The 144,179-nt window shown below is 36.8% G+C and overlaps 1 protein-coding gene and 1 pseudogene across 1 annotated transcript; both read right to left on the bottom strand.

The window, feature by feature from the left end:
• On the bottom strand, positions 29,938–30,852 carry Vmn2r-ps122 (vomeronasal 2, receptor, pseudogene 122; annotated as a pseudogene).
• Positions 63,243–97,592, bottom strand: Vmn2r102 (vomeronasal 2, receptor 102). Its single transcript, NM_001104564.1, has 6 exons — positions 97,375–97,592; positions 81,086–81,380; positions 79,962–80,753; positions 79,073–79,288; positions 76,734–76,857; positions 63,243–64,171 (listed from the first exon to the last, which is right to left on the bottom strand). The coding sequence occupies exons 1-6, from the start codon at positions 97,590–97,592 to the stop codon at positions 63,243–63,245; spliced, it is 2,574 nt and encodes an 857-aa protein (NP_001098034.1).
• Positions 97,593–144,179: the final 46,587 nt, after the last annotated feature.

Genomic DNA, 144,179 nt, shown 5'->3' with positions numbered 1-144,179 from the left:
TGAAAAAACACAACTATGGTTACTTAATCTTTTACAAGGAAGCTAAAAGGATTCAGTGGCAAAAAGACAGTATTTTCAACAAGATTGGCTGTTACAACTGGCAGTTATCATGTAGAAGAATGAAAATTGATCCATTCTCATCTCCTTGTACTAAGCTCAAGTTTCAGTTGATCAAGGAACTCCACATAAATCCAGACTTTGAAACTTACAGAGGAGAAAATGTGGAAAAGCCTCGAAGATATGGGCAAAGGGGAAAAATTCTTGAACAGAAAAGCAATTGTTTGTGCTGTAAGATCTAGAATCGACAAATGGGACCACATAAAATTGCAGTTTCTGTAAAGCAAAAGGCACTGTCAATAAGACAAAAGGCCACCAACAGATTGGGAAATGATTTTTAGCAATCCTAAATCTGATAGGGGCCTAATATCCAATATATACAAAGAACTCAATAAAATGGACACCAGAAAATCATATAACCCTATTAAAAATGGGGTACAGAGCTAAACAAAGACTTCTCAACTTCAGAATACTGAATGGCTCAGAAGCACCTGAAAAAAATATTCAACATCCTTAATCATCAGGGAAATGCTAATCAAAACAGCCCTGAGAGTCTACTTCACACCAGTCAGAATGGCTAAGATCAAAACTTCAGGTGACAGCAGATACTGACAAGGATGTATGGAATGAGGAGCACTAATCCATTTTTGTTGGGATTGCAAGCTGGTACAAATACTCTGGAAATCAGTTTGGTGGTTCCTCAGAAAAGTGAACATAGTACTACAGGAAGATCCAGCAATATCTCTCCTGGGCAAATACCAAGAAGATGTGCCAACTTTAATAAGGGCATATGCTCCACTATGTTCATAGCAGCATTATTTATAATATCCAGAAGCTGGAAAGAACCCAGATGTCCCTCAACAGAGGAATGGATCCAGAAAATGTGGTACATTTATACAATGGTGTACTACTCATCTATTAAAAATAATGAATTTATGAAATTCTTAGACAAATGGATGTATCTGGAGGAAATCACACATGATATGCACTCAGTGATAAGTAGATATTAGCCCAGAAATTTAGAATACCCACGATACAATTTGCAAAACACATGAAACTCAAGAAGAAAGACTAAAGACTGGATACTTTGTTCCTTCTTAGAATGGGAAGCAAAATACCTGTGTAAGGAGTTACAAAGACAAAGTTTGGAGCAGAAACTGAAGGAATGACCACCCAGAGACTACCCATTTTGGGGATCCACTCCATAAACAACTACCAAACCCAGACACTAGGCAGGTGCCAACAAGAGCCTACTGACAAGAGCCTGATATACCTGTCTCCTACAAGGCTCTGTCAGTGCCTAGCTAATATAGAAGTGGATGCTTAACAATCATCCATTGGACAGAGCACAAGGTCTCCCATGAAGGAGCCAGAGAAATACCCAGGGAGCTGAAGGGGACTGAAGACCCATAAAAAGCAACTTGATATTAATTAACCAGTACTTTCAAAGATCCTTGGAACTATACCACCAATAAAAGAAAACACATAATGGAACTTGTGGCTCTAGGTATATTTGTAGCCAAGGATGGCCTAGTTGGTCATCAATGGGAGTAGAGGCCCCTGGTCCTGTGATGGTTCTATACCCCAGTATAATGTAATGCCAGGACCAGAAATGGAGTGGGTGTGTTGGGGAGCAGGGGGAGGGGGAAGGGGATAGGGGATTTTCAGAGGGGAATGTAGGAAAGTGGATAATATTTGAAATGTAAATAAAGAAAATATGTAATAAAAATGTGAAGTACAGAGATAGAGAATTTACAACCGATGGAGGTAACTTTAATGGCTGAGCAACACTTAAAAAAAAAGTACAACATCCTTAGAAATAAGGAAAATATAAATCAAAACCACCTTGATATTATACCTCACACCAATCAGAATGCGTAAGATCAAAATGCAGGTGACAGCAGCTGTTGTCAAGGATGTGGAGAAAGAGGAACATACCTACATTGCTGGTGGGACTGCAAGCTAGTAATACTACTTTTGAAATCAATCTGGCAATTTCTGAGAATATTATAAAAAATTCTACCCAAAGACCCAACTATACTACTCCTGGGCGTATACCCAAATCATGCTACATCATATAACAAGGATAGATTCTCCATTATGTACATAGAAGCCTTATTTATAATATCCAGAACTTGGAAATAACCCAGATGTTCCCCAACAGAAGAGTGGGTACAGAAAATGTGGAATATATACACAAATTGAGTACTACATGATAATTATAAACAATGACTTCATGAACTTTGCAAGCAAAGGTTGAGACTAGAAAATATCTATTTGAGTGATGTAACCCAGACAGAATAGTACACCCATGGCTTACACTTACTAATAAGTGAATATTAACACAAAAGTTCACAATGCCTAGATTACAACCTACAGATCATATTTGAGTGTATAAGGAAGGAAGACCATTAGGAGGATGTTTCAGTCTTGAATTGAGGGGAGAATAGTGAGATTTGTGGGGGAGGGCAAGGTGATGGTTGGGAACAAGGGAGGAAAAAGAAAGGAGCATAAAATGAGGATGACAGTATCAGAAACTAGAGGAGATGTGAGAGATGTACATAGGGTCTGGAAACTGAACAAAAATCGGTAGCAGGGGGGATGAGGAAGTGGGAATAGCCACTAATGGATCCAAGACAACAAACAGAAAAATGTGAGGCTCCCAGGACCCAAGAGGAGTGACTTTAGCCATAATGCACAGAGAAGCAGGAGATAGAAACCATGGAGACCACCTCCAGTAGATAGAAACTGTCCCAGGTCGAGAGTTGGGGCCACTGACCTGCCTCAAAGTTTTTTTAACGCAGAAATGTTCCTGCCCAAGGAATAACAGGGACAAAAATTGGAACAGAGACTGAAGGTCAGGCCATCAGGGGACAGCCCCAACTGGGGATTCATGATGTTTGCAGACACCAAGCCCAACACTGTTGCCGTGGTCAAGTGGCATTTGCTGAGAGGAACCTAGTGTTGTGGACCCTTGTGAGGACCTGGCCAGTATTTGATGAATGCAGATGCAGATACTTGGACCCAACAATCAGAATTAACTTAGGGAACATAATGAGGGAGCTGACAGAAAGATTGCAGGAATGTAGGGGGATTGCAACCCCACTGGAAAAACAGCATATTTTGGCTGGCCTACCAAGTTCTCCCAAAGTCTAGAACACCAACCAAGGAGTACACCTGGAGGAATCCATTGCAGCAGAGAATGGCCTTATCTGACAGCATTAGGAGGTGAGGACCTTGATCCCTGGGAGGTTTGTTGTCCCTGAGTAAGAGGATGCTGGAGTGTTGTGACTGAAAACTGTGGGTGGGCACGGAAGCACTCTCATAAAGGCAAAGGGAAGAGGGAAGGGCAGATGTGAGGTGTGGGGGTTGGTTGATGGGATAACAGATAAGTGCGATATTAAGGGATGAGGATTTGATAGAAGGGGTAATATGGAAGTGTGATATCATTTAAGATATAAATGAGTTGAATGATAAATAAAAAAAGAAATAAAGAGGACAGTTAAATGCTGGTATCACTGCACTAGAAACAATTACACTAACTGGTCTGAGCCATCTTGCTGACCATTCCTGTCCTTTTTAGATAAATCTCCGTAGATATAAAAAATGGGGTAGTTTTGTGAATTTTCAAGCAAATTCAGTTTCTCATTTATGTACCCTTTCTGTCCCTTTACCCGGAGGATCCTTCACTGAATTTTTTTCATTTAGAAATTGGGTAATTTTTGTTGTTGGTGATGGTGGTGTATAGTTTCTTGGGTTCATTATATATTTTGGAAATCACCACTCTTTCATATGTTCGTGTAGCTGTTGTGGGAAATATTAAAAAGAATGGCAATATACCTCACTATGCCCAGCACTAGCTGGACACCTGGTACCAATGGGGTGTTCTCATTTAGGAAGACAATCTCTTCCAGAGCTCCTGAAGTTTCACTAAGCTCTCACTGGTGGGTCACAACCATGCCAGCCTCAAACTACAAAAGCCCCATGTCATTTTTGTGCACATCTGGCAAACCTATACTTTGCCAACCTACCTTTCTCTCTGGAAAACAATTGAACTGCTATGTGAAGGAAAACACCACACAAACTTAGGTCAGCGATGATGGTAACTCAATTGCTGGGTGCAACAACTAGAATCCTAATCTTGTAAGCCATATTAAATCTAAATCCTCTGGTGGTAAATCCTGGTGAGTTTTTGCAGAAACCTGGAGACCATAGAAGCTACATCTTATCCATATGCTATCCCCATCTAAAAGCCCCAATCTCCAGCTTCCTCTCTTTCTCCAACCAACCAGAAATCCTGTCTCCTCACAAAGTGATTGGTCCCTTTATTCATTCTGGAGAAGGTTCAGAAATAGTCACATGATTATGTGACTCATTCCTCCTTCTAGAAAACCCATCCTGGGAAAGCAGAACTAACATCAAAATACAAGCAGCACCAGGACCATCCATGGCATGCAGCTGATAAAAAAAAAAAATCTTTCCCCTTTAGTGTTTAGGTTTTCTGGTGTTTCTTTTGTTGTTGATGTCCAGCTTTAATCCACAGGCTCTGATAAAAGACAAAGCATTGTTCTAAAGTTTATTGTGTTTGTTGAGAATTGCTTAGTGACCGACTATATGGTCAACTTTGGAGAAGATTTATGAGGTGGTGAGATAAAAATATAACCTTTCTTGCTTAGATATAACATTCTATAGACTATGTAGATACTCTTGGATCCATTTGTTGTATAATGCCTGTTAGGTTCTTTATGTCTCTCTTTAGCCTTTGTCTGGAATATCTGTCAATTGTTGAAAATGTGGTGCTGAAGCCTCCCTATATTAGTGTGGGGGTTATATGTGATATTTAAATTTTACAAATAATTCTTTTACAAATGTGGGTACACTTGTGTTTGTGGCATAGATGTTCAGAATAGAAATATAGTGTTGGTAGATTAGTACTTTGATATATATGAAGTCTCCTTCCCTGTCTCTTTTGATTAATTTTTGATTGAAAGTATATTTTATTAAATATTAGAATGCCTACTTCAGCTAGCTTCTTGTGTCTGTTTGCTTGGAAAAAAATTCCAGCCCCATAACTCTGAAGTAATGTCTATTTATTGTTGCTGTTGTTTCTTATATGTACTAGAATGAAGGATCCTGTTTTCACATTGTCTATGTCTTTAAATTGGGCAATAAGATATATTTATATTCAAAGATATTAACAACCAGTGATTATCAATTCACATTTCTTTGTGTGTGTGTGTGTGTGTGTGTGTGTGTGTGTGTGTGTGTGTGTGTGTGTGTGTGTGTGTGTGCAGGCATATTTCCCTTGATTTTGCTGGTAATAAATTACTTATTTCCTGTATTTTCTTAGATGTAGTTATCATTGTTGGGTTGGAGTTTTCCTTCAAGTATGGTCTGTAGGGCTGTTTTGATAGATGTCTGAACTTGGATTTGTTTAGGATCATCTTGTTTTCCCCATGTATGATGATTGAGAATTTTCTGGGTATAATGTACTATTATAACACATATGGTTTATTAGAATTTTCAAGGTCCTTATCGATTTGGAATCTGTTGAAAACTTGGATTTAAATATGATAGATCTGCCTTTGTATGTTTCCTGGCATTTTCCCCATGACTTTTTTAAGTATATTTTTTATTTGTTTTGTAACTTTTATTTTGTTATTTTTATGTGGAGAGAGACTGTCTTCTCTGGTCCAACCTAATTGGTCTTCTTTAACACAATGTTTATAGATTTTTCTTTCTTTATGTTGGAAAAACTTTCTTCACTGAATTTGTTGAAAATATTTTTTAGGACTTTAAATGGGACTCTTCTTCTATTCCTAGTAAAGTTTTTTTCATGGTGTGAAGCAACAAAAATTTTCACCCTAAGTTTATCCTGTCTTCAAGAAAGTCAGAGATGGGGGGTGGCGCAGAAACTTGGGGAATAGTGAATCAATAAACTTGCCAAATTAGTACTCATTAATATAGTCAAGTATATGGCTTTTAATCCAACTCTTGCTTTTCTGTTGAGTTGGGAATCCTGGTCTTGCTGTGGTGGAAGAACTGTGTTGTGATTGTGCCACTAGTCTTGTGCTACTAGACTTGGTTTCTGTTGATAAGTTTCTTGCTTTTACCTTTCACCAACTGGTTACCACTGGTGTTAGATGTTCTTGCTGTCTCTGGCTGGAGCTCTTTACTCTTGTGGGTCTGTAAGCCTGCTTCAGCACTCCTGTGAGACCAGTTCTCCCCTGGCAGGACCTGTGCACAGCTGACTGTGGAAAACCTTAAGATTGCAGGTGGAAACGGTAGCATGGAAGGATCCTGTCCCAGCTGTTCCAATGAGCTTGAGCCCATATGCTCCTGACTGGACCTGCTCAACACAGTTATTGGAGAGAAAGTGACAATCTCACCTCCAAGCCCTGAAGTGAAAACATTCCTTGGAGAATCGGTCTCTCTTGCCTGAAACTGTGTAGGGTTGGCTGTGGAACAGCCTCAGGTCACGAGTTCAGATGGAAGAATGTAAGGATCCTGACCCTTCTGCTCCACTGTTCTTGTTTCATGCTTGATCCTGGCTGCCCTTGTGACACAAAGATTTTAGAGAAAGTGGCTATCTCACCTCCAAGCACAGAAGTGAAAAAAACTCCTAGAAGTACAGGAGACTCCTGGCAGGACTCATGCACAGCAAGGTATGGAACAGCTTCAGCTCACTGGTACAAAAAACCCACATACTCATGGAATCTAAACAACACTCTACTCAATGACAATTTTGTTAAGGATGAAATAATGAAAGGAATTAAAGACTTTTGAGAGGTTTATGATAATGAAGCCATAATATGCCCAAACATAAGGGACACAATGAAACAGTACTAAGAGGAAAACTCATAGCTCTACGTGCCTCCAAAAAGAAAGTGGAAAGTGCATATACTAGCAGCTTGATAGAATGTCTGAAACCTCTAGAAAAAAAAATGAAGCAAATTCATTCAAGAGGAGTAGATGGCAGGAAATAATCAAACTCAATTTTGAAATGAACCAAGTGGAAACAAAAAGTACTATACAAAGATTCAAAATTCCAGGAGCTGGTCTTTTGTGAAAATCAACCAAATATTAAACCCACAGAGAGACTGAGAGACTAACTAGAGGGCAGAGAGACAGTGTTCTAATTAACAAAATCAGAATTGAAAAGGGAGACATAACAATAGAAACTGAAGAAATAAAAAAAAAAATCATCAGATTCTACTACAAAAGCTATACTCAACAAAACTTGAGAATCTGGATGAAATGGACAATTTTCTAGACAGATACCAGGTACCAATGTAAATCAGGATCAGATAAGTGATCTAAACAGTTCCATATCCCCTAAAGAAATAGAAACAGTCATTGATAGACTCCCAACCAAAAAGAGCCCCAGACCATATGGGTTTAGTGCAATGTTCTATCAGCCCTTCAAAGAAGACCTAATACCAATATGTCTCAAACTACTCCACAAAACAGAAACAGAAAGTCCACTATCCAATTTGTTCTATGAAGGCAAATTGCTTTGATTCCTAAACCCCACAAAGACCCAGCAAAAAAAGATATCTTCATGCCAATTTCCCTTATGAATAGTGACACAAAATACTCAATAAAATTCTCTCAAACTGAATCCAAGAACAAATCAAAATGATCATCTCACATGGTCAAGTAGGCTTCAAACCAGGGATGCAGGGATGGGTTAATATATGGAAATCCATCAATGTAATTCACTATATAAACACTATATAAACAAACTCAAAGCAAAAAAATGATATGATTATTAGCTGCTGAGAAAACATTTGACAAAATCCAACACCCCTTCATGATAAAAGTCTTGGAAAGATCAAGAATTTAAGGCCTATACGTAAAGGTAGCAAAAGCAATATCAAGCTAAATGGAGAGAAAATTGAAGTGTTCCCACTAAAATCAGAGACTAGACAAGCATGCTCACTATTTCATTACCTATTAAATATAGTACTTGAAGTCCTAGCCAGAGCAATTAGAAAACAAAAGTGATCAAAGTGATACAAATTGGAGAAGAAAAAGTCAAAATATCATTATTTGCAGATGAAAAGTTAGTATACTTAAGTGACCCCCAAAATTTACCAGAGAACTCCTAAACCTGATAAATCACTTCAGAAATCTAGCTGGATATGAAATTAACTCATACAAATCAGTGGCCTTCCTCTACAGAAAGCATAAAAAGACTGAGAAAGAAATTTGTGAAAAAAAATACTTCACAATAGTCATAACTAATATAATATACCTTGGTGTGACTCTAACTAATCAAGTAAAAGATCTGTATGGTAAGAACTTCAAGCCTCTGAAGACAGAGATTGAAGAAGATCACAGAAGATGGAAAGATCTCACATGCTCATTGATTGGCAGGATTAATATAGTAAAAATGGCCATCTTGCCAAAACCAATCTACAGATTAAATGGAAAGCTCCATCAAAATTCCAATTCAATTTTCAACAGAGTTAGAAAAAGCAATTTGCAAATTCCTCTGGAATAACAACAAAACCTAGGATAGCGAAAATTATTCTCAACAATAAAAGAAATTCTGGTGGAAACACATCCCTGACCTCAAGTTGTACTACTTATATACTGTGATAAAAATTGGATGGTATTGGTAGAGTGACAGGCAGGGAGATCAATGGAATACAAATGAAGACCCAGAAATGAACCCACACTCCTATGGTTTCTTCACCTTTGACAAATAAGTTAAAAACATCAGGGGTTCGAGACAGCATTTTCAATAAATGATCCTGGTTCCACTGGCGGAATAGATGTAGAAGAATGCAAATTGATCCATTTATATCTCCTTGTACAAAGCTCAAGTCCAAGTGAATCAAGGACTCCCACATAAAACCAGATACATGGAAACTAATAGAAGAGAAATTAGGGAAGAGCCTCATGCACATTTGCACAGGGGAAAATTACCTGTACAGAACACCAATAGCTTATGCTCTAAGATCAAGAATTGTCAAATGGGACCTCATAAAATTGCAAAGTTTCTGAAAGGCAAAGAACACTGTCAATAGGACAAAACTGCAATCAACAGATTGAGAAAAGATCTTTACAAACACTACATCTGATAGAGGGATAATATCCAGTCTATACAAAGAACTCAAAACATTCAACACCAGAGAAACAAATAACCCTTTTAAAAAATGGGATACAGAGCTAAACAAAGAATTCTCAACTGAGGAATACCACATGGCTGAGAAGCACCTAAAGAAATGTTAAGCATCCTTACTCATCAGGGAAATGCAAATCCAAACAACCTTGAGATTCCACCTCACAGTAGTCAGTATGGCTAAGATAAAAAACTAATGTGACAGCAGATTCTGGATAGGCTGTGAAGAAAGAAGATCACTCCTCCATTTCTGGTGGGATTGCAAACTGGTACAACCACTCTGGAAATCAATTTGAAAGTTACTCAGAAAATTGAACATAGTACTAACTGAAGACCCAATAATACCACTCCTGGTCATATCCCCAAAAGAAGCTCCAACATGTAGTAAGAACACATGCTCCACTAAGTTCATCACAGCCTTATTTATAATAGCCTTGAAAGAACCCAGATGTCCCTCAACAGAAGAATGGATGCAGGAAATGTGGTTCATATATACAATGGACTACTACGCAGCTATTAAAAACCATGAATTTATAAAATTCTTAGGCAAATGGAGGGTACTAGAAAATATCATCTTGCATGAGGTACCCTTATCACAAAAGAACACACATGGTATGCACTCACCAAGAAGTCACTATTAGCCCAGAAATTCTGAATACCCAAGATAAAATTCACAAACCAATTTAAACTCAAGTAGAAGGAAGACCAAAGTGTGGATAGTTCAATCCTTCTTATAAGGGTGAAAAAATTAACCATGAAAAAAATTACAGAGACAAAATATGGATCAGAGACAGAAAGAATGACCTTTTAGTGACTGCCCAACTGGGGATATATCCCATGTACAATCACCAAATCCAGACACTTTTAGGATGCCAACAAGTTCTCGCTGACAGAGTCTGTTATAGCTGTGTTCTGAGAGGCTTCAGCAGTGCCTGACAAATACAGAGTTTCATGCTCACAGCCTACTACTGAACTGAGCATAGTGTCTCCAATGAAGGAGATAGAGAAAGCACCCAAGGAGGTGAAGCATTTTGCAGCCCCATAGGAAGAACAACAGTATGAACTAACCAGTACCCCCAAAATTCCCAGGGACTAAACCACCAACCAAAGTGTTTACATGGTGGGATCATGGCCCCAGCTGCATATGTAGCAGAGGATATACAAGTTGGTCGTCAATGTGAGGAGAGGCCCTTGGTCTCGTAAAGGCTCTATTCCCCAGTGTAGTGGAATAATAGGGTAAGTAAGTTGGGAGTGAATGGATTGGTGAGCACCAGGAGGGGTAGAGGATAGGGGGGTTTTGGTGGGGAAACTGGGAAAACAGCATTTGAAATGTAAGTAAAGAAAATATCTTATAAAAAAGAAATGGTAAATGTTAACAAATATTAATTTCAAAGAAAGCAAATGGATAAAAATGTAAATGAAATTATATAGAGCAAAGGAAAAAAGGATAATTAGGACGTTTAATTTGATAAACAAGATCTATGACATTTTCTAATGTATAAATAGTATACAATCAAATAAATACATATAAAAGTTTAAAAATAAATATGATTTTTGAGAATTCTATACATGTGGGGAATTAAATAATAATCACTACAAATTGAGCAGAGAAATTCAAAGTCTAGTCATAGAACCATGATCAGAGGCAACTTCAATAAAACAGTCTTGATCACTCTCCTTTGCATACTTAGTTTTTAAAACACATAATTTATAATAAATATAGTTTGAAAATGAAAACTATTTTTATCTTTCTCTTCTTGAGATTATAAAGTAATTGTATCATTCCCCCCTTTCATTCTTTCTAGGCAAATTCATATGTACTTCCTATCTCATTTTAATTTCATGGAGTCCTCTTTCATTAATTGCCCAGCAGGACTTGATCTTACAAGTAGTGCACACACACACATGCAAATGCACACTCATAGGTTCATCCACACATACTCACACTCACAGAATAGACATGCACCCTCATACTCACACACACACACAAATAAGCATTCCTATGAGTACACACACATACACACACAAACACACACAATTGTAGATAAATAATGAATGCTGTGAAATAGTTTACCCAATTTTAATATTCTTAAACAGGAAAGATTATAATTTTGCCATGAAATATTTTACATAAAATCACACTACAACTGTCATATTAGTTACTATATGAGAATGTTTTAGTTGGATGGACACATCCACTTAGAGAAGATGAATGGTAAAGTAAACCTTACAGTACTGATAAAAAAAGAACCATGAACTGGGTAGTGGTGGTGCACTCTTTTTAAATCCAGCACTTGGGAGGCAGAGGCAGGCAGATTTTTGAGTTCGAGGCCAACTTGGTCTACAAAGTGAGTTCCAGGACAGCCAGGGCTACAAAGAAAAACTCTGTCTCAAAAAAAAACAAAAACAAACGAACAAAAAGAAACAAAAAAAAAAACAAAAACAAAAACAAAACAAAAAAAAGCTTCTGTCAATTGGTAGGGTGCAAGTAACTTCAACTACCTTTTTCAGCTGATTGTTGGGTGTTCTGGCTTGTGGTCAGCCTAGTTGGTTTTCTTGTTTGTTTGTTTTTTGTTTTTTATTTTTTGTTTTTTGGTCTTTGGTTTTGGGGTTTTGGGTTTTAGGTTTTGGTTTTGGGTTTTTGGGTTTTGGCTTTTGGCTTTTGGCTTTTGTTTTGTTTCGGTTTTTTTTGTTTGTTTGTTTTTTGTTTTGTTTTGTTTTGTTTGTTTTTTGTAAGCATTCCATAGCCTCAGTAATATTGTCAGACCTTGGAGCATCCCATTGAGCTGGAACCCACCTTGACAGGATTGCTGGACCTTCTTTTCCTCAGGCTTCTCTACATTTTCATCCCTTTAATTCTTTCAAACTGGAACAATTATGGGTCAAAATTTTGACCTTGTTATTTCATCCCCTTTCCCTCATTTCATGACCTGTCTTCCTTTGAGTCCTGATAGTCTCTCACCTCTGGTACATTCTGGAGGTCCCCCCCCCACCCCCATCCCCTACCTCCCAAGGTTTCCTGTTTACATTCTTTCTGCTGGCCCTTAAGTATTCAGGATTTTTTTCCTTCACTGAATACTAGATCAGGTTCCCCTCTCCTCCCAACTACCCTCTATTTTACTTTCCCTCCCTGGTCCCTCCCTCTCTCCCCATTGTAATTCCTTTTTCTTCTTCCCTAGTGGGACTGAGCCATCCTCATTTGACCCCTTCATCTTGTTGAACTGTTTTAGTTCTGTGGACTGTATCTTGGTTATTCTGTACATTTTTTGCTAATATCCAATTTTAGTGAGTACATACCATTCATGTTATTTTGGGTCTGAGTTTCCTCACTCAGTATAATGTTTTCCAGCTTCATCCATTTGCCTTCAAAACTCAGAATGTCCTGGTTGATAATACTGGAACAGTATTCCATTTTGTAAATGAACCACATTTTCTATATACATTCTTCTGTCCTGGAACAGGTTGTTTCCATTTTCTGGCTGTCACAAATAAGGCAACTATGAACATAGTGGAGCCAGTACCCCTGTGGTATGGTGGGGCACTTTTAGGTATATTCCCAATAATGGTATAAGTGTGTCTTCAGGTAGATATATTTACAATTTTCTGAAGAAATGCGAGAGGGATTTCCAGAGCGGTTGTTCCAATTCACATTCTGTCTAGCAATAGAGGAGTCTTCGTTTTTCTCCACATCATCTCTAACAAGTGTTTTCATATGTGGTTTTGATCTTAGCCATTCTGATTGGTGTAAGGTGAAAGAAACCTCAGGTTCTTTTTTACTTTCTCTGATCACTAAAGACTGAATATTTATTTAGGTGCTTCTCAGCCATTTGAGATTCCTTGGTTGTGAAATCTCAATTTAGTTCTGTACTACATGCCTTTATTTTTTAAGAGCTTGAGTGTCTCCACTGTTTTTTGTTTGTTTGTTTGATTGTTTTTATGTTTGTTTGGGGGGAGGGGTTATTTTGTTTAGTTTTGGCATACATCACCTGTGGCTTTTTGGGTTCAAATGTTGCCCCTGGGATCCTTATATTCAGTATGGCCTCCCAGAAGGCAGAGGCCATCTGATAAATTTGTGGGCCAGAATATAGGTCCCGAGTTTAGGGTTGAGTTTAATCCAATTTGGTGTACTCTAAAAGGAGTTATGGTGTATATCAGGGCCATTAATTGGACCTGTGGTGCTGTCATACTCTCTAGAAAACACTGTGATATTTGGAATGGAATACTGAGTCCTGATATATGGTTTATAAATTCATGTTTAGCACTTAACTGAACTTGCATTGTGTACATATACTGCAGTTTTCTTAAACACTAACATCTTTATTTATATCAGCTTAGCTACTGAGTCACAGCTTTATGAATAGAAATATTGTTTCAATGAATATACATAGGTAAGAATCCCTAAGCTATATGAAGAATACTTTGGTTTTTTACTCAGAAATTATAAGGTCCTTATCGTATTGTAATGTATTTAGGAATTTCCACTAAAGTTTCCATAGTATCTTTGTAGTCATTAAGTTTATTAGAATTGGATAAATATTCTGGAGGCTACTATCAATATTTTCTCATTATTTTCTTTGAAGTAGTCATTTCTACTGAGATGACATGGAATATAAAGTTAGTATTGATTGAGTTTTCTCTGATAGTTAATGATGTTGAATGTTGCAAAGAAATATTTATTGGCTTTTATATTTCTTCATTTTAGAAAATTATTTTCATTAAATTATAGTACATCTTTATGAGAAATTAATGTCAAAGGTATTTGGCTTGGATATTTTATTATATGTTCTAGAAAGGAAAGACTTTGTAACACAGACTTTAAAATTATTTCATCTCATTCCATAGGATTTCTAGTCACAATGTGAACAGATTCCTTTGCTATGGGTAAACTAATTTCATGAAATCACATTTTTTGATGTTTGGAAGATCATTCACTACTTGCTAAAATGTTTATCAGAGTGTTTATATCTGAAACTTCAAACACATCCTCTCTGTAGAATATTTCTATTCTGATTTGAAATGAACTATGCAGTAGTTGAGAGATACACCAGTAATATCATATTGCAGGCAGATGAATAGTTTTTTTTCAGTGATTATTCATTATAGAGTTTTGTCACCAAGGTATGTTTTTGATTTCTTCAAAAAAATGTATAAACTTTAGTGTTCATTTGAGTTTTGAGACAGGGTCTCTGACTATTACTCTCACTAATTAGAACTGCTCTTGTGTCCACAGGCACAATATCAAGGAGTGTGAAACTTTTGCTTTGGAGAAGAGGAACAGACTCACAAAAGTATAGAAATCTATCTCATAAGTATGCATCAGAGTGAGCTTGGAGCAGGTTCAAATGTTTCTACTCAGCTAGTATATTGTTGGTGAGTCTAGTCTACAAAGGGGTAGTCAAGGAGACATAATTCTCCATTTGGAACTCTGAGGTACATGGACCCTTTAGAAGACATAATCCAGAAAAAAAGATATACTATTGAACAAGTATTTAAGAGAAGAGGGACCTCACCACCCAGAACACAGAGACTTATTTTCACAATACATAATATTCTTAACAAAACCAAAGCAAGAAAAGAACTGGAAAAATTGGCAGGTGCAAAGGAAAATTTCTAGTAAAATTTAGAGAAGACTGTGAAAAATCTCTGAAGAAAACATGACCTTGGCTTGCAACATAAAGCTTAAGTCTATGTCAGACATCTGGAATTCCACTAAGAATCAATGATCAGATCCTACAGGAAATATAAGAAGGAAATCTAGAAGATACACTATTTATCTGATATTTAGTGGACACACTTTATATTATTTATTTTCCAAAGTGTTTGAAATGGTGGCAAGAACTCTCTGCTTGAGTCCCGCCTATATTTTATTATATATAAGTGTCCATAATACAATTATTTGATGGTAGGCACAAGTCACAAATATAGAGGCCAGTGAAAAAGTATGTATCGACCATTTGTTCCTTTCACACTCATATGGTTTCTTAGAATGGAACTCAATTTTTCTGGCTTTCACAGTCAGGACCTCATCAAATGAAACATCCTTGGCATTTCTATTTCATCTTTCCATAGGCTCCATTGCATTCTGCCCTTTTCCTAGTAAACTGAATGACAATGAACTTAAAACAATTGAAAGAACAATTTAGAGTAGAGTCAGCACCTTAGTCAGGTAATATTTACTTCTAACTGTTATGATTCAGGACTAAAAGGAAAGCAAACTATTTGTCATATATTTTATGAACAAAAAAATATGGTCAATAAGAAAACAGACTAAGTAATTTGAAATTTTCAAACAAGGTTTCTGTCAAATCACTTAAGAAAATGACAGAAATCAATACTATTAATAAGAAAATTTATCTAAATAACTTTTAGTAAGATATGTTTCCACTAAATGGAAAGTTGTTTCTATCCTCAGCAGAGGAAGATATGATTAATCATATTGTAACTTAATATGCCAAGGCCCGTTGATATTCACGGAATCCTCCCTATTTTGGTGGATAAGGGCTGGCATGGTCAATGAAGGAACAGAGATAAGAGGGAGGGACTGAGAATAGAGAATGGAGGGGAAGCTGTGATCAAGACATAAGTGTTATATAATTTAAATGAATAAAATATTAAAAAGAGAATAAACCTATATCATATCATTGTTTCAAGTATATTTTTCTAATCTGTGTTAATAACTTACATGAAAAAAAATGAAACAAAACAAAGAAAACAAAATAAAAGATCAGTTATTCACTTCCTTCAGTAAGTTCGGAGCAATTTCAATGCTTATGACAATAGCAGATCATGCCCCACCCATCACAGCAATAGCACAGTAGAAATGATGCTATTGGTGTGGACAAAGTTGAGTAGCCTGTGATGATGTGATTATATGATCTCTGGCCCTGTAATTTGTTCACTGTGCATTGGTATAGGGGATGGAGGTATGCCAATAAGCTCCTTCCTTCCCACCAACTATGTCAGGCAAGAGGGCAGACCTGAGATAATGAGAGCAAGAAAACTATTCCTGTATATCCCTGGCTAGAGCAGTAGGAAAAGCATGACCAGCATATACCATGGTGAGTACTGAAGAGTTGTTCATGACTGTGTGTATTTTGGAAGAGATAGCCCTAGGAACATGAGAACAGTAGTGTTTACTCTGTCTCATGCTGGCTACAATATGAAGTAAGGTAGCCAGGACATAGCTGGGGAGCTCTGTCTATTGGTATTGGTGTTGCTCAGCAAGTACCCAGTCATAGATAGATCCATAACTTTGAGTTGTTCCCCCCACATGTTTATTTTATAGTCTGCTAGAGTACATGAAGGCCCAGCCTTGAAGATTCAAGCTGCAGGATGTCAATGACACAGGGCAAGAACATGATATTGCAAAGCATTCCTGGTAATTATCCCAAATGCATAGTACATTACAAGCCATAGGACTCAGACTAAATAAATTCATTAATATAATGAACCTGTGTAAGTAAAGAAACGTGGGCCATGTGCTAAGCAGTGGGACCTACCAATAGAGTATTCCTTCTACAACGAGTTCTATTTTTTCTTTTTATAGATATTGGGGTGAATGTTGTAATTGAGAAAGTGGTACAAATGGACATGGAAGTGAGTGGAAATGGGCTTACCTGATTTTATATTTAGGATGAATCAATGAGAAGTGTTTGTTTGTTTGTTTGTTTTTAATTAGGTACTTTCTTCATTTACATTTCCAATGTTTTTCCAAAATTTCCCCATCCCCTCCCCCCCACTCCCTTACCCACCCATTCCTACCTCTTGGCCCTGTTGTTCCCCTGTACTGAGGCATATAAAGTTTCCAAGACCAATGGGCCTCTCTTTCAAATGATGGCCTACTAGGCCATCTTCTGATACATATGCAGCTAGAGACATGAGCTCTGGGGGGTACTGGTTAGTTCATATTGCTGTTCTACCTATAGGGTTGCAGACCCCTTTAACTTATTGGATACTTTCTCTAGCTCCTCCACTGGGGTCACTGTAATTCATCCAATAGCTGACTGTGAGCATCCACTTCTGTGTTTGCTAGGCCCCAGAGACAGCTATATTGGGGTCCTCTCAGCAAAATCTTGCGGGTGTATGCAATGGTGTCAGCTTTTGGAGGTTGATTATGGGATGGATCCCCAGGTATGGCAGTCTCTAGATGGTCCATCCATTTGTCTCAGCTCCAAACTTAATCTTTGTAACTCGTTCCATGTGTGTTTTGTTCCCAATTCTAAGAAGGGGCAAAGTGTCCTCAAAGTTTGCTTTTGGTTCTTATTGAGTTTCATGTGTTTTGCAGATTGTATCTTGTATCTTGGGTATTCTAAGTTTCTGGGCTAATATCCACTTATCAGTGAGTACATACCATGTGAATTCTTTTGTGATTGGGTTACCTCACTCGGGATGATGCCCTCCAGGTCCATCCATTTGCCTAGAAATTTCATAAATTCATTCTTTTTAATAGCTGAGTACGACTCCATTTGGTAAATATACCACATTTTCTGTATCCATTCCTCTGTTGAGGGACATCTAGGTTCTTTCCAGCTTCTGGATATTATAAATAAGGCTCCTATGAACATAGTGGAGCATGGGTCCTTATTACCAGTTGGAACATCTTCTGGATATATGCCCAGTAGACGTATTGTTGGATCCTCTGGTAGTACTATCTCAAGTTTTCTGAGAAAACGCCAAAATGGTTTCCAGAGAGGTTGTAAAAGCTTGCAATCCCAACACCAATGGAGGAGTGTTCCTCTTACTCCACATGCTCACAAGCATCTGCTGTTACCTGAGTTTTTGATTTTAGCCATTCTGACTAGTGTGAGGTAGAATCTCAGGGTTGCTTTGATTTGCATTTCCCTGATAATTAAGGATGCTGAACATTTTTTCAGGTGCTTCTCAGCCATTGTGTATTCCTCACTTGAGAATTCTTTATTTACCTCTGAGCCCAATTTCTTAATGGGGTCATTTGATTTTCTGGAGTCAATCCTTCTTGAATTATATATATATATATATATATATATATATATATATATATATATATATATATATATATCTTGAATTATATATATATATATATCTTGAATTATATATATATATATATATATATATATATATATATATATATATTGCATATTAATCCCCTATCTGATTTAGGATAGGTAAAGATCCTTTCCCAATGTGTTGGTGGACTTTTGTCTTATTGACCATATCTTTTGCCTTACAGAAGCTTTGCAATTTTATGAGGTCACATTTGTGGATTGTTGATCTTATGGCAAAAGCCATTCCTATTCCATTAAGGAAGTTTTCCCATGTGTCCATATCTTCGAGGCTCTTCCCCACTTTCTCGTCTATGTCTCTGGTTTTATGTGCAGTTCCTCGATCCACTTAGATTTGACCTTAATACAAAGAGATACGGATGAGTCAATTCACATTCTCCTACATGATAACCATCACTTGTGCCAGCACCATTTGTTGAAAATTCTGTCTTTTTTCCACTGGATAGTTTTAGCTCCCTTGTCAAAGATCAAGTGACCATAGGTGTGTGGGTTCATTTCTTGGTCTTCATTTCTATTCAATTGGTCTACCTGTCTGTTGCTATACCAGTACGATGCAGTTTTTATCACAATTGCTCTGTAGTAGCTTTAGGTCAGGCATGGTTATTCTACCAGAGGTTCTTTTATCATTCAGAAGTGTTTTTGGTATTCTAGGTTTTTTGTTATTCCAGATGATTTTGCAGATTGCCCTTTCTAAATTGTTGAAGAATTGAGTTGTAATTTTGATGGGGATTGCATTGAATCTGTAGATTGCTATTGGCAAGATTGCCATTTTTACAACGTTGATCCTGCCAATATATGAGCATGGGAGATCTTTCCATCTTCTAAGATCTTCTTTAATTTCTTTCTTCAGAGATTTGAAGTTCTGATCATACAGGTCTTTCACTTTCTTAGTTAAAATCACTCCAAGGTATTTTATATTATTTGTGACTATTGTGAAGGGTGTTGTTTCCCTAATTTTTTTCTCAGCCTGTTTATCCTTTGTGTAGAGAAAGGCCATTGACTTGTTTGAGTTAATATTATATCCAACTACTTCACAGAAGCTGTTTATCAGGTTTAGGAGTTCTCTGGTGGAATTTGTAGGGTCACTTATATATACTATCATATCATCTGCAAAAAGTGATATTTTGACTTCTTCCATTCCAATTTGTATCCCCTTAATCTCCTTTTGTTGTCTAATTGCTCTGGCTAGGACTTCAAATGCTATGTTGAATAGGTATGGAGAGAGTGGGCAGCCTTGTCTAGTCCCTTATTTTAGTGGAAATGCTTCCAAATTCTCACCATTTACTTTGATGTTGGCTACTGGTTTGATGTAGATTGCTTTTATCATGTTTAGGTATGGGCCTCGAATTCCTGAACTTTCCAAGACTTTTATCATGAATGGGTTTTAGATTTTGTCAAATGCTTTCTCTGCATCTAACGAGATGATCATGTATTTTTTGTCATTGAGTTTGTTTATATAGTGGAATATGTTGATGGATTTCCGTATATTAAACCATCCCTGCATCCCTCGAATAAAACCTACTTAGTCAGGATGGATGGCAGTTTTGATGTGTTCTTGGATTCAGTTAGCGAGAATTTTATTGCATATTTTTGCATCGGTATTTATAAGGGAAATTGGTATGAAGTTCTCTATATTTGTTAGGTCTTTCTGTGGTTTAGGTATCAGAGTAATTGTGTCTTCATGGAATGAATTGGGTAGAATACGTTCTGCTTCTATTTTGTGGAACAGTTTGTGAAGAACTGGAAATAGATCTTCTTTGAAGGTCTGCTGAAACTCTGCACTAAACCCATCTGCCCCCCCCCCCTTTTTTTTTTTTTTTTTTTTTTTTTTTTGTTCGGGCAACTATTAATGACTGCTTCTATATCTTTAGGGGATATAGGACTGTTTAGATCATTAACCTGTTCCTGATTTAACTTTGGTACCTGGTATCTGTCTAGAAATTTGTCCATTTCAACCAGGTTTTCCAGTTTTGTTGAGTATAGCCTTTTGTAGAAGGATCTGATGGTGTTTTGGATTTCTTCAGGATCTGTTGTTATGTCTCCCTTTTCATTTCTGATTTTGTTAATTAGGATGCTGTCCCTGTGCCCTATAGTGAGTCTGGCTAAGGGTTTATCTATCTTGTTGATTTTCTCAAAGAACCAGCTCCTAGTTTGGTTGATTTTTTGAATACTTCTTTTCTCCACTTAGTTGATTTTACCCCTGAGTTTGATTATTTCCTGCAGTCTACTCCTCTTGGTTGAATTTGCTTCCTTTTGTTCTTGAGCTTTTAGGTGTGTTGTCAAGCTGCTAGAGTGTGCTCTCTCTACTTTCTTTTTGGAGGCACTCAGAACTTTGAGTTTTCCTCTTAGAAATGCTTTCATTGTGTTCCATGATTTTGGGTACATTGTGGCTTCACGTTCATTAAACTCTAGAAAGTTTTTAATTTCTTTCTTTATTCCTTCCTCGACCAAGATATTATTGAGGAGACTGTTCTTCAGTTTCCACTTGAATGTTGGCTTTGTATTATTTATGTTGTTGTTGAAGATCAGCTTTAATCCATGGTGATCTGATAGGGTGCATGGGACAATCTCAATGTTTTTGTATCTGTTGAGCCCTGTTTTGTGACCAATTACATGGTCAATTTTGGAGAAGGTACCATGAGGTGCCGAGAAGAAGGTATATCCTTTTGTTTTAGGATAAAATGTTCTGTAGATATATATTAGATCCATTTGTTTCATAACTTCTGTTAGTTTCACTGTCGCCCTGCATAGTTTCTGATTCCAGGATCTGTCCATTAATGAAAGAGGGGTGTTGAAGTCTCCCACTATTATTGTGTGAAGTGCAATGTGTGCTTTGAACTTTACTAAAGTTTCTTGAATGAATGTGGCTGCCCTTGCATTTGGAGCATAAATACTCAGAATTGAGATTTCCTTTTGGAAGATTTTACCTTTGATGAGTATGAAGTGTCACTCCATTTTTTTTTCTATTTATAACTTTGCGTTGGAAGTTGATTTTTTAGATATTAGAATGGCTACTCCTGCTTGTTTCTTCAGAGCATTTGCTTGAAAAATTGTTTTGCAGCCTTTCATTCTGAGGTAGTGTCTGTCTTTTTCCCAGAGGTATGTTTCCTGTAAGCAGCAAAATGTTGTGTCCTGTTTGTGTAGACAGTCTTTTTATCTATGTCTTTTTATTGGGAATTTGAGTCCATTGATATTAAGAGATATTAAGGAAAAGTAATTGTTGCTTCCTATTATTTTTGTTGTTAGGTTTGTCATTCTGATGTTTTGGCTGTCTTCTTTTAGGTTTGTTGAAGGACTACATTTTTGCTTTTTTGGGGGGCATGGTTTCTGTCCTTGTATTGTTTTTTTTCTATCATTATGCTTTGAAGGACTGGATTCGTGGAAAGATAATGTGTGAATTTGGTTTTGTCATGGAATACTTTGGTTTCTGCATCTATGGTAATTAAAAGTTTGGCTGGGTATAGTAGCCTGGGCTGGCATTTTTGTTCTCTTAGTGTCTGTATAACATCTGTCCAGGATCTTCTGGCTTTCATAGTCTCTGGTGAAAAGTCTGGTGTAACTCTGATAGGCCTGCCTTTATATGTTACTTGACCTTTTTTCTTTACTGCTTTTAATATTGTATCTTTATTTAGTGCATATGTTGTTCTGATTATTATGTGCCAGGAGGAATTTCTTTTCTGGTCCAGACTATTTGGAGTTCTGTAGGCTTCTTGCATGTTCATGGGCATCTCTTTCTTTAGGCTTGGGAAGCTTTCTTCTATAATTTTGTTGAAGATATTTGCCAGCCCTTTAAATTGAAAATCTTCATTCTTATCTACTCCTATTATCCATAGGTGTGGTCTTCTTATTGTGTTCTGGATTTCCTGGATGTTTTGAGTTAGGATCTTTTTGCATTTTCTTTGATTGTTGTGCCGATGTTCTCTATGGAATCTTTTGCACCTGAGATTCTCTCTTCCATCTCTTGTATTTTGTTTCTGATGCTCACATCTATGGTTCCAGATTTCTTTCCTAGGGTTTCTATCTCCAGTGTTCCCTCTCTTTGGTTTTTCTTTATTGTGTTTACTTTCCCTTTTAGGTCTAGTATTGTTTTGTTAATTTCCATTACCTGTTTGGATGTGTTTTCCTGTTTTTCTTTAAGGACTTCTACCTGTTTGGTTTTGTTTTCCTGTTTTTCTTTAAAGACTTGTAACTCTTTAGCAGTGTTCTCCTGCATTTCTTTAAGTGAGGTATTAAAGTCCTTCTTGATGTCCTCTACCATCATCATGAGATATGCTTTAAATCTGGGTCTAGCTTTTCGGGTGAGATGGGGTGCCCAGGATTGGGCGAGGTGGGGGTGCTGCATTTGGATGATGGTGAGTGGTCTTGCTTTCTGTTAGTAAGATTCTTACATTTACCTTTCATCATCTGGTAATCTCGGTGGTCAAAAGATCATGTAGAGAGTCCTCTAGGGAACCTTGAAAGTGTCCACCTACTCTGTGCCCAGGGTGACCCGGTGCCGTAGCTGACCAGAAGGGACTTGTAACCCTGGCCAGGCTGGGTTTTCTGCTTCCCTAATGCTGTCTCAGGTCCTGCACGATTGGATTTTAACAGAAGTTGTGTTTCACTCACTGGTGGACCTAAGTTCACATGGAGAATCCTCTAGGAAACCTTGGGAGTGTCCACCGACTCTGCGACCAAGGTGACCCAGTACTGGTGCTGACCAGAAGGACAAGAAGATTTTTTGAATAAGGAATGCAACAGCAGAGAAATCATGAAGTGCCTTATCATCCTAAGAAGGCACTTGACTCAAAATTGTCAAACGGTGATTGACACACATAAAGAAAGCTAAAACTATTGCCATATCTGTAAATACTTAGGCAAGAGATTTCTACACCACCTGAAATCCTGTATTTTAAGGGAAGCACTTTCTTCATACAACTAATAGATATCCCCCAGTCCATACTGTGGTGTGCTTTGGATGACAGACCCTATAGTTTCAATATATTAAAGAATCTTTCCATAACACAAAGAACATTGGATATACAATAGGCTTAGCCTTCCAAATAAAATCATTTTCATCCCGGAGATTTGTTGTTCAGGAGTCAGAAATTACCTCCTTAAATGATTCCTTTACAAATAATTACTCCTTATACTTAGAGTCAAACAGTACAGAAGTGTCTGAAAGTACCTAAAGGCAATAAAAAATATCAAAAGTTATATATCTTGTGGTCATAATAACAATAAAATCTTTCAGGGAAGAGGAAAGTTAAAGTATGTGTTGAGATGTGTGATTGTTTCAGAGTAACTCTTCACCTATAAGTCTGCAGTAAATTGTAATAAATTCCCTAGTTTTTAAATGAAAGAAAGAAAAAGTAAAGAAAGAAACAAGAGAAAAAAGAAAAAGGGAAAGAAAATGAAGAAGAAAAAAAGAAAAATTTATGAATGAAGGTGAGAAAGTGAAAAATGAAAGAACATAAAAGAAAAGAAAGGGAAAGCAAAGAAAAGGAGAGGATGGAGAGGAGAAGAGAGAAGAGAAGAGAAGAGAAGAGAAGAGAAGAGAAGAGAAGAGAAGAGAAGAGAAGAGAAGAGAAGAGAAGAGAGGAAAAGTAAAGAAAAGAAAAGAAAAGAAAAGAAAAAAAAGAAAAGAAAAGTGCAGCATTTAAATATTGTTGCTCTGGTTCAGGATATATACAAATATTCATGTTGATGATATTTTATATAATTTTACAGGTATTTGTTTCCTGTCCAGAGATGCAAACTCTTTCCAAAAGTCCTGGTTTTACTGGCATCAAAATTTTCTGCCAATTATTACCAAATAATCATGAGACTTTGCTTATTATTGTGTTGCAAGTCCGTTTTGATTTGATCTTTCATTTCTGCATTTTGAGTCGTTGTGGGTTTCTTTAATGATGTGGAGCTATTGCCAAGAGATATTCCGTTGTTGAGTACAGGAAACAAGATTTATATGTCCATATGAATATCACTGTATCAAAACTTTAGAGACAATGTTGTTCTTGGGGGCAAGTCCCTGTAGCTTATAGTATTTAGCAGAGAAGAGGTAATAAGGGGGAAAGAAAGAAGTAAGTTAGAAGTCCTATTCAGGAGAATCTTGCAACCTTGATCTCCTGACAATCAGAGTTCCGTTTTAATTTAGTTATATGAAACTGTGAAGGTAGAGATTGATTACTTTTATGTTTTGTTTTATTATTTTTTATTTATCTTATTTTTATATTTAATTATTAACTTTAGATACTGGTATCCCCTCTCAGTCACCCTCTCCCACAATCCTACTCACAGTCTCCCTCCCATTCTCCTCTGCACAGGTTTGGGCAACCTGTTTGTACTCCCACCATAGCACTTCAAGCCTCTGCAAGGCAGGACAAGCTAGGCCACATAGAAGAACATATTCCACATATAGGCAACAGCTTTTGCTCCAGTTTTTCTGGACACAATTGAATACAAATCTGCACATCTGCTACATATGTACAGGAAGGCCTAGTTTAAGCCCCTATATGTTCTTTGCTTGGTGGTTCATCCTCTGACAGCCCCATGAGTCCAGTTTAGTTGACTCCATTGGTTTTAATATGGATTATCTATCTAAATGGGGCATGCAATCCTTCTTCCTATTATTCCATGAGTTCCCTATCTCCAAACACTCTATGATTGCACATGACTATTTCTGAGTGAGTTGTCTGATGGGGTAAATATTCAGAGTACAATATAGGAGTCATGGGGAGGGGAAAGAAGTTTTAAGTGTCAGGTATGTGAAAGGATAGGTCAGATGGCTAGATGGCCATGAAAATGAATGAAAATGGGCAACTGATAGGTTTGATGGGGAGAGGCATCTCCAAGAAGATAAATGTGATAACAGAAATCTGGGATAACAGAAGACTTCAACAATCAATGGGCTTATATTTTTGGTTGTGAGCCTAGCCTTTAATGCTGAGCATATAGGGGACTAATATCCAATATATATAAAGAACTCAAGAAGGTGGACTCCATAAAATCAAATAACCCCATTAAAAAATGGGTCTCAGAGCTGAACAAAGAATTCTCACCTGAGGAATACCGAATGGCAGAGAAGCACCTGAAAAAAATGTTCAACATCCCTAATCTTCAGGGAAATGCAAATCAAAACAATGCTGAGATTCCACCTCACACAAATCAGAATGACTAAGATCAAAAATTCAGGTGACAGCAGACGCTGGAGAGGATGTGGAGAAAGAGGAACACTTCTTCATTTTTGTTGGAATTGCAAGCTTGTACAACCACTTTGGAAATCAGTCTGGCGGTTCCTCAGAAAATTGGACATAGTACTACCGGAGCATCTGCAATACCTCTCCTGGGTATATATCCAGAAGATGTTCCGACCGGTATGAAGGACACAGGGTCCACTATGTTCATAGCAGACTTATTTATAATAGCCAGAACCTGGAAAGAAGCTAGATGCCCCTCAACAGAGGAATGGATACAGAAAATGTGGTACATTTACACAATTGAGTACTACTCAGCTATTAAAAAGAATGAATTTATGAAATTCCTAGGCAAATGGATGGACCTGGAGGGCATCATCCTGAGTGAGGTAACACAATCACAAAGGAACTCACACAATATGTACTCACTGATAAGTGGATATTAGCCCAGAAACTTAGGATACCCAAGATATAAGATACAATTTGCAAAACACATGAAATTCAAGAAGAACAAAGACCAAAGTTTGGACACTTTGCCCCTTCTTAGAATTGGGAACAAAACACCCATGGAAGGAGTTACAGAGACAATATTCGGGGCTATGACCAAAGGATGGACCATCTAGAGACTGCCATATCTGGGGATCCAACCCATAATCAGCTTCCAAACGCTGACACCATTGCATACACTAGCAAGATTTTGCTGAAAGGACCCAGATAGAGCTGTGTCTTGTGAGACTATGCAGGGGCCTAGCAAACACAGAAGCGAATGCTCACAGTCAGCTATTGGATGGACCACAGGGCCCACAATGGGGGAGCTAGAGAAAGTACCCAAGGAGCTAAAGGGATCTGTAATCCTATAGGTGGAACAACAATATGAACTACTCAGTACCCCTCTGGAGCTCATGTCTCTAGCTGCATATGAGTCAGAAATGGCCTATTTGGCCATCAGTGGAAAGAGAGGCCCATTAGTCCTGCAAACGTTATATGCCTCAGTACCGGAGAACAACAGGGCCAAGAAGCAGGAGTGGGTGGGTGGGTGAATGGGTGGGGGAGCATGTGGGGTTCTTCTGGGATAGCATTGGAAATGTAAATGAAATAAATACCCAATTAAAAAAAAAGAATCAATGGCCTTACCTTATATGTGACTCACTCTACTGGGGATATGGAACCTGAAGAATCCACCTCTTGTTATCATTCAGTATCCCAAGTACTTTTAACCCAAACTATATCCTTTTAAAAAAGAAATGAAGGCATGGAGAATAGAGCAGAGATTGAGGGAAGAACAATCCAATAACTAATTCTAATTGAGAGCCATCCTATGAGTAAGGACCAATCCCTGAATCTACTAGTAACTCTCTGTTATACTTGCACACAGGAGTATATTGTGCTAAGTGTGGGTCTACCCAGCAACTGACTCCTTTTTTCCCAAAACATATATTGTATAAAATTTTTACTAACACACGTGTTCTGACTTTATTTTCGTCATAAATATATACATATAATCATCATATATAAATGGTGATTGAACAGAGTTATCATTTCCAATGATGTCTGGAGCCATAAGTTTAGTCATCATTGATAAGCCATGATGTATCAGAATTATATTTTACAATTGTTTCTCCTCAACAAACACATATTTCAACATTTAAGAGTATGGAGGCATTCTTTGTAAAGGAATGACATCCCTCTTCAGGGCAGGGACAAAATTTGTGCACAGAGTGAAGAAAGTCTGAACAGGAAAGGCACAACTTGGAATCCATTCAATGAGCATGCACCAAATGCCTGAAACTATCACTGATACAAATGTGTGCTTAAAGATAGGATCCAACATTGCCTAGTCAGAGGCCCCAGACACAAATTTAGCAGTGGATGGCCTTGTGTAGCCTCAGTGAGAGAGGAGAATCCTAGTGTTTTAGAAGCTTTATGCCCAAGGAAAGGAGTATTCCTGGGGTAAGATGAACATTCTGTCAGAGGTAAAGGGGAGGAGGAATGAGGTGAAGAATTTTGGGAAAAGAGAACAGCAGGGGGAGGGACATCATTCAGGAAGTAATTTAATAAATATTTTTTTAAAGAAGTATCTAGAAGCATCTTTTCCCAAGGTATTAAAGCCCATTCTTTGGCTGGCAGCTTTCAAGGTTTCTAGGGCACTAGACATAACTAAAATCTTCAAACTAGAGTTGAAAGCTTTCGTGTCCCAACTGGTGCATTATGAACTTTGAATTTCCAAATTACCAATTATCATTTGGGGCCAAGAAAAACATTCAGGCAATACTACTGTCACTATTTTTCAATTTCTGGCACAACACAATCTTTATTTTTCATATAGTGGTAAAATTCCATTTGTCTAATATTGGTCTTATACTGTTCCTTGGCCATTAAACTTCACAGTGGCCCTTTGTAAGCTAACTTCTCCAAGAAACAGGGGTCCTAATATCTTGGTGCTTTTTACATTTGTTTGTTTGTTTGTTTGTTTATTATTTAATCATTCCCCCAGACCATTGATTTTCTCTCAGTATAAGCCTTGTGCAACAGCATATAATTTTCATCTATATTAACTGTGTTGGTGTTTTGTTTTGTTTTGTTTTTTTCTAAAGAGGCACACCATAGATGAAACTAGCAATCTCATATGCCATGCACTGTAAATAGAGGCTTGTAATTTGATCTTGGTCCAACTTTATCCCTTTCAATCTTGTTGTCTTTTTCAAAATTGTCCTTCTTTTGATTATTTTCTTAACTTGTTTGTTGAAAAGCAGATCTTCCAAGAATATCTTGAAACCATAACATGATAGGCAGATTTGTGACATATTTATGTGTGTCACAAACTGCACAATGCTAGGGAATCTTCAAGTACACTAAGATAGTGACATCTTCCTAAAAGCAGGATAGGTAGTATACTTTGTAAATACCTGGGCAATCTTGGGATAGTACATATATGTAAATGAAAGGTGGCATATAAATGATTCTTAAGTAATTTTCCACCTATATAATATACCCAAGTTTTAAAAATAATAAAATCCTCTCTCAAGCCTGCAACATATAGAGATCTAGAACAAAACTGAAAAACAGTTGACTGTAATCTTAACAAGGATGTCTCCTTTACTGGATGTTGTTAAATAGCTGTGCTGGATTTTGATTTACTGTTCCCATTAGACATGATGTGCCAATGTTATTTTAGTAATGTGGGAGGTCTATCATCCCCTCCAAGACTGATGGCATTTCTGTCACTGGATAGATTTTTTTTAGACTTCCAATGAAGACATAGATTCTTTCTAGTCGTCAGACAAATAGGAAAGTTACCAAGAAAATCTTAATAGTGTATACCAAGTATATAGTGATAAGAGAAAAAAAAAGACTATGACTAAGAGTCATAATAATTAACAAAAGTCTTATGTTATTGTTCTAACAATCATATATTTTTCATATAATAATGATGACAGAAAGAAAAGCTTACTTTAAGTACAATGTCTATTATTTTTACAAAATAATAATGAATCATGTAGCAATGGGTAGTAATAAAATAGAAGGCTATACATGATTTTGGATTTCGATTGTGTATTTTATACCAATATACAGAAAATTAGGTAAGTGAATATTAAATTAATAAAAATCAAATGAACAATTTATATCACAAAACATTACAAAAATTCAAAATGAAAAAGTTGTGACATCAGCAATTCTCAAGTGAGTTGATTCACCAGAAATGTATATACTACATAATATATATGTAAATATCTAAGTTTAAAGGCAAATGAGCAAATCTGGCTAACTTACAAACACCTCAAAATGTCAAAAATGTTGTCAAACTATAAGTATTGGCTCTTAGTAGACTGAGCTGTTGGACTTAAATTTACTTTGGGTAATAAATTACATTTCTAAATGATCTCTCAACTAAGTTAGTACACAAAATATAATGCTTGGAACTAGACTGCTATAAAACTATAAAAAAGTTCAATTAAATTATTAGAGGTGGTGGTTTCAATATAAAAAAAAATCCAAACAGTCAATTATAAATTACTTAAATGCCATGAGAACATTACATATTCTATTTTGTTCCTTTTCAAATATATTTCATTGAATATATAATAATTTCAAAACTACTTGTATGGCAATTGTGTTTTTAGTATGATTAATTATATACATTAAAAATTAATTTCCAGTCGACTTTCTAAACTAAATATTGTTATTTCTGGCAGAAGGAAGAATACTCATGAAGTTTAAAAAATTAAAACAATAAATGAAAAAGTAGAGTTTCTATCCAGAAAGGACTGAACCATTTGACATGATCCAGAAATGGAGCCATCAGGCCTTAGACTCAGAGCAGTTGAATCACCAGAGCAAAAGTGGTTGTCAAACATGGAAAATAAATGTCTCTAATACGATAACACTATAATATAGTTGGATAAGGGAATATAGCATGATAAAATTGCATTCACCTTAGGATTGTATAAGATATTTTAGAATGATATATGAATGATTCATTTTATGAAGTTGTTAATATAAAAGCTACTTTTACTTTTTTCAACTATATTATAGGAAATTTCTTCCTTCTAGAGTATGTTTTCTTCCGGATATGAGTAAATGAATTTTTCTCTGGTCTCAACAAGATAATATAACACTTGGGACCAAATATGAAGGCAAGGAGTGCTGTGCTGGGAGCCAGGATAGAGAATACTTCCATAGCCACCATGATCTTCCCTTTAGTGCTGTGGAAGAGAGGAAGAAAAGTGAGCCTGACACAGAAGAACACCAGTATACTGAATGACAGATATTTGGGTTCATTGAATGTATCAGGCAAATTTCTAGACAAGAAGGCCATGGTGTAATACCCAAGGGCCAAGAAGCAGAGGTATCCCAGGAAAGGGTGGAAGGCAAGAGCAGAGCCCTTATTGCACAAAATGATGATGGGTCCATATTCAGTATGAACATCTTGGTCAATGAATGGTGCAGAGGTTGCCATCCATATTCCACAAATAAGAAGTTGGATCAGGGTGCAGAAAGGAATGATGTAGTTTGGACCTCTTGATAACATTAGCCATCTTACTATTTTCCCTGGAAAACTGACCTTAAAGGCAAGGACCACAGTAATAGCTTTGGCCAACACAGTGGCAAGAGCCATGGTGAAAGTAACTGCAAAGGTAGTCTGCTGAAGGATGCAGGTAGCTGTGTTTGGCTGACCAATGAAGTTCAAAGAACACAGGAAACAGAATGTGAGTGTGATGAGCAAAATGTAACTGAGAGCTCGATTATTTACCTTTACAATCGGAGTTTCTCTGTGTTTCACAAAGATGCCAATAACAAAGACTGTGAGTGAAGATAAGGACAAAGCTATACTGGCTAGAGCCATCCCCAAGGGGTCTTCATAGGTAAGAAAGATCACAGATTTTTGGAAGCAGTTGTTCCTCTCTGTATTTGCATAATGACCTTCTGGACACTTCACACACTGGTATGCATCTTGTCAGAAATATAGGTTATCATGAATACAGGAGTCCAATACATGGTGATTCCTTTTATTATGAGACATTTCTAACTACTAGGACTGTCAAGAAATCACTGTCTTTTGTTTTCTCAGGGACAAAGTATTACATATAATACTATGTAGAATTCTAGACTGATAAAGTGAACTTTGTTACCTCCAAATTTCTTTCCACATTTATCTTCACATATAATAGGATTTTATGAATTCTTTTATAAATACAAGTATCATGCACGTTACTTTCCCTCAGTTTTTTCTAACAACTCCTTCTGCTCTCTATCTCTAACTTTTACATATTTATTGTCATTTGTTTTTCATTCAGTAGAGCCAATGTATGTGTAACTGGGAATGGCTTCAGTGGGAAAATAGGTAGAATTTCAAGCCCTACCATTTTAAAGAACAGAACTGTAGCTTTTCAGCTACTCAACAACTTTCAATAAATTCCTTAAAAATATTTTTTACTACCATTTAAATTTTAATACATATGCCTTTTTTCTCTTTATACACAACATTTTTCTGCCTTTACTAACATTGGTGTAACTCTTTTGAAAGTAACTATAGTACTAAGTTACATGGCAAAAACCTACTGTTGCCTTGATAGTACTCATAATTCACAAATGTTTCTTAACTTACACATGGAAAATCTAGACTAGAAAAAAAATTTTTTTTGCAAAATTTCTCAGGTAATGCTCTCTTATACATGAATACTAAATTTACTTTCCTGTTTAAAATTCCTTATATGGAGGAGCTAGAGAAATTACCCAAGGAGCTAAAGGGAACTGCAACCCTATAGGTGGAACAACAATATGAACTAACCAGTACCCGGGAGCTCTTGTCTTTAGCTGCATATGTATCAAAAGATGACCTAGTCGGCCATCACTGCAAAGAGAGGCCCATTGGACTTGCAAACTTTATATGCCCCAGTACAGGGGAACGCCAGGGCCAAAAAGGGGGAGTGGGTGGGTAGGGGATTGGGGGGTTGGGTATGGGGGACCTTTGGGATAGCATTGAAAATGTAAATGAGGAAAATACCTAATAAAAAAAATAAATTAAAAAAAGTGAAAAAAATCCTTATATTTTGAAATTCTCTTCATTCTTTGCTAGAGTTAATGGAATATAACTGATTACATTGTATAGTGCTTAAAATCATTCAATAAAATATTTTCATAAAATATGAAGGAAGCATATATTTTCATGTATTATGAATATTTTTAGAAAATGGGAGGGATTTCTGAAAAAAAATATATCCTGGAACTTAATATTTTATAAATATTTTTAATAACATAAAATAGATGCTCCAAAATTTATAAAATTCATAATATTAATATGATAGAATATACTTGACCCAGATAGTGGTACTCTTTTGAATTGTGGCCTTGTTGAAAGATGTATGTCACTGTGGAAGTCAGTTTTAGTCCCTCATCCTAGATACCTGGAAGTTATTCTTTTCCTAGATTTCACTTGATAGTATAGAACTCTCAGCTCCTCCTGTTCCATGCTTGCCTGGATGCTGTCATTCTCCTGACTTGAGAATGATTAACTGAACTTCTGAAACTGTTAGCCAGTCACAATGAAATATTGTTCTCATATATATTGACTTTGACAAAGTTATTGTTCACAGCAGTAAAACCCTAACTAACACACAAATTAGTACCTGTAGTGAGATATTACTTTGATACTTTGATAGATCTGCTCATAGTTTTGGATGGGAAAATGTGAGTTTTGAGATTTTGCATTGGTAAAGAGCAGCATTCTTTAATTTAAGCTTAATGGGCCACCCTCGAATGAATATGGAAAACTTTGCTGCTAAGGGTGATTTTAACTGTGGAAGACTGGTTCTAGATGTTTCAGAAGAGAAGAATTTCCTTAAGGGGCTTCTCTTGTTATATTTTGTTGAAAGAGGTGGCTGTCTTTTTCCCTTTTCTAAAGAGCCTAAATGAGAGTAAGATAAAGAGACATATATTAACTGAATTAACAAAGTAAGTCTCAAAAAGTGGAACAGAGACTTTAATCTCTGATTAAGTCTCATGAAGAGCATTTTCATACAAACATAGCAAAATTAAAATGGAAAGATAGAAAATATATGGTTCAAGTAAGAAGACATGGGCACTAGGAAATGAAATGAAGCTGGATGCTAGTTTCAAGGAAAAAATATAGTTAAGAGAGTGGTAATCACTGTGCAAAATCTCACCCAAACAAATTATTGCTTGTATTTGCAGTTGTAAAGGGAATACTTTGGAGTTTGAATAAGGAATGTTGTCTAGAAATTGACGACAGACTTGTGATCCATATGTTGAGGCTGTGGTGGAAGAACTGTGTTGTGATTGTGTCTAGTTGTCTTGGATTCTTTTGGTAATTTTCTTGCTTTGACCTTTGACTAACTGGTTTTCTTTTGTGTTAGATGTTCTTGCTCTCTCTATCTGGACTCTTTACACTTGTGGGTTTGTAAGCCTGTTTCAGCACTTGTTGGAGAGCAGTTCTCTCTTGGCAGGACCTGTGCACAGCTGGCTGTGGAAAGCCTTAAGCTTGCAGTTGGAGATGGTAGCATGGAAGGATCCTGCTCCAGCTGTTTCAGTGAGATTGTGCCCATATGTTCCTGACTGGACCTGCTCAACACAGTTAATAGAGAGAAAGTGACAATCTCATCCCCAAGCCCTGAAGTGAAAACTTTCCTGGGAGAACAGGTCTCTCCTGCCTGAAACTGTGCACATTTGGTTGTGGAACTGCCTCAGATCACAGGTGCAGATGGAAGAATGGAAGGATCCCGACCCATCTGCTCCACTGTTCTTGTTTCTGAAAGATCCTGACAGAATGTAAAAGGTCACAGAAGCCCTGAAATTGGCAAAATAGATTTTATTGTTAGTAGAACTAGCTTCACTGATTTAGAAAAAAAGAGGTGGACAATGCTCTGGCCAATCCTTGAACCTGTGTGTCTGCCAATGTTTTGACCATTCCTTGACCCATGTGTGTGCCCACTGATGAAGCCCATTGCCAGGTGTTTGTGATATTGGTTGCTGAGAAAGAGTCAGAAAATCTCCCCAGCAACCACAGCCTGGCCAATCCTGAGTTGCTACACCTGCACCAGACTCTTTCCTTGTACCCCTCCCATACCCATTTCTTGAGAATAGATATTGTTTAGATCTGGAAATCCCCTACTCTCCCCCTTATCCTTTCCCCCCTGAGGGCCTATAAAAACTGGGACTTCTTTCCCCTCGAGGTCGACTCCTCTATCCCTGCGTGGGATATGAATAATCCCCAGAGCTCTGGCTTTCCCCGAATAAAGCCTCATGTGGTTTGCAATAAGCTCGGTCTATCGTGAGTTCTTGGGTGTCCACTATTGTCCTGAGGCATGAGCGAGGGGCTCCTTTCGGAGTCTTACATTTCCTGCTTGATCCTGGCTGGCTTTGCTACACAAAGTTTTTAGAGATAGTGGCTATCTCACCTCCAAGTACAGAAATGAAAACACTCCTGGGAGAACAGGGATCTCCTGGCAGGACTCATGCACAGCAGGGTGTGGAACAGCTTCAGCTCACTGGTGCAGAACCCCACCACCAACACCACACACACACACACACACACACACACACACACACACACACACACACAGAATCTAAACAACACTCTACTCAATGAAAATTTTGTTAAGGATGAAATAGTGAAAGAAGTTAAAGACTTTTTAGAGTTTAATTAAAATAAAGCCACAATATGCCTGAACATATGGGACACAATGAAACAGTGCTAAGAGGAAAACTCATAGCTCTGAGTACCTCCACAAAGAAACTGGAGATTGCATGCACTAGAAGCTTGATAGAAAATCTGAAAGCTCTAGGGGGAAAAATGAAGCAAATTCATTCAAGAGGAGTAGATGGCAAGAAATAATCAAACTCAGTTTTGAAATGAACCAATTATGAAACAAAAAGTACTATACAAATAATCAACAAATCCAAAAGCTGGTCCTTTGAGAAAATCAACCAAATAGATAAACGCATAGCCAGACTAAGTAGAGGGCACAGAGACAGTATCCTAATTAACAAAATCAGAAATGTAAAGGGAGACATATCAACAGAAAGTTAAGAAATAAAAAAATACAAACAAACAAACAAAAAATGAACATCAGATTCTACTACAAAAGTTTATACTCAACAAACTGGAAATCTGGATGAAATGGACAATTTTCTAGACAGATATCAGGTACCAATGTTAAATCAGGATCAGATGAGCAATCTAAACAGTTCCATATCCCCAAAACAAATAGAAACAGTCATTAATAGACTCTCAACAAAAAAGAGCCCCGGATCATATGTGTTTAATGCCCTTCAAAGAAGACCTAATACCAATATTTCTCAAACTATTCCACAAAACAGAAACAGAAGGTCTACTACCCAATTCATTCTATGAAGGCAAAATTGCTCTGATTCCTAAACTACACAAAGACCCAGCAAAAAAAAGATATCTTCGTGCCAATTTCATTTATGAATACTGATACAAAATGCTCAACAAAATTCTCCCAAAATGAATCCAAGAACACATCAAAGCGATCATCCCTCATGGTCAAGTAAGCTTCATCCCAGGGATGTGGGGATGCAGGGATGTGTCAATATATGGAAATCCATCAATGTAGTCCTCTATATAAAAAACTACAAAAAAAAGATATAATCATCTCATTAGTGCTGAGAAATCATTTGACAAATTTCAAAACCCCTTCATGATAAAAGTCTTGAAAAGATCAGGAATTTAAGGCCCATACATAAACATAGCAAAAGCAATATCAAGCTAAACAGAGAGAAACTTGAAGTGTTCCCACTAAAATCAGAAACTAGACAAGGATGCTCACTATTTCATTACCTATTCAATATAGTACTTGAAGTCCTAGCCAGAGCAATTCGAAAACAAAAGGGATCAAAGTGATACAAGTTGGAGAAGACATCAAAATATCATTATTTGCAGATGAAAATGTAGTATACTTAAGTGACTTCAAAAATTCTACCAGAGATCTCCTAAACCTAATAAATTACTTCAGCAAACTAGCTGTATATGAAATTAACTCATACAAATAAGTGGCCTCCCTCTACACAAAGCATAAACAGGCTGAGAAAGAAATTTGTGAATCAACACCCTTCACAATAGTCACAAATAATATAACAAATCTCGGTGCGAGTCTAACTAAGCAAATAAAAGACCTATATGACAAGAATTTCAAGCCCCTGAAAACAGAAATTGAAAAAGATCACAGAAAACAGAACGATCTCACATGCTCATGGATTGGCAGTATTAATATAGTAAAAATGTCCATCTTGCTAAAAATAATCTACAGATTAAATGGAAAGCTCCATCAAAATTCCAATTAAATTTTCAAAAGAGTTAGAAAAAGCAATTTGCAAATTCATCTGGAATAACAAAAAGACCTAGGATAGCAAAAATTATTCTCAACAATAAAAGAAATTCTGGTGGAATCACATCCCTGCCCTCAAGCTGTACTATTTATCAATTGTGATAAAAGTGTATGATATTGGTAGAGTGACAGGCATGTAGATAAATGGAATAGAAATGAAGACCCAGAAGTGAACCCACAAACCTATGGTCTCTTCATCTTTGACAAAGGAGTTAAAGCCATCCAGTGGGAAAAAAACTAAAACCAAAAACAGCATTTTCAACAAATGGTGATGCTTCCACTGAAGGATAGCATGTAAAAGAATGCAAATTGATCCATTTTTATCTCCTTGTAAAAACTCAAGTCCAAGTGAATCAGGGACTCCTACATAAAACATGGAAACTGATAGAAGAGAAATTGGGGAAAACCTTGTGCACATAGGCACAGGGAAAATTTTCCTGTACAGAACATCAATAGCTTATGCTCTATGATCAAGAATTTTCATATCGGACCTCATAAAATTGCAAAGTTTCTGTAAGGCAAAGAACACTGACAATAGGACAAACCTGCAACCAACAGATTGAGAAAAGATCTTTACAAACACTACATCTGATAGAGGGATAATATCCAGTATATACAAAGAACTCAAAACATTCAACACCAGAGAAACAAATAACCCTAATAAAAAATGGGATACAGAGTTAAACAAAGAATTCTCAACTGAGAAATACCACATGGCTGAGAAGCACTTAAAGAAATGTTAAGCATCCTTACTCATCAGGGAAATGCAAATCAAAACAACCCTGAGATTCCACCTCACAGCAGTCACAATGGCTAAGATCAAAAACGAATGTGGCAGCAGATTCTGGCTAGGTTGTGAAGAAAGAAGTTCACTCCTCCATAACTGGTGGGATTGCAAACTGGTACAAGTACTCTGGAAATCAGTTTGAAAGTTACTCAGAAAATTGAACATAGTACTAACTGAAGACCCTCTAATACCACTCCTGGTCATATACCCAGAAGATGCTCTGACATGTAATAAAGACACATGCTCCATTAGGTTCATTACAGCCATATTTATAATAGTCAGGAGCTTAAAGGAACCCAGATTTACCTCAACAGAAGAATGGATAACGGTAATGTGGCCCATTTACACAACGGTGTACTATGCTGCTATTAAAAACCATGTTTTTATGAAATTCTTAGGCCAATGGAGGGAACTAGAAAGTATCATCCTGAGTGAGGTTTCCCAATCACAAAAGAACACTCATAGTATGCACTTACTGAAAAGTGGATATTATCCCAGACTTCCTGAATACCCAAGGTAAAATTCACAAACCACATTAAACTCAAGAAGAAGGAAGACCGAAGTGTGGATATTTCAATTCTTCTTATAAGGGTGAACAAAAATAAACATGAAAGAAATTACAGAGACAAAATATGGATTAGAGACAGAAAGATTGACCTTTCAGTGACTGCCCAAGTGGGGATATATCCCATATACAGTCACCAAACGCAGACACTTTTATGGATGACAACAAGTTCTTGCTGACAGAAGTCTGTTATAGCTGTGTTCTGAAAGGCTCCAACAGTGACTGACAAATACAGAGTTTCATGCTCACAGTCTACCACTGGACTGAGATAGTGTCTCCAATGAAGGATATAGAGAAAGGTCCTAAGCAGATGAAGTGTTTTGCCACCCCATAGGAAGTACAATAATATAAACTAACCAGTACCCCCCCCAAATTCCCAGGGACGAAAAACCACCAACTGAACTGTTCACATGGTGGGATCATGTCGCTAGTTGCATATGTAGCAGAGAATGTACAAGTCGGTCATCAATGGGAGGAGAAGCCCTTGATCTTTTGAAGGCTCTATTCCCCAGTGTTGTGGAATACCAGGGCAAATAAGTGGGAGTGAATGGATTAGTGAGCACCAGGAGGGGTAGGGGATAGGGTTTTTTTCAGTGGGAAAACTGGGAAAATAGATAGCATTTGAAATTTAAATGAAGAAAATATCTAATAAAAAAGAAATGATAAATCTTAACAAATATTAATTTCAAAGGAAAGCAAGTAGATAAAAATGTAAAGAAATTATATAGACCAGATGGGAAAAATGATACTTAGGATGTTCAATATGATAAACAAGATCTATGACATTTTCTCATGTACAAATATTATATATTCAAATAAGTACATATAAAAGTATAGAAATACATATAATTTTTGAGAATTCTGTGGAATTAAATAACAATCACTAAAAAATGAGCAGAGAAATTCAATATCTAGTCATAGAACCATGATCGGAGTCAACTTCGATAAAACAGTCATGATTACTGTCTTTTGCATACTTAATTTTAAAACACATAATTTATAATAAATATACTTTGAAAATGAAAACTATTTTTATCTTTCTCTTCTTGAGATTATAAAATGATTATATCATTTTCCCCTTTCATTCTTTCTAGGCAAATTCATATGTACTTTTTTTCTCATTTTAATTTCATGGAGTCATCTTTCATTAATTGCCCAGCAGGACTTGATCTTACAAGTAATGTACACACACATGCAAATGCACACCCATAGGTTCATCCACACATACTCACACTCACAGAAACAGACATGCACCCTCATACTCACACACACACACAAATAAGCATTCCTATGAGTGCACACACACATACACACACACACACACACACACACACACACACACAATTGTAGATAACTAATAAATGCAGTGAAATAGTTTACCCAATTTTAATATTCTTAAACAGGAAAGATTATAATTTTCCCCATGAAATATTTTACATAAAATCACTCTACAACTGTCATATTAGTATTGTGTGATAATGTTTTAGTTGGATGCACACGTCCACTTATAGAAGATGAATGGTAAAATAAACCTTACAGTGCTGATAAATAAAGGGCCATAATTCCTTACCACAGTGAGAACTTGCCAAACAAACATGCTACAAAGGTTGAAATACATGCTATGAGCTGCTTTTGTTTGTATTTTTAAATTTGGTTGAATATAACTCAGCAGATTATGTCTTCAATAGAAAACACACAGAGAAAAAGAGAGCTCAGAAAAAAGATATTATTGCTAAGGAAAAGTGCACATGGAATAAATGAAGGTCAGTGATTACAACAGGGTAGATACCAAGGAAGAACTTTTGTAGTTAATTCAAACAAAAAATAAGGCCAGGATGGAACTGTGTTTGCATTCAAAATCAGGCAATGTTTTTGTACTAAAAGCCTGAATTCCTGAGATTCAAAGAAAGAGATCAATTATAAAGCCAATTCAGAATCACAATATAGTTTATGGTGCAGCAATGTAAAATAAATTGTTCAAATGAAAAGCCAGTAAGTTTTAATTTATATATGAATATTTTTCACCTTCACTGTCTTTAATTTCATTCCTTAATATCTCAAAAGATTTTTCCAAGCACAGAGTATTATCTAGTAGAGCACAAATCACCTTTAAACTTTATTTGTTTTTTTTTAATTGTTGTTTTGTCAAATTCACTTTTTCTAACTCTAAAATTTTTATGTACTTCTTTTGATCATTGTCTGCTTCTTGATTTCTAACACATTACTTCATGTGTTCACAGGGATTTATAAAAAAAATTGTTCTATTTTTATGCCACCCACCCTATTCCATGCATATATAAGAAGGGATTCTTGGGAAATGAAAGTCTGGCTTGGATTAAGTCATCTTATTTACTTTATTAAGAAACTTCCATGAATATTTCTGTCCAACTCAGCATTACCTGTTTAACAATACCCATTTACCTGGAATATTTAACTAAAGTTAAGAAACCTAACCAAGATGAAAGTGTCATAGTCACAAAGTCTTGATAGACACAAATGTAAAAATAAGAATAAATTCTGCAAACCAATAGTGTAAACAGGCAAACCCAAGTAATCTGTCTGAGAGTAAAACTTAAATTATCAAAGAAACACTTATAATAAAACATGAGATAGATAAAATATATATGGAACATAGAAATATTCACAACTTCTAATTGTGATGTTGTTACTTCTGGAATCAGCTGCATGTAACACACATGGCCTCTTCACTCAGGTATCACAACATTCAAAGAGAACTTATAAGTATTTAGTGTCATCATCTAACATCATAGGTGCAATTAGATCTTCTACCATAAAGATTAGAATAAATCATCATTCCTTGAAATCATGGCACTGAAAAACCTTCAGATATTGTGGCATATCAAGAATGACAAATAAGAGGTTATGCTTAACAATCAAATGAATAATCTAAAGTGAAAACAGTTGAAATTTCTACTTCCTTTTCCCTTGAGTGAGAGAAACAATCTGAATGGAAAATAAAATTGATGAAAAGAATTTAGAAACTGAGTGAATGTATCGAAATAAAAAGTAAACAATAAGTAAAATTTAATTACTACACCTTCAATGTCACAAGACATCTGAACTCAAAAATTAATAATTCTACTCACTGTATGTGATAGTCCAAATATTGATATGGTACAGTTGGGTGTGGCATTCTCTTCTCAGTGTAGAAAGTATGGAGTGGGAAAAATGTACCAATCACAACATCTCCTTTATGGTGAAATTCTTCAGAAATTTTGTAATAACATGTACTGATATTATAGGTAACAGTAGAGAAAAATTTATTTATTTGCAAGAACCAGAAGATAAAAATATAAGAGAACATCCTATTAGTACATGGGTCTTTTTGATGAAGAATAAACAGTGTTCAGTACATATATGCTTGTTTCATGTTTTTGTGACCATGTATGTTTTATATTTTTTCATGACTCAGTCTGTCACACTAATTATTCCAAGGAATTGAGAATGCTATTGGGAATTTTGAAACTATTTCCTCACATGGACTCTGACACTGTGGCCTTCTATTCATGTGCAAAACAAATTTGGAATTAAGTTTGTTCACATTCTTCACTAGCCAAGGGCATTATGATTTCAGCAAAGACTACAAACAGCAAGAGTTCAGGGTTGATCTTCTCTTGGGATGAATTAGCTAACCATATGAAGCAAGAAACTTTTAATATGAAAAACAATTTATGCTGATTCCCACAAGTTACCTTACAGGAGGTCAACTAACTGAAAAAGAAAAGGCTAAAAAGAAAACATTGCAGGTTTAACCACTCAAAATTAATATATTGCAGAGATTTTGGTGGCATCTAACAAGTGTGAATTATGAAAACAATTCCAAGAGAGTTTATGCAATATGCATTGGTGTAGGTTATCCCACCTTTTTCTGTTTATTGTCAAAGAAAGGGAATTTTTATCTCTAATATCTGTAAACTTTATACAATAAGAAAACTTATGAGACTTGTCAGTGTGAGACTTATTATTACAATATCTAGTTAATTTATATTTACATCTTTCAGTAAATTTCTTCTATTCTATTTTATATAGTCCAAAGTTCTATAAAGAATTATGTCAAATGAGCAAGATTATAAGTGTATTTAAAATTTATACTTAGAAGATATCCTAAGGAAATGTTAGTTTTTAGGTTTGTGTTATGATAATATTTTCAGAACTTCACTGATTAATGTTATGCTCTTGTCTTAGGAATCTCTATCATTAATCTACTTTTCAAACCTATCAAATACATGTGAGGGAAAAATTTCACCTGAGTAACCAGGATGTGTAGACCAAGGAGCTTCTATTTTAAATAAAAAGACAGAGGCATAATGGCTCCTGAGACTGTCATCCATAGTTTACCTATATCAGTGGAGACATCCATTTTGGCAGCCATGCTCATAAGTTCTGAATGTGAGACACAAATTTGGAGGAATCTTCTACCTTATCTTGGAAATGTAGGGTAGTTGCCACTCCAATACCTTGCTCATCAACAGTTTGGACTGTCATCATTCAAGGTAAAGGACATTTTATAGCCTAATGGCCATTATTAAGACATTTATAGCTAACTCAAGGTAAAGATTGATTTTTGCCCATCATCTTCTTTGGAGGAAATACAGAATGCTGCCTTACTTGATGTGTCTCTATATCTATTTTTAATAAAAAGCATTTTATTAAAATAACTTGAATACCACCTTCTCAAGATCTCTGAGGCATGGGAGAACTTATCGGTCTACAGTCTATCAAAATAGAAAAAAAAAAGTTTGTTTCTTTTTAGCCATGGTAAGCTTAAGCTGCAAGACATATATAGGAGACAATGTTAGGGTTTTTCATGTAATTATGTGCATCAATTCTGAGAATGACTACAGTGGCAATTATGAATGCACTAGCATATTTGATCACTTATAGGGTGACTGACTTACATACAAGAAGGATTTCTTAATTATTACTAATAGTTTGTTTTAGTGGCTTTTTAAAATATAGAACCTTAAACTAAGGATTTTAAATTCAAGCTCTTTTATAGTATTAAACAAGTAATCATGGACACAGTGTATTAGGAGACAGGCCTCTTAACTAAACATGAAAATAGGCACAATAAAGAAACCAAAATAATCACTCCATGGGTTAAACGCAAAAGGGTATTTCTAATTTACCAAAACTCTCTTCCAGGAAATCACAGAGAATTCCTAGTATCCAGTTGTGACTTTGAAATGGAGGTAGGTACCAGTCCTATATTAATGGAAGGGACTCAAGTTTCTCCTCCCAGAGATAAGGTGAATCACTCCCATTTTAGCAAGCAGCCACCTTCTTCAACCTTCTGATGAATTGGGTCTCCCATCTAAATCAGTGACATTGGGAAAGGATTTTCTTGTGGGACCAAAAACCCTATGTTGTTACTCATCTAAAATCTTTAACAGCTTGTTGATGAGCATGTGGAAAAGACATAATTAGTTAGACATACATTTTTAAGTAATTGTTGTTAGTCTAATTAGATCTTTATGACAATAATTTTTCAATCATCTTCCAAAAATCCTTATCAACCTAAGAAATTACACACTCTTGTCACTTTCATATTCTAAAAAGAGATACAATATTTTAACTTTCTTTTCATTACCGTATAATTACCCCTAGATTTATACCCTAACACCAGAAAGAAGAGAAATGAGATAGGGGAGGGAGAGAAAGAAAGCGAGAGGGAGAGGGAGAGGGAGAGGGAGAGAGCAAGATCCTTGGATTTTTTTTTTCATCCTTGACCATCAACAAACTGGAACCAACCTCCCTATATGACCAAAACCTGGCAAGAGCAACTATTCTCCAAACCTCTCACAGTAACAGGATAATTGTTCTCTACATTAATTGTTCTTCCACATGAGTATTTAGGTTTTCTGTTGTCTCTTTTGTTGATGAAGTCCAGGTTTAATCCAAGGGAGTCTGAAAAACACACAAGACCTTATTTTCAATTTCTTGTGTTTGTTGAGGCTTACTTAATGACAGAATTTATGGTCAATGTTTTAGAAGATTTATGAGGTGTTGAGAAAAATGTATATACAATTGTACTTTGATCAAACATTCTATAACTTCTATAGATATTCTTAGTTACATTTGATTTATAATGTCTGTTAGTTTCATTATTTCTCTCTTTATACTTGTTCTGGAAGCTCTGTCAATTGCTGAGAATGTTTTGTTAAAGCCTCCCATTTTTTAAATTTTAGCAATTTTTCTTTTACAAATGTGGGTGCCCATGTGTTTGGGGCATAGATGTTCAAATTTGAGATAAAGTCTTATTAGATTAGTATGTTTATATGTATAAACTTTCCTCCCTGTCTCTTTTGATTAATTTCTGGTTGAAAGTCTATTTTATTAGATATTAGAAAGGCTTCTTTGGCTACCTTCTTATGTTTATTTGCTTGGAAAATATTTCCAGTCCCTTTACTCTGAAGTTTTATATGTGTAAATATATATTTGATGTTGTTTTTCTCATATGTATCAGAATGAAGAATGCTTGTGACTTTTTATTGGGGAACAAATTCCATTATATATATATATATATATATATATATATATATATTACCCAAATATATTAATGACCAGTGATTGTCAATTGAAATGTGTGTGTGTGTGTGTGTGTGTGTGTGTGTGTGTGTGTGTGTCTAGGTATGTTTCTATTGATTTTGCTAGTATGGAATTCCCTATTCCCTGTACTTTCTTGGTCATAGTTATCTTTGTTGGGTTTTAGTTTTCAATCAAGTATTTTCTGTAGGTCTCAATTTGATAGATCTTGTTTGAATTTGGATTTGTTTTGTAATATCTTGATTTCTCCATTTATGGTGAGTGAGATTTTTCTGGGTATAGTATTCTAGTATAACACATGTAGTTTGTTAGATGTTTCAAAGTATCTCTTCAGCCCCTTCTAGATTTTGGAGTTTGTTGAAATCTTGGGTTTAATATTGATATGTTACCTGGCATTTTTTCCATGTCTCTTTTAATATTTTTCTTTATTTTGTAGGTTTTGTGTTGTAATTTTTATGTTGTGGGAGATTGTATTTTCTTGCCCAACCTACTTGATCTTATTGAAGACAATGTTTATAGGCATTTCTTTCTTTAGGTTGGAACATTTTCTTCTATGATTTTGTTGGAAATATTTTGGGGGCCTTGGAGGTGGAACTATTCTCCTTCTTCTATACCTATTATTTATAAATTAGGTCTTTTTTCCTGGTGTGCAGCAAAAATAAAGTAAAACCACCCTAAATGTATCCTGTCTGCTGGAAAGACAGGGATTGGGGATGGTGCAGAGAGTTAGGGAATAGTGAATCAATAAAATTGCCAAATTGATACCCATCCTGTTGTCAAGCACAAATAGCTGATACTTTCAATCATACTCTCTCATGTTTGCAGGCAAGATTCTAGTTTTGCTGTCCTGTGAGAGGCTCCACATATAAGCTAAATCAGTCAGATGTAGATACCCACAGCCAAAGAGTAGACAGAACTTGAGTACTGGTATGGAAGAATAGGAGGAAGGATTGGAGGCCCCTGAGGGGATAAGAACTCCTTAGGAAGACCAATAGAGTGAAATAGAGTCTTGGAGTACTCAGAGACTAAACCACCAACCAAATGAAATACATGACTTGGACTTTGAACTTTCTGCATATTTGTGGTACGTGTGTAGCTTAGTCTTCTTGAGGATCCTGAATTATTGGAGAGAGAGAGAGAAAGAGAGAGAGAGAGAGAGAGAGAGAGAGAGAGAGAGAGAGAGAGAGAGAGAGAGAGAGAGAGAGAGAGAGAGAGAGAGATATCAAAAAAGCTTTTGGCTGCTGTCAGATATGGTTTTCCAACTGGGGTTACTTGGCTAGATTCCGAGGGAGAAGATGTATATATCCTTGGACACTTGATATGCAATGGTTGTGGGATATCAAGGGAAGACAACTCATTCTCAGAAGAGAAGTAGAAGATGACATGGGGATGTGGAGTGTGGAAGGTTACCTGGAGGGGACACTGAGTAAGATTTTATCCCTAATATCTCAAAGAAGTTTCTAATCAAGTATACTCAATTTTTGCAAAACCTTTTCCAGCATCTAATATAGTTGTCATTTTCCTCACATTATTTATATGGTAGATTACATTGACACAAACTTTTTCAACCCGCATCTTTGGTATGAGGAACTATACTTGATTATGGTAGAAAATCATTTTCAGATGTTCCTAGATTCAGTTTCTCAGTTTTTTGCATCAATATTAAAGACAAAAATTGATCTGAACTTCCACATTTCTTCACTAAGTCTTTGTATTGTTTGCATATCAATGAAACTATGTCCTTATAAAATTAATTTGATAGCTTTTCTTTTGTTTCTATTTTATGAACTCATTTGTGCATTATGGTATTAGGTTTATTTTTATTTTTTTAAAGTATAGAAGAATTGTGTGCTAAAACAAAATGTCCTGGACTTTTCTCGGATATATGACCTTCAAGGGTTGCTTCCATTACCTTACAAGTTATGGTCTATTTAGATAATTTATCTAACATAGATTTAAATTTTATAATTTTTATTGTCTAAGGTAGACTCCTCAGACAAGGGCAGAAAGCAGCCAAATTCTTCAACAAAATAAAGCAAAAAACAGTTATGAAGAGACAATGAGTAGGATTTAAAGTGAATAAGCTAAACAAAAAAACAAACATATATATTCATATATATATATATGTTTAAGACAAGAGTATAGGTATGTATATATATATATATATATATATATATATATATATGATAGAAATATCTTTTTTTCATTTTATAGGTTGTATTTTTGGACTTTTGTCATTGTATCTTACCTTATACGAGGTCCTATTTATTAACTGTTGATTTTTCTGACTGAGTTGTTCATAAAGTCTTAGGAAGTTGTCTCCTATGCTAATATATTCATCACCCTTCTCCAATTTCTCTGCAAAAAGATTTATTGTACTATGTTTTATCTTGCTTTATTTTATCCAGTTTGACTTGAGTTTTCTGCAGAGGGATAAATACAAATCTGTATTCATTCTTCAACATTCATAGAACCAATTATACAAGCATCATTTGTTGAAGATGCTTTCTATTTTTCCTTGTATTCTTTCTTTTCTTCTTTGTCAAGAAAATCAAGTGTTGCCTGTTATATAGGTTTATTTATGTGTCTTCAAATCAAATTTATTAATCATTGTATCTATGTACATACAAGTACCATATATATATTTGCTCTATAATATAGCTTGTACCTGTATGGTGATACATCTAACAGGTCTATTATAGTGCAGTATTGTTGCAGCACTACTATTTGTTTTTCAATATGATATTGATAATTTTTATTTCGAGATATATGATAAACTGTGCTGGAATTTTGATGATAATTGAATTGAATATGTAGAGTGCTTTTAGTAGAATGGAAATTATTTCTGTCAATCATTCCAAACTATGATGGGGGATCTTTACATATTCTGATACCATTACTTTCTTTCTTCAATGACTTGAAGATTTTGTCACACTGGACTTATACTTCCTTGGATAGAGTTACAACAAGATATTTTTATATTATTTGTAGATATTGTGGATAGTGTTGTTTCATTGATTTCTTTTATAACACATTAATAATCTATATAAAGGAGGCCATTAATAATTTTGATAACTTTGTATTGGTATACTGCACTGTAAAGGTTTCTCAGATGTGGTAGGTCCCTGGTGGATTTTTTGCTTTTGCTCATTTATATTATTATATCATCAGTAATTTGATGTACTTTGACTCATTTATTTTTAATATTTGTATCCCCCTTGTCTTATTGCTCTAAATAAAACAAAGTTCTATACTGAATACATATTATGTGACAAGTCTTTTCTTATCCCTAATTTTGATGGAGATCTTTTAAGTTTCTCTCCCTTCAATTGATGGTGGCTATTGGTTTGTTGTATATTGCTTTTACTTAGACTAGGTACGTCCATTTTTTCCCTAATATCTCCAGGAAGTTTCTAATCAAGTATACTCGATTTTTCCATTATTTATATGGTATGGTAGAATGCATTGACACAAACTTTTTTCAACCTGCATCTTTAGTATGAGTAACTATACTTGATTGTGGTAGAAAATTATTTTGAGATGTTCCTAGATTCAGTTTCTCAGTTTTTTATTGAGTATTTTTGCATCAGTATTCAAGACAAAACTTGATCTGAAGTTCCACATTTCTTCACTGAGTCTTTGTGTTATTTACCTATCAGTGTAACTATGTCCTTATAAAATTAATTTGACAGCTTTTCTTTCGTTTCTATTTTATGAACTCATTTGTGCATTATGGTATTAGGGTTTCTTTGAAAGTCTAGAAGAATTGTGTGCTAAAACAAAATGTCCTGGAATTTTCTTGGGTATATGAAGTTCAAGGACTGCTTCCATTTTCTTACAAGCTATACGTCTATTTAGATGGCTTATCTAATATAGATTTAAATTTTGTAATTTTTATTGTCCAAGATAGACTCTTCAGACAAAGGCAGAAAGCATCCAAATTCTTCAACAAAATGAAACCAAAACATTTATGAGGTCTCATACTGAATTTCTTCTCCACTGAACCATATTGGACCAGGTTGGCACAATTCAAATCATTTGAGCAATTAATTATTTCATACTCTTACTTGGCTAGCCTGTTAAGCCTCACTTAAAGCACTCCAGTGCTTTCCCAATTCAAAGTCTCAAATTCATTTTTCCAGACAAAGCATTGTCAGGCCTATCATAGCAATACGCCAGTCCCTGAAACTAACTTCTGTCTTAGTTTGGGTTTTACTACTGTGAACAAACACTGTCACCAAGGCAACTCTTACAAAACAACATTTTATTGGGTCTGCCTTACAGGTTCAGATATTAAGTACATAATCATGAAGTCAGGAACATGGCAACAAGAGGCAGTAATGTTTCAGAAGGAACTGAGAGTTCTACATTTTATTAAAAGGCTAGTAACAAAATACTGGCTTCCAGACACCTAAGATGAGGGAGTTATTGCTCACACCAACAGTGAAAGTCCTACTAGAACAGTTTACACCTTCAAATAATGCCACTCTCTGGACAGATCCTAGAGAAAACCACAATGAGGTAAGCCAGTCACAAAAGAGCATGCATGGTATGTACTCACAGATAAGAGACTAGTAGCCCAAGGAAACTCTTATAAAATGAACATTACATAAATTCATTCTTTTTTAATTCCTAGGAAAATGGATGGAACTGAAGGGCATCATCCTGAGTGAAGTAACCCAATCACAAAAGAACTCAAATGATATGTACTCATTGATAAGTGGATATTAGCCCAGAAACTTAGAATACCCAAGATATAATATACAATTTGCAAATCATATGAAACTCAAGAAGAACGAAGACCAAAGGGTGGACACTTTGCCCCTTTTTAGAAATGGGAACAATACACCCATGGAAGGAGTTACAGAGACAAAGTTTGGAGCTGAGACGAAAGGATGGACAATCTAGAGACTGCCATACTCAGGGATCCACCCCATAATCAGTCTCCAAATGCTGACACCATTACATACACTAGCAAGATTTTGCTGAAAGGACCCTGATGTAGCTGTCTCTTGAGAGCTATAGAGCCTAGCAAACACAGAAATGGATGCTCAGAGTCAGCTATTGGATGGATCACAGGGCCAACAATGGGGGAGGTAGAGAAAGTACCCAATGAGCTGGGGGGATCTGCAACCCTATAGGTGGAACAACAATATGAACTATCCAGTATCCCCCGGAGCTCATGTCTCTAGCTGTATATGTATCAGAAGATGGCCTAGTCGGCCATCAGTGGAAAAAGAGGCCCATTGGTCTTCTAAACTTATATTCCTCAGTACAGGGGAACGCCAGGGCCAAGAAGTGGGAGTGGGTGGGTAGGGGAGAAGGGGGTATGGGGGACTTTTGGGATAGCATTGGAAATGTAAATGAAGAAAATACCTAATTAAAAAAAAAGATAAAAAATCAACATTTAATTGGGGTTGACTAGCAGGTTCAGATGTTCAGTTCATTATCATTAAGGCAGTAAAATTGAAGCATCTAGGCTGGCATAGTTCAAGCAAGGCTCAGAGTTCTATATCTTCACCTGAAGGCTGCTTGCAGAATACTATCTTTCAGACAGCTAGGACAAGAGTATTAATGCCCATGTCCACAATGCCACACCTACTTCAACAAGACCACATCTCCTATTAGTGACACATTCCCTAGCCAAGCATATACAAACCATCAGAATTGTCTACCAATAAAATTTTCCATTTTTCACATAATTCCCAAAGGGTTTTGACATAATACCCAAAATTTATTAGGATTTCCTTGGTGAATCTTGCTCTGTTATCAGTTTTCTGATCTTATTAGTTTTGATTTTGTCTCTATTACTTTTAGTTAGTTTTCGTAAGATTCAAGTATCTTATTGATTTTCTCAAATTGTTTTGTTGATTGTTTGTATTGTTATTTTAGTTTCCATTTTATTAATTTCAGCCCAATTTTGATTACTCCCTGCCATCTTTGGAGATTACCACTTTTCATTCTATAGCTTGTAGGGATACTGTTAAGTTTCTTTTATGGGTTTCTCAAAGATATATATATATATATATATATATATATATATATATATATATATATATATATATATATATATATTTAATGAAGGCTGTTAATGGTTTGAACTTTGGTCTCATAGCTGCTTTCATTATGTGCCCTAAGTGTGGGAGTGCTGAGCTTTCACTTTCATTGAATTTTGGGAAGGCTGTAATTTCTTTCTCAGTTTCTTCATTGATTAGAGCATAGTTAACTTTTACTTTGTTCTTTGACTCTCTTTTGTTTCTCTTTTTGTTGAAGGTTTTCGTTTAATCCATGGTGCTCTGATGAGATACAGGATATTATGCCAATTTTCATGTATCTTATTAGAGTTTTGTTGTGACTGAACACATGAATATCTTTGGAGAAAATTATTTGAAGTGCTGAGAATAAGGTATATTCTTTGGTGAATGGGTGAACTCTTCTGTGAGTATCCATTTGGTCCATTTGATTCGAAGTTTTGTTTCTTTGTTCCATTATTCGTTTTATTAACTTCTGTCTGGTTGACTTGTCCATTTGTGAGTGAGGAGTGTTCAAGAATCCTGCGATTAATGTGTAAGTGTTGATATATGTGTGCTTTAAGATTTAATACTGTTTCTTTTATAAATTTGGATTCCCTTGCTTTTGGAACATAAATAGAACAAAGAAGACATCTTTGTGAATATTACATTTGATGAGGTTGAAATGACTTTCCTGTCTCCTTTGATTTATTTTAGTTGGATGACTATTTTGTTAGGAATTACAATTGCTACTCAAACTTATTTTTTGGAATCATTTGCTTGAAATAATGTTCAAAGCTATATGCTGTGATAATGTCTATCATTAGTTTTAAGGTTTGTTTCTTGTATTCAGCAGAAAGATTGAGCCAGTATTTCTGTTATTACTTTTAGCTTATTTATAAGTAGAGAAATGAAACTAAGTTGAGTTTTATAAATGAACACTAATAGTTAATTTTTGTTATATTTATATTATTGTTGTTGTTGTTATTGGTAGTGGTGGTGGTGGTGATGGTGGTGATGGTGGTGGTGGTGGTGGTGGTGGTGGTGGTGGTGGTGGTGGTGGTGGTAAAAGGGAAGGTGGGGGAGGGAAAGAATCCACATCTGGACAGAGTTCCTCCTATGCTCTGGGCAGGCATAAGTGGGAGGTCTGCCAGGTGCTTTCCACTTGTCCCCACATGGGCATCAAAGCCACTGGCCCCACTCAACATGGGGTGGATAAGGGGCAGCCCCTGATACCAGGAGTCCTGGGGCAATACCCTTGACCCAGGAGTTAAAGGAGAGAGAGAAGTGGGAGAGAAGATCCCAAGCAGTCATGTTTCCTTAGTTTGGGCCTTGACTGGAGCACAGGAAGGCCTTATGCTAGGAGTTTGGAAAAGGCTCATTAGAGGAAAGCCTATCCCATCATCCAAGCGCAGAGGGCCTTGATGAACAGACAGTCTATGTTTTTAGAGCTTTATTGAAGAAAGACAGGGAAAAAGGAGAGAAGGTGGAAAGAAAGAGAGAGAAAAGAAAGGCTGGTGTAAGAGGGAGAGAGCAAGAGGGAGAGAGTAAGAGAGTTGAGGAGAGGAGAGAAGAAAGAGAGAGTGAGGATGAGGAGAGAGTTAGGTGGGGCCAAGCAGCCCCTCTTATGGTAGGATGGTATCTTTAATGTTGCTAGGTAACTGGAAGTAGTCTAAACTGAAGGTCAGAAGCTTGGAACATTGTCTACATGACTACTAGCCAGGCTTCTCCTGTGGGGGTTGAGGTTGCAGTAACTTTGAGAGGAGCCAGGATTCCAGGAGATATGAGGGAATGCTTACCATCCAATGTAGGTGAATTACCTCCACCTTGTCCCAGGATTACACACCTCAACTTGACTGGAAACCAGCCTGTCTGTGCATAGCCCAATGCCCCACATGTATGTATATTTGTTTTTACCAAATTATTTTTCATGTTTTCTTGATTGTAATAAACCTCTTTGGTTTGCAGTTTATTCCTTCTAGTATCTACTGTAGGGATGAATTTCTGGATACATATTCTTTAAATTTTGTTTTGGCATTGAAATCTTAATTCCTCAGCCTATTCTAATGGAAATTGTTGCTGGTTGTGTCAGACATGGTCAGTTTCTGTATATACTTCACACTGCAAGACTTCTATAAAGGCTCTTTAGTACTTAAGAATCTCTCTTGAGGAGTCAGGGTTAATTTTAAGAGGTCTGCCTTTATATGCTGTGTGACCTTTTCCCTCTGTAACTTTTCATATCCATTCCTTAGTCTGTTACTTTTCATTGACTATTATTTTATTATGAATACAGTTTTATTTCTGGTTCAATCTATGTCATATTCTGTAATCTTGTAGGTTTATACTCATCTCCTACTTTACAGTAGAAAAATTTTATTCAATGATTTTGGTGAGAATACTTTTTGTGCTATAGAACTATGAATTATCTCCTGATTCTATTACTCTTAGGTCTTGTCTTTCATAGTGTTCCATATTTCCTTGAAGATTTTCATTTCTTTCAGGAACTCTTTACATTGTTCTTTTTATTTGTCCAATGTATCAATTTCTTCTATAGTGTCACTTACACATGACATTATAACTTCCATAGCTTATATTTAGCCAATGAGGATTTCCTCTCATGTTTCTGTATATTTACTTAAATTTGCCATCTCCAGTTTCCCCAGTTAATTTTTTCTTCATAGTTTCTATTTTTAGTTTCATGTTTTTAGTAGTTTTACTCATTAATTTCACCTGTTTATTATATCCGTATGGTGACTTTTTAAATGCTTCATTCATTTCCATTTTAGTTACCTCTCTTGTCTTTATGACTTTGAATTTAATGTCATTTTCTTATGTTTCAGCTCTATTGAATTATCTAGGGCTTAAGCCCTCAATTTTTTCTGCAATATCTGTAAAATGTTTGGTTGCAGTTTTCTGGATCTGTCTGTGTCAACTGCTGGACTGAGCCTCTGCAAGGTTAGCCATGAGAGTCTATATATTATGAGAATTTAAATATTACTGTCTGGGTTACTGCTCAGCCATGTTATAAGACTCTAGTTGGGCTGCTTATTGCATGATCATTCACTCAGAAACTACTGTATCACCTTTCCCAGCATTTTGTGTAGGCAGAATAAATTTTGAGTCAAAAGTATTGTGATGGATTTTGTGTCCCTCTTGCTCCAATAGAGCTTTTAGCTGGCTATAGAAGGTGATTACTCCGTGGTCCATATTCCCTCTGCTGTGAGGCTTAGCTAAGTTGACCCACACTAAAACGTAGTAGCCTCCCCTATACCATATTTCTGATACATCTTCTAAATTTTCCCACCCTCACACCCCAGAAAATTTTAATTTTCCATTTAGGTTCATGGCCATCTGGCCTTATCTCCTCATCTCATTCTGAAAGGACCAATATTCCTGCCCCATCTCTTAAAATGGCCACTAGCCTCCCACCATCTGCATCCTACAACTATTTTATTCTCCCTTTTAAGTGAGAAGTCAAGCATCATTGCTTGGTCATCCATTCCTGATTAGCTCTTTTTCACCTGTGAATTTTATAATGGATTTCCAGTGTTTTATGTCTCATACCCACTTATTAATAAGTATAGACCATACATGTCATTTGAATATGTGTTACTTCATGAAGTTTGATATGCTCAGTTGCACTGGCTTAGCTGAAATTTTTATGATTTCTTTGTTTTTCTGTTTTGTTTTGTTTTTATTAATTAATTTATTTTTTACACTAAATATTCCACTCCCCCATCATCTGACCTCAGAATTTTCCACATCCCATATCTCTTCCCCACACCCTGTTTCCACATAGATATCCCCACCCTCCACTCCACATGACTTCTAAACTCCCTGAGGCCTCCAGTCTCTTGACGATTATATGCATCATTTCTGAATGAATACGAACTCAGCAGTCATCTACTGTGTGTGTGTGTGTGTGTGTGTGTGTGTGTGTGTGTGTGTATGTTTGTGTGTTTGTGTGTGTGTGTGAGTGTGAGTATGTGTGTGTGTGTGTGTGTGTCTGTGTGTGTGTGTGTGTGTCTGTGTGTGTTGGGGGCATCATATCTGCTGGTATATATAGACTCTGTGGTGGTTCAGTGTTTGAGAGATTTCAGGGATCTAGATTAATGGACACTGCTCATCCTCCTACAGGTTTGCAATTCTCCTCAGCTTCTTTCAGCCTTCCCTAATTCACCAACAGGTATCAGCTGCTTCTGTAAATTTTTGAATGCAAATAACTTCATTTACCTCTTTCAGCTGATTTTTGGGTCTTCTTGAGTGTGGTCAGCTAAGTTTTTTTTTGTTTGTTTGTTTGTTTTTTGTTTTGTTTTGTTTTGTTTTGTTTTTTTTGTTTGTTCTTTTGTTATGTTATGTTATGTTATGTTATGTTATGTTATGTTATGTTATGTTATGTTATGTTATGTTATGTTATGTTTTGTAAGCATTCCATAGCATCAGTAATACTGTCAGACCTTGGGGCATCCCATTGAGTTGGAAACCACCTTGACACTGTTGCTGGACCTTCTTTTCCCCAAGCTTCTCTCCATTTTCATCCCTGTAATTCTTTCAATCTTGAACAATTTTGGTCAGAATTTTGACCCTGGTATTTCATTCCCTTTCCCTCATTTGATAACCTGTCTTCCTGCTGGAGGTGGGGTCTATAAGTTCACTCTCCCTACTGTTGGGAATTTCATTTAAGGTCCCTCTCTTTGAATCCTGACAGTCTCTTACCTCTGGTGCCTTTTGGAGGTTCCTCCCCCCAACCAAATCCCCTACCTCCCAATGTTTCCTGTTTACATTCTTTCTGCTTGCCCTCAAGTATTCAGTATTTTTTTTTTCCTTCACTGAATACAGATCAGGTTCAGCTCTCCTCCCAAATACCCTCCATTTGACTTTCCCTCCCTGGTCCCTCCCTCCCTCCCCATTGCAATTGCCTTCTTTTTTCTTCCCTAGTAGGACTGAAGCATCCTATTTTGGTCCCTTCATCTTGTTGAACTTTTTGAGTTCTGTGGACTGTATCTTGGTTATTCTGTACATTTTGGCTAATATCCAATTTTAGTGATTACATACCATTCATGTTATTTTGGGTCTGAATTACCTCACTTAGTATGATTTTTTCTAGCTCCATCCATTTGCCTTCAAATTTTAGAATGTCCTGGTTGACAATACTGGAGCAGTATTCCATTGTGTAAATGAGCCACATTTTCTATATCCATTCTTCTGTCCTGGGACAGGATATTTCCAGTTTCTGGCTGTCACAAATAAGGCAACTATGAACATAGCGAAGCCAGTACCCCTGTGGTATGGTGGGGCACTTTTTGGGTATATTACCAAAAGTGGTATAGGTGTGTCTTCAGGTAGATCTATTTCCAATTTTCTGAAGAAATGTGAGAGGGATTTCCAGAGCGGTTGTACCAGTTCACATTCTGTCTAGCAATAGAGGAGTCTTCCTTTTTCTCCACATCATCTCTAACAAGTGTTTTCATATGTGGTTTTGATCTTAGCCATTCTGATTGGTATAATGTGAAACCTCTGGTTCTTTTTTACTTGTATTTCTATGATCACTAAAGACTTTGAATATTTATTTAGGTGCTTCTCAGCCATTTGAGATTCTTCAGTCGTGAAATCTCAGTTTAGTTCTGTACCACATGCCTTTGTTTTTTAATAGCTGGAAAATATTCCATTGTGTACATTAGTTACACTTTATTTATCCATTCTTAAATTGAGGGATATCAAGGCTGTTTTCAGTTTACTGCAGTAACATCTGTCTCTATTGCGTTCTGTTTTTTTTTTTCTATTTTTCTCTGTCCTTCATACCCTCAGAAATCTGCATGCCTCTGCCTCCCAAGTGCTGGAATTAAAGGCGTGCGCCACCATGCCCAGCCTTACTACAGCATTCTTAACCACTGCCATTTTTATGGATATCAGCTTAGCTACTGAATCACAGCTTTGTGAATAGAAATATTGTATCAATGAACATACATAAGTAAGAATTCCTAAGCTGGATGAAGAATACTTTGGTTTTCTACTCAGACATTATAAGGTCCTTATCCTGATGTAATATATTTAGGAATTTCCACTAAAGTCTCCATAGTATCTTTGTAGTCATTAGGTTTATTAGAATTGGACAACTATTCTGATAGACCAACAGGCTACTATCAATATTTTTCATTATTGTCTTTTAAGTAGTCATTTCTACTGAGATGACATGGAATATAAAGTTAGTATTGATTAAGTTTTCTCTGATAGTTAATGATGTTGAATGTTGCAAAGAAATATTTATTGGCCTTTATATTTCTTCATTTAAGAAATTTATTTTCATTAAATTATAGTACATATTTATAAGAAAATTAATGTCAGAGGTATTTGGCTTGGACATTTTATTATATGCTCTAGATAGGAAAGACTTTGTGACACAGACTTTAAATTTTTTTTTCTCATTCCATAGGATTTCTAGTCACAATGTGAACAGATTCCATTGCTATGGGTAAACTAATTTCATGAATTCACCTTTCTTGGTGTTTTGAAGATCATTTACTAATTGCTAAAATATGTATCAGATAATATGTATCTGAAACTTCAAATACAATCCCTCTGTTTTCTCTTGGAAATTTCAATATTTCAGACATGGAATGAATATCTCTATTCTAATTTGAATTTATCTGTTCAGTGGTTGAGAGATACACAAGTAATGTCATATTGCAGGCAGATAAAAAGTTTTTTTTCAGTGATTCTTCATTATAGAGTTTTGTCACCAAGGTAAGTTTTTGATTTCTTCAAAAAATGTGTAAACTTTAGCTGTTCATTTCAGTTTTGAGACAGGGTCTCTAAGTATAACTCTCACTAATTGGAACTTCTCTTGTGTCCACAATAACGAAGAGTGTGAAACTTTTGCTTTGGGGAAGAGGAACAGACTAAAAATGTATAGAAATCTATCTTATAAGTATACATCCTAGTGGGCTTGGAGCAGGAGCAAATGCTTCTACTAAGCTAGTATATCTTTAGTAAGTCTTGTCTGGAAAGGGGTATTCAATGAGACATAATTCTCCATTTGGAACTCTGAGGTACATGGACCCTTTAGAAGACATAATCCAGAAAAAAAAAAAAAGATATATATACTATTGAAGAAGTATTTAAGAGAAGAGAGACCACACCACCCATAACAAGGAGAATCATTTTCACAATGTATACTATTCTTAACAAAACCAATGCAAGAAAAAAACTGGGAAAATTGGCAGGTGCAAATGAAAATTTTCAATAAAACTTAGAGAAGACTGTAAGAAATCTCTGGAGAAAACATGACCTTGGCTTACATCATAAAGCTTAAGTCTATGTCAGACATCCAGAAATCACTAAGAATCAGTGATCAGATCCTACAGGAAAGGTAAGAAGGAAATCTAGATGATACACTACTTATCTGGTATTTAGACAGACTTTATATTATTTCTTTGGCAACTGCTTGAAGTGGTGGCAACAACACTCCACTTGAGTCCCACTTAAATTTTCTTATGTATAAGTACCATAATACAATTGTTTGGTGGTAGGCACAATTCACAAACATAGAGGCCAGTGAACATGTATGCATTGACCATTTGTTCCTTTCACACTTATATGGTTTCTTAGAATGGAAATAAATTTTCCTGGCTTTCATAGTCAGAACCTCATCCAATGAAACATCCATGGCATTTCTATTTCATCTTTCCATAGGCTCCATTGCATTCTGCCCTTTTCCTAGTAGACTGAATGACAATGAACATAAAACATTTGAAAGAACAATTTACAGTAGAGTCAGCACCTTAGTCAGGTAATTTACTTCTGACTGTTATGATTCAGGACTACAAAGAAAGCAAACTAGTTGCCATATATTGTATAAAGAAAAACAAAAGTCAATAAGTAAAGAGACTAAGTAATTTGAAATTTGCAAACAAGGTTTCTGCCAAATCACTTAAGGAAGTGAAAGAAATCAATACTATTAATAAGAAAATGTATCTAAATAATCTTCAGTATGATAGGTTTCCCCTAAATGGAGAGTTGTTTCTATCCTCAGCAGAGGAAGATATGATTAATCATATTGCAACTTTATATGCCAAGGCCTGTTGATATTCATGGAATCCTCCCTATCTTTGTGGATGAGGGGTGGCATGGTCAATGAAGGAACAGAGATAAAAGGGAGGGACTGAGAATAGAGAATGGAGAGGAAGCTTTAATCACAACATAACTGTTATATAATTTAAATGAATAAAATATTAGAAAGAGAATAACCCTATATAACATCATTGTTTCAAGTATATTTTTCCAATCTGTTTTAATAACTTACATGAAAAAGCATTCGTAACAAAACAAAGAAAGCAGAATACAAGGATTGTTATTCACTTCCTTCAGTAAGCTGGGGAGCTATTTCAATGCACAATATTTCAAAGACAATAGCAGATCATGCCCTACTCTTCACTGACTAAAGTACTCTTTAAAGAAGAACCTGTATCTCACAGCACTAGCACAGTAGAGATGACACTATTGGTGTGGACAAAATTGAGTAGCCTGTGATGATGTGATTATATGATTTCTGGCCCTGTAATTTGTTCACTGTGCATTGGTATAGGGCATGGAGATATGCCAATGAGCTCCTTCCTTTCCACCAACTATGAAAGGCAAGAGGGCAGATCTGAGATAATGAGAGAAAGAAAACTATCCCTGTCTATCCCTGGCTAGAACACTAAGAAAAGCATGGCTAGCATATACTTTCTTAGAATACTAAGAAAAGCATGTACTGAAGAGTTTTTCATGGCTGTGAATATTGTAGAAGAGATAACCCTTGGAATATGAGAACAGCAGTGTTGACTCTTTTTCATGCTGGTTACAGCATGAAGTAAGGTAGCCAGGACATAGCTGGGGAGCTCTGTCTAGTGGTATTGGTGTGGTTCAGCAAGTATCCAGTCATAGATAGATCCATAACTTTGAGTTGTTCCTCCCACATGTTTATTTTATAGTCTGCTAGAGTACATAAAAGGCCCAGCCTTGAAGATCCAAGCTGCAGGATGTCAATGAAACAGGGCAAGAACATGATATTGCAAAGAATTCCTGGTAATTATCCCAAATGCATACTACATTACAAGCAATAGGACTCAGATTAAATAAATCATCAATACAATGACCCTGTGTATGTAAAGAAATGTGGGCAATATGGTATGCAGTGGGAAATACCAACAGAGTATTATTCCTTCTACAATGAGTTCTTTCTTTCTTTTTTTTTTCCTTTTATTGATATTGGGATGAATGTTGTAATTGAGAATGTGGTACAAATGGACAAGGAGGTGAGCGCAAATGGGTTGCCTGATTTTATATTTAGGATAAATCAATGAGAAGATTTTGAATACGGATTGCAACAGCAGAGAAAACATGAAGTAGCTTATTATTCTAACAAGGCACCTGACTCAAAATTGTCAAAAGGTTATTGACACACATAAAGAAAGCTAAAATTATTGCCATATCTGGAAATACTTTGGCAAGAGATTTCTCCACCCCCTGAAATCCTATATTTTGAGGGAAGCACATTCTTCATACAACTAATAGATATGCCCAGGTTCACACTGTGATGTGCTTGGGATAACAGACTCTGTAGTTTCAAAATATTAACGAATCTTTCTATAACACAAAGAACATTGGAGTAGTAGGAGTAGTAGGCATAGTCTTCCAAATAAAATAATTTTTATCCTGGAAATATGTTCTTCATGAGTCAGAAATTTCCTCCTTAAATGATTCCTTTACAAATAATTACTCCTTATACTTAGAGTTAATCACTACAGAAGTTTCTGAAAGTACCTAAAAGCAATAAAAATTATCGAAAGTTATACATCTTGTGGTCATAAAAACAGTAAAATCTTTCGGGGAAGAGCAAAGTTAAAGTATGTGTTGAGATGTGTGATTGTTTCAAAGTAGGTCCTCACCCATTAGTCTGCAGAAAATTAAAATAAATTCCCTAGTTTTTAAATGAAAGGAAGAAAAAAAAAAGAAACAAATAAGAGAAAAAAGAATAAAGGAAAGAAATTGAAGAAGAAAAAAGAAAAATGAATGAATGAAAGTTAGAAAGTGAAGAATGACAGAATATAAAAGAAAAGAAAGGGAAAGAAGGAAAGGAAAGGAAAGGAAAGGAGAGGAGAGGAGAGGAGAGGAGAGGAGAGGAGAGGAGAGGAGAGGAGAGGAGAGGAGAGGAGAGGAGAGGAGAGGAGAGGAGAGGAGGGAAGAAGAGAAGAGAAGAGAAGAGAAGAGAAGAGAAGAGAAGAGAAGAGAAGAGAAGAGAAGAGAAGAGAAGAGAAGAGAAGAGAAGAAAACTGCAGCATGTATACATTGCTGCTCTGGTTCAGGACATACACTGACAGTCATGTTGATGATATTTTATATAATTTTACAAGTAGTTGTTTCCTGTCCAGAGATGTAAACTCTTTCCAAACATCCTGGTTTTACTTGCCTTAAAATGTTCTGCAATTTTTACCAAGTAATCACAAGCCTTTGCTTATTAGTGTGTTGCAAATCCGTTTTGATTTGTTCTTTTCATTTTTGCATTTTGAGTCGTTGCGGGTTTCTTTAATGATCTGGACCTATTGCCAAGAGATATTCCTTTGATGAGAACAGGAAACAAGATTTATATGTCCATATGAATATCACTGTATCAAAACTTTAGAAATAATGTTGTTCTTGGGGCAAGTCCCTGTAGCTTATAGTAGTTAGCAGAGAAGAGGTAATAAGGGGGAAAGAAAGAAGTAAGTTAGAAGTCCTATTCAGGAGAATCTTGCAACCTTGATCTGACAAACAGAGTTCCTTTGAATTTAGTTATATGAAACTGTGAAGGTAGAGATTGATTACTTTTATGTTTTGTTTTATTATTATTTTATTTATCTTATTTTTATTTTTAATTATTAATTGTAGATACTGGTACCCCCTCCCATTCACCCTCTCCCACAATCCTACTCACAGTCTCCCTCCCATTCTCCTCTGCACAGGTTTGGGCAAACTGTTTGTACTCCCACCATAGCACTTCAAGCCTCTGCAAGGCAGGACAAGGTAGCCCACCTAGAAGAACATATTTTACATAGAGACAACAGCTTTTGCTCCAGTTTTTCTGGACACACTTGAATACAAATCTGCACATTTGCTACATATGTACAGGGAGGCCTAGTTTAAGCCCCTGTATGTTCTTTGCTTGGTGGTTCATTATCTGACGGCCCCATGGGTCCAGTTTAGTTGATTCCATTGGTTTTAGTGTGGATTTTCTATCCCATTGGGACATGCGATCCTTCTTCCTATTATTCCCTGAGTTCCCTATCTCCAAACACTCTATGACTGAACATGACTGTATATGTGTAAGTCAGCTGCTCGGGGTAAATATTCAGAGTACAAGATAGGGGTCTGTGGAAGGGAAAGAAGTTTTAAGTGTCTGGTATGTGAAAGGATAGGTGAGATGGCTAGATGGCCATGAAAATGAATGGAAACAGACAACTTATAGGATAGAGCAGGGGAGGCAACTCCAGGAAGATAAATGGGATAAGAGATATCTGGGATAACAGAAGCCCTCAAGAATCAATGTGCTTACCTTGTATGTGACTCACTCTACTGGGGATATGGAACCTGAAGAATCCACCTTTTGTTATTAGTCAGTATCCCAAGTGCTTTCAACCCTAACTATATCCTTTTAAAAAGAAATGAAGGCATGGAGAATGGAGCAGAGATTAAGAGAATAACAATCCAATAACCAGTTCTAATTGAGAGCTATCCTATGAGTAAGGACCAATCCCTGAATCTACTAGTAAATCTGTTATACTTGCACACAGGAATATATTGTGCTCTGTAAAGGTCTACCCAGCAATTGACTCCTTTTTTTCCCAAAAAAAAAAGATTGTATAAATTTTTTACTAAAACATGTGTTCAGACTTTGTTTTTGTCATAAATATATATGAATATTTATCATATAGCATTGATGACAGAAAGAAAACCTTACTTTAAGTATAATGTCTATTATTTTTACAAAATAATAATGAATCATGTAGCAATGGGTAGTAATAAAATAGAAGGCTATACATAATTTTGGATTTTGATTGTGCATTTTATACCAATATACAGAAAATTATGTGAGTGAATATGAAATTAATAAAAATCAAATGAACAATTTATATCACAGAACATTACAAAAATTCAAAATGAAAAAGTTGTGACATCAACAATTCTCAAATGAGTTGATTCAACAGAAATATATATATGGCATAATATATATGTAAATGTCTAAGTTTAAATGCATATGAGGATATCTGGCTACCTTACAAACACCTCAAAATGTCAAAAATGTTGCCAAACTACAAGTATTGGCTCTTAGTAGTTTGATCTGGTGGACTCAAATTTACTTTGAGTAATAAATTACATTTCTAAATGATCTCTCAACTAAGTTAGTATGGAAAATATAATGCTTGGAACTAGACTGCTATAAAACTATAAAATTTTTCAAGTAAATTATTAGAGGTGGTGGTTTCAATAAAAAAATCTAAACAGTCAGTTATAAATTATTCAAATGACATGAGATCATTACATGTTCTATTTTGTTCATTTTCAAATATATTTCATTGAATTATATAATAATTTAAACACTACTTGTATGGCAATTATGTTTATAGTATGATTAATTTATGTACATTAAAAATTAAATTCCAGCGGAATTTCTAAACTAAATATTATGTTATTTCTGGCAGAAGGAAGAATACTCATGAAGTTTAAAAAATTAAAACAATAAATGAAAAAGAAGAGTTTCTATCCAGAAAGGACTGAACCATTTGACATGATCCAGGAAATGAGCCATCAGGTCTTAGACTCAGAGCAGTTGAATCACCAGAGCAAAAGTGGTTGTCAAACATGAAAAATAAATGTCTCTCATACTATAACACTATAATATAGTTGGATAAAAGAACATAACATGGTAAAATTGCATTCATCTTAGGCTTGTATAAGATATTTTACAATGATATATGAATGATTCATTTTATGAAGTTGTTAACATAAAAGCTACATTTATTTTTTCAACTATATTTTAGGAAAATTCTTCCTTCTAGAGTATGTTTTCTTCCGGATATGAGTAAATGAATTGTTCTCTGGTCTCAACAAGATAATGTAACACTTGGGACCAAATATGAAGGCAAGGAGTGCTGTGCTGGAAGCCAAGATAGAGAATACTTCCATAGCCACCATGATCTTCCCTTTAGTGCTGTGGTAGACAGGAAGAAAGGTAACCCAGACACAAAAGAATACCAGCATACTGAATGACAGATATTTGGATTCATTGAATGTATCAGGCAAATTTCTAGACAAGAAGGCCATGGTGTAACTCCCAAGGGCCAAAAAGCAGAGGTATCCCAGGACAGAGTGGAAGGCAACAGCTGAGCCCTTATTGCACAAAATGATGATCTGTCCATATTCAGTATGAGCATCTTCATCAATGAATGGTGGAGAGGTTGCCATCCATATTCCACAGATGAGAAGTTGGATCAGGGTGCAGATAGGAATGATGTAGTTTGGACCCCTTGATAACATTAGCCATCTTACTATTTTTCCTGGAAAACTGACCTTAAAGGCAAGGACCACAGTAATAGCTTTGGCCAACACAGTGGCAAGAGCCATAGTGAAAGTAACTGCAAAGGTAGTCTGCTGAAGGATGCAGGTAGCTGTGTTTGGCTGACCAATGAAGTTCAAAGAACACAGGAAACAGAATGTGAGTGTGAGGAGCAAAATGTAACTGAGAGCTCGATTATTCGCCTTTACAATCGGAGTGTCTCGGTGTTTCACAAAGATGCCAATAACAAAGACTGTGAGTGAAGATAAGCACAAAGCTATACTGGCTAGAGCCATCCCCAAGGGGTCTTCATAGGCAAGAAAGATCACAGATTTTTGGAAGCAGTTGTTCCTCTCTGTATTTGCAAAATGACCTTCTGGACACTTCACACACTGGTATACATCTTGTCAGAAATATAGGTTACCATGAATACAGGAGTTCAATACATGGTGATTCCTTTTATTATGAGACATTTCTAACTACTAGGACTGTCAAGAAATCACTGTCTTTTGTTTTCTCAGGGACAAAGTAATACATATAATAGTATGCAGAATTTTAGATTGATAAACTGAACTTTGTTGCTTCCATATTTCTTTCCATTTTTATCTTCACATATAATAGGATTTTATGAATTCTTTTATAAATACAAGTATCATGAACCTTCCTTTCCCTCAGTTTTTTCTAACAACTCCTTCTGCTCTCTATCTCTTACTTTTACATTTTTATTGCCACTTTGTTCATTCATTAGAGCCAGTGTATATACAATGGGGAATGACTTTACTAGGAAAATAGGTAGACTTTCAAGCCCTACCTTTATAAAGAACAGTACTGTAGCTTGTTAGCTACTCAACAACTTTCAATAAATTCCTTAATAATCTTCTTGACTATCATTTAAATTTTAATACATATGCCTTTATTCTCTTTATACACAATATTTTTCTGCCTTTACTGACATTAGTGTAACTCTTTTGAAAGTAACTATAATACTAAGTTATGGCAAAAACCTACTGTTGCCTTGATAGTACTCATAATTCACAAATCCTTCTTAACTTACACATGGAAAATCTAGACTAGAAGAAAAAGTTTCTGAAAAAATTTTCAGGTAATGCTTTCTTATACATGATTACTAAATTTACTTACTTGTTTAAAATTCCCTTCTGTTTTGAAATTGTTTTCATTCGCTGCTAGAGTTTATGGAATATACCTTATTACATTGTACAGTGCTTAAAATCATTCAATATTATATTTCCATAATATCTAAAGGAAGCATATATTTTCATATATTATGAATATTTTTAGAAAATATGAGGGAATTTAAAATATATATATAATATTATGCTCTGGAACCTTTTAATATTTTCATTAATATTATGATTAACATTATAAATAGATGCTCCAATATTTATAAAATACATAATATTTATATTATAGCTTGAATATACTTGACCCAGATAGTGGCACTCTTTTGAATTGTGGCCTTGTTGAAAGAAGTATGTCACTATGGAAGTCAGCTTTCAGACCCTCATCCTAGATACCTGGAAGTTATTCTTTTCCTAGAAGATTTCACCTGATAATACAGAACTCTCATCTCCTCCTGTTCCATGCCTGCCTGGATGCTGCCATTCTCCCAGTTTGAAAATGATCTAACTGAACTTCTGTAATTGTAAGCCAGTCACAATGAAATATAAAAGTTGACTTTGTCAAAGTGATTGTTCACAGCAGTAAAACCCTAACTAACACACAAGTTAGTGCCTGTAGTGAGATATTTCTTTGATAGATCTGATCATGGTTTTGGTTGGAAAATGTGAGATTTGAGAATTTGGGTTGCTAAAGAGTAACATTCTTTAAGATAAGGTTAATGGGCCACTCTTGAATGAATATGGAAACCTTTGCTGCTGAGGTTGATTTTAACTGTGGAAGACTGGGTCTAGATGTTTCAAAAGAGAAGAATTTCCATAAGGGGCTGCCCCTAAAATTTTTTTTTTGAAGGAGGTGTCTGTCTTTTGCCCTTTTCTAAAGAGCCTACCTGAGAGTAAGATAAAGAGATATATAATAACTGAATTAACACAGTAAGTCCCAAAAAGCTGAACAGAGGCTTTGATATCTGATTAAGTCTCATGAAGAGCATTTTCATACAAGCATAGCAAGTCTAAAGTGGAAAGATAAAAAACATATGGTTCAAGTAAAAAAAATGGGCACCAGGAAACGAAATGAAGCTGAATGCTAGTTTCAAGGAGAAAACATAGTAAAAAGAGTGGTGATCTCTCTGCATGATCTCACCCAACCAAACTATTGTTTCAATTTGCATTTGTAAAAGGAATACTTTACAGTTTTAATAAGGAATGTCATCTTGAAATAGATGACAAACTTGTGATCCATATGTTGAGGCTGGAAGACACAGTCTTTTGACCTAGATGATAGATTACAATGATCATGAGAAACTTGGACAAATGCATGGTCTTACACTCTTGCAATCCCAGGAGACAAAGACAAGCATTGTAGGGCTGTACCCTATGTACAGACAGTTGGGTTACCTGGCTGAGCACAGTCCTGGAACCCCAGTAAAACCTATGAAAGCTAAGTGTTCAGTCATGCCTCCTGGGTCCCTGGATACTCTCACAGCTATGCCTCCCACAGACCCCTGAAGAGAGGTACATGGCCATCAGTCATGTAGGCAATGGCACAAGATACTGGTATACAGTCTGCACTCTACGCTTACAGTCACCTGGCAACAACCAGGTACCCCAGTGTTACTTAGCAACTGTCAAGATAGTGCATCCCACTATAAAAAAAGTTGCTTACGTGCTCCTCACTCTCTTACCTCTTATTTTCTTGTTTCCTTGCCCCCCTCTGCCTTCCCTTCCCACCTGTCTTCACATTCCCTTCCCACCTGCCTCTATTTCCCTACTCTCTTCCTCTCTCTGCCTTTCTACATTTTACACGCTAAAACCATGGACAGCCTCTTCTCTTTGAGATCTACTGTGCAGGAGCAATGGAGTACAGTTTCCCCTAAAGAGCTGTGTTGTCTAACTTCCCAGCAGAAAGCCTCCCTAAACTTTAGTCAAGGCTTACAGCCAAGCAATCTCAAGAAACCTGCCCACTGACCAAACCAAACATTCTCTTCTATGTGGGAACACAGCTGGAGATCTCCTCCTGCCCTTTTCCTCAGTCCTGGGTTAGAGTCTGCTCATGATTTCCCAGGCTGTTCTCAGCCCATCCATGACATAGAGCAGCATGTGGTATGTCTAAGAGTGAGAACCTGTTATCCCTGGTCTCCTTGAAATCCAGGGCACCTAGAAATGGCTCTCTATGGTACCCTAAGGCATCTGTGGTGGCCAATAGTTGGGCCCTAATATAGCTGGTCAGCGGGGACCCCAGACTGTGACCTCCCTCACACTCAGAGTGACACCTGCTCAGCAGTACCATGGAGATGTGGACATTCAAATTTCAGGAGTCTCACATCACCCAGTGGACCTACCCTGAGCAAATATTTGACCATACTTTTTTTTCCTGCAAAGCAGATCCTTGAGTTTAAGGGCAGCCTGTGACAGAGAAAGTTCAAAGAAGGGAAAAGCTTAAATCCAGATGTGATATAGTACATATATTATATTTAAGTATTCTGGGGACAGAGCCATACATATCTTTCAGTTCAAAGCCAATTTACAGAGCAAGTAGATGGAGAGCCAAGCTTATGCAGTTAGAGATTTTTAAAACAAAAGCTGCTAATAGAACATAAGGGAGCCTTATTCCAGAGCCAGTAAGCAGCCAAACTCAGAATCATTGGCCATTCGGTTCGGGCTTATTAGTGAATAAGAATAAGAGACTAACAGAACAATGGATGCTGGTTAGCTGGAGCTAAGAAATTAGCAATAAATAAGAATTGATCAGCATCACTGAGGGGAAATCATCTGCGAAGTCATTTCTGAGAGTAAAAAAGCTGTTTTCCAGAGATGGCCAAGGTTTTACATTGATCTGCAACTTGACTTGGTATCACAGTTACCCAGGTATTACTGGATTTCAAATTATGAAAGGCTCATGGAGAGTAACTGAGGATTGGTACTATGAGAAGCCTTGAAATGGCATTGGAGATGGTAGAGCCTCAGTTGCAGTTCATGACCTAGGACTAGAGGGGTCATGCAATAAATTTGAGGCTTAGCACCATGAAGAGAGCCTATGAGAGGCTATTAGTAAAGCCTAGCTGAAATGCAAGACCTAGTGCATTGGAGATGCCAATTGCATGGGATGATCAACACAAACATGAACATGAATATAATGGAATTTATCCATGGAATAGAGTGCTATAAAGAGCAGACCTAGGGATATATTGCAATCCCTTTGGAGGAACCTAGAAGATCATGTCTAGTTCCCTGATATTGAAAGAAGAAGCAATAATTTGAAGTAGCCTTGAAAACCCCAAAATGTTCAATATTCTAGAGCCATGGGATATCTGCTGTGGAAAGCTGCTAGCAGGAATTGGAACAAGCCCAGGAGAATAAAAGTTTGTTGTACTCAATAAAGATGAAAAAGTAGTGAAGATCTGAAGATCTCCTTGATGTCAGACATGGATATCCAGGGATAGAATTTGCCCAACTGGTTTGTATCTTGCTTAAGAGTTTGAAATAATCGCAGAAGAGATTTGAAATTGAATTTTTATTAATGTTGAAATTTTATAAAATATGTGAATGTTGTAGTTTGGACAAAATGTACTTTTTCATAAGGTTATGCCTAGCTTTTGACTTTATAAACGCATGTATTTAAACATGCAAATGGAGCCCAGAGAGTGGAAAGTCCTAGTTTTAATATACTTGGCCCAGGATGTTCTAACTATGTGAGGGTACTTATTTTTGAAGGTGTTGTGTGAGGGTGGGCATGGGTTTCAATACCCTTTTCTTATGTGCCAAGAAACCAGTCTTTACTAGCAGCCTTCAGAAGAAGATGTAGAATTCTTATCTCCGCTGAATCATGCTTGACTGGATGAGGCTATGCTCCTACCATGATAATTGACTGAAACTCTGAACTGGTAAGCCAGTCCAGTTTAAATGCTGTCCTTATATATTTTGCCTTTGTCATGGTGGTTTCATACAGCATTAAAACTCCAAGACAGTGGATTACACAATATTTCTATATTTCTTAAAATGTAATTGACAACCAGAGTGTTAATTTTACTTCATCAATAACATTGAATTGATATTTTAATGTGTAATAGGTAATATTAGCTTACTGTTCAACTTTCTATCAGTTCTCTTTTCAAATTTACACTGTTTAGCATTTCTTTGAGCTACATATTGTTGTAAAATATAATAAATCAAAATACACTGACCAGATTTATTCTTAGTGTGTGAATGAGACTTTTTATGCATAAACAGGATACATTCAAGAATTCGCTTATATATTTGTGTGTGTGTGTGTGTGTGTGTGTGTGTGTGTGTGTGTGTGTGTGTGTGCATGTGTGTGTGTGAGGATTATGATTGGTTAAAATTTTGAGAGTAAAATTTATCATTATTTATCATTATTGAAATGTGGTATTTATATGGGCACTTCATAAGAATCAGAAGTGTCCATTTGAAGTCGATAATTGTATCAAAATTTGTGAAAAACTGTGTTTGAATTTTGTTGGAGATTGCAATAAACCTGGATATTGATTTTGGTTAGATGGACATTTGCACTCTGCTAATTCTATGGATCTGCAAACAAGGGAGATGTTTTCATCTTTTGATAAGTTCCACAATTTCTCTCTTCAAAAACTTGAAGTTTGTGTCATACAGATCTTTCACATAGTTAAAGCTATACGAAGTTGATGTCTTTTGTATTTATTATGAATGGTAGTGTTTCTCTAACCTCTTTCTCAGACATTTTTTTGCCTATATGTAGGAAGGTACTGATTTCTTTGTGTTAATTTTGTATCCAGCTACATTCTTGAGTGGTTATATCAGCTGTAGGAGTTCTCTAGTAGAAATTTAGGGATACAGAGATGGGTGAATATACAAAATTCCATGAATGTAATCCACTACATTAAAAAAAATCAATGAAAATAATGTGGTTATCTCATGAGTAGCTGAAAAAGCATTTGACAATATACAACAAATCTTCATGTTAAGAGTATTGAAGAGATCAGAATTTAAGGCTTTAATGAAATATAATAAACCCAATATACAGCAAATCATTAGCCAATCTCTAATTAAATGGAGAGATACTTGTAGTAGTCCTACTTATAAAGGTACAAGACAAGGATGCCACTCTCTAGTTATCTATTCAATGTAGCACTCAGAGTTCTAGGTATAGCAGTAAGAAAACAATAATAGACCAAGGCAAAAGAAATTTTAAAGAGTCAAGGTATCATTATTTGTGGATGATATATTAGTTTACATAAGTGAGCTAAAAAAATCTACCAGAGTACTTCTATAGCTTATAAACAACTTAAGCAAAGTAGCTGGATAATAAATTAACTCAAATAACTTATTAGCCTTCCTCTACACAAAGGATAAACAGGATGAGAAGAAAATTAGAAAAACAACACCCTTCACAATAGGCAGAAATATTATAAAATATCTTGGTGTAACTTTTACCAAGTAAGTGAAAGATCTATATGACAATAACTTCAAGTCTTTCATGAAAGCAAATAAAGAAGATCTCAGAAAATTTAAAGACCAACTATGCTCATAGATTGGTAGGATTACCATAGTATGCATGGCCATCCTACCAATAGCAATCAACAGATTCAATTCAATCCCTATCAAGATTCAAAGACACTTCTTCACAAACATTGAAAGAACAATTCTCAATTTCACATGGAAAAGCAAAAAGCACATAAACATAAACATTAGCATAAACAGTTTTTAACAGAGAATGAACTTCTTGTGGAATTATCATCCCTGAAATCAAGCTGTACTACAGAGCAATACTGATAAAAAAAGGAAAAGAAATCATTGTATTGGTACATATATATAGACAGGTCAGTAAATGGAATAGAGACCCAGCCATAAGCCGACATACATATGGACATTTTAATTTCACAAAGAAGCTAAAAACATACAATCCAAAAATGGGAAGAAAGAAAGAAAGAAAGAAAGAAAGAGAGAGAGAGAGAGAGAGAGAGAGAGAGAGAGAGAGAGAGAGAAAGAAAGAAAGAAAGAAAGAAAGAAAGAAAGAAAGAAAGAAAGAAAGAAAGAAAAAGGAAGGAAGGAAGGAAGAAAGGAAGGAAGGAAGGAAGGAAGGAAGGAAGGAATAGAGAAAGAAAGGAAGGAAGAGCTGAAGGGAGGGAGGGAGGAAGAAAGAAAGAGAGAGAGAGTGAGAGAGAGAGAAAGAGAGAAAGAAAAAATAAAAATAAAAAAGAAAGCATACTCAATGAATGGTGCTGTTCTAAATAACAGTCTGTATTAAGAAATATAAAAACAGGTCAATATTTATATCCTTTCAGAAAACTCAAGTTCACGTGGATCAAAAAACTCAGCATAAACCAGAGAATTAACAACAGACAAATCTCTAAAGACTAAAAAGCACTTATTGATTAGTGAAGTACAAATCAATATGACGCTGAGATTCCACCTTATACCTATTAGAATTGCTGAGACCAAAAACTCAGGTGAGAGTACATGCTGGCAAGGATGTGCAGAAAGTCGAACACTCCACTATTTCTTTTGGGATTACACACTGGTACAACCATTCTTGAAATCACTCTTGCAATTCCTCAGAAAATTGGAAATAGACCTACTTAAAGACCCAGCTATAACACTCTTGGGTATATACCCAAATAATTCCCCAATGTATCACAGGAACACATGCAATGCTATGTTCACAGTAGCCTCCTTTGTTAGAGCCAATAGCTGGAAGGAACCCAAATGCCCTATAATAGAAAAAAAAAAGATACAGAATATGTGGCACATTTACAGAATGGAGTATTTCTCAGTTACTAAGATCAAGGGCACAGGGAATTTTGAAGGAAAATGGATTTAAGTATAAAATATCATCCCGAGTAAGGAACACAGTCGTCGTCCCCCCCAAAAAAATACATCACATGTACTCTCCTAATAAGATGATATTAGCCCAAAAGCACAGATAACCTTGGATACAACCTGCAGAAATTAAGAATTTTAAGAAGCACAAAGGTCAAAGTGGAGATGAAGTCACAGAATAAGGAACAGTGGGAGGGTTGCCACAGAAAGGGGACCATTACTGGATAATAAATAAATAAATAAATAAATAAATAAATAAATACGTTAAAGATGGTATGTGCTCAAAGATATAGAGCATTTGTTCATTTCCATAATAGCAGGAAGCATAGAAGCAGCCAGGGAGAGATTAGATCTCATGGAAACACAAATTAAATGCTTAAATCCTGATTAGAAGGCAACAGCAGGAAAAAAGAAAAAATAGAGACCAGATGTCACATGGACATTTAAAACCTAAAACCAGTTCTAGGCAGTACACCTCCTCCAAAAGACCAAAATCTCTAATTTTTACTAATGGGTCTAGTATCTAAATAAAAATTTCTGTAAAACTAATCCAATAGATGCCAGAAAGTTACCAAGTCCTTCAGTGTACAGAAGAATACAAAATAATAATATTTTCTGAACACAGAGAAAATGTTCCCATGAATTCATAACACATGAGAAACTGTATTAGATGCATACTGGTTTAACACAGACAAATTTCAGCACAGATATTGGAGATAGCCATGAAGACACCCTTTATCTCCAGAAAATGAGGTATTAGCAATTGATAGCTACTGGGAGGATAATCAGTTTTCTATTTCATATGCAGGACCTGGTTCATTAACAAACTTTAAGTGACATTCACACATGTAAGTATACATGAGTATCATGAAGTGTATTAGATTTTTTTTTTTATTCCAACAATAAAAGTTAGGAAGGGTGCAATAAATCTAGGAAGAGTTTGAGTGGTGAATGTGATAAAAAACTTATTGTATAAAATTATGAAACAAGTAAAAATGAGAAATAAGTTGTTATTGTTCCTTATGAAGATTCAACAGGTATGAGCCTTAAATGGCTATTAAAAATCATTGAAATGCATTTTGAAAAAAATATCTTTGATACTTTATTAGTACATGTTAAGTGGTACTGTGAAATGAAAAGCATAGAAAAGTACAGGAAAATAAATTGTGTCTGCAAATACCAGAATTGGCACTGGATAAAAGATACAAATCAAGAAGGATCTTTAATGGATGTGTTGAACAATTTAAAGTGGGTGGTGATAAATATGACACTTAATGTCCTTTAAAGAAGAAATAAAATGATCATATATGACTTCTACTCAGATCTTTTTCACTTGCTAGCATATTGTTATCCAGTAGAAAAACAAAAATTTTCCATAATATCTATATTTACCTGTCTTATTAGAAATCTCACTGTCTGCACATGAGTACACTTGTAGTAGCAGATGACCTTGCCCTCCAAGGTTACTTTCCTGAATCCAGGCCTACAATTCTCACTGTACACAGACTGAGCAATTCAGACCAACATCCCTTATGAACTTTGATGCAAAATTACTCAATAAAATTCTTGCAAAATGAATCCAAGAACAAAGCGAAATGTTCATCCATCATGGATAAGTAGGCTTCATCCCAGTGATGCAGGGATGATTCAATATATGGAAATACATCAAAGCAACCCACTATGAAAAAACAAACAAACAAAAAGATATGATGATCTCATTAGATTCTGAGAAACCATTTGGCAAAAATCTAACACCACTTCATAATAAAAGGGTTGGAAAGATCAGGAATTCAAGGCCCATACCTAATCATATTAAAAGCAATATACAGCAAACCAGTAGCCAACATCATATTAAATGTAGAGAAATTTAAGCAATCCCACTTAAATCAGGGACTAGACAAGCCTGCCCAATCTCTTGCCACATATTCAATATAGTACTTGAAGTCCTAGCCAGAGCAATTAAAAAAATACATATTGGAAAGGAAGAAGTCAAAATATCACTATTTGCAGATGATATGTTAGAATGAAATTATCAGTAAGTGACCTGAAAAATTCAATCAGAGAATTCCTACACCTGATAAACAACTTTAGCAAAGTAGCTGGATTTAAAATCGACTCAAACAAATCAGTAGCTTTCCTCTACACAAAGGATAAACAGGCTGAGAAAGAAATTAGACAAAAAACACTATTTACAATAATCACAAATAATATAAAAGACCTTGTGACTCTATCTAAACAAGAGAAAGTTCTGTATGATAAGAAATTCGAATCTCTGAAGACAGAAATTGAAGAAGATATCAGAAGGTGGAAATAACTCCCGAGCTAATGAGTTGAAAGGATTAAAATAGTAAAAATGGCCAACTTGCCAAAAGGAATCTACAGATTCACTATAATCCCCATTAAATTTCCAACTCAATATTTCACAGTTAGAAAGAGCAATTTGCAAATTCATCTGGAATAACAAAACACCTAGAATACTGAAAACTATTCTTAACAATAAAATAACTACAGGTGGAATCACCATCCCTGACCAGAAGTTGTACTATAGAGCAATTGTGTGAGAAAAACTGCATAGTATTAGTACAGTGACGGGCAGGTAGATCAATGGAATAGAATTGAAAATCCAGGAAGGAACCCAAATACCTATGGTCACTTGATGTTGGACAAAGGAGCTAAAATCATTCAGTGGAAAAAAGAGAGCATTTTCAACAAATGGTGCTGGCTCAACTGGCAGTTAGCATGTAGAAGAATGCAAATTGATCCATTGCTAAAATCTAAGTGGATCAAGGAACTCCACATAAAACCAGATACACTGAAACTAATAGAAAAGAAAGTGGGGAAGAACCTGGAGCACATGGGCACAAAGGAAAATTCCCTGAACAGAACACTAATAGCTTATGCTCTAAGATTAAGAACTAAAAAATGGCACATTGCAAAATTGCAAATCTTCTGTAAGTCCAAGGATATTGTCAATAGGACAAAACAGCAACCAACACATTAGGAAATTCTTTATGAATCCTACATAATATTCAATATGTACAAAGAACTCGCAAAGTTAGACTCCAAAGAACCAAATAAACTTTTAAAAAATGGTGTACAGAACCAAACAAAGAATTCTCAAATGAGGAATTCTGAATGGCTGAGAAGAACCTAAAGAAATGTTTAACATCCATAGTATTCAGGGAAATGTAATTCAAAATACCTGAGATTCTACCTCAAATCAGTCAGAATGCCTAAGAATAAAACCTCAAGTGACAGCAGATGCTTACTAGGTTGTGGAGAAAGAAGAGCACTCCTCCATTGATGATGGGATTGCAAGCTTGTACAACCACTCTGGAAATCAGTCTGGCAGTTTTTCAGAAAATTGTACATAGTACCACCTGAGAACCTAGAAATAGAACCTATGGGCATATTTCCAGAAAATGCGCCAACTTATAATAAGGACACATGCTCCACTATGTTCATACAAGCCTTATTTATAATAGTCAGAACCTGGAAAGATCCCACATATCCCTTAACAGAGGAATGGATACAGAAATTGTGGTACATTTACACAATGGAGTACTACTCAGCTATTAAAAATAACAGATTTATGAACTACTTAGGCAAATACATGTAGCTGGAGGATATCATCCTGAATGAAAAAAAAAAAGACAAACAAAAAAACCAAAACCAACCAACCAAACAAACAAACAAACAAACAAACAAACCACACATGATATGCACTTACTGCTTAGTGGTTATTATCCCAAAAGCTCAGATTACCCAAGAAACAAATCACAAACTGAATGAAACTCAAGAAGGAAGATCAAAGTATGGATACTTCAATCTGTCTTAGAAGGTGGAATAAAATACCCATGGAAGGAGTTAGAGACAAAGCATAGAGCAGAGACTGAAAGAATGACCATTCAGAGACTGCCACACCTAGGGATCCATCCTATATACAATCACCAAACCTAGACACTATTGTGGATACCAACAAGTGCTTTCTGAAAGTAGTCTGATATAGCTGTCTTCTGAGAAGCTCTGCCAGTGCCTGACAAATACAGAAATGGATTCTCACAGCCATACATTGGATGGAACACAGGGTCCCCAATAAAGGAGTTAGAGAAAGGACCCATGGAGCTGAAGGGGTTTGCAGTACCATAAGAGCAACAACAATATGAACTAACCAGTATGCCCAGAGCTCCCTGGGACTAAACCTCCAAAAAGAGTACACATGGTGGGACTCATGGCTCTACCTTCATATTTAGCCTAGGACGGCCTAGTCGATCATCAATGGGAGGAGAGACCCTTGGTCCTTTGCAAACTCTATGCCCCATTGTAAGGAAATGCCAGTGCCAGGAAATAGGAATAGGTTGGTTAGTGAGCAGGTAAAGGTATAAGGGATTTTAGGAGGGAAAACCGGGAAATGGGATAACATTTGAAATGTTAAAAAAAAATCTAATAAAAAAGAAGAAATTAATAGCCGGGTGTTATGGCACACACCTTTGATCCCAACACTTGGGAGGCAGAGGCAGGCAGATTTCTGAATTCGAGGCCAGCCTGGTCTACAGAGTGAGTTCCAGGACAGCCAGGGCTACACAGAAAAATCCTGTCTCAAAAAACAACAACAAAAACAACAACAACAAAGAAGAAAAAAAATAAGAAATTAAAAATAATTATATAGAAATTAAAAATAATTATATAGACTCTACTCAGGTCTTCTCTACTCAGGTCTTTTTCATTTCTAATGTATTTACAAACCCAGATGTCCCTCAACAGAAGAATGGATACAGAAAATGTGATACATTTACACAATGGAACACTACTCAGCTATTAAAAACAATGGATTTATGAAATTCCTGGACAAATGGATGTTTCTGGAGGATATCATCCTTAGTGAGGTAACCCAATCACAAAGAAGTCATCAGATAGGCACTCATTGACAAGTGGATATTAGCCCAGAAACAAAAAACACCCATGTTGAATCCAGTGGAGAAATATGAAAATTTCCATGATATCTGCATTTACCTGTCTCATTAGAAATCTCATTGTCTCCACAAGGAGTGCACTTGTAGCAGCAGATGGCCTTGCCCTCCAAGGTTACTTTCCTGAATCCAGGCTCACAACTCTCACTGCACACAGACTGAGGAATCTGAGAAGAATGAGAAGAAGGTTATCTAATGTTTTGTGTTTTATGAAAAAAAATCATAAAAACAGAGTTTTTGAAGGTCATAAACAGAAGGCAGGAGTATTGTATTCATCCCTAGAGTTATTTAAAAGATCCTTTGTAGTAATAAGGAATGAGTAAATAGTGGTAGTTACCATAAAGTCACAGATTCCAGGAAAGCAAGAGACTCCCAGGATCCATTGATAATGACATTAGCTTATATACCTCATAAATAGTAGAGATAACCTGTTGAGACCATATCCACAGGTTATGCCCTGGGATGAAGGATGGGGGCACTAAACCGTTTCAAAAATATTAACCCAGAATTGCTCCTACCTAAAGAAAATTCAGGGACAAAGAGTGGAGCAGAAATTGAAGGAAAGGTAATCCAAAGACTGCCCCTTCCAGGGATCCATAGATATGGAACCTCCAATCCCACACATTATTTTTGATGGCAAGAATTTCTTGCTAACTGAGGCTAGATATAACGGCCTCCTGAGAGGCTCCAGTAGTGTCTTACCAATACAGATGAGGATGCTTGCACCCCATCACATGAGTTCAAGGACCCCAGTCAAGGAGTTAAGCACTGAAGAAGCTGAAAGCCTTTGCGACCCCATAGTAAAAACAATATCAGTGCAGCGGAACCCCCAGTCCTCTCAGGGAGTATACCACCAACCAAAGAATATACATGGATAAATCCAAGGCTACAGCAGCATAGGTAGGAGAGAATGGCCTTATCTGGCATTAAGTGGAGGGGAGGCCCTTGGTCCTCTGTTGGATTGATTCCTGGAATGCTAGCTATGGCAATGAGGCAGGAATAGGGAGGGGGATGGGAGCAGCAGCAAAAAGGAAGCCAGGGAAGAAGGAAGGAATAGGGTATTGATGGACTGGAGACAAGGAAGGGAGATATTTGAAATGTAAATAAATGAAGTAACCAATAAAATTTTTTAAAAGGTACTTAAAAAACAGTAAACGATTATGACCTTGAGAAGGAATCAATTTTAAAATTCTCATCTGAGAATTTTCATAGTGTGAAAATATTTTGAAACTTAAAGTGTTAAGGGCAATTTTTTGAAACATTAGTGATTAGCAACATAATCTAGGAATCAATGTGATCCATCTAGTATAATACTATCTTTGTATTTTCTGACACCTGTGTTGAGCATCACAATTTCCACCATTACTGTGAATCTTGACTTTCAATTTGAGGGGATTTATAATTACCATGGAAGCAAAAATCATGAATTTGTACATCTGCTTATTTGATAAAACATATAGATAAATTTAGCTAAGGTGAATAGCTACAGTTGAATTTTGAATGTCATTATTTATTTTACAAATGTCACAATTGCAGAGAAGATAGAAAAGATCCCTAAGGTAGTCAATACTTTCAGCATTCAGAGAATATCATCATCTGCACCATCTTACATGTGTAAATCTTGTATTTTAAAATATGACACTCCACACCCTCAAATTGTTCTGTTAGTACTTTCAAGTTATTATTAAACATTGGATGAGGTAGGACATATTGAGAATCAAAGAACAAATAAGGGATGCTAACGAAGTTCTTATATGACATTATGAAAGAATAATAGTCCATATAGTATAAAGCATCTGAATGCTTATTTCTGTTTTTTGGTGACATTATAGTCACCAAAACTGTAGTGGAATTTATTTTCTGATAACATTATGGCACAGTGGTTGGGAATTTGTAGATTCTGATACTTCAAGAACCATAAAAAACTTTATTCTTTCTTATAAAAGAAATATTTGGTCATTTTAGAATATACATCAAAAAATAAATGTGATATTGTTTTATGACATTTTAGAATATGCATTAAAAAATAAATGTGATATTGTTTTATGACATTAATCCCAAATGAGATTTTTATAGAGTACATTAACACATGAGTCATTTGAAGATGAAAATTTCCTTTCACATTGTATCACACCCCTAATTATTTACAATGGAGAAAAACAAATCTTCATGTGAGTTGCCAGTGGAGGACTTATTGAACACTATATAATTCCATTGATCTGATTAAAAAAAAAAATCAAAAGCCAGTATACTAGAATTACTTTATGCTATTTTATACTGATAATCAAAGTGTCATGGAATTTGAGTCAAGCATCACTATATTTGAAAACATAATTGTGTTATTAATATAGGCACTAAGCCTTTAGATAATATATGACCCACCTCTGAAAATATTTCTGGCCATTGTATCATCTGTTCAGATAAAGATAACTGTTGACCCTGTGGAGCATTTGCAGAAAATGATCCTATTTTCACTTTCAATCCAAGGCCTTTTGGTAAATTCCAAAGGTTAAGAATGTCATACTCTGTATCTATTGTCTGTTTCCAATCTAAACACCTTTTGTCTTTCACTTCAGTGTCCTTCAGGAATCTGTTAAGCTTAAAAAAAATAAAAAAATGTATTTAACTGTGCACAATGGGCAGAATAAAACATTGGTTTTGGAATGTGTCTTATTGTTCTTAAATTCTGGTGTCTGATGTTCTTAAACATCAACATTAATGAAGATTCCATTAATGATGACTAAGTGAAAACCTAAGTGTTCAGAATACCATTATTATTGATCTTCAAGTGAAAATTGAGAACCTAGCTCAAGTAAGCAATCAATGACAACTGATTTATGAAAATATCAACTTTTTAAAACCTAACAAGACTCATTTGCATTTAGATATGCCTAGAAACTGGTTAAAAGGTATCATTTCTATATGAACCAACCATCATTGTTTCACTTAAGTGTTCTTGTTTTAATTTCTCTTGTAACAAATATATTAAGCAATAAGTATATTAATTGGCTCTATTACTGTAAGAAGGCTGTACAGCTAGATATTGATGAAAAGAACTTAATTTTGACAAAGCATATTTGCTCCTGGTATCTTACATACGATTTCCCAACATCATTCACTTGAAATGTTATCTGGAATTCTAGGGAAGATTAGAAACAAACAATTCTTGATAGTGGACAAGATAAATGGATTTTACAATACCTAAGTTAGTGTTGCTGCAAATCTCTTATGCCAGAGTGCTGACAATAAAATACAGTAGAAAGGTGATTACCTGCCATGGAAAGAACACTATCCCTTTGCCATTTTCATATGGTTGCATTTGAAGTTCCTGAAGTCTCATCTCATGGAGGCTGTGAGCCACAGCATACACACCATTGTAAATACTAGAGCTCTCTTCATTCATGGCCACATCAAATATGTGACGAGGGAATACATCCAAGGAAGCATTGGTTTGGCAGTTGTCCAAAACATTGCAATTAATGTCAGCAAATGAGCACTTGAAAAATAAATGCCACAGCTTAGGAAGATAAATGTCTTCTGGGTATTTTTTAGGATTAACTGTTTTAATAAATTTGGTAAACTCAAAATTCTCTCTATAACTGTGCTTAAAAATTAGGCTTCCATGGAATGTGTCTAACATGAAATAGTCAGCTCTGTCAATAACATGATGTTCAATGTTCATGATCCAGACATTCTGTGTCAATAACCTTTGTTCAATATTCCTTATTACACCTTCTAGTGAATCAACATCACCATAAACAATTGTTACATTTGTCTCATCCATATGTTCCCAGAATTTGGCAAAATGTGAAGTCCATGTGGCTGGGATCATTTTTACAAAAGCTAGGCAGATGCCTTTTCTCTCCATCTCCTCCCTAAAATCTGATACAATCTTATTTCCTTTGTGGTCATCAGGGAGTATGAGACCAACCCATGACCACCTAAAATGAGCTATCAATGAAACAATGGCAAGTGAAAGAGATGTGTCTTTAGGGGCCATCTGGTAGAGAGATGGATACTGACCATGGTCACTTAATAAAGGATCATAAGGTCCAAAGGTAATCTGAAGTAAATTGGATAAAAGAGAAAGAATATTAACATTAATCAAAATTTCATTCCTGAAGAAATAGAAGACAGGAGAATGTTTTAAAGGGACATTCCAGTCACTACATTTAACAGATATTTTTGTAGGCCTGTAAGTCTCAAGGACTTATTGGATTTCATTTACTACATCCAATCTTTAATTTACAAGGAAGAGAAATCAGAATTTAACTCCATGTTCTGAGTATTTCTTTAATGTTTTGATAATTGATCAATCACTCTTTCAGTTTAAAGGCAGCTCTAATATGAACATTGAGAACTGACTCTCAGTTCCCACAATCCAAATTTTCTCACCTGTGGAAATTTAAAAAGTTGAAGCAATGTCCCTATTTGGGCAGATGTTATCCATGATGTTCCTGTGAGTGCAGCAGTGAAATTTCTCTTTTTACAATTGTAATTAGGAAAATACTTTCTATTCACAAGAGCTGTGAGCCAAATAAAAGCATTATCAAGAGTGTACTTCTCAGTGAATCTGACATTGTAGAAATCGAATCCAAGAGATGTGTTGGGTAACAGATTGGGATTCCTATTGATCTCCTCAATTGCAAATTGCAGAGCGAGAATATACTTGTAATTCTTAAAGTTATACCTGTTAAAGTGGCATAAAATCACATAAGGAGATGATAAAATTTACTACACCCATTTACATATTTAATACAGTAAATTATATAATTTAATTTTGAATCTATAAAATATGTAATTTAATTACTTAAACATGTCCAAATGAATTCCATTAGGTAAATAGGTTTAGGTAAGCTCCTTTACCTTAACTAGCCATTATTTATAGATTTTCAAAGAATATATTATTTATAGTACATATATTGATTGTTTACACATTCTGTTTATAAGTCAGGAATTATTTTCCTCCAAAGAGCACATCTGTTGTTTTCACATATAAAAACCCACCCTTTTTTTTCATCAACTTTACAACTTTTTAAAAACATATCTTAAATAATATTCTGAAGTTCATTTCTTTGCATGTGACTCTGGTAGCTATTTTTCTCATATAATTATATGAGTATAGCAGCATGGAATTACTAACGTCATAGAAAGAAACAGAAAAGGCTGCTTCTGTATCTGAATAGATGACATTAAATGAGTACAGTGCCTTGACATTTGCATTTTTATCATTGTGTATATTATGGTGTTTGTATCGGAGACTGTCTGCATGTATGTCTCTTACAGCATGCAGTTGTATATAGTACAGAAAGAATAAATTCAAGTAAAAAAAACATAAGGTTGATTCCTAACTATTCACTTTACTTATAGTATATTATATTTGTTTATATATTTCTGTATTAATGCACTAATACATTATGCATTTCATTCATTTAATGCTCACTTGCTTGCTTCCTTTACTCAACTCTGTATATATTAGTTGACTGTATGTTGTTGTGTACATCAGACTGATATTGAACTCAGAAATACCCACCGGTCTCTTTTTCCACACTATTCAGAATAAAGGCTTGCACCAGCATATCTGCCTACTGGAATTCTAAGTTTTATTTTCACATATGCCTAGATCCCTAAACAGCAAACCTAAAGAGGTTCTCTTGTTTATGTCTCATATGCTCCATATGGTCACGTTATTAAAGGGATATACTCATATTCTTTTGGGAGGTATGAACTCAATAACTCACACTTGCTTTGTTCTACTCTCTGAAATTAATCTGTATCTGTTTAATAATATCTTTTGTGGAAAAAATACATTTTACTCTGAAAGGCCCCAAATACATACCAACAAAATAATATTACTTAATACATCTGCCAAAGTGAGTTGATCACAGGAAAAAAAAAAAAACTTTCATTAAGGTTTCATTGTATAAATATTTCTTCTCCCACAATACTTAAAATTTTAGGTCAAAAGCATTGGAAATAAATTAAGAATCAGAGGACAACCATAACCTTACGGAAAAAAATGAATTCTCAACACAAGAAGAAAGCTATATTTATGAGCTCACATTAAATATAATAACATGAAATGAACTGTGAATCTTCAAGTGAAACAAACACAGCAAACAAAATGGAGTTTGGCTTCACACTGAAACCTGAAGTACATCATCACCAGCATCTGCTGTCACCTGAATTTTTGGTCTTAGCCAACTGACTGGTGTGTGGTGGAATCTCAGAATTCTTTTGATTTGCATTTCCCTGATGATTGAGGATGCTGAACATTTTTTTCAGGTGCTTTTCAGCCATTCATTCCTCAGGTGAGAATTCTTTGTTTAGCTCTGAGCCCCGTTTTTTAATGGGGTTATTTGATTTTCTAGAGACCTCCTTCTTGAGTTCTTTATATATATATTGGATATTAGTCCCCTATCTGATTTAGGATAGGTAAAGTTTTTCCAAACTGTTGGTGGCCTTTTTTGTCTAATTGACAGTGTCTTTTGCCTTATAGAAGCTTTGAAATTTTATGAGATCCCATTTATTGATTCGCCATCTTTCAGCATAAGCCATTGCTGTTTTATTCATGAATTTTCCCCTGTGCCCGTATCTTCAAGGCTTTTCCCCCACTTGCTCCTCTATCAGTTTCCCTGCCTCTGGTTTATTTGGACTTCTTTGATCTGCTTAGACTTGAACTTTGTACAAGGAGATAAGAATGGATCAATTCACATTCTTCTACATGATAACAGCCAGTTGTGTCAGCACCATTTGTTGAAAATGCTGTCTTTTTTTCCACTGGATGATTTTAGCTCCCTTATCAAAGATCAAGTGACTATAGGTGTGTGGGTTCATCTCTGGGTCTTCAATTCTATTCCGTTGGTCTACATGTCCGTCACTTATACCAGTACCATGCAGTATTTATCATAATTGCTCTGTAGTACAGCTTTAGGTCAGGCATGGTAAATCCACCAGTGGTTATTTTATCATTGAGGAGAGTTTATGCTGTCCTAGGTTTTTTGTTATTCCAGATGAATTTGAAAATTGCCCTTTCTAATTCATTGAAGAATTGAATTGGAATTCTGATGGGAATTGCATTGTATCTGTAGATTGCTTTTGGAAAGATAGCCTTTTTTTCTATATTAATCCTACCAATCCATGAGCATTGGTGAACTTTCCATCTTCTAAGATCTTCTTTAATTTCTTTCTTCAGAGACTTTAAATTCTTATCATACAGATCTTTCACTTCCTTAGTTAGCATCATGCCAAAGTATTTTATATTATTTGTAACTATTGTGAAGGGTGTTGTTTCCCTAATTTCTTTCTCAGCCTGTTTATCCTTTGTGTAGAGAAAGACCATTGACTTCTTTGAGTTAATTTTATATCCAGATACTTCACTGAAGCTGTTTATAAGGTTTAGGAGTTCTCTGGTGGAATTTTTAGCATCACATATATATAGTGTCATATCATCTGCAAAACGTGATATTTTTACTTCTTTTCCAATTTGTATCCCCTTGATCTCCTTTTGTTGTCGAATGCTGTGGTTAGGACGTCAAGTACTATGTTGAATAGATAGGGAGAAAGTGGGCAGCCTTGTCTAGTCCCTGATTTTAGTGGGATTGCTTCCAGCTTCTCACCATTTACTTTGCTGTTGGCTACGGGTTTGCTGTAGATTGCTTTTATCATGTTTAGGTATGGGCCTTGAATTCCTGATCTTCACAAGGCTTTTATCATGAATGGGTGTTGGATTTTGTCAAATGCTTTCTTCACATCTAATGAAATGATCATGTGATTTTTGTCTTTGACTTTGCTTAAAATTGATTACATTGATGGATATCCGTATATTTAACCATCCCTGCATCCCTGGAATGAAACCTACTAGGTCAGGATGGATGATTGTTTTGATGTGTTCTTGGATTTGGCTAGCGAGGATTTTATTGAGTATTTGTGCATCAATATTCATAAGGGAAATTGGTCTGAAGTTCTTTATCTTTGTAGGATCTTTCTGTTGTTTAGGTATCAGAGTAATTGTTGCTTCATAAAATGCATTGGGTAGAGTACCTTCTGCTTCTATTTTGTGGAATAGTTTGTGAGGAAAAGGTATTAGATCTTCTTTGAAGGTATGATAGATCTCTGCACTAAACCCATCTATTCCTGTTTTTTTTTTTTTTTTTTTTTTTTTTAGTTGGGGGAATATTAATGACTGCTTCTATTTCTTTAGCAGATATAGGACTGTTTAGATCATTAATCTCATCCTGACTTAATTTTGATACCTGGTATCTCTCTAGAAATTAGTCCATTTCTTCCAGGTTTTCTAGTATTGTTGAGTATCGCCTTTTGTAGAAGGATCTGATGGTGTTTTGGATTTCTTCTGTATCTGGTGTTATGTCTCCCTTTTCATTTCTAATTTTGTTACTAAGGATGCTATCCCTGTACCCTCTAGTGAGTCTATCTTGTTTATCTATCTTGTTGGTTTTCTCAAAGAACCAGCTCCTCATTTTGTTAATTCTTTGAATAGTTCTTGTTTCCTTTTGATTGATTTCAGCCCTGAGTTAGATTATTTCCTGCCATCTACTCCTATTGGGTGAATTTGCTTCCTTTTGTTCAAGAGCTTTTAGGTTTGTTGTCAATCTCTAGTGTGTTCTCTCAATAGTTTCTTCTTGGAGGTACTGAGAGCTATGAGTTTTCTTCTTAGAAATGCTTTCATTGTATCCCGTAAGTTTGGGTATGTTGTGGCTTCATTTTCATTAAACTCTAAAAAGTCTTTCGTTGTTTATTCCTTCCTTGACCAGCATATTATTGAGTAGAGTGTTCTTCAGTTTCCACATGAATGTTGGCTTTGTATTATTTATGTTGTTATTGAAGATCAGCCTTAGTCCATGGTGATCTGATAGGATGCATGGGACAATGTCAATATTTTTGTATCAGTTGAGGCCTGTTTTCTGACCAATTATATGATCAGTTTTGAAGAAGGTACCATGAGGTACTGAGAAGAAGGTATATCCTTTTGTTTTAGGATAAAATGTTCTGTAGATATCTGTTAGATCTATTTGTTTCATAACTTCTGTTAGTTTCACTGTGTCCCTGTTTAGTTTCTGTTTCCAAGATATGTCCATTGATGAAAGTGAGGTGCTAAAGTCTCCCAATATTATTGTGTGATGTGCAATGTGTGCTTTGAGCTTTACTAAAGTTTCTTTAATGAATGTGGTTGCACTTGCATTTGGAGCATAGATATTCAGAATTTAGAGTTCCTTTTCAAAAATTTTACCTTTGATGTGTATGAAGTGCCCCTCTTTTTCTTTTTTGATACCTTTGGGTTGGAAGTCGATTTTATTAGATATTAGAATGGCTACTTCAGCTTCTTTCTTCAGACCATTTGCTTGGAAAATTGTTTTCCAGCCTCTCATTCTGATGTAGTGTCTCTCTTTTTCCCTGAGATGGGTTACCTTTAAGCAGCAAAATATTGGGTCCTGTTTGTGTAACCAGTCTGTTAGTCTATGTCTTTTTATTAGGGAATTGAATCAATTGAAATTAAGAGATACTAAGGAAAAGTAATTGTTGCTTCCTATTATTTTTGTTGTTAGAGTTGGCATTCTGTTATTGTGGCTGTCTTTAGGTTTGTTGAAGGATTACTGTCTTGCTCTTTTTAGGCATAGTTTCTGTCCTTGTATTGATTTTATTCTGTTATTATCCTTTGAAGGGCTGGATTCATGGAAAGATAATGTGTGAATTTGTTTTTGTTGTGGAATACTTTGGTTTCTCCATCTATGGTAATTGAAAGTTTAGCTGGGTATAGTAGCCTGGGCTGGCATTTTTGTTCTCTTAGTGTCTGTATAACATCTGTCCAGGATTTTCTGGCTTCCATAGTCTCTGGTGAAAAGTCTGTGTAATTCTAATAAGCCTGCCTTTATATATTACTTGACCTTTTCCCCTTACTGATTTTAATATTCTATCTTCATTTAGTGCATTTGTTGTTCTGATTATTATGTGTCAAGAGAAATTTCTTTTCTGGTCCAGTCTATTTGGTGTTCTATAGGCCTCTTGTATGTTCATGGACATCTCTTTCTTTAGGTTTAGGAAGTTTTCTTCTATAATTTTGTTGAAGATATTTGCTGGCTCTTTAATTTAAAAATCTTCATTCTCACCTACTCCTATTATCCGTAGGTTTGGTCTTCTCATTGTGTCCTGGTTTTCCCGGATGTTTTGACTTAGGATCCTTTAGGATTTTGCATTTTCTTTGATTGTTGTATCCATGTTTGCTATGGACTCTTCTGCACCTGAGATTCTCTCTTCCATCTCTTGTATTCTGTTGCTGATGCTCACATCTATGTTTCCATATTTCTTTCCAGTGTTGCCTCACTTTGGGTTTTCTTTATTGTGTCTACTTTCCTTTTTAGGTTTTGTATACTTTTGTTCAATTCCATCACCTGTTTGATTGTGTTTTCTTTTTTTTTTCTTTAAGTATTCTACCTGTTTTGTTGTGTTTTCCTGTTTTTCTTTAAGGACTTGTACCTGTTTAGCAATGTTCTCTTGTATCACTTTTAGTGAGTTATTAAAGTCCTTCTTGACGTCCTCTACCATCATCATGAGATATGCTTTTATATCTGAGTCTAGCATTTTGCATATGTTGTGGTGCCCAGGACTGGCTGAGGTGGGAGTGCTGGGTTCTGATGATGGTGAGTGGTCTTGGTTTCTGTTAGTAAGATTCTTACGTTTGCCTTTCACCATCTGGTAATCTCTGGAGTTAGTTGTTATAATTGTCTCTGGTTAGAGTTTGTTCCTCCTGTGATTTTTGTTAGCCTCTCTCAGGAGACCTGGGAGAGTATTTCTCTCCTGAGTTTCAGTGGTCAGAGCACTCTCTGCAGGCAATCTGTCTCTTGCAGGGAAGGTGCACAGATATCTGGCATTCGGACCTGCCTCCTGGCAGAAGATGAAGGCCTGAAACAGGGCCTGTCCCAGAAGCTGTGTAGCTTCTGAGTGGGCACTCTCACCTACACAGACTAGTCTCTGATAGATCCTGGACCAGATATGGCTCCCCCATATGATCAGGCTAATCACTCTCAGGCGGAGTGGACACTTCTTCTCTGGCAGGGAAGGTGCCCTGATGTCTAGAGCACATAATGGGGTCTTCCTGAGAAGCTGTGTAGCTTCTGCCTGGGCCAGAAGCTGTTAGCTTTTATAGTCCACACTCTCACCTGTGCACACTAGTCTCAGAGGGATCAGGGAACCAAGATGGCTCTCCCAGGTGCTTCGTAAGTTTTGATATCCAGGAAAAACAACCTATAGACACTGTTGACGGCCATAAATTCCTTTCCCAAATTGGAAGCATAGCTCGGTAGAATTTTGCCAGAATTTTTCGCTCCCTTTTTTTTCATATAGCATGCAGGTTTCCTTTAAGATCTTCATGTGGTTGAACACAGGAATTAGGTCAATGGCAGTATTTAGTAGTATTTTCTTCTCAATTTGTTGTGTATATTTGGTTCTCATGTTTGTACTTTTTTCTTTTTCTTTTTCTTTTTCTTTTTCTTTTTCTTTTTCTTTTTCTTTTCCTTTTCCTTTTTCTTTTTTCTTTTTCTTTCTCTTTCTCTCTTTAATTTTTTCCTCTTCCTTTCTTTCTTTCTTTCTTTCTTTCTTTCTTTCTTTCTTTCTTTTTCTTTCTTTCTTACTTTTTTTTTTCAAGACAAGGTTTCTCTGTAACCCTGGCTGCCCTGGAACTCACTCTTGTAGAACAGGCTGGCCGTGAACTCAGAAATCCACCTATCTCTGCCTTCCAAGTGCTGGGTTTTAAGGTATGTGCCACCACTGCAGGTTGTACTTTTCTTTATATATCTTCATATGCTTAAATAGTAACGACTGCAGCCAGTGTCAATAAAAGGCTGTGTTGAGATTTTCTTTGCCAATGGACTAAATCTATTTTCCCTCTACTTTAATTTCAGGGTCACTTTTTCCCAAGATATTAAAGAGCAATATCTAGTAAACACTAATATTCATCTCTTCTCTGTCCAAATGAGCCAGGAACATACAGGTCAAATTACACTCAGCAACACTTTTTTTTTTATTCTTCCTTAATTGGTTCATAAACAGCACTTAAAGGATTTCACTACTACCATTTAAAAAAAAGTTGAAAATCAATATTCCTCCAAACCAAAAACAATGCTCTTTAACAAAATCAATAACTCTTTCTCTCATATCAACTTTTGTCTTCCTTGCATTTGTGGAACTGAACACACAATCACCAAAAAAATATTATGAAAAAAATAACGTTCAATTACAGAGATCTTGTCTATTTCATAGCCAAGGAAAGCATACTGGTGTGCAGGCAGGAATGCTTGGATAAGTAACTGAGAGTTCACCATTTTTATTCACAAAGGGCTGAAGTGAAGACACCCAGCAAAACCGAGCTTCATTGTGTTCTAAACCACTCTTGCATAGGGACACACTAATTATATCAAGGCTACAACTACTCCAAAAGGGCCACAGACTATGAGCCAGGCATTCACACACTTGAGTCTACGGGGCCAATTTCTTCTAAAAGCACAAAACTATTGCTATTTGATAACTTCTGGAAGAAGAGTCAATAATGTGATTTCTTCTAGAACAGTAATATTCTGGGGTGGACCTACTCTCAAAAGTACTAAGGTAAACTGAGTTAACGTGGTTAAAAATTGTATTAAGTTTTTGTAGGACCAGCTTCTCTAAGTGCAGAGATGATTTGATGATGTTTTAAGATTTCACAAGTTTACCTTCTTGAAAAAACAAACAAACAAACAACAACAACAAGAACAACAAAAATGCAACAGTATTTTGTCAAGGAATTCAACTTTTCCTTACATTCACGCATAGGACCAGAAAACATAGCAGGAACTTGAACATGCCCAATAGAGAAAAGGTAACTTCTAAATTGAAGAAAGATTTGTAATTCTGAAATTTGGGGCTACCATTGTAAAATAGGAATAAAAGAGTGACACAGATTTTTTAAAAGGGGGTTATCCTTAGTATTTAAAGACAATAACTACTAACATTAGCTCTATTTGCTCTGCAAAGGTTTCTAGTGTGAGGAAACTCATTTTAAGATCTTAACAATTAAGGTAACTAGTTTGAGAAGGAATCATATATAAATATTTCTGTGGAGGATCAGTCACATATTGCCAGTGGTTCATTGCTGAACCTGTTAGAGAGTTCTCCATTGACAAATGGATTGTTTGCCTGTGACTGTTGAATTACCTCTATTGTATGAGGGCCTGAGGTAGGTTTCTCACACAGTTTGAGAAGATTCCTGTATTATTAAGTATTATAGTACCAACAGATAAGGCAGTGCCATTTTTATGAAAGCTATTTTGGCACTCTTTATACCAGTGGTACCCTTTCAGACAAACAGGATACCCAGTTGTACTTCTGCACTGAGTTGGGACAGGAGAATTAAAATTCATTGTATCTCCTACCATTCTGGGACATTATGTGCTAATGAGTCCAGAGTTGTTACTTGAATAATTTTGTGAACCAAGCCTGATTTATGAAAGTTTTTCTGCCCTTGGTTATTAAGATTTTGGAGAGTCTTCTAGCTTTGTGTGGTTGTTGTAATGGATATATTTTGAAAATATGAAGTAGCAATGTCAGCACATGCTTTAAATAATTTTCCAGAGATTTAATTATCTTTAGAAGGGATTGACAAGTGGGTATAGCATTTTCAAAGGCCAAATGTCTTTTGCTATAGCTTTTGCTTCAGAGCCTCTATCAGTTAGGCAACAGAGTCCTCAAAATATTTTTTTCTTGTTTCTGTATTATATTAGCAAGCCTTTTGCAATTTGTATCTCCACTGGGCAAGCATCTCCCTGCTTCTAGATATGTAGCTGCTAATTTTTACTAGAACTTCCTTTGTCATTTTTGGTGAGAGCTATTTCTTCAAATAATTCCCCCATTTCCATAAACATTTCATATGTTATCTCTTTCATTCTCCTCTTTTTTTTCAGACATCTTAGATAACTCTTTTTTGTGCTAAGTTCATATATATATATATATATATATGTGTGTGTGTGTGTGTGTGTGTGTGTGTGTGTGTGTGTGTTTGTGTAATTTCAACAGTAAAAATTCTTTCTTTGTTCAGTGCTATGGCTATGGCTATTTCAAAATGACCATGAGGAATCATAAACAATTTAAAATGTAATGTTTCCATAAGAGATCATTATTCTCTTTGTTATTCTCCATACTCACTGGAAAACACCCTAACAGTTTACCCTGTTGTACATCTTGAGTATATCAGCAGAAATCCCGTACACCTCTTTAGTTTCTTTTTTTTCCCCTGGGGGTCTTTTGGTATGACTTATATTTAAAGGCTTTAGGATGGGGCACTTATGTTTATTATACATTCTTAGTTTCTTTTCTGAGTCACTTTCCTCTCAGAGGTTGCTTTTTCCTGTTTTGATTTATCACTTCCCTCTTGTAAGCTACTTTTCTCAGATTTTTATGTTGAGGAATAAACATTGTTCTTGGATCCTGATCAAGACAGTAGTCATTGAGTCCCCTCATAAGAAGGTGAATCTAATATCTCATGAGCACATATGACTTTTTAGTCATTTGCATATGCCTTCCTAAGTATAGTCCAAATAGCAAATGTAAGGGACACACCTAATCCTCCATTCTATGGGAGCATATCTAACCCTGTATTCTATCATGCATCCAAACCTAAATTTTCCTTCCTGGAAACCAAGGACTGACCATTTATACAAATTGAAGAAAGTCAGTCAGTTGGCTAGTGCTAAACTTAATGTCTTTTTTCTTTAAGAGTACTCTTAATCACATCTGAAAAAAAAACAAAAAACAAAAACAAAAAACAGAAAACGAAAAAAATCTCTCTTGGTAGAATCACTTGGTCCAATCCTGAGAGATCCAGGAAATGCTCACAAACCAGACCTGAAGGCTCTTGATCTAAGGTCGATGTTGACAGCTCCCACCAGAAATGCTGTAGGAACTACCTTGTGCCAGCAATCAATTATACCCAGGGCTGATGACTCATGGCCTACTGTGGACACTGATGGTACTCAATCAACCAAACCGAGTGCTGATGGTCCCCATTATCAGACTCTGCTATTTGCATTAGGCACTATGAATTCCTATTTCTCACACTCCATAACAATGTACTTTCTGGTGAAGGGGTTTCTAAAGTCCAATTGAGAGTCCTATCTGTGTGGACATACCTTCTTCACAGTTTCTATTCTAAGGAGCCAATTTAGATTACGGGAGCCTCTGACCTAGAGAGGATAGAGAGTAGAACTCTAGTGTGGCTTTAAAGTCTGAAGGTCTCTGGAAATTCTAGCTTTCCAGATATAATGAAATGCTGATAATAACTTCGAAAAGTCCTAAAAGATTTCTTTCTCTTTTTGGTAGTAAATGGCTGCTGGGTTAGGAGAATGACATCTGTAGCCTGTCAACAAGGGATTACGTAATGTGTCCGTTGATCTATCTAAACAGGAACTACACATCTCTAATTTTGAATCTGCTAGTCGGATGTCTCATGAAAGAAAAGGTACACTTTGAAAAATGATTTTAGAGTTTACTTCTAGGTTATAAAATGTTTTTGATGAGAGCTAACTTACAACTAAGGAAAAACATAAAGGTGCTAATTAGGCAAGTTAAAAAATTTTTCTCCCTTCTCCTCTTCTTTGTTAAAGAAGTGTTCTGTCAAAAAAAAAAAAAAAATCTCCTCAGCTCAGTTCCTCTCAAATTTCTCAAGATCATCAGCACTTATACATCTTTCAGAATACTTAATCACATATGAAAATTTCATCACAAGTTCACACATAAAATCAAATCATAAATTGAAATAGCAGTTTACAGTAGAGAATAATTACATGGATATTCATTAGGAGTAATTATCTGCCTAAACATTCATCACCTGTCATAGGTCCACAGGATCATCAAAAGTTAAAAATATATAAATAAGTTACTAGTGAATTTTCTATAGATTAAATTCAGTCAATACTTTACCATCTGCCTTATCACCTATAATACACCACATGATCTTCGTTTGTTTTAAAACTTTTTAGAATGTACTCTGAATATTAAGAAAAAATCTGTTTACACATTAGCAACAATTAACTGGTCATACATGGGAGACTGACAAAGTTCTCATTTAAGTTATGACTATCAGAAAATGATCTAATCCGAGTCCAACTATATAAAAGCTTAAAAAACACCAATTTAATTTTATGAATTCTTATAGGATAATCATTAAGAATTACGAAGTGATCCATTTGCCAATATAGCATTACTACAAGGGAGTACATCTTCCTGAATCTACAGAGATCTGCTCAAAAAATTGGGCAAATATCTACCTATTGTCATGTATGATTAATAATAATAGGAAAGGCATATTTATAGCAGGAATCTTTCCTAAAATGATTTATTTCCAATCCTTGCCTATTGGAGCTTTGTCATATATATATATAATCTAACACAAAGTCATTTCAAGATCACCTGCAAGATATTAGCTTGTCCTATGATAGATCCAAACAAAACTTAGTCTTGGGGATGAGAGATATTATAAGAGAGGGTAGGTACAGGACTAGTTGGGGGTCTTTGGAAAATATGATTAATGAACAAAAATTTTAAAAACTTTAAATATATTGTCATTATTAAGGTTTTCAAGGAAAAAATTTATGGTGGGGAGAAGTACTTTCTGAGCAATTGTGTCTTTTTTCCAGAGAATCCAAGTTTGAATTACAGAAATAGTATTAGGCAGCTAACAGACATCCATATCTTTAGAACCAATACACGTATTAGACTCAATGTGTACAAACATGAAAGGCTTATATATTCACACAAAAACAAAGACAGAAACACATGCAAAAGAAAGAGAAAACACAGTCATAATAATATCAATATTATCACAAGCAATAAAGGTATTTGAACATAAAAAGCAACATCAACAACCTAGCATATTGGGTATAGGACAATTGCTTATTGAACCTACTTGAGAACATCTTTGGTATTAATTATGAAGCTCCAATGTGAATGCATGCATATGTTTTGAAATTAATGTCCTTTTATATTTGAATGATAAAAAAGATCTTTGATATCACAAACAGAAATAAAAAACTTAGCAAATGTTAATTTTAAATGAAAGCTGACAGATAAAAATAGGAAAAATTGATATGTAGGATGTATAATTTGAATAAAAAAGTCAATGATATTTTTTTATATATCAATATTTTATATTCAAATAAATACATATAAAAATTCAAAGATACATACAGTTTTTGAAAGTTCCATACATGTGAGGAATTAAGTAATAACCACTACTAATAGATCAAGGAATTCAAAATCTACAGTCACAGATTAATGATTAGAGGCAACATCAAACACTTTTGCACAACAAATTTTTAAAGAGCATGCTTTATAATAAATATATTTTGAAAATTAAAACTATATTTATCATTTTTTCTTAAGATCATAAAATGATTGCATCATTTCCCTCTTCCATTCATTATGCAAATTCTTATGTAATTCCTTTCTCATTTTAATTTCATGGACTCAACATTCATTAATTGCCCAGGATGACTTGAACTTACACAACACAAACACCTGCATATACACACTCACACACACTCAAATGCAGGTAACTAAAGGATGCTGTGAAATAGTTTACCTAGTTGTAATATTCTTTCATTGGAAAGATTATAACTTGCCTCACTAAAGATTTTACATAAAATCAGCCTACAACTATTATATTAATTAATGAATATGAATTTTTTAGTTAGATGCATCATCCACCTCTGTTAGATGAAAGGTAAAATAATCCTTTCATTGCTACCAAAAAGGACCATCAGTCCTTACCACAGAGAGAACTAACAAAACAAACTTAAGCTGTAAAATTTGCCATATATTCTATGAGCTACTTTTGTTTGGATTTTTAAATTTGATTAAATATACCTCTGGAGATTATATCTTTCTTAAAATACACACAGGGAGAAACAGAGCTCACAAAAGAGACATTACTGCCAATGAAAAGTGCAAATGGGTTGAATAAATCCCAGTGGTTACAACAGGGTCGATAAAAAGAAAGGAATTTTACAGTTAATTCGAAAAAAATAAGACCATGAAGGAATTGTGTTTGAATTCAAAATTCAACAAATGATTTTGTACTGAAAAATTGCATTTCTGGAATTCAAAGAAATAGTGAGAGCAATGATAAAGCCAATTCCAAATCACAATATAGTTAGGAATGGAGCCATAATCACTGTTAATATACATGAGGGAACACATGGTAGAAAAAAAAATCCAGAATGGCATTTCTACATGAGAAATGTTCTAGAAACTTGGTTGTCTTTTAATATGCAACGTAGCTCACAATGGTGCATAGCTCCAATAAAATATTACGGTCTATTAAAAACAAAATTGCCTAGAATTGAATTCTTATGATACATCAATTTTTCAAACTATGTAGAATAAAAATGAAGAGATATTTGATGAAATTTATTTTGATATATATTTTCAAATCCATATTTAATTGATGTGAAGGAAAATAATTCACTCTCATAACTCCTGGAGAAAAATCTCATTTTGACTTGGACAGATTCAAGATATGTCAACCAAAGGACTGGATATTTTGGCCAATAATATGTTTTATGCATTTCAGATTCCTTGTTCTGCACCTGTGGCCCTGATCTTGAACTTAGAACAAACATTTCAGGGTGAGAACATTTCTTCGAACATTTTTACCTTCACCTGCAAATGAAGGCTACATCAAAAGTATATACATGCATGCAAATGATGGATATGATAAGAAGTGAGAAAATACTATACCATGAATGTGAGTATAATACAAGCAAAATTTCTCTTAAAATTATTCCATACTCATTAGAAACACACTATACAACAAGTACGCTTAATACAATATCATAAAAATGACTGTACTGTGTCATTAATTTAGCTTATGATTTTGCTGATTTTATGCAAGTTCAATATTTTCCTCAGGAATCAATTTTCTTATTTATACTGACTAAACCAGACTACTTGCTCACATATCAGGAAGTACAGTCTTTTCAGTGAAGTGCTTGTTGCTGCACATAATAAAGGAAACACATACTCAAACACACTGTTACCTGAACTGCTGAGAGGAAGGAGCAGCAGAAAAGTGGATTCATATGAGGCATTATTTAATTCTATTTCACTAGTGAAATGGAAGAGTCCTTGCACACTAACCAAAGTTGCTCGATTTACTAAGCATATGAGAAAATGTTATGATTTCCTTTGAGTCAACATATGATTCCCTCTAAATTTAAAAATACCATTAAATATTTTATCTAAGTAACAAAGTTTATGTACCAATATTTGATATGATTTAAAAATTCAAAATAAATTTGTCAAGCAAATAAACCATTAATTTTAATTTATATCTAAAATTTTCCCTTCTATTATCTTCATTTTAATACCTTAATACTTCAAAAGATTTTACCAATCACAGAGTATTGTCTCATAGAGCATAATTTTCTGAGATTCTAAAATCTTTCATGTGTTTCTTTTGGTGATTTTCTGCTGTTGATTTCTTCTTCTTTTTTTCCTTTTCCTTTTCATTAGATATTTTCTTTATTTCCATTTTAAATTTTATCTCCTTTCATCTTTTCCCTTCTGAAAACCCCTTATTCCATCCTCCCCCAGCTCACTAACCCACCCACACCTGCTTCCCTGTCCTGGTGTTACCCTACACAGGGACATGGAGCCTTTAAAAGGCCAAGTACCTTTCCTCTCAATGATGTACCACAAGGTCATCCTCTGCTACAAATGCGGCTTTCTTCATGTATTCACGGTGATTTATAAGACATATTGTTCTATTTCCATGCCATACTTCCTATTACATACAGATATAACAAGGTATTCTTGGGAGAGGAAATTCTGGCTTGGATAATATCAACTTATTTATTTTTTCAAGAAACATACATAAACATTTCTTTCTAACTCAGCAATAGATGTCTGACACTATCCATTAACCTGGATTATATAACCAACACTAAGCATATATAACCAGCACCAAGATGAAAATCTCATAGCCAGTAAGTCTTGGTAGACACATACATAAAAATCAGAATAAATACTGCAAACCAAAGGAGTAAACAGTTAATAACAGGAAAGCTGTCCGAGGAAAATAAATCATTTATTAAACAAACACTTATAATAAAACATGAGATAGATGAAATATCTATAGAGCCCAGAAGTACTCACAAGTTCAAATTGTGACACTGTTAATTCTGGCATAAATTGCATGTAACACACATGGCCTCTTCACTCAAGTATCACAGCAAATATACAGAACTTACAGTATTATTATTGACATCACCTAATATCTCAGGCACAATCAGGATATCCAAAATGCTAAGAGGAGCAAGGTAAGGCTTAGAATAAATCATCCTTCCTTGAAATCAAAACACTGAAAATTATTCAGACATTGTGGCATGACAAGAATGGCAAATAAGAGATTATGGTTAACAATCAAACGAGAAAACTAAAGTGATTACAGTTGACATTTCCATTTCCTTTCTGCCTACGTGAGGAAAATGTTCTAAGAGGAAAATAAAATTGATAAAACTATTTTAGAAACTCTAAGAGTGAATTTGTCAAAATAAAAAATGAAAAATTGGGAAATTTTAATTATTACACATTCCAAGTCATAAGAATTCTGAGTCTGAAAAAGAAATAAATGTACTTACTGTATTCGATTGTCCAAATATTGATATGGTACAGTTTTATGTGGCATTTTCTTCTCAGTGTAGAAAGTATGAAGAGGGAAAAATGCACCAACCACAACATCTCCTTCATGGTGAAATTCTTCAGTGATTATGTAATAACATGTACTGATATTATAAGTAAGAGCAGAGACAAATTTGGGAATTTGCAAGAGCCTGAAGAAAAACATCCAGGACAACATCTTATTTGTACATGGTTCTGCTTAATGTAGAACAGTGCTCAGTACATATATGCTTCGTTCATGGTTTTGTGACCATGTATGTTTTGTATTTGTTGATGAGTCAGTCTGTTATACCAATTATTCTAAGAGATTGAGAATGCCATTGGGAATTTCGAAACTATTTTTTTTTCACATTGATTCTGGTACTTAGGCCCTCTTTCAAGTGAAAAAAAAAAAACAAGTTCATAAATATGTTTTTTCATATTCATCACTAGCCAAAGGGCACTATGACTTCAGCAAGGACTAAAAACAACAGAAGCTCAGGGTTGATCTTCTCTTGGGATGAGTTACCTAACCATATGAAGCAAGAAACTTTTAATATGAATCAATATAGGCTGATCCCCATAGGTTACATAACAGGAGTCCAAGTAGCTGAAAAAGGAAAAGGCTAAAAATAAATCATTGCTGGCATAACCACTCAAAATTAATATATTGAAGGGTGTTGGTGGCATCCAACAAGTGTGAACTATGGGAAACAACTTCCAAGATGTTTTATGCAATGTGCATTTGTTTAGGTTATCCCAACATTTCCTACTTTTAGTCCAAGAAATGGACTTTATCTCAAATATCTGTAAACTTTATACAATAAGAAAAACTTTGAGAATTGTTAGGGTAATGCAAGGAGCCTCTGGCTCAGCCATTGTAGTGGTGGAGTCGCAGACTAGGACTCTGGTGATGGCTTTCATTTCTGAGGATCTCTGGGATTTCTAGCTTTCTAATTATACTGAAATGCTGATGATAACTTCAAAAAAGTCCTAACAACTTTCTTGCTCTTTCTGAGGTAAAAGGTTGCTGGCTTAGTTGATTAACAACTGTAACCTAAGAGCAGAGGATTAAGTAATGCAGCCTGTGTTCTATCTCAGCAGGAACTGCTGAGCTCTAACTTTTAGCCTACTAGTGAAAAGATGCAGGAAGAGAAGAAACTTAAGAGAAGTGTTTATAGAATTTATTACCAAGTTGTAAAAAGCTTCCTATGAAAGCTATCTTAGGAGAAAAGCAGAAAGATCTTAAGTGGGGAAAGGGAAAATATTCTAGTCTAAGTGGAGAAAGGCAAAAAAGACACCTCTAATAATCTTAGATCTGTCTTGTCTCTTTGTTCTCAGTACTTATACATCTTTCAGAATACAAGATCACATGTTACAAAGTTCATCACAAGTTCTCACAAAAAATCAAATCACAAATTGAAATAGAAGTTTACAACAGAGAACGTTTACATGCATATCTATTAGGAGTAATTATTTAGCTAAACATGCCTCACCTGTCTGAGCTCCACAGGTTCACTGAAGTTTTAAACCATAACTAAATTATTAGTGAAGTTTTGTATAGATAAACCAAGTAGATGTTTTATCTCCTATCCTAACACCTATAATAAATTGATAGTTTGCTTTTAATGACCTTTGGTTAATTGTTTTACACCTTCTTGTGATGTGTTACCATCTAAAAGCAATTAACTGGTGAAACTTTGGAGACTGACAGTGTTCTCATTGCAGCTTTGACTATCAGAAAAGGACCTAATGGCATTCCCATTATAAAAAAGCTTAATAATCACAGATACAATTTTAGGAATTCTTATAAAACTAATATGTGAGAAAAGCACATTGTAGAACATCGTATATTAAGGAGTTACTATGAGAAACATGGAAAATGAGAAAAACCACACTGTAGAACATTGTGGATGAGGGAGTTACACTGAAAAACACATATGTGAGAAACGCACATTGTAGAACATCGTATATAAAGGAGTTACAATGAGAAACATGGAAAATGAGAAAAACCACACTGTAGAACATTGTGGATGAGTGAGTGTGGAAATCATAGAGAAGTCTTAGTAGCCAGCATTGATTTGACACTGCAATGGATATCAGTCCTATATTAATGGAAGAGACAAAAGTAGTACTTCTCAGAGATAGGAGAACAGCTCCCTTTTTGGAAAGTAGTCACCTTTTTCAACCTTCTAATTGATTGAATGCTCTGTCTAAATCACTGACATTGGGAAAGGATTTTCTTGGAAGACTCAAAAAAAAATCTAGGTTGTTACTTACCTAAGTTATTTAACAGCTTGATGATGAGCAATTGGCAAAGACATAGTAGTTAGGTATAACTATTTAATTGTTGTTAATATAATTATGTCTTTATAACATTAAAATTTCAATCATCTCCAAAAATCCTTATAACCTAATTCCAGATATTTGTCCCTTTCATATTCTAAAGGGAGATATAATATTCTATCCTTCTTTTCCTTTTCTCCACAAAATTACCCCTAGTTTCAGACCCTAACACTAGACAGAAAAGAGAGGAGAAAGAGAGACAAAGAATCCCTGTATAGTTTTTCTTTCATCCTTAACTATCAATAAACTGCAACCAACTTCCCAATATGACCAGAAATTGGCAAGAGCAACCATTCACCCCACCTCTCACAGGAATGAGAGAATTGGTCTCTACAGAAAACTTCTTCCTGTGTGGCAGCAACAAACTGTTTGGAGACAAAGTAAATTGGGATATTGGCCAACCCTTGGGAGCACTGGCTCTTTCATTCACTATAAAGGCCTTTTGGAAACATCTGTGACTAGAAAACTACAAGACCACCTGATGCAGTCACTGAATCTGGAACAACTAGGGCTAATATATTTGAAGCTGTCTTTGATGCAGATTTTGAGGGAACAGCTGAACAGAGTCCAGGATGGACTCTGGAAGAGTTGTTGATATTACCATCTTCGAAGTGATTCTTATCAGGATGATATTAAATTTAATGGTGCCACATACTTTTTATCTGAAAATCCACAATGCTTTAAAAGTAACATTGTAGGGACATGTTTATATTGATGATATATTATGAAATGTGTGGTGTACACAAAGCAGCTAATATTTTCTCTGCTCTGCATGAGGATAGCTACTATAGAGACATTTATGTTGTCTCCTTTAGTTATCCAACTGATTGTTGCAGGTGTTCTGGGGGAAAAAATGAGCATTGTGACCTGAATTATTACCATAAATTCCTGAACTAGGAAGAAGTTTCAAGCACTCAAATGTTTTTGACAGCTCTTTCTTTTGAGTTGTTTTCACATAATGGGTTCAACTTTGACAACTTCAATGGCTTTGCTGTCTTCTTTTTCTCTTCTTGTACTTTCCATGGTAAGAGTCAAGAGTCTTTACATGGCGTCACTGACATACAAAATATTTAAGTTAATAAATCATTATGAAATGCATCTCTAGGTGATCTCATATCCCTCTTTTATTATTATCTTGTTTAAAATACAGTTAGATTTTTCTAAAATTGTTTGATGTATAGGATTGTACGGAAAAACCATAATAGGTCTTATGTTATAATATGTTAAGTTAAAATTTTAACTGCATACATAAACCGCATTATCATCTTTAATGTGTAAAGGTATTCCCATGATAGCAATCAGTAAGATTTGATGATTTAATTCAATTGTGAGCCAAAGCCAATTAATATCAACCAGTAATTTTCTAAAATATTAATATTTTATAACTGATCTTGTTCAATCTCCACTTTATGTTACTGGATTTTTTGAAGACATATTTTATATTCTAAATAGCTGATAAAATTTTCACTTTGTATTTTTCCAGAAAAAATAGCAATCTCACGTAAGGTAAAATAGTTTTACTTCAATTAGTCATTTTTTAACGTATCAATATTTGGATTATTCAATAGTATATCATTCATTTCATGATAAAATATAGATTGGGAATACTGGTAATTAATATTTCCAGCATCATCTTTAAAATTTTTGAAAAAAATTAATGGCTGAGTAAAAGTCCTTATGCCAAAACTTTTCCTTGATACCTTTTTTTTGGGGAGTGGGCATAGTTAAGAGTATTTTTCTTTGTTCTCTTCTTTTACAGGCATAGTAAAAAAAAAAAAAAAAACAGTCTTTTAAATGAATCACTATAATATATCATGACTTAGACACCAAAGAGTTTAAGGAAAAATCATGTTAGAGAGAACAAATAGAATGAATTTATTTATAGCTTCCAATTCTATTCATATATGTTGTAATATGAATTTTTAATGATAAATACTGGAGATTTCTAAGCATAGGTGGACTCTTCTATATGTCCAATTTCCTTCTCTTCTTGGCCCAACTCCTCTAAGGCTTGTATCCTTTTTTTTTAGTTAACGGCCATATTTTCTACATGACCATGTTAGTTAACTATTTCAATGGCATAACAGATTCAAATTTCTAACATTAGAAGAGTCAAACATGTCTTTAATTATTTTTTATAATATTTTCAATCTCTATCGGGAACATGCCATTATTTGTGGCTTCTAAATGAAGTTGAAGAAACATTAGTCTGTTTGTTCCATTGGTATAATAGATTCCTACCACATAATTCCAAGGCTATATCTGTCACATATAGGTTTCATATCAATATTTTAAATTCTGAACAAATACATTTAATCTATTTTAGTCTCTGTTTTATCTGAGGGAATGTCCCAATTCTCAACACAAGTATACTTTTTAAGGTGTCCCAGTTGAATTTCAAGTCATGTGAAATTGTTTTTACATCTGTCCAGCATTATCTAGGCCATCAATCCCAATTCCATCTTATTATAATTTTAACTTAGAGCTAAGATCCAGGTTAACATTTATAGCACTTATAGTTTGCCAAAATATGTTTTTCCTGATATCTTTAAAATCTTATTCTGCTCATTAGAATTGGTCTGCCCCTTTTAATTGAGGAACATGTGATAAGTTTAGAGCAAATCACTTTGTTGTATCAAACATTCACTTTTCAATTTACTCTCTAGAAGAGTATTCCAATGAATGACAGAATAAATAGCTCATTTCATTTTTGGGGGGCAGGAGGTTCAGAGCAAGCCCCTACGCTGTTTTGTAATAGTAAGCAATTTCCTCATATTTCTCTGATGAACTGCATTCATAAGCTCTGTATGCCTTTTTCATTTCTTTTACATGGGCCAGGTAACCTCTTTGAATTATCATTAGAGTTAATATTTTCCTAAGGTATTATTGAAAAATGAAACATAGAGGTATCTATACAAAGATATTATGAGACAGGAAATGATAAACTATTTTCTAACAACTACAATGTAGATATCATAGGGATTTACTGCTATGAACAGAAATAATGTCTGAAATAACTATGAGGAAAACACTTAATTTGACAGGCATAATGTTCAGATGTTTGGTTCATTATCATCAAGGTGGTTACATGACAGTGTGAAGGCATGCATGAGGCAAAAATATCTAAGAGTTCTACTACTTCATGTAAAGGCTGTTAGGAGATGACTCACTTCGAGGCAGCTAGGATGAGGGTCTTAAAGCCCACACCCACAGTGACTCATCTAATCCAAGAAGGCCACTCATACTCCAACAAGGTACCACCTCCTAATATTTTCACTCCTTGGAGCAAAGATATTCAAACCACAAGGGAAATAATATTATTCACATGAAACAACATGTTATATTATTTATGTCTGATATAGTTCTACTAAACATTGATATTTTATTTTAGTTACTAACTTATCTATGGGGAAAACAGAGGTAGTTTATCTATAAATACTTCAAGACCTGAGTGTATCCACAAGACATATCACTGTTTTACGTGTGACAATAACTAATAGTTGTAAAGATAAATTTTGAATTAGCCATGGTGGATTCTAATAGCCTAGTGAAATTATTGTTACTTTTGCCTTGCCATTCACTAGGCCTTCAATATCATAAACCTAGTTTTATTTTCAATATAGGTCCCCAATCATTTATAGTAGTTAGTCAAATACTGGTTTCCTGGTACCTTTAACATTTCCATTTCTCTCCACTGAAGTTGAATATAAATCTTTTAGAAATATCTATCACAGCACAATGACCTATATGTTGTGTGTCTCAAGACTGCACATAGGTGAGATGACAAATTGGAGCTTTAGCTTCATTATTTCATCCAATGACATTTACTCTACATACAATTTCTCATGGAAGTTTAACATTATTTATGGAAATAGTGGGAGATGTGCAGATAGAATAGGATTGTTTGAGGCAAGACACATCATTATAGAACATCTGGGTACTGTAGAAGAGGAGAGAATGTTATGCACTAAATAAAATCATCTGTTTTGGCTATAGAGTCATTGGTAACAAACTGAAGTAGGCATATGGATGATATGTAACAGAGGAAGGAAGACAGTCTACACTAGAGATTCTGTCTAAGGCAAGAGAAAAGTACTGTCGTAGAACAATGCTTTGTGTTCTTGACTATTGACATGTTTAAGGATCTGTCTCTTTAACGTCTTTCTTATGATGTACTATAACCTAAAATTCTAAGTCAAATAAGCACATTTTCTCCTATGCTTTATTGTTTGAATTTTTTTTCTCATAGAAACAAATGATGAGAAACCACCCTATGAAGATAATCAGAGATAAGAGTGTGAAGGTCTGACACTCTTTTTCTCCACCCCTTCTGAAAAATCAAAAACTACACATCATTCATCATCCATCACTTATGCTTCACTCCTCACAATAGACACATAAACAGACATATTATCAGTCCTCATTATAAAAAGTCTTGTCTTAAGGAGATGAAAATACTTTGAGTGAGAGTTTATGAATTTTCAGAGGATCAATAAAGATTTCTTTCATAAAATTACTAAAATTTACAGAGATTTTTTTTTAATGTGGCCCAATATAAAACATGTAGTTTGCCCAGGTTTATTTCATCATATTTTTCATTTATGTATGTTTATAAATATTGTTCTTGGATGTGTGAACAAGCCAAACATTAATAGTGGATGTCACCCTCAATAGCTCTACTGGTTCAGTATTTTTGGTTTGCTTGTTTTTTCTATAGAGGAAGACTTTTTTGATTATGTGATTTTCTTTGTTGTATAAAAAGAGGAGAATTATCTATATACACTCATGTTAAGTAGAATTTTTGATATATACTAATTTTTGTGGATGTGTGTGTGTGTGCATGTGTGTTCATCATTGTAGAAACCATAGAGCAATTAGGTAGAGGCAGTTCTATACATCTGTGGGTCTCAGCAGTTTGTGCTCAGGCTTACAAGACAAAAGTTTTAAGTGATTACCGACTTTACTCTCCTTAAATTTTATTCTTTTTGAAAAAAACAATCATATTTACTTCATTTGGGTGAATGCTTTACAAGATGAATGTAAGTGTTCTATGGACATTCAGTACCAGAACAGGTGAAAAAAAAATCTTCAGATCCATTAGAAGTTTCTCATAAAATGAAACAAACAATCCTATTAAAAAGTGAAGTACACCAGGGGAAGAAGTCCTTTCTGGTCAGCACCAGCTCCAGGTCACCTTGGGCACAAACTAGGCGGACAGTCCCAAGGTCCCTAGAGGACTTTCCATGCAATCTTGGGATCAATTTAGGATCACTAGTGAGTGTAACACAACATCAATTCCAATCCAATTATGCGAAGCCTGAGCCAGCAGCAGGGAAGCAGAAAACCTACCTGACCAGGGTCACAAGTCTCTTCTAGTAGGCTCCAGTTCAGTCCCTTCTGGTCAGTGCCAGCATCAAGTCACATTGGGCAAAAACTCAGCGGACAGTCCCATGGTCCCCAGAGAACTCTCCACCCAATCTTAGGATCACTGGTGAGTGGAACACAACATTGGTTCCAAACCAATTGAGTCAGGCCTTTGTCAGCAAGAGCAAGGACACAGGAGCCCTGCCTGACCAGAAGGTTGGGATCCTTCTGATATGTACTGGTGTACCTTGGTTTCAAACACTCCAGACAGTCCCACAACCCTCAGAGGAGACACGACTTCCAGGTGCTGTAACACGAACAGGATCTTAGGTTTCCAGGATACCAGGATACCAGGAGCTTGGTCACACCAGGATCTCAGGATCTCAGAGGAAGCTTGACTGCCAAGAACTCTGACACACCCAGAATCTCTGGTTCACAGGAGCCCAGAATCACAGGATCACAGAGAAACCTGGACTCTGAGGAGTCCTGAATCAATCAGGATGACAGGAAGGATGGGCTCCAATCAGATATATTAAGGGTAGTAAGCACTTGATATAATCAGATCCAGGAGGCACGTGTAAGAACAGAAGCAACAGAAAACATGGTTACTTGGCATCATCACAACCAAACTCTCCCATCATAGCAAGTCCTGGATACACCGTGGCACCAGAAAAGGAAGACATGGATGTAAGTTCACTTCTCATGATGATGATGAAGGACAGTAAGAAGGAAATATAGGAAAACACAGGTAAACAGCTAGAAGTCTTTAAAGAGGGAACACAAAAATCCCTTAGAGAGTTACAGGAAAACACTACCAAACAGGTGATGGAATTGAACCAAACATCAAGGATCTAAAAATGGAAGTACAAACAATTAAGAAATCACAAAGGGAAACAACTCTGGAAATAGAAAGCCTAGGAAATAAATCAGGAAACGTAGATGCAAGCATCAGTAACAGAATTCAAGAGATGGAAGAGAGAATTGCAAATGCAGAAGAGTTCATCGAAAACTGGAAACAACATTCAAAGAAAATGCAAAATACTAAAAGATCTTAACTCAAACCATCCAGGAAATCAAGGACACCATGAGAAGACCAAACCTAAGAATAATAGGTATAGATGAGAATGAAGATTTTCAACATAAAGGGCCAATAAATATCTTTAACAAAATTATAGAAGAAAACTTCCCAAAACTAAAGAAAGAGATGCCTGTGAACATACAAGAAGCCTACAGAACAAGAAATAAACTGGACTAGAAAAGAAATTCCCCACAATATATAATAATTAGAACAACAAATGCACTAAATGAGGATAGAATATTAAAAGCAGTAAGGGAAAAAGTCAAGTAACATATCAAGGAAGACGTAGTAGAATTACATTTCTCAGCAGAGTCTATGAAGGCCAGAAGGTCCTGGACAGATGTTATACAGACCCTGAGAACACAAAAGTCAGCCCAGGCTACTATACCCAGCAAAACTCTCAATTACCATACCAAAGTATTCCAAGACAAAATCAAATTCACACAATCCAGGCCTTTAAAGGATAATAAAGGGAAAAATTCAATCCAAGGAGAAAAATGACATCAGAGAAAAAGTAAGAAAGTAATCCTTCAACACACCTAAAAGAAGACAACCACAAATACAAAATCCCAACTCTAACAACAAAAATAACAGGAACCAAAAATTATTTTCCTTAATATCTCTTAATATCAATGGACTCAATTCCCCAATAAAAAGACATAGAATAACAGGATAGCTACATAAGCAGGACCCAATAATTTGCTGCATAGAGGAAACCCACTTCAGGGACAAAGACAGACACTACCTCAGAGTAACAGGCTGGAAAAAATTTTCAAAGCAAATGTTCTGAAGAAACAAGCTGGAGTAGCCATTCTAATATCAAATAAAATAGAGTTCCATCCCAAAGTTATCAAAAAAGACAGGGGGGGGCACTTCATACTCATCAAAGGTAAAATCTTCCAAGATGAACTCTCAATTCTTCATATCAATGATCCAAATGAAGGGCGTCAACATTTATTAAAGAAACTATAGTAAACCTCAAAGAACACAATGCACAGCACACAGTAATATTGGGAAAATTCAAAACCCTACTCTCTTCAATGGACAGATCCTGGAAACAGAAACTAAACAAAGATACTTTGAAACCAACAGAAGTTATGAAACATGGATTTAACAGACATCTACAAAACATTTTACTCTAAAACTAAAAGATATACTTTCTTCTCAGCACCTCATGGTACCTTCTCCAAAATTGACCATATAATTGGCCACAGAACAGGCCTCAACAGATACAAAAATATTGAAATTATCCCATGTATTCTATCAGATCACTATTGAATAATACCAATCTTAAATAACAACATACATATTAGAAAGCCAATGTTGACATGGAAGCTGAATAACATTCTACTCGATGATAACTTGGTCAAGGAAGAAATAAAAAAAAAAAAAAGAAATTAAAGACTTTCTAGAGTTTAATGAAAATGAAGCCACAACATAACCAAACTTATGGGACACAATGAAAGTAGTCCAAAAAGGAAAACTCATAGCTCTGAGTACCACCAAGAAGAAAAGAGTATACACACACTAGCATCTTGACTCTACACCTAAAAGCTTTAGAACAAAAGAAAGCAAATTCACCCAAGAGGAGTAGATGGCAGAAATAATCAAACTCAGGGGTGAAAGCAAACAAGTAGAAACCAAAAGAAGTATACAAAGAATCAACCCAACTAGGGGCTGGTTCTTTGAGAAAATCAACAAGATAGGTAAACCCTTAGCCAGACTAACTAGAGGGCACAGGGACAGTATCATAATTAGCAAAATTAGAATGAAAAGGGAGAGATAACAACAGAATCTGAGGAAATCAAAAAAAAAAAAAAATCATCAGATCTCACTACAAAAGGCTATACTCAACAAAACTAGAAAACCCGGATGAAATGGAAAATTTTCTAGAGAGACAGCAGGTACCAAAGTCAATTTGAATCAGATTAACAATCTTAACATCCCATATCTCCTAATGAAATAGAAACAATCATTAATATTTTCCCAACTAAAACAGGCCAGTACCAGATGGGTTTAGTGCAGAGTTCTATCAGCCCTTCAAAGAAGACCTAATTCAAATTCTCCTCAAACAATTTGACAAAATAGAAACAGAAGTTATTCTACCTAGTTTATGCTTTGAAGGCACAATTACTCTGATATCTAAATCACACAAAGACCGAAGAAAGAAAGAAAATTCAGACCAATTTCCCTTATAAATATCGATGCAAAAATACTAAATAATATTCTTGCAAACCAAAAGTAAGAAGATATCAAAATGATTATCCATCATGATCAAGTAGGCTTCATCCCAGGGATGAAGGGATTGTTTAATATATGGAAATCAATCAACTTAATCCACTATATAAACAAACTCAAAGACAAAAACCACATGATCATCTTGTTAGGTGCTGAGAAAACATTTGACAAAACTCAACACCCATTCATGATAAAAGTATTAAAAAGATCAGAAATTCAATGCCCATACCTAAACATAATAAAAGCAATCTAAAGCAAACCAGTAGCCCCTTCAAACCAAATGAAGAGAAATTTGAAGCAAGCCCACTAAAGTCAGGGAATAGATAAGGCTGCCCACTTTCTCCCTACCTACTCAACAGGCCTCAACAGATACAAAAATATTGAAATTATCCTATGTATTAGAAAACAAAAGGAGATCAAGTGGATAAAAATTGGAAAGGAAGAAGTCAAACTATCACTGTTTGCAGATCATATAATATATATAAGAGACCCCAAAAATATCCCACCAGAGAACTTCTAAACCTGAAAAACAGCTTCAGTGCAGTAGCTGGATATAAAATTAGCTCAAACAACAGTGGCCTTTCTCTACACAAATGATAAACAGGCTGAGAAAGAAATTATACCTTTTACAATAGTCACAAACAATATAAAATACCTGGTTATGACTCTAACTAAGGAAGTGAAAGATCTGTATGATAAGAACTTCAAGTCTTTGAATAAAGAAATCAAAAAATCTCAGAAGATGGAAAGCTTTTCCATGCTAATGGATTGGGAGGATTAATATTTTAATAACCGTTGTCTTGTCAAAAGGAATGTCCAGATTCAATGCAATCCCCATCAAAATTCCAACTCAGTACTTCACAGAGTCAGAAAGGACAATTTGTGAATTAATCTGGAATAACAAAAAACCTAGGATATCAAAAACTATTCTCAACAATAAAAGAACCTCTGGTGAAATCACTATGCCTGACCTCAAGCTGTACTACAGAGCAATTATGATAAAAACTGCATGGTACAGAGACAGCAAAAGACAGGTAGACAATGGAATAGAATTGAAGACACAGAATTGAATCAACTCACCTATAGATACTTAATATTTTACAAGGGAGATGAAAGGGCCCAGTGAAGAAAAAGATAGCATATTCAAGAAATAGTTACAACTGGCAGTTATCATGTAGAAGAATGCAAATTGATCAATTCTTTTTCTATTTTTTATTAGGGATTTTCTTCATTTACATTTCTAATGCTGTCCAAAAGTCCCCCATACCCCCACCCCACACCCCTACTCCCCCCCTCCCCCCCGCTCCCACTTCTTGGCACTGGCATTCCCCTGTACTGAGAAATATAAAGTTTAGAAGACCAATGGGCCTCTCTTTCCACTGATGGCTGACTAGGGTATCTTCTGATACATATGCAGCTAGAGACATTAGCTCCGGGGGTATTGGTTAGTTCATATTGTTGTTCCACCTATAGGGATGCAGATCCCTTTAGCTCCTTGGGTACTTTGTCTAGCTCCTCCATTGGGGGCACTGTGATCCATCCAATAGCTGACTGTGAGCATCTACTTCTGTGTTTGCTAGGCCCCTGCATAGCCTCACAAAAGACAGTTATATCAGGGTCCTCTCAGCAAAATCTTGCCAGTGTATGCAATAGTGTCAGTGTTTGGAGGCTGATTATGGGATGGATCCCCGGGTATGACAGTCTCTTGATGGTCCATCCTTTTGTCTCAGCTCCTAACTTTGTCTCTGTAAATCCTTCCATGGATGTTTTGTTCCCAATTCTAAGAAGGGGAAACTTTCCACACTTTGTTCTTCATTCTTCTTGAATTTCATGTGTTTTGCAAATTGTATCTTAATCATCAGGGAAATGCAAATCAAAACAACCCTGAGATTCCACCTCACACTAGTCAGAATGGCTAAGATCAAAAATTCAGGTGACAGCAGATGCTGGTGAGGATTTGGAGAAAGAGGAACATTCCTCCATTGTTGGTGGGATTGCAAGCTTGTAGAACCACTCTGGAAATCAGTCTGGTGGTCCCTCAGAAAATTGGACATAGTACTCCTGGAGGATATTGCAATACCTCTCCTAGGCATATATCCATAAGTTGTTCCAACCGGTAAGAAGGACACATGCTCCACTATGTTCATAGCAGCCTTATTTATAATAGCAAGAAGCTGGAAAGAACCCAGATGCCCCTCAACAAAGGAACGGATACAGAAAATGGGGTACATTTACACAACGGAGTACTACTCAGCTATTAAAAAGAATTAATTTATGAAATTCCTAGGCAAATGTTTGGACCTGGAGGGCATCATCCTGAGTGAGGTAACCCAATCACAAAAGAAATCGCACAATATGTACTCACTGATAAATAGATATTACCCAGAAACTTAGACTACCCAAAATTGATCCATTCTTATCTCCTTGTACTAAACTCAAGTTTCAGTTGATCAAGGTACTCCACATAAAACCAGAGACTTGGAAACTTATAGAAGAGAAAGTGTGGAAATTCCTCGAAGATATGGGTACAGGGGAAAAATTCTTGAACAGAACAGCAATGGTTTGTGCTTTAAGATCGTGTATCAACAAATGGGACCTCATAAAATTGCAAAGCTCCTGTAAAGTAAAAGACACTATCAATAAGTCAAAAAGGCCACCAACAGATTGGGAAATGGTTTTTAGCAATCCTAAATCTGATAGGTGTCTAATATCTAATATATACAAAGCACTCAATAAAATGGGCACCAGAAAATCATATAACCCTATTAAAAATATGGGGTACAGAGCTAAACAAATATTTCTCAACTTAGGAATACCAAATGGCTCAGAAGCACCGAAAAAAATGTTCAATATCTTTAATCATCAGAAAAATGCAAATCAAAACATCCCTGAGATTCTACCTCATACCAGTCAGAATAGCAAAGTTCAAAACTTCAGGGGACAGCAGATGCTGACAAGGATATGTCGAATGAGGAACACTATTCCATTGTTGTTGGGATTGCCAGCTGGTACAAACAGCTGGAAATCAGTTTGATGGTTCCTCAGAAATGTGAACATAGTATTACCGGAAGATCCAGCAATACCTCTCCTGGACATATACCAAGAGAATGTGCCAACTTTTAATTCTTTCCTTCTTTCTTCCTTCCTTCCTTCCTTCCTTCCTTCCTTCCTTCCTTCCTTCCTTCCTTCCTTCTTTCCTTCCTTCCTTCCTTCCTTCCTTCCTTTCATTCTTTCTTCTTTCTTTCTTTCTTTCTTTCTTTCTTTCTTTCTTTCTTTCTTTCTCTCTTTCCTTCTTTCTTTAATTATATTATTATTATTATTATTATTTTGGTTTTTCGAGACAGGGATTCTCTGTATAGCCTTTGTAGCCCTGAAACTCACCTTGTACATCAGGCTGGCCGCGAACTCAGAAATCCTCCTGCCTCTGCCTCCCAAGTGCTGGGATTAAAGGCATGTGCCACCATGCCCGGGAAGCCAAGTTTTATAAGGACTTATGCTCCACTCTGTTCATAGCAGCAATATTCATAATAGCCAGAAGCTGGAAAGAACCCACATGTCCCTCAACAGAAGAATGGATCCAGAAAATTTGGGACATTTATACAATGGAGTACTACTCATCTATTAAAAATAGTGAATTTATGTAATTCTTAGACAAATGGATATATCTAGAGGAAATCACACATGATATGCACTCACTGATAAGTGGATATTAGCCCAAAAATTTAGAATACCCAAGATACAATTTGCAAAACACATGAAACTCAAGAAGAAAGACCAAAGAGTGGATGCTTTGTTCCTTCTTAGAATGGGAAATAAAATACCCATGGAAGGAGTTACAGAGATAAAGTTTGGAGCAGAACCTGAAAGAATGACCAACCAGAGACTCATCTTGGGGATCCACTCCATAAACAACCACCAAACCCAGACACTAGGCAGGTGCCAACAAGAGCCTACTGATAGGAGCCTGATATACCTGTCTCCTGCAAGGCTCTGCCACGGCCTGGTAATATAGAAGTGAATGCTTGCAGTCATCTATTGGACAGGGCACAAGGTCTCCCATGAAGGAGCCAGAGAAATACCCAGGGAGCTGAATGGAACTGAATCCCCATAAAAGGAAACTTGATATTAACTAACCAGTACCCTCAGAGCTCCTTGGAACTATACCACCAATCAAAGAAAACACATAATGGAACTTGTGGCTCTAGGTATATTTGTAGCCGAGGATGGCCTAGTTGGACATCAATTTGAGCAGAGAATTTGAACAGAGGCCCTTGGTCCTGTGAAGGCTCTATGCTCCAGTATAATGGAATGCCAGGACCAGAAATGGGAGTGGGTGGTTAGGGGAGTGGGGGGGGAGAGTATGGGGTCTTTTGGAATAGCATTGGAAATGTAAATGAGGAAAATACCTAATTGGGAAAAAAAAAAAGGTACAGAGCTAAACAAAGAATTCTCAACTGAGGAATACCAAATGACTTAGAAGTACCTTAAAAAATGTTCAATATCCTTATTCATTAGGGAAATGTAAACCAAAACAACCCTGACATTTCATCTCACACCAGTCAGAATGACTAAGATCAAAAACTCAGGTGACAGCAGAAGGTGGCATGGATGTGGAGAAAGAGGAACACTCCTCCATTGCTAGTGAGACTGCAAGCTGTTTCAACTACTCTGGAGATCAGTTTGGCAGTTTCTCAGAAAATTGGGCATAGTCCTATGGGAAGATCCAGCAATACCATTCCTGGGCATATACCCAGAAGATGCTCTAACTTCTAATAACCCAAAGCTGGATAGAACGTAGATGTCCCTCAAGAAAGAATGGATACAAAAAATGTGTTATATTTACACAATATAGTACTACGCAGCTATTAAAAACAATGAGTTTATGAAATTCTTAGAAAAATGGGTGGCTCCGGAGGTTATCATCCTAAGTAAGGTAAGCCAATCACAAAAGAACACACATGATATACACTCACTGGTAAGTGGATATTAACTCAGAAGCTCAGAATACACATGATACAATTTACAAATCACATGGAACTCAAGGAGGAAGACCAAAGTGTTCATACTTCGATCCTTCTAAGAAGGGGGAACAAATTGCCCATGGAAATGTTACAAAGAAGAAGTTCAGAGCAGTGACTGAAGAAATGACCATCAAGAGACTGCCCCACCTGGGGATCCACCCCTTAAACCACCAGCAAACCCAAACACTATTGCAGATGCCAACAAGAGCTTGCTAACAGGAGCCTTTTAAAGCTGTCTCCCAAGAGGCTCTTCCAGTGCCTTGCAAATACAGAAGTGGATGCTCAAAGTCATCCATTGGATGGAGCACGGGGTCCCCAAAGAAAGAACTAGAGAAAGTACCCAAAGACCTGAAGTGGTTTTCATCCCAATGGGAGGAACCACAATATAAACTAACCAGTACCCCTAGAGCTTCCTGGGACTAAATGACAGATCTAAGAAAACACATGGGACTCATGGCTCTAGATGCATATGCAGAAGAGGATGACCTAGTAGGGCATCAATGGGAGGAGAAGCCCTTGGTCCAGTGAAGGTTCTATGTTTCAGTGTAGAGGATTGCCGGGCCCAGGAAGTGGGAGTGGGTGGGTTGGGGAGCAGGGGAGGGGTGAGAATAGGGGATTTTCAGAGGGGAAACTAGGAAATGGAATAATATTTGACATTTAAATAACATAAATATCTAATAAAAAATAAATAAAACTTAGAAGAAAATGCTTTCCTTTCCTTCAGTGTATATTTATGACTTTTTTTTGTTAAAAAAAAAATCAAGTGTCCCTAGGTATATAGGTTTATTTCTGTGTCTTCAATCAATTTTATTAATCAATGTATCTATGTCTTTACCAATATCATACATAATATATTTTTATTATTGCTCTGTAGTTTAGCTTGATATCAGAATGGCAATATCTCTGTAAGTTCTTGTATTGTGTAGTATTGTTTTAGCTGTCTTGAATTATTTGCTTTTCAATATGACTCAATTTTTTTTCAAGGCATATAATAAATTGTGCTGGAATTTTGGTGGGAACTGGATTAAATCTGTAGTTTGCTTTGGTAGTATGGCTTTTATTTCTGTAAATCCTTTCAAACCATGATGGGGGAATCTTTCCATATTCTGATATCAATACTTTCTTTCTTCAATATCTTGAAGATCATGTCACACCTGACTTACACTTCTTTGGTTAAAGTTACAACAGATGCTTATATATTATTTGTAGCTACTGTGAAGGGTTTTGTTTCATTGATTTCTTTTACAGTCCCTTAATCATATGTATAAAGGAGGGCTACTAATAATTTTTTGATAACTTTGTATCAGTATACTGTACTGAAAATGTTTTTCAGATGTCATAGTTCCTTGGTTGGATTTTTCATTAGCTTATGTATAGTATTACATTATCTGCAACGTGCTGTACTTTGACTCATTTGTTTTTTTTTATATTTGTAGCTTCCTTGTCTTATTGCTCTAGCTAAAACATAAAGTTCTATATTGAATGCACGTTGTGTGAAACGGCTTGTATTATCCCTGATTTTGATGGACTTCCTTTACATTTCTCTCCCTTTAATTGATGTTGACTCTTGGCTTGTTGTATATTGCCATAACATGGATAAGGTATGCACATTTTATCCCTAATATCTCTTAGAAGTTTATGATCAAGTGGAAGTGATTTTTCCCAAACCATTTTCAGCATCTTATGTGATTGTTATGTTTTCCAGTTTGGTTATATGGTGGATTACATTGACACAATTTTTTTTTCAGGCTGCATCTGTAGTATGAGGAAATATCCTTGATTACGGTAGATACATTTTTGATATGTTCCTAGATTTTTTTGGTCATTTTTTATTGAGTATTTTTCTATCAATACTCATGAGGACAATTGATCTGAAATCCTACTTTTCTTCTCTGATTCTTTGTGTTGTTCAGATATCAGTGTAAATATGCCATCATAAAATTAATTTGGCAACTTTTCTTTGGTTTATATTTTATGGACTCCTTAGGTTATGTTCTTAAGCTTTCTTTGAAAGTATAGTAGTGTTCTGTTCTAAAATGTTATGCCCAGGGTTTTTCTTGGATATATGACTTCCGATGACTGCTTCAATTTTCTTACAAGTTATAAGTCTACTTATGTGAGGAGCGGGTATAGCCGTGGCCCCAAGATGGCGCCCCGGACTACTGCCAAGTCTTATGACTGGCACCTGACTTCCTCATATCCCTCAAGATAGCCAAGTACCTTGAGCTGCATTGCACAGATGCACCACCATGTACAATCGGATGATGTGACGAATGTAGTCCTGAGCCAATGAACTGTGCTTACGTGGACTGGGGTGATAAAAGGGGGATGGCTGAGAGAGGTGGGGGCATCTTTTTCCTGATTAAACTGCCTTGAGAAGGACATTGGCTTCGTTGCTTCGTTTTTGCTGGTCGGAAAAGTTAGCAACATATGGTGGCCCATATGGGGACGTGACAAGTCCAGAAATCTCTTGGCAGTGAGGGTAGCCAGCTGGTAAGCTCCCAGATAAGTGGGACGATTCAAGTTTTTGGTTAGAGACCATTAGGTTCCTGGATTAGCGACTATTGAGGTTCTCGGAGTGAGACAATTAAAGTTACATGAGGCACTATGGGAAACACAATATCAGGACATTCTGTTCTTCAGGCCTTGAAAGACCTCCTAAAGGTGAAAGGAATTGGGCTGAAAAAGGGAAACCCTAGAAAATTTTCTGAAAGCGGTAGATCAGGTGGCCCCATGGTTCCCAGTCTCTGGTCACCTTACCAGACCGAGCTGGGAGAAGTTAGGAACAGATTTGAAGTTTGCAGAGGAACAGGTTATCCTCACAAAAGGGGTTCTACCTGTATAGAACTTAGTTCGCAACTGTATAGAGGACAAGAAAAGATGTGGATCTGAGCTGCAGAAGGCAAATGAGGCTTTGAATCAAGTAAGAGAGGAGAGATCAAAGAAGTCCAATGCCAAAAGCAGTTCTAGGGAAGGGACATGTCCGAAGATGACTTGGAAAGCATAGAGGACAGTTTAGAAAAAGTGAAAGTAAAAGTGCAGCCATGGGCTCCAGAGCCTCTGGGGCTGCCACCTTATGCTCCCAAAGGCACCACAGGGCAAAGTTTGCATCCCGAAGCATGGCGAGAGCTAAATGCTCACTACTTCCCAGTTTTCCAGGATGCTCAAGGAGCTTGATTCCATGAGCCACTAGATTGGATGGTAATTCAATGAAAGGCAGAAGGGGTACGAGCCTAAGGGGTCAGTGCTGCTTTCGTTATTGCTCAACTTGAATCTCTGCATCGCTATTGTCTAACTCCCAGCGATTGGCAGAATCTGGCATGAGCCTGTCTTTTCCCTGGACAGTATCTTGACTGGAAAGCATTCTTTACAGAATATTCAGGTGAACAGGCCGCTCAGAATGCGAGTGCAGGACAAGCGGCCAGGGATCAGGATATGTTATTAGGTCAAGGAAAATTTGCCACTTCACAGATTAACTACCCTATGCAAGTTTATGAACAAATTAATAAAATAGGAACTAAGGCTTGGTAGTCCCTCCCTAACAGGGGAGAGGTTAGTGTTAATTTAACAAAAATCCTTCAAGGACCCACAGAGCCATTGGCAGACTTTGTGGCCAGGGTGATAGAAGTGGCAGGTAGGGTGTTTGCGGCAACACCATTAGTGAAACAGCTGATTTTTGAACTATGTACAAAGGAATGTACACAAGCCATTAACCCATATAAACATAAGGGGCTTGAGGTATGGATGAAGATCTGTAGCAAGCTAGGAGACCCATTAACTAACGCAGGGCTGGCTGCTGCAGTTGTGCAGGTCTCCCAAGGAAAGAATGGGTCCAGGAACACAGGCTATTTCAAATGCTGGCAACCTGGTCATATGAGGCAACAATGCCGGCAACAGACTGGAACAGGAGGCCAGCGGCCTCAGGTACCTGGACTTTGTCCAAAATGTATAAAGGGAAATCATTGGGTCCATGAGTGTCGCTCAGTGAAGGATATTCATGGGCAGCCAATCAAGCATGGGGGCTCTCAGCCAAAAAGCGGAAGATGGGAGCTTCGACCTCAGGGCCCTCAAATATATGGGGCAGTCACAGAGGGATGGCCCAATTTGAGACTGCCAAAGCAGTGGAACAACCCAGGATGGCCATGAGAGGAAGCACAGGGCTGGACTTCAGTTCTGCCACCCTACTTGTATTAACCCCCCATATGGGGGTTCAGCTGGTGGATTCAGATTTCAAAGGCCCTCTACCAGCAAATACAGTAGGGTTGATCTTAGGAATGAGCTCTGTAACAATGCAGGGCCTGATAGTCCATCCTGGAGTCATAGATTCAGATTATACAGGACAAGTCAAGATCATGGTCTCTTCACCTACAGGCATAGTAACCATCTCCCCCTGCAATCACATAGCTCAGTTACTTTTATTACCTAGTTGTCATTCTCAGTTCCCAGCTAAGGAGGAAGAAAGAGGGGACAAGGGATTTGGCTCTACTGGCACTTCTGCCATTTTCTGCTCCCTAGATTTAGATGAAATACCTTCATTGCAGCTTACAATAGAGAGAAAATCTATTTCTGGGCTGTTGGACACTGGCACAGATTCAGCATCAAGGATTGGTCCTCTGGTTGGCCACATCAGCGATCAGAGCAAACCCTGAGAGGACTTGGATATGCTCAGATGCCAGAAATGAGTTCTTGCCATCTAAGGTGGTGTGACGAGGAAGGGCATTCAGGGCATTTCCAGCCCTATGTGCTGTCCATCCCTATTTCATTATGAGGGCGTGATTTGATGAAAAAGATGGGTTTTAAACTGACCAATGAAGGACCATATAACACCCAAACCCAGCGAATGAGATTGCATTCAGGATATAAACCTGGTAAAAGTTTGGGTCGCTATTTACAAGGTAGACTATCCCTGATACCGGTTGAGAGGAAGAATGACTGAGCCGGTTTGGGTTTTTCCTAGTGGCCACTGAGGGAGCTCTAGCCATTACTTGGAAGACTGAGGAACCAGTGTGGGTTCCTCAGTGGCCACTACCCTCAGAGAAATTAACAACAGCATAAGACCTGGTTAGGGAACAGTTGAACCTAGGCCATATCAGACCCTCTACTTCCCCCTGGAATACCCCGATTTTTATTATAAAGAAAAAATTAGGGAAATGGAGGTTATTACATGATGTGAGAGAAATTAATAAACACATGGTAATTATGGGACCTGTACAGAGGAGATTACCCCTTCCTTCTGCCTTTCCTAGTAATTGGACTTTAATTATTTTAGATATTAAGGATTTTTTTCCATTCCATTGCATCCCCAGGATGCAGTAAGATTTGCTTTTACAGTGCCCTCTTTTATTCATATTGAGCTCAATAAGAGATTTGAATGTGTTGTTTTGCCTCAAGGCATGGCTAATAGCCCCACCATGTGTCAACATTATGTAGATTCTGCTTTTAAAGGGGTCAGAGATCAATATCCTAGGTTGAAGTGTTACCACTATATGGATGATATACTTCTTGCTGCACCAACAGAGGAGCTATTGGAACAAACATATAGTGTGGTGATCCAAAAATTAAAAGAAAAGCAATTGGTTGTATCCCCGGAAAAGGTTCAGAAAGGAAAAGTGGTGAATTATTTAGGAACAAAAATTTTTGATAGTCAAGAATCTCCCCAGAAAATTCAGATTTGGGCGGATAATTTGAGGACATTGAATGATTTTCAAAAGCTATTGGGGGATATGCAGTGGGTACGTCCCTATTTGGGCCTAACCAATAACCAATTACAACCATTATATGATATTTTACCAGGAGATATAGAATTAAATTCCCCCTGGCCGCTTACTGATTTTGCCCGCATAGCTTTAAGTTTGGTCGAAAAGGGTATTCAAACAGCAGCATTAAAGAGAAGATATCTGTTCAGTCCTATTATTTTGTGCATCCTGCCCTCGGAGACCCAGTCTACTGGAGTCCTCTGGCAGGGCGCCCCCTTGCTATGGATACATCCCAAGATTTCGCCCGCAAAAATCTTGTCTTATTACCCTGCCTCAGTAGCACAATTGGCCTTGATTGGCCTACAACAATGTATTCAATATTTTGGCAGTCCCCCTCAGGAATTGATTGTTCCATATAATATGAAGCAAATAGAAGTATTATCAGCTACTGTTGATGATTGGGCAATTTTGAGATGTAGCTTTATGGGGAAAATGGATAATCATTTCCCTAAGGATCCATTTTGTAGCTGATTAAAGCTCATCCAGTTGTTTTTTCCACGACTTACATCTCGAGTGCCATTGCCTGATGCCCCTTTAATTTTTACAGATGGGTCTAAGACAGGCTGCGGAGCATATTTGGTCCATGGCTCCACGCCAGTAACTTTACAGTTTCCCCCTGCTTCTCCCCAAGTTATTGAGTTGCAGATTATTATAAAAATTTTTGAATTGTATTCTGAATCTTTTAATTTAATTTCAGATAGTCAGTATGTGGTTAATTTATTAACAGTGCTGGAAGTGGGGGGGAGGGAGGTGAATTTTCAATCCACTATAGGGGATTTGTTAAATAAATTGCAATCCTTAATTTTAAATAGAAATTCTCCATTTTTTTTTTGTCCAACACATTCGAGCTCATCCAGGTTTGCTTAGCCCTTTAGCAGAGGGCAATGATTTGGTTGATAAAGCTGCTAGACCTGCTTCTGCCTTTTTGATTCAGAAACCTGTAGAACTGGCTCCTGGATTTCATTCACAGTTTCATGTGAATTCCAAAACACTTTCTTCTCAATTTCATATTACTAGAGCAGGGGCAAGGGACATTGTTATGTCTTGCAAAGCCTGTGCCCCCCATTGCCTCAGGCGAGTGTGGGAGTAAACCCTTGCGGCCTGCTTCCCCTCCACATTTGGCAAATGGATGTGACTCGTTTTTTAGAATTTGGTAAACTGCAATTTGTTCATATTTCTGTAGATACAGCCTCTGGGGTGTTGTTTGCCTCCCTGCATACAGGTAAAATGCACTCCATGGCATTGCCTATTGCTTTGAGGCATGGGGTGCATAGGGTCAGCCCAGAGAGCTTAAGACTGATAATGGACCTGCTTATACTTCAGCTTCTTTTGTTTCCTTTTGTAAAATGATGGGTGTCTGCTTGGTGCACAGTATACCCTACAATCCTCAGGGCCAGGGCATCATTTAAAGAGCCTATCACACTCTGAAAGAGTGTCTGAGAAAACAAAAAGGGGAAGTAACCTCTGGAGTTACTCCTAGGGAGAGATTAGCCATTGCTCTCTTTACCTTAAATTGTTTGAATAAAGATAAAAATGATTTGACTGCTGTGCAATGGTTTGACAATCCCGAGGCATCCTACAAAGGCACAGTCATGTGGAAGAATGTTCTGAGTGGTCGATGGCATAGGCCCGATCCTGTGTTGGTCTGGTCGAGAGGGTCTATTTGTGTGTTTCCACAGGATCATCGCCAGCCGATTTGGGTTCTGGAGCGATTGATGAGGGCAGTTCAAGATGGACGGAGGTGCCCTAATGAAGCTGCTCCTGGGGGAGATGATGCTGCCTGCAGTGATGTCTGAAGATCTAGGATGGGGAATCATGTCAGTGTTTCCCAAACCATTGCCGTTGACCCATTCAGCTCAAGTATTTCCTTGCTTTTTTACTTCTAATGCATCTTTGCAGTTACCCTTTTTGCCTGGAGATGAAGATATAGTGGGGGTTAAGGAACCTTTAAAGTTAGGCCTGACAGGATTATTGCATTTTCTAGTAATATATAATATTTCTCAAAATAGTGCTTGTGTGCAAATGTATCAGCTGCTTGTTTTGATAAACCTTATAATAGTTCCACTAGAGCCAATGCCACCTGGATTCAAGGGGTGTGGCCTGCTAGTATCCCCAGAGGTAACGATTCTATTCCTCCTCAGCCATGATGGGCCCCCTTTTGTAGGGGCATTTGAGATTCGCTGCCCCCATGGACCAGCTGCCAGTCCAGGAAAGCTGCGTGGGCCGTGAAAAAATATTTTACCTTTTCCCCTTATATTAGTACCAGTCATAATCATACGTTTTCAGGGTTTAATTGGATGTATCAAAATCCAGCCCAGAGGGGGGCAAGCAATCCCTTTAATGTTTGGCTCTTGTGTGGGATAAATTGGGAGTTGTACAGATCTTTCTCCTTTGAGTATGTGGATAGGTGGGGCTTGGGGAAATGCTAGCTTTTGTTGGAATGGATCTGTATTATTTGAGTCTTCTGTTATTCAATTTGCTTATGGGAAGAATGTATTCTTTAAAGAGATGCCCGTATGCGTTTGGCCTCCTTTTGTATTTTTAGTTTATAATGGTAGTTATTTTGATGATGTTGTAGAATGTAAGGAGGATAATTGTTTTTATAGTATGTGTTGGAATGCTTCTATGTTTTCTTTAGCTATTGTGACCAGAATGCCTTGATTGTTACCATGGCCCGTGCAGGCGTCTTCGGTTATGACCTTGTTTAGACCCCAAAGAGATTTTGGGATAGTCCATATCAATTCCACTTGGTGGATGTATCCATGGCTGAAGGACTTGCAAATTGGATTGCCACCACTATGTCACACCTAAAAGAATGGGCCAGACGGAAGATTCTTACATCTGCCTTTTCATCATCTGGTAAACTCTGGAGTCAGTTGTTATACTTGTCTCTGGTTAGAGCTTGTACCTCTCGTGATTCTGTTACTCTCAACCAGAAGACCAGGGAGACTAGCTCTCTCCTGAGTTTCAGTGGTTAGAGCACTCTCTGCAGGCAGGCTCTCCTCTTTCAGGGAAGGTGTACAGATATCTGGCATTCAGACTTGCCTCCTGGCAGAAGATGAAGGCCCGAAACAGGACCTGTCCCAGAAGCCTTTAGCTTCTGCAGTCCACACTCTCACCTGAGCAGACTAGTCCAGTGGAGTCCAGGAATTAAGATGTCTCCCGCAGATGCTCAGGCAAGGTCCTCATGGGCAAGGTGGATACCTATCCTTTGGCAGGGAAGGTGTCCAGATGTTTGGAGCCCTAAAATGGGGCTGCCTCAGAAGCTCTGTTCCTCCTGCCTGTCCCAGAAGCTGTTATCTTCTATAGTCCACACTCTCACCTGTGCAGACTAGTCTCAGTGGAGTCCAGGATCCAAGAAGTCTCCCACAGATCCAGAATGTGGCTTCTAAGGTAAGGGTAGAGTTGAAGGCTATTTGGCATACTTTAAAAGGATTTATGGTATATATCAGGGTCATTAATTGGGCCTGTGGTGCTGTGTTGCTCTCCAGAAAACACTGTTATATTTGGAATGGAATATTGAGTCCTGATATATGGTTCATAGATTCATTTTTAGCACTTAACCAAATTTTCATTGTGTACATATGTCACAGTTTTCTTAACCACTGGCATTTTTAGGGATATCAGCTTGCATACTGAATCACAGCTTTGTTGCTATGTACTCTGGTGGAGTCAGCTTGACAGGCAAAAGCTTGGAAGCTGGCCATGAGGAAAAGAGTTTCAAGGAAACTCCCTCCTTGAGTCTGGCGAGCCCCCTAACCCATAAAATTAATTTTCCATTCCCGCGTTAGTCTAGTGTATGGATCCACGTGCCCTCTATTAAGCTTTACCCTATTATAAGTGCCTTTTAAGATTGAATTCTGACATAGCTAAAGCCTCTCCCAGTGTTACAAGATCCCAGATTACAGCAAGGAGTTTAACCTATTCAGTAACTAATTAAGCATTACAATAAAACGGCCATTAGCCCAGTTGATTTGCAGAAAGAGCCTGGGAATCTCACTGAGATAGAAATCTTTACTACAGGCTACATTCCATGCCAAGAGCAAGTTGATATACTATCCTGATAAATGGGGAATTCTCCAGACAAGATAAGATTTTACAAGGCCTAGGGATTTAGGGGTCGATGACACTACAGTATTCTTGAGGCCTGTCAAGAGTTAAAACCCCCTGGTGCTATTAACACTAAAGTGTGAAATTCTTGCCTGGCATTAGGCTGATCCTAGGCAGGGCTGGTAATCTTTATTGTAAACATTTATCTAGTTCCCACAAATTCCTTTCTTGCTTGTATCTGGTAAATTTCAGTGTACCTTGTCTTATTGTGATTTGTAGCTCCTGATAATTCGCTGTATTATAAAATAGTCTAAAGCTCGACCAGAGATTACATTCAGATTCAACACCTCTACTGTGTGCATCTGTTTGTCAATTTAATCCTAAGCTTTGCCTACCTACTCTAGAGACCCGTTCTATGCAGACACAGAGGCCCAGAGGGTCTGCAGCACTTTGTGAATGGAAATATTGTATCAATGAACATACACAAGTAAGAATTCCTAAGATGGATGAAGAATAGTTTGGTTTTGTATTCAGAAATTATAAGGCTCCTTGTCTTGTTGTAATGTATTTAAGAAATTTCACTAAAGTTTCTACAGTATCTTTGTAGTCACTGGGTGTATGAAAATTGGATAAATATGTGTCCATACTACAATTGTGTGGTGGTAGGAACTAGTCCCAAACATAGAAGCCAGTGAACAAGTATGTATCAACCAGTTGTTCCTTTCACACTCCTGCTTTCTGACTTGCTTGAGTTCCACTCCTGACTTCCTTGGTGATAAACAGCAGTATGGAATTGTAAGCTGAATAAACCTTTTCCTCCCCAACTTGCTTCTTGGTCATGGTGTTTGTGCAGGAATTGAAACCCTGACTAAGACACCTAGTAAACCAAATGACACTGAACTTAAAACCGAATGACACTGAACATAAAATAATTGAAAGAACAATTTACAGTAGAGTCAGAACCTTAGTCAATTAATATTTACTTCTCATTCTTCAGATTCAAAACTGTATAGAGAGCAAACTAGTTTCCATATATTGTATGAACAAAAAAAGTCAATAAGAAAAGAGACTAAGGGGAGATCACTGGTGAGTGGAACACAACACCAGTTCCAAAAAATCCAGAGAGTCCTGCGGTAGCCCAACCAGGAGCTCGGGTTCGTTCTGGTTTATGCCACCCCTACACCATCTTCAACATTATCTCAGTTGAGGGCCCCAAGCCCCCCAAAGACTCTGCTTGCTTCAGGCATGCTAGCACACCAGGGATCTTGAGATCACTGCCTGGAGACAGAGCAGAGACGCAGACCCCTGGACACCTTCCCTGCCAGAGGAGAGTAAGCCACCAGGTAGGGCTATGACACCAGGAATCAGGAGGGGATCTGAGCTCTAGATTTCTGTGCTCCTTTGCTGCAAGAGGAGAGCTTGCCTGCAGAGAGTGTTCTGACCAATGGAATGCAGGAGAGAGTTGGTCTCCCAAGAGTGCTGACAGAGGCTAAAGAACCACAAAAGGAACAAGATCCAGCCAGAGACAGCTAGAACATCTAACACCAGAGATTACCAGATGGCGAAAGGCAAAGGAAAGAATCTTAATAACAGAAAACCAGTCACTGGACATCATCAGCACCCAGAAAGCCCTCCACAGCAAGTCCTGGATACCCCAACACATCTGGAAAGCAAGATTCAAATCTAAAATCATATCTCATGATGCTGGCAGATGATATTAAGTAGGGCATTAATAACTCACTTAAAGAAATACAGCAGAACACTGGGAAAAAGGTAGAAGCCCTTAAAGAGGAAGCAGAAAAATCCCTCAAGGAATTACAGGAAAACACAGCTAAACAGGTAGAAATCCTTAAAGAGGAAACACAAAAATCCCTTAAATAATGATAAGAAAACAGAACTCAACAGGTGATGGATTTGAACAAAACCATCCAAGATCTAAAAATGGAAGTAGAAACAATGAAGAAAACTCAAAGGGAGAAAACTCTGGATTTAGAAACCCTAGGAAAGAAATCAGGAATCATAGATGTGAGCATCAGCAACAGAATACAAGAGATAAAAGAGGTATCTCTCAGGTTCAGAAGATTCCAAAGGGAACATGGACTCAACAATCAAAGAAAATGCAAAAATATCCTAACTCAAAACATCTAGGAAATCCAGGATACAATGAGAAGACCAAACCTACAGATAAAAAGTATAGATGAGAATGGACTTTCAAATTAAAAGTCCAATAAATACCTTCAACAAAATTATAGGAAAAAGAAAAAAAAAAAAACTTCCACTTCCCATTCCTAAAGAGAGATTCCCATGAACATACAAGAAGCCTACAAACTCTAAATAGACTGGATCAGAAAAGAAATTCCTCCTAACAGGTAATAATCAGAACAACAAATGCACTAAATAAAGACAGAATATTAAAAGCAGTAAGGAATAAAGTTTAAGTAACAAATAAAGGCAGGCCTATTAGAATTACTCCAGACTTCTCACCAGAGACAACGAAAGCCAGAAATTCCTGGACAGATGTTGTACAGACACTAAAGAACACAAATGCCAGCTCAGGCTACAATAACTAGAAAAACTCTCAATTATCATAGAGGGGGAGACAAACATATTCTGTGAAAAAAAAAAAAAAAAACAAATTCATTCAACATCATTCCACAAATCCAGCGGATTCAAAGGATTATAACGGAAAAACACCTACACAAAGATGGAAACTATGCCCTAGAAAAAGCAAGAGAGTAATTCTTCAACAAACATAGAAGACAGCTGCAGGAACAGAATCCCAACTCTAACAGCAAAAAATAGCAGGAAACAACAATTTCTTTTCCTTAATATCTCTTAATATCAATGGACTCAATTCCCAAATAAAAAGATATAGACTAACAGACTGGCTATATAAACAGGATGCAACATTTTGTTGCTTACAGGAAACCCACCTCGGGCAGGGGGGGGGGCAGATACTACCTCAGGGTAAAAGGCTGGAAGACAATTTTCCAAGCAAAGGATCTCAAGAAACAAGCTGAAGTAGCAATTCTAATATTGAATAAAATTGTCTTCCAACCCAAAGTTATCAAAAAACACAAGGAGGGGAACTTCATACTCATCAAAGGTAAAATCTTCCAAGATGAACTCTCAATTCTGAATACCTATGCTCCAAATGCAAGGGCATCCACATTCATTAAAGAAACTGTAGTACAGCTCAAAGCACATATTGAACTTAACACAATAATAGTGGGAGATTTCAACACCCCACTCTCATCATTGGACATTTCCTAGAAACAGAAACAAAAAAGAGACACATTGAAACTAACAGAAATATGAAAGAAATGGATTTAACAGGTATCTACAGAACATTTTATCAGAAAACAAAAGGATATACCTTCTTCTCAACATCTCATGGTACCTCTCCCAAAAAAACCATATAATTCTTCACCAAACAGGCCTCAACAGATAAAAATATATTGAAATTATCCCATGCATCCTATCAGACCAACATGGACTAAGATTAATCTTCAATAGCAACATAAATAATAGAATGCCATCATTCACATGGGAGCTGAAGAACTCAATGACACCTTGGTCAAGAAAAAAATAAAGAAAGAAATTAAAGACTTTTAAAAGTATAATGAAAATGAAGCCATAGCATACCCAAATTAACAGGACACAAAGAAAGCATTCCTAAGAGGAAAACTTATAACTCTGAGTGCCTCCAATAAGAAACTAGAGAGAGCTTACATTAGAAGCTTGATAGCTCACCTAAAAGCTCTAGAACAAAAAGAAGTAAATTCAACCAACAGGAGTAGACAACAGGAAATAATCAAACTTAGGACTGAAATCAACCATGAAGAAACAAAAAGAACTATTCAAAGAATCAACCAAAGGAGGAGCTGGTACTTTGAGAAAATCAACAAGATAGATAAACCCTTAGCCAGACTCACTAGAGGGCACAGGGACATTATCCTAATTAACAAAATCAGAAATGAAAAGGAAGTTATAACAACAGAACCTAGGGAAATCAAAAACTCCATCACATCTTACTACAAAAAGGCTATACTCAACAAAACTGGAAAGTCTGGATGAAATGAACAATTTTCTAGACAGATACCAGGTACCAAAGTTAAATCAGTATCACATTAATGACCTAAACAGTTCCATATCCCCTAAAGAAATAGAAGCAGTCATTAATAGTCTCCCCACCAAAGAAAGCCCAGGACCAGATGGGTTTATTGCAGAATACTATCAGACATTCAAAGAAGAACTCATTCCAGTTCTCCTCAAACTGTTCCACAAAATAGAAACAGAAGGTACCCTACACAATTCATTCTATGAAACCACAATTACTCTGATACCTAATCCACAAAAAGATACAACAAAGATAAAGAACTTCATCCCTTATGAATATCGATACAAACATACTCAATAAAATTTTTGCTAACCGATTCCAAGAACACATCAAAACAATCATCTATCATGATCAAGTAGACTTCATTCCAGGCATGCAGGGATGGTTTAATATACGGAAATCCATCAATGTAATCCACTTTATAAACAAACTCAAAGACAGAAACTACATGATCTTCTCCCTAGATGCTAAGAAATCATTTGACAAAATCAAACACCCATTCATGAAAAACGTCTTGGAAAGATCAGAAATTCAAAGCCCATACCTAAACATAATATAGGCAATATACAGCAAACCAGTAACCAACATGAAAGTAAATGGAGAGAAGTTGGAAGCAATCCCACTAAAATCAGTGACTAGAAAATGCTGCCAACTTTCTCCCTACCTATTCAATATAGTATTAGAAGTCATAGCCAAAGCAACAGAAGGATGTCAAGGGGATACAAATTGGAAAGGAAGAAGTCAAAATACCACTATTTGCAGATGATATGATAGCATATGTTAGTGATCCCAAAAATTCTACCAGAGAACTCCTAAACCTGATGGACAGCTTCATTGTAGTAGCTGGATATAAAATTAACTCAAACAAATCAGTGGCCTTTCTTGACACAAAGGATAAATAGGATGAGAAAGAAATTAGGGAAACAACACACTTCACAATAAGTTGGGGACTGATATTGTACTGTGAGCCAAAGTTCCCCTCCCTTTCTGAGAAACTTCTGTCCTTTTGAAATGACAGCTGACAGAACATCAAGATCAGATAATAGTATCTACAAACTTTCTGAGAAAAAACACAGAATGTCCTCTGAGCTAAGATTAGATAGCTCTTTCCTGGGCAGTTATACAGAACCACCCCTGCCCCCAGGCTGAGACACAGGCAAGTTTCTCCCTCTTTACTTCCTCCTTCTTACCGCTTATATTCTGTAACCTTGCTCACAATAAACAGAGCTTGGCAATCATTGCTTGGTCTTGCTCCTTCTTTCCTGACTGTTTCCTTTTCAGGCATGGTCCCCCTCAAACCCCCCAAATAACTGAGTCCTGTGGGTCGGGACAAGTGGTGCCCAAATGTTGGGCCCGAGGTAAGGACTCTTGCCTGATGAAGCCCATTTTCCTGAGGTCACTGTAATAAGCTATGAAATCTTTTTGAGGAGTGCTCTCACTGCTCATGAGAGAAAGTCATCCTCGGTGAGTTTACATTTCTCCATCCTATAAAATGGGTCAAGATCTTTCTAAAGAGGCACATTTCATTAAGGATCTCAAAACCTCTCTCAGGGAAAGAGGAGTTAGAGATAAAAAGAAAGATTTGATATATTTTTTTTTTTTTTTGTCTCTCCAGTCTGTCCATGGTTCATATTAGATGGACCAGAGATCCATCCCCTTAAATGGGAAAAGGTAGAACGTGATCTTAATGATTTCTTAAATAAAGAAGGACCAGATGCAGTTCCTACTCAGACCTTTAGTTATTGGGGTCTTATTAGAAATGTCATTAAGTCATCCTCGGCTGAGGCAGGCAAGATTGTTTCATTTGCTGAGGATTTCCTTAAACCAATTTCTTGCTCAGCCTCTATGTCCTCTGTAAAGATTGCAGACCCACAGTTGACACAACCTCCCTCACCATGCCCTTCCGTTATTATTGATACGTGTTCCTCAGAGGACCCAGCTGTTCACGCCCAAAACCTCTATCCTCAACTGCCCACCTATGCAGCCGCATCCAGTGAGCCAAAATTACAAGAATCAAAGCTTACCTACCCCATTTTTAAGAAACCTCACCATGATCGGAGTGATTTGGAGGAATACGCTGCCTGATATCGCAACCCTGATTGGCCACCCATTGCGAAGACAATGGCACATTCTAGGCCCCCTCCTTACCACTCTGCTCCCGAACTTTGTGCACCAGTGGTCATTCCACCACCTCCTTTTACAGGCCAAAAATCAGCTATCTAAACAAATTTCTGACCTTGAAGAGATCCTAAATTTACAGAAACAGTTTGCCCATCTCTCCACAGAGCTCTCCTCTCTTCAGGAGACTGTGACACAGACCGTTTTCCCTGGTCCATTGATGGCTCCGGTCTATTTCCATGCCATCTCTGGCAGCCATCAGGCTCGCGGGATGGCCAGCTTGCTGCATTCTCACCCTAACAAAGCCTCCCAAAAATCTCATTCTAAAAAAACCTCCCAGAGAGTTAGTTCAAGAAAATCCTTGGCTTTCCCTGTGTTAACCCTCCAGAGAGGCAAAGAGGCTTCCTCCTCAGAGGAGGACCCCATGCTGATACAGAAAATGGCAACAAGGATGAAAAAGCAAGCAATAGTGAAACTGGAAATGAAACCATGGTCGCAGTGTTGGAGGTCCTGCTGCAAGAGATGACTGAGTATAAATGATTAAAATTTAAGCTTCTTAAGGATCTTAATACTGCCGTCAAAAATTATGGTCATAATGCACCTTTTACTGTTTCCATGCTTGAAGCTCTCTCTGGAGGGGGATACCTCACTCCCACTGTGGTTTAGAGTTACCCAGGCAGTTTTGATTCATGAACAGTTTTTGTCTTGGAAAGCTGATTTTCTAGATAGTTGCCAATCTCTCACAAGGCAGAACCAGAGAGATCCCAAAGTGCCTGCAGCTGAGTGGACTCTTGATAAACTCAGCAGACAGGGGAAGTATGTGTCTGAGATGCACCAACTTAAATTCCCCACCAGACTCCTGTCACAGGTTAATGAGGCTGCCCTTAGGGCATGGCAGGCTGTCCCTTCAAAGGGCTCTATGACTACCCCATTGACCAAAATTATTCAGGGAGCTCAGGAGCCTTACAAGGAGTTTGTGGGGAGACTTCTAGAAACTGCTGAGAAGGTCTTGGGCTCTAAGGAAAATAATAGCAAGTTTATAAAACAGTTGGCCTATGAGAATGCCAATTGTGCCTGTAAGGCTGTTCTTCGAGGACAGACTAAAAATAAGACTCTTGATGATTTTGTGAGACTTTGCAGTGACGTAGATACCTTAACCCATGCACAGCCTTTCTCAGAGTGTGAATTTGGCTATGGGGGCTGCCTTGTAGGCTGTTGGCCCTTCTAAAAGTTGTTTTAAATGTGGACAGCTTGGACATTTTGCCAAACAATGCCCCCTGACCCCCGGGGGCAACACCCCCAATGCCTAATACTGTGTGCCCTATGTACAAAATAGGCAAACATTGGGAAATTAATGTCAATCCAAGACAAATGTCATGGGCCATCCTCTGCCACCCCTTCAGGGAAATGGCTTGAGGGTCCAGCTCTGGGCCCCAAGACCCATCCATTTCCTGCCGGCCTGGGGACCAGCCAGCTGACAATGACTCAGACTCTGGTTGCTCCACTCAATTCTTCAGAGCAACCCCAGGGAGTGCAGGACTGGACCTGTGTACCTCCACCACCAGTACAATTTTAAAACTTGAAGATGGTGTTCAAGCCTTATCTACTGGTGGTTTTGGTCCTCCTCACTCTGATATGATTTTATTTCTCATTCTAGGACGTGCCTCATCCACCATCAAGGGTCTCATTGTTCACCCTTCCCTGGTTGATAATGACTTTACAGGAAAAATTAAGATTTTAGCTAGTTCCAGCTCAGGGCCAATCTTATTCCCTCAAGGACAGCGGGTTACACAGGCTTTGCCCCTCCCATTGAACACCCAGAACCCAGTTATTGGGAGGTATCAGGAGGCCTCTCAGCCAGGGTCCTCAGATCTTTTCTGGGTCCAGATGTTGTCTAGAGAACGTCCTACACTACTACTTAAGTTAGAGGGGCAATGGTTTGAGGGCATTGTGGATAAGGTGGCTTATGCCACCGTCCTTGTAAAAAATTCCTGGCCCTCGGCTTGGCCACTTCAACCTTTCCTTAAACATTTACAGGGCATTGGCCAGTCTAAAATAACTTACAGAGTTCTAAAATTTTGATATTGGAAGATTCAGAAGGTAATTCTGGCACAGTGCAGCCTTTTGTTGTTGAAGCCCTGCCATTTAATTTGTTAATTTGTAGGAAAGAGATATTCTATCTCAGGTGAAAGTAATTATGTGTAGTCCAAATGAGATTCTAACCCAACATATGTTGTCTCAATTCTTTTTGCCAGGACAAGGCCTAGGAAAGGAGGGCAAAGGCAGGCCTACACCCATAAGCATTTCAAATAAGAGTGATTGCACTGGGCTAGAGTATCAAAGTTTTTCTTGAAGGAATTGCTTTCCCTGTGCTCAAGGCTGATAAAATCACTTGGAAGAGAGACGATGCCGTCTGTATTGACCAATGGTCCCTTTCTTCCCAAAAGTTATCAATGGCCCTAGAGTTAGTGCAGGAACAGCTGGCCGCTGGGTATACTGAGCCTCCCACGTCCCCTTGAAATACACCCATATTTGTCATACAGAAAAGATCAGGAAAATGGCACCTATAGCTGTCTCTTGTGAGACTAGGCCGGGGCCTAGCAAACACAGAAGTGGATGTTCACAGCCAACTATTGGATGGATCACAGGGCCCCCCCACAGTGGAGCTAGAGAAAGTATCCAAGGAGCTAAAGAGATCTGCAACCCTGTAGGTGCAACATTATGAACTAACCAGTATCCTAGAGCTCTTGTCTCTAGCTGCATATGTATCAAAAGATGGCCTAGTCGGCCATCACAGGAAAGAGAGGCCCATTGGACAGGCAAACTTTATATGCCCCAGTACAGGGGAATGCCAGGGCCAAAAAATGGGAATGGGTGGTTAGGGGAGTAGGGGTGGGGAGGGTGTGGGGGACTTTTGGGATAGCGTTGGAAATGTAATTGAGGAAAATACGTAATTAAAAATATTAAAAAAAATAAGACTTATGCACCATCAACAATACTATGGTTCCCATGGGGGCATTACAACCTGTCCTGCCATCCCTAAGAATTATTCAAAAATTATTATATATCTTAAAGATTGTTTCTTTTCCATTCCCTTACATCCAGATGATTGTAAGCACTTTGCCATTAGCCTTCCCATAGTTAATTTTGTAGGGCCCTCACCTCATTTCCAATGGAGGATTCTCCCTCATGGCATGACTAATACTCCCACACTTTGTCAGAAATTTGTTGCTCAGGCTGTTGATCCTTTTAGGCTTCACTTCCCTAATCTTCATATTGTCCATTAAATGGATGATATTCTTCTGGCCAGAGCTGATGAGTATCAACTTCACCAGGCTGCCCAACAGCTTCTATCTGTTCTTCAGCAACAAGGCTTACAAATTTCTTCTGAGAGGGTACAACTCCAACCTCCACATTTGTTTTTGGGAAAAGAGCTCTTCCCTAACAAGGTCATTTCCCAAAAAAATACAAATTAGAAAGGATTCACTTCTTACCCTTAATGATTTCCAGCGTCTTTTAGGCGATATTAATTGGCTTCGCCCCTACTTCAAACTCACTATTGGAGAACTGAAGGCAAATCTGCTGCAGATCGCCTTTGACACACATCCACTGCACAAAACTATGCCCAGGCTCTTTGTAAAGATCCATTATCTAATAAATGGCAGGGCCCTGACCCAGTCCTTATCTGGGGAAAAGGACGTTCCTGTGTTTATGATACTCAAGCAGGAAATGCCAGATGGTTGCCAGAGCACCTGATAAAATTATATAATCCACCCAGGGAACCCCCGGAGAAGGTGTTTAATTTTGCTTAATTTCAGGAAAGATACTCCTTTTCTGGATGCTCCTGTGCCCTGCTGCTGCTGTTGCTGCTTCCCCACATCAAAATTTTAATTTTACCTGGGTGATATTGAATAGCATGGGAGATGTTGCCAACCCCACATCACTTATTGCTGCCAAGGCTTTTTGAACCACCCTGGAGATAGATCTTTGCCGATTGGCGTTAGGGGCCAGTCCTGACAGAGGAACTCCTGATCATTTCTTCCTCCAACACAGGGCGCTTGAATTGAAGGATTCCAAAACTGACCCTGGTTGCATTAATTCTGTCAGGAGAGCTGCCCTTGCCCTATTAAAGTGGGGACTTAATGTGTGCCCCAGTGGCCATAGAGATCGGTCCCTGGCCCAAAGGTGCAGGTATGAAAAGATATTTATTGTGCCGCCTGGTGGTGTGATACTACTGGAGATACCTCCTGGAATCCAACTTCCTCTTGGGATCTCATTACAGTTAAGAGGAGGTATCCAATAAAATGGGTTTACAGCTCAGAGGAGATGCCTTTAAATGCCAAGTGTGGGGCAGATTCAGACCTCCAGGGCTGGTGTAACCCTTTGTTAATTACTTTTAAAGAGAAAGGAAAAGAGTTTACTTGGGAAAATTCCAGATGTGCAGAGTGGGGTCTCCACCTTTATAAAGATGGTCCTGATTATGTATTAATGTTTAAAATAAAATTGCTCAAAACCATCCCCAACCAAAAGCCAGTTGCCATAGGACCCAACCCTGTGCTTCAACTCACGGTTCCTAAAGAACCTGTGGCCCCTAAAGGGACGGTTTCATTTTATACCTATGTCCATATTAACTTCTTTTAACCCACACTCCCTGCAGGCCCACCCTCCTCGGCATACCTTATTGTTACCATGATTAATGCCTCACTTCAAGCCATTCATGAGGCCAATTCTACCCTTGCTAGGGATTGTTGGATTTTTTATTCATCCTAGCCTCCTTTTTATGAAGGAATAGCCCTTTTTGGAGAGGTGATTGCCCCCAATGATACTTCCTTTCTGAGATGGCATCCAGAGTCTAAAGACAGGCTGACTCTTGGTCAAATATCTGCTATTGGTCTCTGTCTTTTGGGATCCCAGATGCTTCCCCCCCTCGCCCCTGTTTGAAGTGTATAATAAAACCCTGGTTGTTATTAATACCTTTCAATATGTTAAGGCCCCTAATAATACTTATTTTGCCTGCTCTTCAGGTTTAGCTACCTTTATAATCACTTCCACCTTTTTAAAAGACAGAGAATATTGTGCTTTGACTAAATTGCTTCCTTGCTTGACAGTATACCCACCTAATGATTTTCTAAGATTCTGGGAGAGAGCGTCCACACTTCCATCGAGGCACAGCTGTCACCCTTGCGGTTCTCCTTGGATTAGGAATTGCAGGGGTAGGAACAGGGACTGCCTCCTTAGTGACCTCCAATCAACATTATACCCAACTTACTATGGCTATAGATAGAGATCTTCAGGTGATGCAGGCTGGATTTAAGAACCTTAAAAATTCTGTTACTTCACTTTCTGAGGTAGTGTTACAAAATAGAAGAGGGTTAGATTTGCTTTTTCTCCAACTAGGAGTACTGTGTGTTGCTTTAAAAGAGGAATGCTGTTTTTATACAGATAATACAGGGTTAGTAGAAGATAGTCTGAAAAGGGTAAAAGATAGTTTAGAAAAAAAAAAGAAAGAAAGAAAGAAAATGAGAAAAAAGTGAATCCTGGAACCAGAATTTGATTTCCACTTCTCCATGGCTGTCTACCTTGTTGCCAAGTATTTTGGGTCCTGTGGTAGAATTACTTTTGCTCATATCCTTTGGACCCTGGGCATTTAGAAAGTTAACAGAGTTTGTCAAGTCACAGGTTGATGCTGCATTTAAGAGACCAGTATTGGTCTATTATTATTGTCTGGAGGTCAGAGATATTGATCAAGAAGTATATGCTGAGCCCCCAGGCGCTCCTTTGGCGGGCTTGGATTTCATAGCCTTAGATCCAGAAAACAATCCTGGATGTTTGGTAAGCTATGGAGACATCAATGACAGGAATAGCATGATGCCACATACCAGGGACACACCCGTGATAGGCTGTAGAACATCTCAATGATGGGTTTATCACGAGTCCATGACCCAGGGGCCCACTCTGATTTGAGAGTGCTGGGTATGGAGACAGCTCACGTAGCCTAAGACAGAGACTCTACCCTCAAACCCAACCAAATCAGGTGCTGGTTGTGGATGCACATAATGTAGCCTAAGACAGATGCTACATCTATAAAATAAAAGAGGTGGGGGGATGTTGGGGACGGATATTGTACTGTGAGCCAAAGTTCTCCTCCCTTCTTGAGAAACTTCTGTCCTTTTGAAATGACAGCTGACAGAACATCAAGTTCAGATAATAGTGTCTGCAAACTTCCTGAGAAAAAAATACAGAATGTCCCCTGAGCTAAGAGTAGATAGCACCTTCTCGTGCAGTTATGCAGAACCATCCCCCCTCCCCCTGGGCTGCGGCTCGGACAAGTGTCTCCCTCTTTACTACCTCCTTCTTACCACTTATATTCTGTAACCTTGATCACAATAAACAGACCTTGACAATCATGGCTTGGTCTTGCTCCTTCTTTCCCGCCAGTTTCTCTTTCAGGCATGGTCCCCCTCAGACACCCAGAATAACTGAATCCTGCAGGTCGGGACAACAATAGTCACAAAACTATAAAATACCTTGGTGTGACTCTAACTAAGGATGAGAAAGAGCTGTATTACAAGAACTTCAAGTCTCTGAAGAAAGAATTTGAAGATCTCAGAAGATGGAAAGATTGCTCATGGATTGGCAGGATTAATATAGTAAAAATAGCTATCCTGCGAAAAGCAATGTACAGATTCAGTGCAATCTCCATCACTATTCTAACTCAACTCTTCACTGAGTTAGAAAGAGCAATTTGCAAATTCATCAGGAATAATAAAAAAAACTAGGATAGCAAAAACTATTCTCAACAATAAAAGAACCTCTGGGGGAATAACCATGCCTAACCTCAAGATGTAGTACAAAGCAATTGTGATAAAAACTGCATGGTACTGGTACAGTGACAGAGGTAGATCAATGGAATAGAGTTGAAGAAGCAGAAATGAATCCACATACCTATGATTACTTGATCTTTGACAAGGAAGCTAAAACCATCCAGTGGAAAAAAGACAGCATTTTCAACAAATGGTGCTGGTACAACTGACAGTTATCATGTAGAAGAATGCAAATTGATCCTTTCTTATCTCCTTGTACAAAGCTCAAGTCTAAGCAGATCAAAGAACCCCACATAAAACGAGAGACATGGAAGCTTATAGAGGAGAAAGTGGGGATAAGCCTCAAAGATATGGTTACAGGGGAAAAATTCTTAACAGAACAGCAATGGCCTGTGATGTAAGATTGAGAGTTGACAAATGGGTCCTCATGAAATTGCAAAACTTTTGTAAGAAAAAAGACACTGTCAATAAGACAAACAAACCACCAACAGATTGGGAAAGGATCTTTACCAATAATAAATCAGATATGGGACTAATATCCAAGGCATATAAAGAACTCAAAAAGACAGACGCCAGAAAATCAAATAAACCTATTAAAAAATGGTGTACCAAGCTAAACAAAGAATTCTCAAGGGAGGGATACCGAATGGCTGAGAAGTACCTGAAAAAATGTTCAACATCCTTAATCATCATGGAAATGCAAATCAAAACAAACCTGAGATTCAGCCTCACACCAGTCAGAATGGCTAAGATAAAAAATTCAGGTAACAGGAGATATTGGCAAGGATGTGGAGAAAGAGGGACACTCCTCCTTTGTCGGAGGGATTGCAAGCTTGTACAACCACTCTGGAAATCAGTCTGGTGGCTCCTCAGAAAATTGGACTTAGTACTTCTGGAAGATCCAGCAATTCCTCTCCTGGGCATGCACCCAGAAGATGTTCCAACTTGTAATAAGGACACATGCTCCACTGTGTTCATAGGAGCCTTATTTATAATAGCTAGAAGCTGGAAAGAACCCAGATGTCTCTCAACAGAAGAATGGATACAGAAAATGTGGTACATTTACACAGTGGAGTATAACTCAGCAATTAAAATCAATTTATGAAATTGTTAGGCAAATGGATGCATCTGGAGGATATCATCCTGAGTGAGGGAACCCAATCATAGAAGAACAAACATGGTATGCACTCACTGATAAGCAGATATTAGACCAAAAACTTAGAAGATACAAGATACAATTTGCAAAACACATGAAACTCAATAAGAAGGAAGACCAAAGTGTGGATACTTTGTTCCTTCTTAGAATGGGGAACAAAGTACCCGTGGAAAGAGTTACAGAGACAAAGTTCAGAGCTAAGACAGAAGGAAAGACCATCCAGAGACTGCCCCATTCAGGGATCCATCCCATATACAACCACCAAACCCAGTCACAATTACATATTTCAGAAAGATGTTGCTTACAAGACCCTGATATAGCTCTCTTGTCTGAGTCTCTACCAATGCTTGACAAATACAGAAGTTGATGTCCACAGTCATCTATGGGAATGAATCACAGGGCCCCTAATGAAGGAGCTAGATAAAGTAGTACACAAGGAGCTAAAGGGATCTGCAACCATATAGCTGGAACAACGATATTAACTAAACAGTAAACCCCCACCCCCAACTCCACCCCCACCTCCACCCCCACCCCCATCCTGCCAAGAGATGTGTCTCTGGTTGCATACAGAGCAGAGGATGGCCTAGTTGGCCATCAATGGGAAGGGAGTCCCTTGGTACTACGAAGATCATATGCCCCAGTACAGGGTAATGTCAGGGCCAGGAAGTAGGAGTGGGTGTGTTGGGGAGCAGGGTGGGGGGAGGGTATAGGGGGCTTTCAGGATAGAATTTGAAATACAAATGAAGAAAATATCTAATAAAAAAAAGAAAAAAAGAGGAAAAAAAGAAAGTGACTAAGTAATTTGAAATTTGCAAACAAGGTTTCTGTCATATCACTTGAGAATGTGACAGAAATCAATACTATTAATAAGAAAATTTTTCTAAATAACCTTCACTAAGATAGGTTTCTCCTAAATGGAGAGTTGTTTCTGTCCTCTTCAGAGGCAGATGTGATAAATTATATTGCAACTTTATATGCCAAGGCCCATTGATATTGATAGAATCCTCCCTAGTTTTGTGGATGAGGGCTGGCATGGTCAATGAAGAAACAAAGAGGGAGGGACTGAGAATAGAGAATGGAGGGGAAGCTGTAATTAAGACAAAACTGTTATATAATTTAAATGAATAAAAATATTAAAAAGCGAATAAACCTATATAACAATATCATTGTTTCAAGCATATTTTTGCAATCTGTTTTAATAACTTACATGAAAAACATTTGAAAGAAAACAAACAAACAAAAAGCACAGTTATTCACTTCCCTCAGTAAGCTGGGGAGCTATTTCAATGCTTATGACAATAACAGAGCATGCTCTACCCTTCACTGACTAAAGTACTCCTTAGAGAAGAACCTGTATCTCACAGCACTAGCACAGTAGAGATGATGCTATTGGTGTGGACAAAGTTAAGTAGCCAGTGATGATGTGATTATATGATCTCTGGCCCTGTAATGTATTCACTGTGCATTGGTATAGGGCATGGAGACATGCCAATAAGATCCTTCCTTCCCACAAACTATGTCAGGCAAGAGGCCAGGCCTGAGATAATGAGAACAAGAAAACTGTCCCTGTTTCTCCTTGGCTAGAACACTGGGAAGAGCATTGCCAGGATATACCCTTGTGAGTATTGAAGAGTTGTTCATGGCTCTGCATATTGTAGAAGAATTAGCCCTTGGGACATGAGAACAGTAGTGTTGACTCAGTCTCATGCTGGTTACAGCCTGAACTAAGGTAGCCAGGACATAGCTGGGAAGCTCTCTCTGGTGGTATTGTTGTGGCTCAGCAAGTACCCAGTCATAGATAGTTCCATAACTTTGAGTTGTTCCTCCCAGATGTTTATTTTATACTCTGCCGGAGAAGATGAAAGGCCCAGCCTTGAAGATCCAAGCTGCAGGATGTCAATGAAACAGGGCAAGAACATGATATTTCAAAGCATTCCTTGTAAATCCCAAATGCATAGTACATCACAAGACATAGGATTCAGACTAAATACATTCATCAATACAATGAACCTATGTAGGTAAAGAAATGTGGGCAATATGGTATGCAGTGGGACATACCAACAGAGTGTTCCTTCTACAACGAGTTTTTTTTTTTAACTTTTATTGATATTGGGGTGAATGTTGTAATTGAGAATGTCGTACAAATGGACAAGGAGGTGAGTGGAAATGGGCTGCCTGATTTTATATTTAGATGAATCAATGAGAAATTTTTGAATAAGGATTGCAACAACAGAGAAAACATGAAGTAGCTTATAATCCTAACAAGGTACCTGACTCAAAATTGTCAAATGGTGATTGACACACATAAATAAATCTAAAACTATTGCCATATCTGTAAATACTTTGGCAACATATGAAATCCTATATATTAAGGGAGGTACATTCTTCATACAAATAATAGTTACCCCCACATTCACACTGTGGTGTGCTTGGGATGACAGACCCTGTAGTTTCAAAATATTAAAGAATCTTTACATAACACAAAGAACATTGGATATACAGTAGACATAGCCTTCCAAATAAAATCATTTTCATCCTGGAGATATATTCTTCATGAGTCAGAAATTTCCTCCTTAAAGATTTCTTTACACATAATACATCCTTTAGACTTAGAGTTAAACACTACAGAAGTGTCTGAAAGTACCTAAAGATAATAAAAAATATCAAAAGTTATATATCTTGTGGTCATTAAAACAGTAAGATCTTTCAGGGAAAGAGGAAAGTTAAATTATGTGTTGCGATGTGTGATTGGTTTAGAGTAAATCCTCACCCATTAGCCTGCAGAAAATTGCAATAAATTCCCTAATTTTTAAATGAAAGGAAGAGAAAAAAAAGAAACAAACAAACAAACAAGAGAAAAAAGAATAAAGGAAAGAAGAAAAAGAAAAATGAATGAATGAAAGTTAGAACGTGAAGAATGAAAGAAAAGGAAAGAAAAAGAAAAGAAGGGGAAAGAAAAGAAAAGGAAAGGGGAGGGGAGGGAAGGGGACAGGGGAGAGGAAGGAACAGGGAAGGGGAGGGAAGGGGAGGGGAGGGGAGGGGAGGGGAGGGGAGAGGAGGAGAGGAGAGGAGAGGAGAGGAGGGGAGGGGAGGGGAGGGGAGGGGAGGGGAGGGGAGGGGAGGGGAGGGGAGGGGAGGGGAGGGGAGGGGAGGGGAGGGAAGGGAGAGGAGAGGAGAGGAGAGGAGAGGAGAGGAGAGGAGAGGAGAGGAGAGGAGAGGAGAGGAGAGGAGAGGAGAGGAGAGGAGAGGAGAGGAGAGGAGAGGAGAGGAGAGGAGAGGAGAGGAAAGGAAAGGAAAGGAAAGGAAAGGAAAGGAAAGGAAAGGAAAGGAAAGGAAAGGAAAGGAAAGGAAAGGAAAGGAAAGGAAAGGAAAAGAGTAAAGAAAACTGCAGCATGTATATATTGCTGCTCTGGTTCAGGATATATACAGACAGTCATGTTGATGACATTTTTATATAATTTTACAAGTAGCTGTTTCCTGTCCAGAGATGCAATCTCTTCCTAAACGTCCTGGTTTTACTGGCCTTAAAACTTTCTGCCAATTTTTACCAAATAATCATGAGCCTTTGTTTATTAGTGTGTTGCAAATCCGTTTTGATTTGATCTTTGCATTTCTGCAATTTGAGTTGTTGTGTGTTTCTTTAATGATCTGGATCTACTGCCTAGAGATACTCCTTTGATGAGTACAGGAAACAAGATTTGTGTGAGAATATGAATGTCACTGTTTCAAAAGTTTAGAAACAATGTTGTTCTTGGAGCAAGTCCCTGTAGCTTATAGTAGTTAGCAGAGAACAGTCAATACTGGGAGAAAGAAAGAAGTAAGTTAGATGTCCTATTCAGGAGAATCTTGCAACCTTGATCTCCTCACAATCAGAGTTCCGTTTTACTTTAGTTATATGAAACTAAAGGTGGAGATTGATTACTTTTATGTTTTGTTTTATTATTGTTTTTATTTATTTATTAACTTTAGATACTGGTACCCCCTCCATGTCACCCTCTCGCGCAATCCCACTCACACTCACACTCCCATTCTCCTCTGCACAGGTGTGGGTAACCTGTATGTACTCCCACCATAGCACTTCAAGCCTCTGTAATGCAGGACAAGGTAGCCCACCTAGAAGAACATATTCCACATATAGGCAACAGCTTTGCTCCAGTTTTTCTGGACACACATGAAAACAAAGCTGCACGTCTGCTGCAATATGTACAGGAAGGCCTGGTTTAAGCCCCTGTATTCTCTTTGCTTGGTGGTTCATTCTCTGACAGCTCCATGGGTCCAGTTTAGTTGACTACATTGCTCTTAATGTGGAGTTTCTATCTCATTGAGGCATGCAATCATTCTTCCTATTATTCTATGAGTTCCCTATCTCCATCCACTCTATGGCAGCACATGACTGTATCTGTGTGAGTCATCTGCTAGGGCTAAATATACAGAGCACAATATAGTGGTCATGGGGAAGGGAAAGATGTTTTAAGTGTAAGGTATGTGAAAGGATAGGTGAGATGGATAGATGGCCATGAATATGAATGGAAATATGCAACTGATAGGACTGAGGGGGGCATCTCCAGGAAGATAAATGGGATAACAAATCTGGAATAATGGATGCCCTTAAGAATCAATAGCCTTATATTGTTGTTCCACCTATGGGGTTGCAGAGCCTTTAGCTCCTTGGGCACTTTCTCTAGCTCAGGCCAAGAAGTGGGAGTACATGGGTAGGGGAGTGGAGGGTATGGGGGACTTTTGGGATAGCATTGGAAATGTAAATGAAGAAAATACATAATAAACAAACAAACAAACAAACAAATAAATAAATAAATAAATTTTAAAAAAGGAATGAATGGGCTTACCTTATATGTGACTCACTCTACTGGGGAAATGGGACCTGAAGAGGCCACCTCTTGTTATCAGTCAGGATCCCAAGTACTTTCAACCCAAACTATGTCCTTTTAAAAAGAAATGAAAGCATGCAGAATGGAGCAGAGATTAAGGGACTAACAATCCAATAACCAGTTCTAATTGAGCGACATCCTATGAGTAAGCACCAATCCCTGAATCTACTAGTGGTACTCTGTTATACTTGCACACAGGAGCATACTGTGCTTTTTGAGGGTCCACCCAGCAATTGACTCATTTTGTTCCCAAAATATAGATTGTATAATTTTTTTACTAACACATGTGTTCTGACTTTGTTTTGGTCATAAGTATATAAGTATAGTCATCGTTTATAATCCGTGTTTGAATACATTTATCATTTACAATGAAGTCTGGAGTCATATGTTTAGTCATCATTGATAAGCCATGATAGAACAGAATTATTTTTTATAATTATATTTTCCCAACAAACACATATTTCAACATTTAAGAGTATGGAGGCATTCTTTATAAAGGAATAACATCCTACTCCTGGTTAGGGAAAAAAAATTTGCACAGAATGAAGAAAGTTTGAGCAGGGAAGGCCCAACTTGGAATCCATTCCATGAGAAGGAAACAAATGCCTGCCACTATTACTGATACAAATAAGTACTTAAAGATAGGATCCAACACTGCCTGGTCAGAGGCCCCAGACACAAATATAACAGAGGACTGCCTTGTGTACCCTCAATGAGAGAGGAGAAACCTATAATTGTAAAGACATTATGCCCAAGGAAAGGGGTATTACTGGGGGAGGATGAACATTGTGTCAGAGGAAAAGGGGAGGAGGAATGGGGTGAAAAATTTGGGAAGTGAGAACAACAGGGGGTCATCGTTCAGGTAGTAAATTAATAAATATTTTGTAAAGGATTTAGAAGCAACTTTTCCCAAGGTATTACAGCCCATTCTCTGGCTGGCAGCTTTCGAGGTTTCTAGGGCACTACACATAATTAAAATCTCCAAACTAGAGTTGGAAGCTTGCATGTCCCAACTGGTGCATTATGAACTTTGAATTTCCAAATTATCAATTGTCATTTGGGACCAAGAAAAACCTTCAGGCCAATGTTACTGTCATTATTTTTCAATTTCTGCCATAATACAATCTTTATTTTTCATATCTTGGTAAAATTTCAGTTGTCTAATATTGGTCTTATACTGTTCCTTGGTCAGTAAACATCACAGTGGCCCTTTGTAAGCTAACTTCTCCAAGAAACAGAGGTTCTGATAACTTGGTGCTTTTTATTTTGTATTTATTTTTTATTTTTATTATTCTCTCAGACCATTGTTTTTCTTTCAATATAAGCCCTGTGCAAGAGTTAATAAATGTCATCCATTATAAATTTGTTGCCGTATTTTTTTTTCTGAAGAGGCTTACCATAGATGAGACTAGCAATCTCATATGCCATGTAATTGCCTGAGTGCACTGTAATTAGAGGCTCATAATTTGATTTTGGTTTAACTAATCTATCCCTTTCAATCTTGTTGATTTTTCAAAATTTGCTTTGCTTTGATTATCTTCTTAAATTGTTAGTCAAAAAGAAGATCTTCCAAGAATATCTTGAAACGATTTCATCATATGGAGATCTGTGACATATTTATGTGTGTCATAAACTGCACAATGCTAGGGAATCTTCAAGTACACCAAGATAAGGACATCTTCTTAAAAGCAGGATAGATAGTATACTTTGTAAATACCTGGGTAAGCTTGGGATAGTACACATGAAAGGTGGCATAAATGATTCTTAAGTAATCTTCCACCTATCTAATATCCCCAAGTTTTACAAATAATTAAAGCCTCCCTCAA

Source organism: Mus musculus, chromosome 17 (assembly GCF_000001635.26).
Source record: "Mus musculus strain C57BL/6J chromosome 17, GRCm38.p6 C57BL/6J".
In the NCBI taxonomy this organism is placed as follows: domain Eukaryota; kingdom Metazoa; phylum Chordata; class Mammalia; order Rodentia; family Muridae; genus Mus; species Mus musculus.
This window is presented reverse-complemented; position numbering and strand designations above follow the sequence as displayed.

Coding starts and splice junctions, on each gene's coding strand:
- Vmn2r102 (NM_001104564.1), bottom strand. CDS start 97,592: ATGTTGTCCTGGATGTTTTTCTTCAGGCTCTTGCAAATTCCCAAATTT. Junction 81,381..97,374: donor TATTTGGACAATCGAATACA/GTAAGTACATTT, acceptor CCACTTTAACAG/GTATAACTTTAAGAATTACA. Junction 64,172..76,733: donor TGAGATTTCTAATGAGACAG/GTAAATGCAGAT, acceptor ATTTCTGACAAG/ATGTATACCAGTGTGTGAAG.